This window comes from Adiantum capillus-veneris, chromosome 6 (genome assembly GCF_014529385.1).
Source record: "Adiantum capillus-veneris isolate H3 chromosome 6, ASM1452938v2, whole genome shotgun sequence".
NCBI classification, from domain to species: Eukaryota; Viridiplantae; Streptophyta; class Polypodiopsida; order Polypodiales; family Pteridaceae; genus Adiantum; species Adiantum capillus-veneris.
In genome coordinates, this window is record NC_140936.1 from 80,599,703 (window position 1) to 80,743,881 (window position 144,179).

General features: G+C 42.9%; 3 protein-coding genes across 4 annotated transcripts; 2 read left to right on the plus strand and 1 right to left on the minus strand.

Annotated features, from left to right (window-relative positions):
• The first annotated feature begins 12,141 nt into the window (after positions 1 to 12,141).
• LOC147455768 (uncharacterized) lies at positions 12,142 to 13,126 on the plus strand. The gene is made up of 3 exons (XM_086513755.1): positions 12,142 to 12,391; positions 12,473 to 12,573; positions 12,707 to 13,126. Exons 1-3 carry the CDS (start codon positions 12,142 to 12,144, stop codon positions 13,124 to 13,126), a joined length of 771 nt encoding a protein of 256 aa, XP_086369881.1.
• A 321-nt stretch (positions 13,127 to 13,447) lies between these two features.
• LOC147455769 (uncharacterized) lies at positions 13,448 to 13,855 on the plus strand. The gene has a single exon (XM_086513756.1). It carries the CDS (start codon positions 13,448 to 13,450, stop codon positions 13,853 to 13,855), a length of 408 nt encoding a protein of 135 aa, XP_086369882.1.
• A 24,753-nt stretch (positions 13,856 to 38,608) lies between these two features.
• Positions 38,609 to 112,024, minus strand: LOC147455770 (uncharacterized). Of its 2 annotated transcripts, XM_086514439.1 has the most exons (7): positions 111,772 to 112,024; positions 111,486 to 111,676; positions 80,781 to 80,854; positions 80,316 to 80,674; positions 79,565 to 79,642; positions 39,030 to 39,092; positions 38,609 to 38,899 (listed from the first exon to the last, which is right to left on the minus strand). In XM_086514439.1, exons 2-7 carry the CDS (start codon positions 111,596 to 111,598, stop codon positions 38,849 to 38,851), a joined length of 738 nt encoding a protein of 245 aa, XP_086370565.1. In that variant the 5' UTR covers positions 111,599 to 111,676; positions 111,772 to 112,024; the 3' UTR covers positions 38,609 to 38,848. The 2 variants fall into 2 exon arrangements, with proteins under 2 accessions (XP_086370565.1, XP_086370564.1); XM_086514438.1 differs by having other exon boundaries at positions 111,486 to 112,023.
• Positions 112,025 to 144,179: the final 32,155 nt, after the last annotated feature.

A 144,179-nucleotide genomic window follows, 5' to 3' on the forward strand; every position in this document is an offset into this window, starting at 1 on the left:
GGATGCATTACACTTGCTACATGATGCTTCAATTGACTCTCAAGTGAATGAAGCTTTTCTACAACGCCAATGTATTACGGCTTGGGAGAAATCCGGTGGGTCACGCTTCATACATTACACCACCTATATTGCCCCCAACTACAAAACCATGTTCTTCGCTGAGAGAGGAAACCGTACTCACACTTACATGCTTGAGCCTATTCCCTTGTCCGCGATACGCACTATCGCAGCAATTCGGCTTAGCTCCCATTTCCTTCGATGCGAGATAGGGCGTTGGGGCAATGGAGAAGAGTCAAATCGATTGTGCACATTATGCTCACTGCAAGTTCGAGAGTCTGAGTACCACACACTACTAGAGTGCTCAGCTTTTGATCACATCCGAACTTGCTTCTCTCACATTTTCAGCCATAACTTAGACCTACACACTTTCCTCTCCCAGCCAAAGTGTGGGCTCTCCATTGCGACTCTCATCACTACAATTTTGGAGCATCGAGAGTCACTCATCAGCCATACACATACTACATCACATGTAACTTTGGTCCCATAGGTCATATTTGACCTCCGAGGATGATAATAAAATCTATCTATCTATCTATCTATCTATCTCTCTCTCTCTCTCTCTCTCTCTCTCTCTCTCTCTCTCTCTCTCTCTCTCTCTCTCTCTCTCTCTTTGTGTGTGTGTGTGTGTGTGTAAGGTACCTTTCTTGTTTATAAACCATGCAAATGTATACATAAGAATCATGAGCACCTTGCAATTCATTCGTCAAGATTCCCTTGTAGTCTAAGCTCTCAGTAAAAGAATTCCGCTAATAAGGACACTCTTGATCTTACTTGATACTCCATTCATTTGCAGAGATGATGATGCAACCATATTCTATCATATCCTTGTCATTCCACATGTAAACATGATTCCCTCTCTATCATAAGCAACAAAGATGGGAAATTCTCTATCCCATTGTCTCATTACGAGAGAAACATAGTACTTTACGTCCCCCTCCAAATCAGTCTTCGACACAACATCAATGAGAGGATATGCAACGTAGGTGAGCATGTACCCCACTTTGATCTGCACATTGATGAGGAACAACCATTTAATTGGTCCACCTCACCCTCAAGAACCTTGGCACAGCATGCAGAGAAATCTGTGAAGCGGAAAGATGAAGGGAGATCCGCGCTCTTCTCCTCTATAGTGTCAAGATGAAGGACCAAACACCTGCTGGCACAGAGAGAGGCAAACGAAAAACATGCCATGGCTCTCTCTCTCTCTCTCTCTCTCTCTCTCTCTCTCTCTCTCTCTCTCTCTCTCTCTCTCTCTCTCTCTCTCTCTCTCTCTCTCTCTCTCTCTCTCTCTCTCGTTCATGAGCACGTTGCTCGTCTGCATGCGTGCATGGACGGCCAGTGAGCTCAATAGATGAAAACATTATGGGCTTATATTACTTTTTGAGCCGCTTGAAATGTAGCAAAAATATAATATAATTTATGAAAATTGGAGTGATTTTTATGATGAAGACTAGCCGCATTGGTTGATGAGCTTGCAATTTGTCGGTGCAGGTGGGGACGGATTACTAGCTAAAAATTGGCGTGTGCTAAAACAATAGCACGTGCTAAAACATTTTTTACCAATAGGCCGGCCGTCTCCCCCTCCATCTCCTCTTCCTCGCCCTCACAACCAATTTTCATGCGCACATAATCTGCATGTGCGGGCAGTTTGTGTGCTCATGAAAAGTGGTTCGCGTCTTCCCCTCCATCTCCTCTTGCCCTCACAACCACTTTGCATGAGCATGTAGTCCATCCGCATGCATGCAGATGGATTTTGTGCTCATGCAAAGTGGTTTTTGTCTGCCCCTCCATCTCCTCTTCCTCGCCTTCACAACCACTTTACATAAGCATGCAGTCCATCCGTGCGCGAACGGACGGACTGCGTGCTCATGCAAAGCGGTTGTGAGGGTGAAGAAGAGAAAATGAATGGACTATGTGCTCATGCAGATCGGTTGTGAGGGTGAGGAAGAGGACATGGAGGGGAAGATGGCCAATTTACCATAGAGAGAGAGAGAGAGAGAGAGAGAGAGAGAGAGAGAGAGTACTCCATGTACCATTGGAGTGTTCATCTTTGCAAGATAGCCATGCCAAGCTAGGAAAAGGTAACAAAAATATATGCTTCTGTTGCAAATTTTTGCATGAGGATTGCTTATGTGATATATATATATATATATATGAGCTTTCATTTTTGTCTCAGAGCATGCATGGATGCACTTAGTGTTGGCTAAAACTCATGGCGCATGCCGTAGGACAAGAAATTGAGAGATAGAGGAAGTTCCATTTTTCTTTCCAAGATGCACGTCGATGCATTTACAAACGTGGAAGTTGTCTTGCATGCACCATAGAGCACAGGAAAGGGAGAGACCCTCTATGAGAGAGAGAGAGAGAGAGAGAGAGAGAGAGAGAGAGAGAGAGAGAGAGAGAGAGAGAGAGAGAGAGAGAGAGAGAGAATAAGGTTGGCACAACAAGTGTCAACAACAGTCCATGTGCTATAGAAGTTTGTTTTGAGATAAACCATCCATCAATTCAAGAGGAAACAAATCCGTTAATGTAATTGGATCCTAGTGGTGATGATGTGCGTGATTTTACAAGAACATAACCTAGCTTCCACATGTCTATGATGGTAACATTGCCTTTGAGCTACCCTTTGTCTAAGAAGGTTGCAAAAGGATGGAAGGAATGGAGCAAAAATTTGATGGTCATCTTTGGACCAGGTCACACAAAACTAACATGTCTTTTGAAAGGCCAAAGCCCCTTCAAATCATTCTGTGGTGAGTTGGATTGATTTGGGGGCTTTTAAGATCCCACATTTTGAAGTAGTATGTGGATACAAATTTCTGGTTTGGTTTGATTGAGGAGAATATCGTGAGATGCTATCTGGTAGAGCGAGGGAAAATGGGGGAGGGGAAAAGTAAGGGATAATTAGCAGTTGAGGAGATGAGTAGGGCAGGTGGCAAACAAGCTCATGATCCAACAGACAAGGGACAAGGTAAGGAGCCAGCAGGTCACAAGGAGGTAGCAAAGAAGTCAAATGACTCCCTCCTCGCTCTCTCTCTCTCTCTCTCTCTCTCTCTCTCTCTCTCTCTCTTACAAGTATATGCTTTTATAGTTTTTTTTTGCACGCCACTAATAGCTTTATGATAATATGAAGAGAAGCCACAACTCTCTGAGTTGTACTACTTTCAAAAAATAGCATCCTAATAGCTTTATGATAATATAAATAGAAGCGGCAACCTGGCATTTGTATTATTTCCAAAACTAGCATCCTAATGTTGCTCGTTGCAGAGAGTTATGTTGTGAGCTCAAGCTCCCTGGCCCAGATGGGTGCAAAGCGAGGCCCAAAGGCGGGGGTTTCCTTTTGAAATGGTTGTATTCCAAGAGAATCTGGGAGGCTGATTAATTGTGTTTTGGCAAAATAGATGGAGTATGTATGTTCGGAGTATGTGTGTTCCAAGTAGTAGAATACACCAGAGAGGAAGATTATATCATGTAGGATTCCTCTTAATGACATGATAATGTATGAAATGGCTGCCCTACTAACCTCCTGGAAATATTAGCACATCTTCAAAAAAATTCATTTCTTTTTTAGATTCCCATTTTCTTTGACAACCATACCTTAGCAGCTCCTAGTGCATCCCTACTACAATAACTTTGTTACCATATACATGTGGTAGTGATGTGTGTGAACACACTAGGACCGTCGGGGCATTTTTTCCCTCTTTAGGAGGTTTTTTTACCCGAGCATTGTATATACGCCCATCACTCTAGGTCTATCTATATTTCCATTGCACACTAAGTAACACACTCTCTATTGTGTGCCTTGAGCTTCCTTCGTCTTCTCCAAGTTGTGTGCTTTTCTCTGCAACCCTAATTCCAACAATGGGTATCCGAGTAGGTCACGTCCTCCCAGGCTGACTCGCCAGGTGCTCCAGCACACACCTGGTCACTTTCTCCGATTTCAGTGAGCTTTGGCGAGCATTCGCAGGTCGACAAATGCTTCCGGGAAGGCTCGTAAAGCTTGGTCCGCTCAGATTTTCAATTTGTGCATGGTCAAAAGTCAAGCTTTGCCGCATTCTTTTGAGCTTGAGACCATCATGTGTGCCACTTATGTACTTAACAGGTGTCCTACGAAAGCTTTGTAGTCTATTACTCCATATGAAGCATGGCACGATAGAAAGCCTTCTATTGAGCACATGCGTGTTTTTGGCTATTTGGCATATGCTTTGATGCCACAAGTGCAGCGAAGAAAATTGGATGATAAGGCTATCAAATGTATCTTTGTTGGTTATAGTGTTGAAAGCAAAGGTTACATGTTGTATCATCCGCAAACAAAACGTATTCTGGTTCCTCGGGATGTTGTGTTTGTGGAAGATTCTGTTCAGCCCTTGCTGTCATGTACTAGAGACAGTAATGTAAGCTCACAGGACATTTATAACACTTTGTTGCCTCTTTTCAATGGTGGAAATACGAATGTAAGTTCCAATGAGGCAAATGTACAACGTATGGGGGTTTCTAAAAATGTTCTAGATCAGCCTATTACTGATGCACATCTACATGATGTACTTGATGAGGAAAGGGCTGAAAATGAGCAGGCTAGAGGTATGCCAAAATGGCTGGTGCACACTTTGCGTGACAGTAAATTAGATGCACCTTTGTCTAGTCATACTCATTCAGGCTCTCGCCATGAATCTTATGCATCAGATTTTTATGCTTTGGCTGTGTCTAGCTTACATGATGTTGAGGAGCCTCTCTCTTTTGATGAAGCACAGAATTCAGAAAATTGGATGGCTGCCATGCAATCAGAATATGATGCACTTATAGAAAATGACACGTGGACTTTATGTGATTTGCCTCCTGGCAAAAAGGCCATTGGTACAAAGTGGGTTTACAAGTTGAAACGCAAGCCGGATGGTGAGATCGATCGCCATAAGGCTCGACTTGTTTCAAAAGGTTATGCACAGCAAAAAGGCATAGATTATGAAGAGACTTTTGCTCCCACTTGTCGTATGACTACAGTGTGTTTTCTATGTGCATTGGCAGCTCATTTTGGTTGGGATGTACATCAATCAGACATTGTTACTGCTTTCCTGAATGGTGACATATTTGAGGAAGTTTATGTAACGCAGCCTCGCGTTTTGTCATAAAAGGACAAGAGGACAAAGTGTGCAAATGTAACAAGGCTTTGTATGGGTTGAAGCAATCTCCTCGTGCTTGGTATGAGAAAGATGACACTCATTTGGTCAAACAAGGCCTTCGTAACAGTCGAACAAAAAGCACATTGTATGTAAAGCGTAAGGGTGATGTACTTCTCATTGTGGTTCTTTATGTTGATGATTTGCTGATCACTGGACCAAATGAGAGACATATTGCTAAATTTAAGGCTAATTTGGATGCTACTTGTGCAAGATGAAAGATTTGGGGCTGTTGCATCATTACTTGGGTGCACATCTCCTTTTGATTAAGATGCACACCAAAAGTACTAATAATCTCTAAAATTATTAGTACTTTTGGTGTGCATCTTAATCAAAAGGAGATGTGCATTGTAGATACAGCAACAAAGTGAAATCCATTTCGGCTACAAAAAGGGCAGGTGCCAAAAGGTTCTTGAGGGCTTAGGGGGGGGGGGCACATTGCATAGTCAAGGGAGACACACATGGGGCCATCGCTATTTGTTGATACATTGTCCTATAACTTTTAATGTCTCTTTAGATTGTTTCGACACCCTTTAACATTTTGTTCTCTCATTCTCTCTCCTCCTGTGTCATTTGTTGGGCACTAAAAAATTGTCATCTCTCTCTCTCTCTCTCTCTCTCTCTCTCTCTCTCTCTCTCTAGTTTATTTTTTATTGGCACCCTTGCTTGCCAAAATTTGGAGAATTTATATTTAAAAATTTGCATGGCCCACATATTAACTCTTAAAAATCAAAAGAACAAAATATCCAAGAATTGGTAAAAGATCCATCAATTGGGCAATCCGTCTACCCATTTTGGGTGCTATTGTGAGGGTTGATCTTTGTTAGGCATTTAATCCATTTTCTATGGATGAAAAACTTTAGCTACCCTTTTACAAATACACTAATGTCACAAAATAATATCTTGAAAATTTGAAGGACCTGAAGGATATGCAAGCTCAACGGTAAAATAAATCTATCTCTCTCTCTCTCTCTCTCTCTCTCTCTCTCTCTCTCTCTCTCTCTCTCTCCCTCACCCTCAATAACATGGATAACGACCCTTTGCATTTGCATGTCATGCATGTCCTCAAAGCGAAACAACCCCAAGTAGATGTTAGGCCAGCTTTTTTTTTTTTCTCAAGCTCTTTAAAGAAATACACAAAATTTCTAAAAAAATATCAATATTGATCTTGAAAAAAACTCCTTAAGAAGATAAAGCCAAATATATCTTTAAAATTATATTTTTATTTAATAGCAAGTTTTTCACTAAAATTATTCCTTTTTGGTTATATCTTCACAAAGTAAATTCACATCAAGAAGCAAAATCTTCACTAAACTTATCCCTTTTTTGTTATTTAGAATCAAAATGGAGCATTTATTCTATGTAGAACAGAATATCTTTTGACTTTACAATTGAAAAGGTTGTCATCTCTTAGATTCTTACCGTTGACTTTTGGATTTTATTACCGTTGACTTTTGCATTTTAGATTAAGATGTTTTGTAAGGTTTTGTCATTTCTTACAATCTTACCCTTGACTTTTTCATTTTAGATTAGATGTTTTGTAAAGTTTTTTTTTTAAGTGAACCACAGAGTGACACGTGGAGGCCATCTCCTTCCTTGAAAATTTTAAGCTCCTTCGTATATAGGATAGATATTTGAGGTGACAAACCTATAAAGTTCAAAGAAATTAGCAAGGATGAATTACAGATCAAAAGTGAAGCATACAATCATCATTATATATACTCAAACTGAGAAATTCAAATATAATAACCTTCAAATATAGTAATTTTTTCTCTAAAATTATCATATTTGGTTTTTCAAATTTCAATTTTGTGTAAGATTCTTCAAGGGCCCTTGATGGCAACCTACAAATTACGTAAAAACCTTCAAATTTTAAAGGAAAATTTTAAGAAAATCGTGTAATGACCTTCAAGTATACTTTTCTCATATGTAGGTTTTCCAAGCTTTTGAAAAAGAGCACTACGTATTTAAGTGCTAGCAGAAAGGCTAGGTTTAGTATAATCTTAGCTACAAAATTTTTGAGTTCTAGATTGGAAGGTGAGAGAACCCATGAAGTTTATAGTTTCAAGTGCTTGCAAGAAGACTGGGTTTAGTGTAATTCCACCTCCAAATTTTCAATTCTAGATTTGATTTGAAGGTGAGAAGACCACGAAGTTTATAGAAATTTAGTGTCAAAACACTGGAATATATTAAATCTCAATATTAAAGTTTTCATGTGTAGGTTTTATAAGTTTTTGGGAAAACGCACTATGTATCCAAGTTCTCAAAAAGATCTAGTTTGATGTAATCCCACCTACAAATTTTGAGATTTACATATATATCTATACTTATATGAAGCCGCTTAAACATTTGGAGCCCAATGAGAACACCCACGTGTCGTGCTCCCTTGTCCTCTCATGTTTCTTCTCCAAGAAGAGCCCACACCATCAATGCTCTCCGACAACCTTGATGACCCTTGCGATGACCTTGACCTAGTGTACGTGTGCAGTGAGAGTCCGATCGACTCCAGAGTCCATACACTTCTTTCTCTCTCTCTCTCTCTCTCTCTCTCTCTCTCTCTCTCTCTCTCTCTCTCTCTCGGTATAATATTGCTAGCGTTCAGTCTGTACATAAGTACCTTGCGATGACCTCGACCTAGTGTACGTGCATAGTGAGAGTTTAGTCGACTCCAGAGTCCAGACGCTCCTCTCTCTCTCTCTCTCTCTGTCTCTCTCTCTCTCTCTCTCTCTCTCTATATATATATATATATATATATATACACACACAATACTGCAGCGGCCAATCTGCAAGTCACTTCATATAAGTATAGAAGATACTGGCCGTGCAAGTGTTGTGCATTGTGTCCTCATGCATGTGTGTGTGTGTGTGTGTGTGTGTGTGTGTGTGTGTGTGTGTGTGTGTGTGTGTGTGTGTGTGACACTACGGGCTCAGGACCTTCAGGCGGCAACGCAGCAGTGTATCCTCGTGCATAGGGGAAGGGGGGGCGGGGGTCACAATGACTACGGGTGTGGGGGTGTGCACACTACAGGCTCATGTCCTTCAATTGGCAGCGCAGCAGTGTGTCCCCATGCGCAGTAGTGTGTGTCACTACTGGTGTGGGGTTGGCTTCTGTTGCACTTTGCACGCACACACACACAGGATCATTTAAGTCTCCTATCCACAACATTGGGTGTGAGAGAGACTGGAGAGAGAGAGAGAATGATGACTAGGCTACATGTATGAGAGAATGGGAGAGAGAGAATGATGATTAGGCTTCTATTGCAGTTGCACGGAATCCTACAGAATGCCAACTGTGCGTGTGAACGAGACTTGAGAGAGAGAAACGCCAACTATGCGTCACTGTGTGTGAGAGAGTCTGGAGAGAGAGATTTGATTGGCCTCTAGAGTCCAGACTCCAACTGCGTGAGAGAGAGAGAGAGAGAGAGAGAGAGAGAGAGAGAGAGAGACTTGATTCGATTGAGAGAGAGAGAGAGAGAGACACACACACACACACACACAGAGAGAAAGCCCGGCTTCCATTTCCTATCGACCACCTTCAGTTTATGAGCCTGAGAGTTTGAGAGAAAGAGAGCTACTGAGTGGCTGCGTTTTTGCGAGAGTGAAAAATCAAAGCCTTGCAGTATTGAGCGAGTGCCTATGTGGGATAGTGGGAGCATGGAACTGAATCGTGAGAGAGTTTCCATAAGAGAGAGAGAGAGAGAGAGAGAGAGAGAGGGAGAGAGAGAGAGGGCTCCTTGCCATTCCACACGCCAATCGAGCCTCTTAACAACAGGCCAGCAAATCGGGGAGATAGGCGATCATTTCTTGGCAAGCCAATGAGTCAAAGAGATCCAATGTGGGAGCAAGCAACCCTTGGGCGAAGAAGGCAAGAGGTCTCAGTGAATTAAGCGAGCGGTCCGTGGGAAGTGAAGGCAAGTGACAAGGGTGGGGAGACGTGGGTGAGCGGATTGCAAGCGGCAAACGGCAACCTCCACTACATTGGCTACATTTGAAAGTTTTTATGTTGAAAAAACTTTCCTTCTTTTGCATTCCGCATGTGCAATCATTGTTAGGTGTTCTCACGGTCATTGTTAGAAAAAAACCGGGATACGGTGCATTTTGACCGATTAAAATCATAAAATCACGGTTAGATTTTGAGCTTGCCTGGAAGAAAACCCACAAATTTACACGAGTTTTAGTGTAAATACCGGCAAAAGCTTCAAATTTTGACCTAAAAATTGGTAGCATTTCAAGTTTGCCCTTATTTTCTTTGGTTAGGAAAAATGTATTAGGGTGCATTGAATTTTAACCAGCTAAAATCATAGAATCCCGGTTAGATATTGAGCTTGCCTTGAAGAACACCCGCAAATTTACACAAGTTTTAGTGTAAATACCGGTAAAAGCTTCAAATTTGACCTAAAACTGATAGCATTTCAGCAAATTGAGGAGATAGGCGCTCATTTCTCGGCAAGCCAACAAGCCGAGGAGATCCACCGTCGGAGCGAGCAACCCTTGGGTGGAGAAGGTAAGCAGTCGGTGAATTAAATGAGCGGTCGGTTGGAGGCAAAGGCAAGTGACGAGGACGGGGAGATGCAGGTGAGCGCATTACAAGCGGCAAACGACAACCTCGGCTACATCAGCTACATTTGAACGTTTTTATGCTAAAAAAAAATTCCTTCGTTTGCATTCCACATGTGCAATCACCATTAGGTGTTCTCATGGTCATTGTTAGAAAAAAACCGAGGTACAATGTATTTTAACCGGCTAAAATCATAAAATCCCAGTTAGATTTTGAGCTTGCCTTGAAGAAAACACACTAAAACCGGCAAAAGCTTCAAATTTTGACCTAAAAACCGGGAGCATTTCAAGTTTGCTCTTATTTTCTTTGGTTAGGAAAAATGTATTGGGGTACATTGGATTAACCGGCTAAAATCATAGAATCGCGGTTAGATTTTGAGCTTGCCTCGAAGAACACCCGCAAATTTACACAAGTTTTAGTGTAAATACCGGCAAAAGCTTCAAATTTTGACCTGAAAACCGGTAGCATTTCAAGTTTTCCCTTATTTTCTTTGATTAGGAAAAATGTATTTTTCTAGCCCTGTTGACGGTCATAATGACAATTTCAAAATTACTTTTTTTAGAAGTAAATATAAAAATTTGTCAGGTGCGCTTACATCAAACCGGATTTTTCGCACACCCTCATAGACAACGCTTCTTCCCAAAAGGCCTTTGATATGGTGGTGGTGGAAATGGTGTCACTTGCACTCTCAATGTTGTGGTTCAATCTATCACATTATTATCTTACAAAATGAAAGCCCTGTGAACCTTTTTCTTTATAACATCACCCTACTATGGCTATGAACCAAAGGTAAATCTAAAAATTTGTTAGGTGGGATTATGATATATTTCGGTTTTTTCGTTCTCACAGTCATCCTGATAATTTTTAAATTAGATTTTTTAGCAGTGATACCAAAATTTGTCGGGTGCGATTACGTCAAACCGGGTTTTTTATGCACCCTCATAGCCAACACTTGCGATTAACAAATTAAGCGAGCGATTCTTACCCCATGATAAGAAAAAGGGAGGAAGAAAAGGGAGAGGAGGGAGGAGAGACACCAAGATAAAATGGTCTCGCCGTAGTCATTGTCAATGTTCTGGTCGAGTCTATCATAGTATTATCTTACAAAATGAAAGCTCTATAAAGCTTTTTCTTTACATCAATCTTTAGCAATGAACCAAAGATAAATCTAAAACTTTGGTAGGTGGGATTACGTTGAACTGGGTTTTTTCGACCACTACAATACACAATGCGCTACAAGTTCGTGTTGATACAGAATCATGCTTGCTTTGTGGGGATCGTTTATTTTAGCAATTTATGGTCGATGCGTATTGTGCCATCGAAGAGTGTCGCCTTGCATGGGTTTGTGGAAAATCAGCAGACGTTAAGGGCAGAATTGTATGCAGCCTTGGCTGACATGGTGCATTTTTCTGAGAGTGTGTTGTCTTGGACAGTCTGCGGGTCGAAGAATTGTCTTACCCTCATCTTTTATAGGCAGTCCTCAGCACATGTACCAACTATATCAAGATGCAATGGCAATTGTCCATCCAAAAGGGAAAGCCATACCTATTTATCACATTCATATGTAACCCTAAATGGCCAAAAATAAATGAGGCATTTCTTCCAGGATAGGTTTCCATCGATCGACCAGACGTAAACACCAGGGTTTTCTTCCTAAAACACTCAAGCATGATGAAGTACATCCTGAAGAAAGATATATTTGGGAAAGTGGTGACTTACATGTCTGTCGTGGAGTTCCAAAAGAGAGGCTTGCCACATTCTCATACATTATTGATTCTAAATCCTCGATGTAAGCCTCAATCATATTTGACTATGACAAGATGGTTTGTGCAGAGTTGCCATATAAAAATCAATTTCCAATGTTGCATGATAACATAGTTAGTTGTAACATTCATGGTCCATGTGGTGGGTTCAACAGTTCGTCACCTTGCATGGTTGATGGGCATTGTATTAGAAAATATCCACATCCGTTTTGTGAGCAAACAAGCATGGATAATAATGGCTACCCATTTATGCACGTCAAAACAATGGCTTCACCACCAATGTCAAGGGTTCTACTATCGATAATCAATAGGTGTGCCATATAATCTTATTTTGTCAACACTATTTAATGCACATATCAATGTTGAGGTATGCTCTAGAATTTCAGATGTCAACTATGTCTACAAGTACATCTACAAGGGGCATCTCACAGGGCAATTGTAAGATTCCATACGTCAGTACAGGATGCAAAAGAATGTTGATGAGATAAACATGTATACAGATGGCTGCTATGTATCCGCATTTAAGGCTTGCTAGAGAATTTTTTAATTCCCTTTTCATAAAGATTCCCCAGTTGTCCAGAGATTGAGCATGCATGTTCCAGGTGGTCAAATGGTGACATTTCGAGCTAATGACAACCTTAATGATGTCTTGCAAAGAGAGGGTGCAGAGAAGACCACTTTGACAGAGTGGTTCACATGCAACTTGGAGAATCCTAATGCAAACAAAACTTTGTACATTGATTTTCCTCAAAAGTGGGTGTGGATTTGGTTCCAAAAAATAGACGAAGAGATGTCGTGGGACCCTATTGGGCGGATGTATTTTGTGGAACCCTCTGCAGGTGAATGATATTATGTATGTTTTGTTTTGACTATTTGAGGATTTGCGTACTGTAAATTTGGTATTGTTCCCAACATTCAAGGCAGCATGCATTGCAAGAGGTATCTTGGAGGATTATGGGGAATGGTTTGGCTGCATGGAGGAAGCTTGAAGTACACATACAGGCTTGCAGTTGAGACATTTGTTTGTGACCATTCTATTGTTTTGTGAGCCCTCCTCCCCTCATCTCTTATGGGAAATATTTTTACATTTTTTGTATGAGGACTATCAACACATATTGGAGTCGCGATATGAGTCCTTAGATGGATGTGCACAGGTTGCTGAAGGATATGCGTTGAGAGATTTGCATAACATTCTTGGTACATTTGGGCGAAGTTTAACAGAATATCCTGGAATTCCAATGTCTGATGAGTGCTTTGTGACACGTAATGAAAACAACTTGCTTTTCCAAGAACATTGCTTTGATACCACACAAGAGCTATCTATGTCACATGCAATGGAGCGGACTTTAAATGAAGATCAAAGGATTTCTTTTGAGACAGTTTTGCATGGATTTACTGTTGATGGTGGGGCTATTTTTTTCATAGATGGGCCTGCAGGGATTGGAAAAACTTATTTCTACAATTGTATGTTGTCATGCATACGTGGAAAAGGAGGAGTTGCATTAGCCACAGCGTCTTCTAGGATTTTAGCATTGCTACTACGGAATGGACGCACTGCACATTCCAGGTTCTAGATACCCTTGGAACTCGATAATTGTAGCACATGCAATATCCCTGTTCAAGGTCAGCTTGTTGAACTGCTTAGACTATGCAAGTTGATTCTGTGGGTTGAAGCACCTATGATGCATCGATATGCCTTTGAGGCTTTGGATAGGTCTTTGCAAGATATCATGTGCTCAAGAAGGCCACTCGGTGGAAAAGTGTTACTTCTTGGGGGAGATTTTAGGCAAACCTTACGAGTGGTGTTCAAGGGAGCACTTGCAGACATTGTTGATGCTACACTTTGTCGATCACACTTATGAAATCTTGTGAAGATCCTTAAATTGACACATAACATGTGTGTGCGAGATGGTGATGTTGCAAATTCTGCCTATAGAGAATGGCTTATGGATGTAGGAAATGGGACTTTGACAAGTGGTGATGAACAGAAGATGGTAATTCCCCATCGCATGGTGCTTTCTTCATCTTCATTAGATGTATTGATAGGTTGCATTTATTCAGAATTGGATCAAGATGTGGGCCATGCAGAATACTTCAAAGAGCGATCAATCCTTGCTCCCAAAAACTCAAATGTTGATATTCTCAATGCTAAGGCCCTGTATGCAATGAAAGGTGATGTTGTGCAATACTTTAGTGCTGACTCTATGATGAAAAATTCGATGCAAGATTCATTCTTATACTCTATGGAGTTTTTAAAAGGGCAAAATATGGCTGGTGGATTTCCAGCACATTGCTTGGAGTGAAAGATGAATGCCCCAATAATTCTACTACGAAACCTTGACCCAAGTCAAGGTCTATGTAATGGGACAGGCTTGGTGTGCAAGGCATTTCACGCTAGAGTTTTAGAGGCAGAAATTATTACAGGTACACGGGTTGGGACCAGGGTTTTCATCCCTCGAATATGTTTTGTGCATTATGCCACCGATTTGCCATTTATTCTTAGACAAAGAAAATTTCCAATGAGATTGGTTTTTGGTATGACAATAAATAATTCACAGGGCCAAAGCATTGCCGTGCTGAGCCTATACTTGGTGACACCGGTCTTCACTCATGGACAATTGTATTATGTGGAGACTTATTGTGTTCCTTTTGAGACCTTGCTTTTTTATTTTTTGTTTAAGCAGAGCCACGTTCTTGGTGTGCACCTTTGCCACACGAAAAAAAATTTAGGACCATTTGCAAGCACTACAAGACTAGGTGTTGTGTGCATGAAATCGGGAATTCTCTTGGCATAAAGTAAGATTCATGGAATTTTTTTGTTTCTTTTTGTGTTGCGAACCTTAGGAAGTTGCCACCTTCCATTTTTTTATATTGCATATTTTGGCATACTCCTCCGACATTGAGTACGGTGTCTACTCGGACAGGAAGGAGTGTGTGTCTTCCCAAGATGAAGATGATGCTCAATGGTTTGCTAGATATGAAGGATACTCCCTTCCCAATGATTGGGCGTACCTCCAAAGTTCTAGGTTCTTTGAGTTGATCTACCAAATCTACTTGCTAAACAACTTGCATGTTTGGCAGTTCCATACATAGCTGCAATAATTGGTACGTGTAAATTACTGGATTGTATTATTTCAAAAAAAGTCTCCCTTTTTCACTACTTTCATTTGTTAATCCAGGAGATAATCAACCTTGGGATGAAAAAACAGTGCTTAATTTAGAAATGGAGAAACTCCGAGCCAATTGCCAATTGCATGATGAAGCAAGCTATGTTGATAGTGCCCCTTAGATCATTTGTGGTACATTAGTGCCCTTGAATGAGTTTGTTTCTATGACAAACATATCAACAACTTTGCCATGTTTGTGATACATTTTAAGCAATGGTCTTTGAATATCTGGATACATTTTTTAATGTCTTGATGTTTATTATGACTTTTCTTACTCTATGCAATAGAGATTTTGACTTGCAATTTGAGTTCGAGGGATCCAAGATATTAGATTCATATCTTAGAGATTTTGGTTTGAGCACAACAATCCTCACATTTGTGAGAGGATAGGTTGCTATGTTGAGAGAGAGAGAGAGAGAGAGAGAGAGAGAGAGAGAGGTGCGATAAGGAAGAGAGAAAAATCATGCATGCTACTAGGAAGTGTGAGAAAAATTCTAAAGTCTCTCTGTGCCTTTTCCTAAACTTGCACCTCTTTTGCTTTGTGTAGATCATGTTTTTTTGGTAAGATAAGATGTTATGTTTGTAATATTGTGCAAGGCATTTCCACCTTCGTGGTAGTTAACACATAATTCAGCTTTATATGCATTGTGATGTACTTTTTAATGGTACATCTATAGAAACACTAATAACAATACCATTGTTGAGACCGAGTCTGATGGTATCGAGTCCACTCCTCCAAGGTTTCAAGTGGCAAAGAGAAATGCTCGATGTGTGGGATCCTCTTCTGTTGATCCTATGGTAAATGATGGGAACGACCAACTCATGGCTGCATTACGGGACTTCTTTGCCCGTAGTGAGTCCAAGCAGTTGGACTTTGAAAGACACTTGTAAGCACTTTTGGAGGTGGCTCAACAAGCCAATGGCCAACAAATTGTAGACCTTCGTAATGAGGTGCGTCTATGTGCACAACGCTGCAATGGTGAAATGACCCACATTAAGGAGAACCAATTCGACATGTTAGCGCGCATGAAACAACAATTTGAATCAATGCAAAACTCAAACATGCCCAATAGGGAAATCGGAATCCAAATTGATGCACTTAAGAACCAGGTCCTTGCTCTAGAAGGAGAGGTGACACAGATCACTGTCCACCTGAATCGATTGAATGCATTGATGACAAAGATGGATCGAGCTTCTAATGTGAGTGTCATATAGCAACGTTCAACCTTGGCTACTAGAAATAATTGAAGCATGTACTTTTGTGTGCTAATTGGATTCACTGTCTTGATGTACTAAAGCATACCTTGCTTTGAACTACGTTGGTAGGGTAAATTAATGAACATGTTATTTCATTTGGTTTTATGCTTGTGTTGCTTGATCTACACTGCATGAAGCCATAGATCATACTTAAATTAAGTTTTGAGACCTTGGTTGAGAGATATTTGTGTCAAAACGTTATGAAGTATTGTCTTTGTGGCTTGGGGACATAAGGTAGCATGTCGTTAGAAAAGAGTTCCTGTCACTACAACTATGTTTAGCTATGTGAGCTTCAAACGTTAAAATGAAATACTTGGAAGCTCGATAGATTCCAGGATACTTTTCCACTACCTAAATTTCATTGTGAAAGTTATCTTTAGGTTTACAAGTAGGAATTCTCTTGCTCCTTTAGATTTGATTCACTTTTTGCACTCTCAAATAATTCGGAAGCACTTTCTAGACCCCATTATTAGTTTGACGTAATGAGACCCATTGTAGACAACTTCACACTGGGGTCATGACATCAAACCACTTCAACTAGATGTTTTATTGTATTGATGCATATGCACATGCCTCAAGTTTGTTTTCGTTTTGCAAACAACAAACTTCCTCCTATAAAAGCCTTTGATTTGAAAATTAGGGACCATTTGGCCCTTATTATGTTGTATGATAATTGTAGGGAATTTGGACATTATTATAGTTATTATATAGTGCCATTTGAAACTCCACCAAGGCATCATTTGCCGCTAATTATTATGTTTGTTTCCTAAGAGTTTTGACGTTTTGTATGGAGTGGACAATGTAAATTATGAATAAAATCTTTCCGTGTTGAAGGTTTATTGGTATTGCATTTGAAGTTATTTATTTCCAAAAAAGACATCAAAATATTAAAACTAAGTGTTGCCTTCTATTTTAAGTTGTTACATATGTGCGATATTTTTCATGTTTTCTCATCATTGTGTGGGAATGTTGAACTTTTATGGCTTATGTATACATAAAAACGACTAGTTGTGCAGCTCTTACTGCATGTTTGAGTGATTGAGAGCTAAGATTTTGACACAGATTCAAAAGTTATAGTGGTATTAATACTGTGCTCTTTTGGTTCGCACGAGCATATGGTTCACATACTATAGTTAGCATGTTGATTCAATTCTCTATACGCTTCAATGGTCATGAAAATATGTTTCTTGGAAGGGGTTGAAATGTTCTATTTATAGATGCCACGTCAAAGAAGGCATTGGAGACTATCTACATTTATCTTGCTGCTTCATCATCCACCATTTCTTATCTATGGTAACATCTAAGTATATCCTTTGTAAAAAATTTAGGTTGGTGTTCAAACTGACAATTTTCTCATGAAGATCCACCTAGTTGGAGAGGCCCACTCACTACGCACGATGTAGTACATATGGTTGAGAGCTTTGAAGTTGTTAGGTAAGGAACATCAATGAAGCACAATGTTTTTTAATGTTTTGGTTGCTTATTGAGCTTATTGTACTTAACCTGTTGGCTTGCAGGAATCACTATTATCGTGACAACATTTTAATGGAAGTGCATGAGTTTTTTGGTGCACTACAAGCATACTTTCACATCAGTATGGCTTTGAATCATAATGCCGGTTCAGCTCGCATACGAGTTCGGGAGCTCGCAGATCGCTTGTGCCGGCCAATGCAGAATACTCTTATAGGGATAGGTTTGAAAATTGGAGGATCATATTGTACACATTGTGTCATAAAATCTAATATCTAACCAACCCAAATGATTTTCTCATATTAAATTGATCACTTAATGTGGGAGAATAAATGGGAACAAGTGTTAAGATATAGATATGTGCTTATAGATCTATCTCAACACGGGGCCAATAGTAAAGGGGCCCAAATGGGAGATGTTCTATCAAGAGCAAGGCTAACCAATGGAGCATAAGACCTTAGGGTTAGCTTCATTGAAGACCTCCAATAATGTGTGTAAAAGTCCTTTGACCTTAGGTGGGCTAGGGCTAAGCTTGAGGTGGGAACCCGGCCCAAGCTCAAGGTGCTTGTCGTGCTTGAGGTGCTTGTCCTGCTTGAGGTGCTTGTCATGCTTGAGGTGCTTGTTAAGATGCTTGAGGTGCTTAACTGGCTCCATGCTTGAGGTGCTTGACTTGGTGCATGATTAAGGTGCTTGAGGTGCCTTGAGAAGCTTGCCTGAGATGCTTGTGGGAACACCCCCTACTTCAAGTGCTTAGTCATGCTTGATGACTAAGGGGCTTGCTTATCCAAAGTCAAAAATATCCCTACAAGGAGGGGGGCGAGCCTACAAGGGGGGGGGAGATGAGAGAGAACACACACACACACACACACACACACAAGGGAAGCCCCAGCTTGAAGAGGCAGCAAGGACACTTGTCAAGTTCCTCCCCATGTTGCCCTCATGGTGTGCCTGAAGCCTATTGGTTGGCCACCCAAGGGGTCCAATGATAATTTAGGATATTTAATTAATTGATTTTGCATTTATCAAGTCCTCTCTCTCAAAGGGGAAAGGGGGACACTTGTCCCAAGGCTACCCATGTTGCTTGTAATGGCTCCTGCTTGTGATTGGCTAGGCCTGGAGGGGTCCAATGAGATTCAAGCATGAGCTACAAGGGGGGGTCGACCCAAGCAATCTAGGGGGGTGCTTAGGGGGTATACTCACCTACACACACTCACAAACACTCTCATTGTGTACTATGAAAAGTGCAAGAACTCCCTCTCCTTCTCCAAGCAAGTAGAGGTTGAGAGCCTACACCAACACTCTTGGCTATGGAGTGCAAATCCATCCAAGAGCTATGCTTCAATGCTTGAGCTTGCCATCTATTTCTTCTTCATTACTATGCTATTATGTATGCTAGAACAAGAGTTATGATAAGTGAGGAACTAGCTCTTTCTCGTATGAAATGTTTCTTCTTCCTCTTCCCTACCCTCATTCCCTGCTAGCTCTCTCCACCATCGAGGTGTTTGAGGTCTTGGGACTGAGGCTTGGTATAGTTAAAGCTTTCTTCAAGTTTAGGTTATGCTATGATGGTGATGCATGAAGCTTTCCATCTTCATTGCTTCACCTAGGTCACAAGGAACACAAAGAATGTATTGTAACAAGTCTCTCTTTATGGGAGAAATCATAATACAAATGCCTATTGGAGGGGGGACCGTCTCCACATAAATCCGGTCCTCAACTGTTGTCATGTTCTCTAAATTCTCTCTCTTGCAAAAGTATTGTCCATGCCAAGTTAACTAATTGCTATAATTATGTTGCTATCTTCAATTATGTCTACCCGCTATGCTCACAAAATCATTTCTTGAAAGTACTCTCATTAAATTCCGCTACTCTCAAATTGAATAGGCAAATTCCATTACACATTGCATGAGATCCGTCATCATTTTGGTAGGAGCATTTGTTGTGTGGATCCATGGGTTCTATGAGTACCAAATACAACATCTCGAAGGTTGTCGTTTTGAAGTTGCACCTGTTTTGTTAGTTAAATCTTAGCGGCTTTCAGAAAACTTTTTGTTTAGAGACGAATATTACGTTATGCTTGCAAAGACTACTTACAATAATGGAAGTGGATTGTTTTTTTTCTTTTAGTTTTTCTCTCCCTCGCTCCCTCCCTCTCTCTCTCTCTCTCTCTCCCTCCCCCAAATGTGCAGTCTTTTAAGTTTACGTTCTATAGTTGTTACATTGATTCAATTCTCTATGCACTTTCTGTTGTTACACAAAGTCAATGTGATTTAAGTTGATACCATAAACCTTATTGCACATAAGAAGGCATTTAAGATATGGTTGTCACTACCTTGAATTGGATGCAAAAAGAATACTAACACATGTTATCCCTTTGAAGAAAGGGGGAGGGGGGCCTACCCAAAATTGAATGATACTCCGTCTTGACCGCAGCAATGCACGAGTCACATACTAGTTCTAATTTAAAGGTGAGAATGGCTACAAAGTTCATAGAGAAAAACCTAGGCCTAATGTAATCCCACCAAGAAATTTTGAGATTTTACCTTTAAATTTTAATTTGAAGTTGAGAAAGCCTACAAAGTTCAAAGAAATTTAGACGAAAAACCTTAAACATAGTCCACAATTTACTCCACCTTTCGTCATCGTCAGCTTGAAATTGATCAGCACCCACCCTAGATTTTCTCCCTGTCATGGATTTGTCAGCTTGGGTTTAATCGCCTTTGTGTGCGATTTTCTGTGGGACCAACTGCTCTCTCTCTCTCTCTCTCTCTCTCTCTCTCTCTCTCTCTCTCTCACACACACACACACACACACACACACACATGTGCATAGGCAATATACAGCTGTGATATCAGGTTCTCTCTCTCTCACACACACATACACATATACACACAAAGTATACACATACAGAGAGAACATTGTAGCTAGTTGATCTCTCTCTCTCTCTCTCTCTCTCTCTCTCTCTCTCTCTCTCTATGCACGTACGGCTCGCTCAGCTAGATTGGACTCTTTCACACACACACCACCAATGCGCAGTCACACTATATGTTGAGATTCAAGTCTCATGCACACATATAGCCAACGGCCAATCACATTGCTTCTCTCTCTCTCTCTCTCTCTCTCTCTCTCTCACACACACACACACACACACACACACACACACACATGAACACACCACATACACATAGCATGAATGTGAACGCATGCATGAGCAGCTGTTGCAGGTTGAGATTGGACTGAGACCTTCAAGCATCAAGGTCATCGAGCTACAGTTATTTCATGAACTTTCAAACATGGATGTTTGTGTAAGCTGCAATGGATGACATATGGAGGGCCTCTCCTTGCTTGGAAAATTTAAACTCCATTATATATCGTATATGTATAGATTTACTTCAAGACTATTTTGATCAAGAAAAAAAATTTGGCACTCTCTTTGAAACCTCTCTCCCTCTCTCTCTCTCTCTCTCTCACACACACACACACACATATCCTTTCATTTTGGGGTTTGAAATCAATGTTCGATTAAAATTGGGATTTAGTGTATTAATTAAAAAATCCTAGCTCCAAGTTTGCCTTAAAGTAAAGGGGGTCAAATTTTGCTAGTATACCTATGGACAATTTCTTAAATTTTAAAATTGTATAGCCATTGGCTTTCCAAAAGTAAATTGAGTCACCCTTCAGTTGGCTTTTAAAAGGAAAAGTGAAGTCTTTGAAAAGTAGAGTCAAACCTTTTTTTGGCTTTCTAAAGGAAGTCTTAGAGGAGAGATGGACTAGGCATACTTTCAATGTTTTCAACTAGTGAGATGAGTGAAACTTACCTTAAATGTTACTTCACTTTTTAAATAATAAATAAATATGTTATTTCACCTTTCATTTCACATCTTAACATGTCTTGACCTTTCTTGTATTCTATTGTTTTAGAATATTAAAGTGAAACTCACCTTGCATAATTCTATTAAATTCTATGGATACGCACACATATTAATGAATTTTTTTTATTTCACATTTTATTATATAGCTTCACATGGCTTGACTTTTTTTGTATTCTGTATATTTATTCTAGTCAATATTCAAGAAAGTATTTTTTATTAAGTAATTATCAGCCGATTTTTTTCCTCACAAAGAAACGAACCGAAAATACTAGCATAAATTTAAAATTTACAAGATAAGAAACGAACCAAAAATATTAGCATAAATTTAAAATTTGCAAGATTTTTGAACTATTTTCTCACATATTTCATTGTTTTTCTACCTTTTATCGTGGTTTCCAATCGGCTAGTCTCAATTTTTAGCTAGCTCAAGGCTAAATTGAGGCAATCCTTTTCTGAACACTAATTTCAGTTAAACTCAACCTAATGAATTTAGCACTTTCTTATTTTTTTTAGAAAGCCACCGTGACCCTTTCATTTGTTTTATTTTGAAAGGTTAAAAACTGAAGGCTGAAAAGGTTCACATATTCCAAGATTCAAAACTTTCGATATATGAGACATTTTGTAAGGTTTTCTTTGAAGTTGCAGGAAGAACAGATGGAGTTTCCTTGCAGGGGCGTTTGAGGGTTTGCAGTGTGCAGCTCTGCACCTCACCAGTTTTCACTTTCAATTTGGTGATTTCATTGTCACAAACCATAGCCTCTTTCTCCTCCCCTATTCTTGTTCCTTTGCAACTCTTTACCTGTTTCTCACTTTCTTCCATTGTTGTCTCCTTGACAGGAACATGATTAACCTCCCCTAAACTGGAGGCGTAGGCTATGGGCTTAGAGTTCAATTTAGACCTCAAGGGGAAATCATTGGCAAAGTGCCCAAATTTGTTGACATTTTGTAAGGTTTTCTTTGAAGTGAAGCAGTGCGTGATAGGTGGAGGGTCTCTCCTTCCTTGAAAATTCTAAGCTGCATTATATATAGTATAAATAGTTAGATATAGATATAGATGTTCCAATCTCTAAAGTGCATCTACAACCTTCAATTATGGTAAAGGAAATGGTACGTGTTCCAGATCTGGACAACGTGGAGACTCATGAGGACGTCACACACATGATTTGCATGTATCTACCAATACAATATAATGGTGGAAGGAGTAACTAGCTACATCTCTCTCACATTCTCTTTTATATGAGATCTTGAGTTCAAGACTCATTGGATAGAGCTTTTAGGTCTCTTGGAATTGTTCCTACCACACCAAATTTTTTATTCTTCTACTTCTCCTCCTCCTCCTCTCTCTCTCTCTCTCTCTCTCTCTCTCTCACACACACACACACACACACACACACATGGACGTATTTGTACGTTGTATGAATGCCCATACCGTATAGTCAAACATTATATAATGCATAATTGCACAATGACACGAATGTAAGTACCATTTGTTTTTTGTATAAATTGTAAGTAGTGCCTTAAGTATTGGCTTGGTGCCCATTACATAACTCATTTTTGAAGAGATTGTACCCTTGGCAGTAGACAGAGTCCTGGTCATGAGTGTTTTGACTTAGCCCTTGATATAGTCCTACGTCATGAGTACAATTTGCAAGCACATTGTACAAATCCAAATTGTAGAATCATGCAATGACAACAGGAACATTGCCTTCATGAAAAATATGAGTGACCAACAATTGCCACGAGGGATATTTCATCATGATGGCATATTTTCATTTTTTTCTCGATGTTTTTTTTTTCTTTTTGCAACATTCATAAGGTGGAGTAGATTATATTGACAAACCACAAAAGATTACAAATTCTTGTTGCCATGCTCGTGCCGAGCCATGCCATCTCAAAGAGGTCACTGATGCATCGTCTAACAAGGGAGCCACCCTGTGGTAAACTCAGGGCCCTTATCTATGATAATCAGTAATTGAGGTGCCCATTAACCTGTTCCATTATGGTGATGTTTGTATTAAAAAAAGAACTAGTCTAACCTTTGCAAAATGTCACTAGACTTTTTTTGTTAAAGAATTCAATATTGCACAAGGTGTTGGCAATGTTCACGGCCCCCAATCACCCCCTTATGTTGCTAAGAACACACCCTTTTTCTCATAGCATTTTCAAGGAGCTTCCCAAGAATATGTGTCCAAAACCAAGGGATGGAAGCAAGAACAACATGATCACATGTTGTGTTTGTTTTGTTGTTGTTGTTGTGTGTGTGTGTGTGTGTGTGTGTGTGTGTGTGTGTGTGTGTGTGTGTGTGTGTGTGTGTGTGTGTGTGTGTGAGAGAGAGAGAGAGAGAGAGAGAGAGAGAGAGAGTGAGTTGGGGGGAAAGGGGGGGGGCTTGGGGGGGGGGGGTGGGGGGGAGGCTGTGTGTGTTTAATCTCATGCTAGCAAAAGAGTAGGTTAATCCCACCTCCAAAATATGAAGGTTAGCTCAAGAATTTGAGCTATAAGGTAAGAAAACCTTTTTTCTTTTAACTCACAATTTGTGAGTGAATTGTATTAATCCCAGCACCAAAATTACATCACAACCTCAAGCTCAGTCCGAGCCTTGAGATGATGACAAATACAAATTGGATGACTACATCCTCTCATCGAGGCTAATCATTTAAGGTAAGAAAACCTAGAGTGTGACAACCTCCAAATATAGTGATTTTACCTCTAATAACTTCTTTAACTAATTATTTCATGGTGTTTTGTGTGTGTGTGTGTGTGTGTGTGTGTGTGTGTGTGTGTGAGAGAGAGAGAGAGAGAGAGAGAGAGAGAGAGAGAGAGTTTAATGGATGCTTCATCATCTTTCTCTCTCTTTCTCTCTCTCTCTCTCTCTCTCTCTCTCTCTGTGAAAGGTCCATTAGAGAGAGAGAGATATGGGTCGACCTAGCTAGGATGCACTAGTTGCAAGCTCATTGGCCCAAGCCTACATCTAGCCAATGAGAGTTAGTGGTCATAACAAGCAAGGGGTGTAGCCTTTAGAAAAGTGTCCTTCTTTCCCCTTTGAGAGAAAGCTTGATTTATTAAATAATTTATGCTAAATTATTATTGGCTTTCTTGGTCAAATGACCAATAGGAATTAAGCTTGCACAAGGTCACAAGGTCTAGTCAATTCTCATTGGACCCCTTGGTAGACTGTCCAAGACGAATAAGGTAGGCCCTAATTCTTATTGTTCCTTTTTAGAGGCTTTTCGATAAAGTTTAGGCTTAATTTAATTAAGCTTAATTCTCATTGTACCCTTCCATAAGCCATCCAATAGCATTCAGGCTTAATTGGCGGAAACGAAGCTAGGGGTCTAACGTGTGTCCTTTATGCCTCCTGGGAGAGGGTGACTCTTTTTCTTTTTTGGGCGGGGGGGGGGGCTCTCTCTCATGTGCCTACTTGCAAGGCTCGCTCCCTCCTTTCTAGGAGTTCCATTGACTTTTGGGCTCAAGCACCTCAACCAGTTAAAGTTGGCCAAAATCTCACTTAAAACTTCTAGGTCTAAGGACTTTCAACACTAAAATTTGGAGTCTTTAATGAAGCTTAACCTAATGTCTTTTCAAGATCCATTAGATGCACATTTCTCCTTGTTAGAACTCTCTCCGTTTGGACCCTTACTGAGATGGGCTTGTCTCTCCTCCTTGTCCCCTTCTGAGAATGGGTCTAGCAGCACATATATGTATCCTAACTCTTGTTCCCATATATGTCCCCATATTAAATGATCAATTCAATACAACAAAATCATTTGGGACAGGTAGATATTAGATTTTATGGCATTACCTCTCTCTTGAAATCATACTCGTGCTCCACTATGAGGTAGAGAAGGTAAAGCCTAGTCATTATTCCATGATTTCCTAGCGGATAAAGGATCCCTTTCTACCCTATGACATCATTCCATAATAAATGACTTATCCATTTGGTGCTTGAGATACTTAGCTGTCGCAAGCATGTCTGCCCTTTAGTCCATATCACATTTCCAAACTGGAGTGACAAATTCTGCTTGGTGGTTGGGAGACATCATCACCACCCTAAGCATGCATACTTGTTAAATTTGTGCACAATAAAAGAAAAAGAGAGAGTCTTACAAGACAAAAACATCTTTCACTTGAAACGCATTTAAATTTTCTTACTTTATTGTAGCATTGTAAGCATTGGTTCATATTATCCTTAAGTTGTGTTCTTTGCATCCATCTAGCATCTCTAAAAGGATAATTCTTGAATTTAATAAGATACCATCAGATAATCTTACCATGTCTTAGCACGTTGTCTTCATGTCGAAGGATGGATTTGGGTTGAAGCACCTCCTGTTGATCCTCGATCTCTGGGGGGTCTTCATTTATTGGTTCTGTTGGTGGCTCTCCTTTGTAAGGCTTGAGTAGGCTCACATGAAAAGCATTGTGTATGAGCTAATGATTGGGCAACTTTAATTGATAATCCATCTTAGTGATTGGTTTAATAATTTGAAAAGGACCATAGTATCTTTTTGCTAACTTAGCATGATAGTTTTGGTGGCCCGTAGGATACTTGCCCATAGTCTGCCTTAAACGAGCCTTGGGGAATTTTAGCAAGACCCAATCATTTTCCTTAAAAGCTAAGGTTTTGTTGTGTTTGTTAGGAGCAGAATTTTTCCTTTGCTGTGAGATGGATATAGCCTCTTTAATCTTTTGAAAAGATTCTTGTAGATCTTGGCTATACTCATCAGTGACGAAGATCTTTCCATGTACCTTAAGTAGCAAGGGACTTTTAGATCTTCCCCCTATGACCTTGAAAGGTTCCTTTCCTGTAGAAGTATGTACAATGTTATTGTATGCATACTCTACAAGGGGTAAGTACTTCTCCCATTGTGAGTGTTGATCTACTTCCATGACATATACTTTTAGTAGATCTAGCATTTTAAGATTAGCTATCTCACTTTCGCCATCTGTTTGTGGGTGATAGGCCAAAGACAAGTTTAACCTTGTACCTCAATTCTCAAAGAGACCCTTCCAAAAATTACAAGTCATTCTAGGATATCTATCTGACACTATAGATGTTGGCACACATTTTATTTGCTAAACCTATCGACTATTGTATATATTCCTGTAACCCCATGGATAGACTTGGAAAATCCAAAGGTAAAATACATGGTTATGCTCTCCCATGGTGAATTAGGAATCGTCAATGGGTGGAGTAACCCAGGTTGCTTCCCTCTATCATACTTTGGTATACCATGAATTTTGAAATATACTCTTGTATGTCTACTTTCATAGTGGGCCAATAGAAGTAGGTCTCTACTCCTTAAAGAGTAGGTCGAATCCCTCTATGCCCTACATAAGGAGGAGTATGAGATTCTTACATTACTTTCTCACAAAGTGAGTTAGTAACACATAGCCTATTTCCATAGAGAAGATAACCCCATCGTGCAAGGTGAATGGTTCCTCTTTCTTCCCTAAAGCAAGGGATGAAATGACATCCTTAAATTTGGGATCAGTAGCATACTCATCTATCATGAAAGATAGATAGATCATTGTGAGTTGCTATAGATACCGCATTTGCTCTTGGTTGTCGTGATAGTGTATCGGCCACTTGATTGTGCTTGCCAACACTGTGAAAGAAAATTGACCACCTCATTTGTTAGTCGGAGAGCTTAGTTTATGTCATGAAATACTTGAGGCTTTGGTGACCCGTGTGTAGGATGTATGGAGTCCCCAAAAGATAGTGCTTCCATGAGTCTAGGGCATGTAGAACAGCTAGTAGTTCCTTTTCATATATACCCAATACTCTCTCACTGGAGTTGAGTCTTTGACTCTCGTATGCTAAGGCATGTCCTTCTTGAAGAAAAACTACTCCAAGGCAATTGCCACAAGCATCACAATGGACCTCAAATGGATTTGAGAGATCCGATAGTGTAAGCATAGGTTGAGAGATAAGCTTCTCTTTTGAGCTTGTCAAAAGCATCTTTCTCTTTTGTAGTCCATGTATCCAAACGTTATTTTTTGTTGAGTCATGTAATGGTCCCCCGACTTCTTAATACTACAGTTTGACCTTGAAGCCACGGAGAATTTATGTACAATATCTATCGCTTTCCTAAGAACCTGAGGGCGGGCTTTCAAGAAAAGGAGGGATTCATTTGTGAGCATCTTAGCAAGGATTTGATCGTTACCAGGCAGAGTTAAACCTTGAATTTCACCCCGCGTAGTAGTAGCTTCAAGCATTGTTATTAGGGGATGCTAGCCAATAGCAAAAAGAAGGGGCTAGGGGGCATCCTTGCTTGACCGATCTCCTAGCTTCAAAGGAGGCCACAATTCTTTCATTGAACAAAAGCTCATATTTCCCGCGCCTAGAGTTTGAACGAGACGACAAAGGCAAGGCCCAAAGCCCAGATCCTTCATGACATCTTCAATGAAGGACCACATAATCCTATCATATACCTTGTCCAGATCGAGTTGAAACAAGATGCACTCATGTTTCATGAAGGCCACATACTAGCAACCATTGCTGCAAGATATTGTCACATATCGACCTTGCTTTAATGAACCCGTGCTGATGGGAAGAGATTACCCTGTCCAAGAGGGGATAAATTTAACAACGACTGCTTTGGCAATGACTATATATGCCACAGGAATAGTAGATATAGGGCACCAGTGCTTAAGATGCGAACAACACACCTGCTTAGGGATAGGCTAAATGAGCCCTCTTTTCACAGAAGAATCGAACCACCCCTTGACAAAAGCTTGGTTAGCCATATATGTGATCGGGCCCTTGAGGTTATCCCAGAACTCCTTGAAAAATTCAATGGTCATACCATCCCAGCCAGGGGATTTATCCTTGCCAAGAGCATGTAACGTAAGCGTGCACTCATCTTCCGAGAAGGCCAACTCAAGACGATTGGCTTTTGGTTGGTGTATTTTCCTATTGATACTCTCAAGAAAAATCACTTTGGCCTCATTCACTCCTTGAGAGCGGGTCTCTAGCTAGACAATGATTTGGCTTAAATGCTCCAGCATCATCCCAGCCATTTCATCCTGATCTTGCGCAGTGTCCCCCTTCTCGTTTGTGAGCGAGTGGATAGAGCCCCAGCTTTTCTTGATTTTAAGGTCCTAAATAAATGTGCTTAATTAGTAGCCTCAGGTTGAAGGAAGGTCTCCCTGGATACCAATATGGCCCTCCTAACCTCCTCAAGTTGTTGCTCAGACAAGCTGGCTTTAGCTTCCAGCCATTTTTTGTGATCTTCATCGGAGGCAAAACTAGAAGCTTTTTTTGAAGTAAGATGATCAACCTCCTCTTCAAGCTGCTTCACATGCTCTTCACGAGCCTTTTTCACCCTAGGGCCCGAGCTTTTGATCGCTTTCTTGACACTCCGGCAAAGAGGTCCCAAGATTTAGGTTTTTCTAGGTAAATATCTTTAGTGAGTTTACACATAGCTTTCTTCATGAGACTTCTGAAGGAAGGGTCTTTGATTACATGTGTCCCCCGTGACTAGCAGCTTCTTACTCCCACTGGGAGTCTTCCCATCCCCGTTGGATTTCCTGAGTTCCAAGTGTAAGGGATGATGGTCTGAGAGGCTCTTGTTGTTAGTACCTTCATCTCAAGTAGCGATGGATCGAGTCATCTTGGTGAGAGCAGTAGATTTGTTGAGTAGATGATGGTCTGAGAGGCTCTTGTTGTTAGTACCTTCATCTCAAGTAGCGATGGATCGAGTCATCTTGGTGAGAGCAGTAGATTTGTTGAATTGAGACGTCGTGCCGGCATACTAGAGGCTTGTGCATGTGAAGGCCGGTGTATTGTTCCAGGGACCCATCTCCCACAGGTCCATCAAAGCCCATTTCTCATAGAGAACGAGTCATTTACTTTTTTCAGAACCTACCAACAAATTGGCAGATCCTGTTCTATCCTTGCTCTTCTCCACCATATTAAAGTATCCTACGGCAATCCACTCACCTTCTAAAGAGAAGTCCCTAAAATGCATCCACATTTTGGCCCTCTTCTTGGCATTACAGGGACGATAGATATTCACAATGGTGATAGGTTGATCAGCCCAGATAACTCTCACTCCTAAGACTCTCACAGAGGGGTGATTGAGGATCAATTTGGGGTCCAGATCCTTGTCAACAATAGAGAGGACACCACTGAATCCACCCACTCTCTCTCCATAAAATGCTAGCTTCAACCCCACATCCTGTTTTATTTTGTTACGGGCATCAAGATGGTGCTCTTGTATGGCCCATCAATTAACATCCTTTTCCTTCCTAACTTCTTCCCAAAAAAGGGTGTGCTTCTTGTGGGTGTGCAGTCCTTTCACATTCCATGATTGCAAAGCCAAACTTCCATTACTGGAAAAAAGGAACAAATTCCTCCACGTCTGACCTAAGCCCCGTTTTTGCGTCTTTGACTCTAGGAGTGTCAGGGGGCTCTCCTAAAACCCGGTGTTCCATCACTTGCAATGCTTCAAAGGGATTGTGAAACGGAAGGGCACCAGTCCCCCCCTTCATTTGAGCGGGGGGGATAGGCGACTTTTCCTTTAAAGGCTCCAGCAACCTTCCATGATGTGGATTCTGTTGCTAGTTACTTCACCCTTTTGAACCTTTTTAGTCATGGGACTTAGACAACCGAAGCAATTGAAATTGCCATAAGTTTAGGTGGAGAAGCATGAGAGACAATCGGATTATCCTTGCATGGGCCTTCAGGACTTTGCATTGTGAGGCTTCGCTTTTCCATGGGCTTCGCTTTTCCACGGGCTTCGCCTACAATTGGGAGGCACCATTAGCGCACATCATAGCCCTTTTTCCTCCACTTCACCTGCCACTAAGTTGCATTCCATTTCTTTCTCCTTCTCTTTTGTAACTGCTTTCTTAACAGGGACCTGGTTGTCGTGCCCTACATTTGAGTCATGCACTAAGGGCTTGTTCTTCTCATTGAATTTCATGGGGCAATCTTTAGCAAAGTGACCAAAATTGTTACACTCAAAACACGCACCAAAGTAAGTCCCAAGATTAAACGGGACCGTAATAAGACCAACTCCAATATTAATCACCATGCTCTTGGGAGGTGACTTAGAGATATCCCAACCTATACAAACTCGGTTCGAGGATCTGCCAACCTAGACAAGATGTATATCTAGAAGGGATTTTGTCGAGTCAAACACTGGTTCCCATGGGACAACACACACAATGGTCCTGTTAAATATCAGGGGGGCTTTATCCAAAATCTTGGCCACGTAAGAGCTCTCCTTAAATCGGACTGAGCAAAATCCCTTGGCAAGGTATGTAGTGCTTTCAATATCCCCCCCATGTCCAAGAATTTGTGGTCCTTGAATCCAGTGGATCAACTCGAATTTATTAAGGACTCTCCCACTGAAGGCAAACATGAGCGTAAGCTTGGCTTGCACGGCTAGTTGATTTTTAACAAGTGATAGTGGGATCGCGACAGTGAAGCCCTCTATTACCTCCACTTGTTGTGGCAGAGTCTTCTTTAGAGCACTAAATGCTCGATCCGCCATCCCTTCTTCAAACTACTCACTGCATTTAGCTTGAGCACAAGTTCTCTTGCAACTATTGGGGCCTCCTTCAAGCTATCTATTTGTTTCTCTTAGCTCCTGTTCGAGTTGATCTTAAGCATTCTTTAGATTCCCTTGGCCTGTCTCACATAATACTCTGTAGCTGTGGATCCAGTGCAGTCTTTGGAGTTAGGACTCTTCAGGATGCTTGCGAATGAGATACCTGGTCTGATAGCAGCAGAAGTGGTTGACCCCTTATTCACCTCCGTACAAATCGGCCCTTGGGTCACGCCCGCCTTGAGGGCCTTCACCTCGAAGTTGATCTTTTGTGTAGAATGGACAAGCTCTTTTCCTTTACCTTTAGCACCGAGGACCGAGTCGTCCAAGAGAGCATTATTGACCAGTGGTGTTGTGTCAGATCCTTTACTGAGCCACATTCTTCATAATGGCATCTTTTGATGGTGGAGGGGCCAAATCTTCCCCTTCGTCCATCGGAGCAACTTCATCCTTCAACAGCATTTGCCTAACTGCTAACATTTTTGAGAACTTGATGATGTTTTCGTCTATCCGCAAAAACCTCCAACTCCATAAAAAGGGTGCGGTGGAGTAAAGCCCTAGAACGCAAAAGAATGGCCGCGAGAGGGGCTCGCAAGTTTAGCACTCTTGAAATCTATCTTGTAGAATAGTTGTCACACAAAGCAATCCGTTATAGCTACCGTAATTGCTTTTAGAGGGTTCTTTATTTTTCCAACTATGATTGTTCCTCTTGAGCTAGGTCTACAAACAAGTAATGCCATTTTATCCTCCTCATTTATTTATATCCTTAAATTTTCTATGATATGCCCAAAGCTTGCTCCAAATGTTCGTAGGTCTCACTCACCACTCACCAATTCTTCAAGGTCTAGCGATTTCATCTAATTAATTATTTATGCCATTGAGAAGACTCATATGGTATTATCTCAACTAGTGCATTAAGCTCATTTTAGTAGTCATGATGTCTTTAGAATTTTCTTACTAGTCTAGTCTCATAACCAGCTTTTTGTTCTTTTTCCATGGATTCCATGTCATTCTTGGTAAGTGAGGAGTTCCAAAGAGCGGCTGGACATGTTTTCATAAGTAGGATAGAACCAACTATCCACCATTATAGGCATATATGATGCACCATGGTACCAAACACAAGAAGATTTGGAAATTTTCTCATAAAAGAAAACGGAGCCTTTTTTAGTGTTTTTCATACAATGGAGTGGAGGGGCCGGCGGTCCCCTGCCCCTAAGCGTACCTAGCTAGGTATGCGGTGCCTCCCTCACAAAAGCTCATGATGTTGAGGTAAGTCAGAATGTGGGAATTGTTGTGAGAATTTGTCCAAAAAGGCTTGTGGTATATTGAGGAAGGTTCAGAAACTTTCTTGAACCTCTTGTATATTTTGAATCGCACATGGTACACTTCAGGATGCTATAGGTCTTCCTTCTTTAAGTTTGGGCTCCTATGCAATCGTAGCAGGAGTTATCGCCTACTTATACGTGGGGTCAAGGGCGTGGTAGAGATGTGTATGTTCATGCTTTGACTAAGCATTGTATGCGTAGATATTCTAATTTATAACAAATGGAAAGGGAAAATCCAGGTACAAAATCTTGAGGTATTGATTATCATGTAGGTAGGTCATGAGATGGAGAAAAACGAGAATTCTTACGTCTTTATATTGTAGCAAGAGAATTATGAAACGTTTCAAATATTGAAGTCCATCAAAATTTGAAGCTTTTTTTAGATCATAAAAGGCCTATAGTTTCTTAGAAAAGAAATTATTCCTCATGCTCAGAAATCATTGGACGATGACATTATTTAAAAGATAAGTTATAATAAAATGTAAGCAAGAACATTTGATTTTGGAAAAGTTAAATGGGAGGTAAATTATGTTCTTTCAAAGCTTGGATGTTTCCTAGTCCAAATCTATGATTCAAAGTGATTTGATTAAACATTACATATTCTTCTAGTCAAAAACACAGACTTCTCACAACATGACAGATGATCCTAATAGCTAATGTCTCTCATGTGAAAATTGAAAATTTTCATCGCACAAAATTTTGCATTGTAAGAAAATCTCCAACCTATATTGTACATAAACATCATTCTCTATTATCTCAAGTGTTACTTTCATAGTATAACTAAAAATTACATAACTTTCATCTTTTGTTTTCCGCATGATCCAATCCATGAAACCCATAAATCGGACCCACAATTTAACTTGTGATCGAAAACTTGTGAAAATATGGAACATATTATGGATAAATGACATTGTTTTTTTTAAGGCCTCAAACTTGTTGATATCCATGTGTTTACTACTTCTTCCTATCATAAAAGTATTGGTTACTTATGTCCCTTTTCTTTTGCATAGTGTGTTGCATGATTCTTGAACTTTCTTTGGTCATGGTTGCTCTATTTTGCTTCTAGTATATTGTTCAATCAATATACCCTATCTTTTGATCGGATAGAAAATTCCATACAAAGAGATCAAGATTGGAGGGAGAAGCAAGAGGAAAGAGGTAAGTTAAAAGGATTTAACCTAATTTTTTGAACAAAAAAAACAGAAAAAGAAGGGGCAAAATTGAAATGCTTAGCATATTTGAACATCTTCGGGTGTAAAGAACGCTAAAGGAGACTTTAGTAAAAAGAGATTTGAAGCGATAGTTCTTGAGAAAACTATTGTTTTATCTCAAGAAAGTGACACTCACAAACTCCTCTCTCAAAAAGAAACACGATTTGGAAAAGCCAAACCAATTTTTAAACATAAAAATTCCATAAAGTGGAAGCTCTCCTCTCATTGGCTCATACCATTCCCATCTAAAGGCAAAAAGGGTAAAAGTTGACCTCAAAGCCAATGCCCCTTTTCTAAGCCTAACCTTTTGCAACAAGCCTCACATTCTAGCAATCAATGTTTCCACCTTGCTTATGTTTCAAATCATAAACCCACTTTATACCATTGGAATTTTTCCCAGGAGAAGGAAGCACAATGTTATTTCAAAAGTGATATTTCAAAAGACACCAAAATTTTTGATTGCACAATGTTATACCTAAAAGTTTTTGGTTTACTCTAGGGCAAGCATATCATTTTCTACATTTCTTGGTTTTACTCGTCTTAACGGAAATGCATGATCCACCTGTTATTTTTAAAATCCGACTATATGTTTTATCCCAACTATTTGAATATTTGATATCATTGCTTGCACACCTAAGCAGTACCAAGCAATGAGAGATACTCTATGAGATCATCGCTTGTACACTTGGGAAATACTAAGCAACGAGAGATGCTTCATGTAATAGACTCCCTTTTACTTTGCATTTTGAAGGATGCTTCTCATCTATGAGGGAGATTGTTTCAACTCTCCTTAGACTAGAGTTCAGAAAAATATTACCCTTGATCCAGGTATCCGAACCTCACCTTTCCCACTTATGGTGATTCTACCAGACTCGCTTACTCTTTCCTAGCTTATCACCCAAGCATATAGAATAATGTATCTCCACAAATCTTACCTAGCTCACCCTCAGTTTAGTTCTAGTACACCCCTTGTTCAAACCTAGAGATTTAGCCCATTAGAGTCGTTGACTCTAATTCCATTTCTAGTTCACTGAGTCTCCTATTTTACCCCAGTTTTACTCTTAAAAGCATTACAAAGGTTGTCCTACCTAGGCCTACAACATTCCTAGTTTACCCCAATTTCAGTCTTAAAAACACCCACAAAATGTGCCCTCCCTAGGCCTACCACATACTCCCAAGCCTAGTCTACCCTATCTAGCTCATCTCTCAATCATGTAAAACAATTTATGTATCTATTACACCCTTCATTTACTCTAGGTTTACCTTTGTGAATGTAGTTGTACTTAGCCTCTATAAAATTATGCGAAGTGATACCCTAGTTTACCCTTAAGTTGACTTCTATAGTGCACCAGATATTTCCTCAAAACACAGATGAGAGGCACCCTAGGTAGGCAGACCCCATGATTCTGATCCTAGTTTGCCCCTACTTAGCTCATCACCTCCGACGCATTCCAAAGATTTATTGTTTCACCTTAGGTTACTCCTAGTAAGGGTTTCTTCCTCTCTACAATAGTTGCTAGGCCTACCCCTCCTCTACTTTGCTCCTAGTTTACCATACACTAAAAAACAACAGGGTAGGTAGCAACAAGGCCCAAATTTATGTTCTTTCTACCTGATGTATAATGTCATGAAGATGCCTCATGGCTTTCTAGCATGCCTAGAAGAGACCTTATTGCATAAAAGGTCCCATTTGTTTCCAATGTGCACATTTCATAATAACTTCAATTCATATATACCCATCACAAATCAATTCATCCTTATTTGACTTTACCTCATTATAATACTGGTGAGGTTTTAATGGTTAAGACTCACTAAAATTATCAACTCTCATTCCTAAACTTTTATTGTTGATGTCCCCAAAATATTGATTCCAACAATACTTCATGATATGGTTTATACAAAAACGGACTGCGAAACGTATTCCTTTCCTCCTTAAGGATACCTAGGTATCCAAGTCCTCATCTAGTTCTATCAAACATCGTAAGATGAAAGGACCATCTTCCTTTGGATCTTCTTTTATAGACTCATCTTATCTCGCTTATTTTAAATTCAGTACAATTCTTTCTTCCACTTCATCAAAAGCATTGCATGTCACCAATTCTTCATCATGAGAAGCTTAGAAGTCGAAGAATTCATTTTTTTAAGGTATTGTTAGCATTAAAGAGGGCTTCAAAAAGACTTGTCAAGATTCACAAGGTCTATGACTCAAATACTAAAAAAGTTAGCACGTAAGTAAAAACTTCCAATTCTTAAACTAAAGATGCAAGCAAACAAGAATGGCAATGTTCAACTTAAGAAATGTAAGACTGCTTATAGAATTCCAACAAGTCCTTTTAGGACCAACATGGTTTAGACACAATCTTGAAAACCATCACTCAGAAGTGTGGAAGGTAAACGAGTGGGGAACTAGGTCCATGCAATGGACTATGTAGGAAACATTTCTAGAAGCTTTCCACAACAATAAATAGACCCAAAGAATTATTCATCCAAAGTAAAATATGTGCATACACCAACTTTCCTAAGAGTGGTACTGAAAAAGCAACATGAGATAATAATGACTTGTCAGATGCTTGTTGATGCTTATCTGTTCTCTTTTGAAATGGTTCCAAAATGGTAAGAAGATCTTGTCTCTTAGATGACCATAGCTCATGAAGTTGAGACGAGCCATACTTTTGAGATTGTGAGAGCGGGCGCATGCGTCTAACATGCTTATATATTCCAAGAAACTCCCTTTGACTACTCTATTCGATACACAAAAGTTGAGGCTCCAATTCCAAAAACATTACCTCCAATACAATGTTTTGACCCATTGAGACAGATGGAAAAGTCGCTTGGTCACACACAAGAAACAATTCATAACTAACTTTTCTATTCGATGGATTCTACACCATGGCACTAGTGACATGCAACATGCATGAAATCGAGCCTTTATTACTAAGTACATTATGCCTATCTCCATCTCCCTTTGGTATTTGAATCTCTATATTATGGAAGTAAATGTGCTTAGGGTTATAAACCTTGCCAATGTCATCAACAAGCTTAAATCTCATCAAAAGTAAATTGTCCCTAGAGCTCTAACACCTCTTCAAAAGGAGAAAAAATTCTAGCATGTTTCGAGCATAATCCATATAGTTCATTGATAAGAGTAAAGTTATTTACACACCCCTTTGGCCAATGCCTTTGTTTTCATAGTCTATCCTTCTTGCCCATGGTTAAATCACTCTACTAAGCTTCCAAAAAGCTCAAAAGGATTTGACATTATTTGAACCAACAAAATGGATTTTAAAAGGGCTTTCATACTTCTTCACGAGAGAATCAATACCTAATAGTCAAGAGAATGACATGAGATTTAAAATCCGATAGGCAAGCATCCGCATAGGGAACAAATGCAATAAGCTAGTGAATTGGAAGACCCACAACACAACCCAAACTCTAAATCTAGGAGGATTTGTGTCTATGCACTAGCAATTCGCACCCATGAAAATCAAGGAGAATTCTGAAGAATAGTGAGTATAGTGCTAGAGTGCTAGAGTGCTTAAACATATCACTTCAAAAGCTCCTCAATAGATAAAGCCATCTTAGCTATAAAGAGGCATCACTATAATACTACTAACAGGCCTTCATTACAATGGCACAACTATTTCTAATTTGGTAGGCAAACACAAGAAAAGATCAATGAAGAAGCCAATTTTCATCACAAAAATGATGAATCTAGCCCACACTCTAATGAAGGCCTCTCAGCTTACGTGTTTGTGAGCTGGTTAACGCCTAAGATTTGTCGTTAGAAAAGGTTAATCTGAATCCATTGCCTACAAATCAACAATAACTCGACATATTTTAGACATTTTCAAGCACCTACTCTTTAAAAGAAAGGATATTAATCTTCAACATAATGTTTACATTCATGTTTGAGCAATAAAAATAAATGACGACCAATTTCTATTAGTGAGATTCTAGGAAGTGGTCCACATAATTTCAACGTCAAACACGAAAGCATATATTCCAAAGTGGCACCAACTGTCCTTGTCTAAAGGATAAGCTTGAGTATTATTTTCAATATCAGGATACCCTTGCCACATCACAACTGGTCCAATGTTCGCACAAAAAAAATCAAATAGTAAAAGAAAATTTAACCATGCTACAATTGCAAAATCCCAGCTAGATTCCGGGTTAGCCTTGAAGAAAACCAGCAACATTTTACAAGGTTTAGTGTAAATACGGACAAATGCTTCATATTCTGACCTGAAAACCAAACCTCAATTGCACAGGACTTCTTCAATTTAATCTTAACAAGAAGGCAACCTTTTATCGTCTACTAGCCTAATAAGCACCGCCACAAAGTAACAAGAATAGATGCAATCATTTGCCACCAAATACTAACACAAACTGAACGGTAGACCCCAACAATAAGTTAATCACAGACCCATTTAAAATGCTGATGATAAAACCACCAATCACAAAAGAAAGAGCCACTTAGTAAAACACTAGATCATAAATGATTTGCCTTTGTAGGTGACTAAAAGCCACTTAGAAAGACACTAAGATGTGGAGTACACATGCGAACAAGACAGTCCCAAACAAATTTGCTAGAGACTGTGTGCTTTGGGCTGATACTTAACAAGATAAGTCTCAAGTAAATTTGCTGTAGGCACTTGACACTGTGAGTGCTCCAACCTTTGACAGCCCATAGTCCTGTGATCCAGCACAGACCATTGCAAAGCAATCTTGTTAAACGGACAAAACCTGCACTCTTCAATACTCCAGCAAAATCCATACCACTCGGCCATGAGTCGACTCCCCACCCCCATTTCGTTAATTTGAAAATTCCTTTGTACAAAAGCAACAGAAATAAACTCATCAAGGACTCATCCTTCCAAGTACCGACTACTAGAAGGTTGAGGCTCAAAATGAGTCCGCCGTGGTGGCCCCACACAGTCTCTCTCACATGAAACCTACAAGACTTCAGGTACTGTCGGTTGCTTTCATCCCTCCCATGAACTCCTGGTATCAAGAGCAAACAGGGTAGAGATTCGTAAAGTTCCACCATTTTCAATATGTGAAAGCCGACGATGATGCTACGTTTGAATATAGAATGTGCCTTTGTATCTCTACCATCCGTCCTTTTTAACTAGTGCTGCTTGGCAAGCACACTCTTCTTTTATCCAACTAGTTTGTCAAAGAAGCAAAGAAACGCTAATCCATAAGAGGAGAAAGGAAGGCCAGTCTAAAGTGAAAAAAGCACTTCAAGATCATACAAGATGATCGTCCTACCTTTTAACAGTGAATTAAAGAGCAGATGACAATACGTACAACAAAAAGAATATATTCTCTCCTAACAAAGCGTCACCCACAACTTCAGGTGTGTTACGCCAAATCCTGAACTTCCTAACCAAATGCAGCAGTGAGTCAACAGATCAGATCAACTTGCCAGGCACTCCAATCGCTAGTGCTTGGACTGAGCTGCCAAAGCCAATGAAATCTTTTTGCGAGGACCCTAGATCAAACAGTTCATAAACTTAAATTAGAAATCGCAATAGGTAATTTGCCTTGAAATTCTAGAACAAAGTGGCATTTTGCCACAGGATACAAAGTCATAGATATTTAGCTGCAACTGTAGCACTTACCATGGGAATGCCAAGCTCCTTCAACTCTTCTTCCTTCATGACTCGAAGGATAGACATATCAATCTGCCAGACAACAGTAATGAGCAAATTAGAATACAACAAGAGAGTGGAGTTTTGTCACCGGAATTTGATGGGTTACTGCAGATGCAACCGACTGAAACAGCGGTAACTAGGCGAGAAGGGTCTCATCCCCTGCTAATGCCTTACACTATAGCGGAGTTTTTTGAGGCACTAAGACAACAGAGGCTAGTATCACCAAAGATTTCATTATGAAGAATGAAATGTCCTTCGGTGCTCTTCACATATCAGGAAAAACTGGGCACAGCCACGAAAATAGCACCCACTCCCTACCCTCTGCCCCTGGGAAATACTAGGCCCCTAGCTGGGCCGTGTAGGAGGTGATAAACCTCTTAGCTCCTGGACAGGAAGCACCTGTGGAGCTGCTAGATAGATACTAAACAAGGGTCTCCAGTACTGAAAGGAACTCCAGGCATGGAGAGCCTTCAAACTGCTCTCCATTACCTTTGGGAAGTGACCAGTGTCTGTGAGTGGATCCAGAGTAACAGTTTCACCCATCTAAACCATAGTCCATCACTTGATTGCAAGTGTTTCGTGATCACTAGGCACTTTCACCCTCCACACAAATGTTCCCATTTTGCATACCAACGATCACTGGTCCTGAAAAGCATAGGTGCCTAACAGCATGCGTTCCAATTTGAAGGAATGAAATGAACTCTGTAGAGTCCATTCTCCAGAGTGCCTGAGGCATAAGTACTGTATGCATCAGTTTGATTACGGGCCAAGCCACATAAGGGCAGGGAGGTCAACTATAACAGGCAAGCCCCATCAATCTCAGGAGCCATCACCAAACAGTGGAGTCCACTTGCTCATAGTGGCTGCTTCTAGAAAAAAATTTACAGCAGGAGGCAACAGAGTCCAAAAGAACCAACTGGTGGAACTCAACCAGGAAGTGGCAACAAGTAGGGTAACCCGAGACCGAGGCATGATAGCTCCAGAAGCCACCTACAGAACCAACAAGGAAAAACAAAAAGGAAACAGAAAGAGAGAAAGAAAGCTTCATTATTGTCTTCTAGAAACCAAATTCGGCCTGTTGGACAAACAGCGTACATGTGTGTGTCCTCTGGACAGAAGTGCTGGCATAAACTTGCTACAAAACAAATTAGACTGACATGGTGTATATGTATATGAGGGGTGAGGGGGATCGAGCTCTGATGAATGTGGAACTATACATATAGGGGAGTGACCATGATATGCAAAAGAAATGGAAAATAGACAAGCAATGCACAGACAAAGAAACCTTACCACAGATCTACATTGCACCACGCATGTGTACACACACACTTGTTCACACACACATACCAGGACTGAAAGGAGAACAAGGACATCAGACGCAGATGCAAAAACACAACAAAAAAGTAATACCAAAAGGCAGCTAGTCCTGGTGCCGAGGTAGCAAGTACAAAGTTGTGGCAGAAAGCCCCAAATGGCTGATACAACAAGAGTACACAGACCCAAAGAAACTGACTCGACTGAAAAGGCCAACACAAGAAGCCAGGGGCAAACCTCTCGTACACAAAAGCTGTCGTAGAGTATGGAAGAGGAGTCCATGTTGCCATCTGATTGGCAGTGGGCATGGCACCAGGTAAAGGAACACACCACCAGCTACAGGATGGTATATCACAAGGATGCGCTTCCATGCAGGTACAACCCGGAAGACCAGAACCACTAGGAGTGGCCATCATGGGCCCACCGAACATCACAAACAAATACCCAATTGGAAGATGACAGAGCCACCATGAGCCTTCTGCTTCCACCAAAAAGGCACATGCTCCCATCCTCCCAAAGTGGTTAAAATTCAACCGCTTCTTCACTTCTTCCGGGCTAACAGAAGAATACGAAGAGGATGTCATCAAAGCCAGGAATCATCTGAGGATGACCAAAGAAGACACCTTGGACGACTATTGCCAAAGGTTTTGGGATACTTTCCTACCAGCCTCTTTTTTTAAGAAAATTATCTTCAAGCAACAAGTTGAGCAGTTTTGCCCAAAAAGATACGGCCATATTGCCTACAAAAGAAGTGTAGCTCCATTCAAAGACGTATGGGTCATGCCAAATAGGGTTCTGGTATGCATGCCAGAACACTAGTGTACCCTTCAGACAGGCCACTGTCCGCTTAACATGAAGAAGGGTAAACAGCAGAAGAAGAAACCAACAAGCCCAATGTAAGGATCGGGAGGGGAAGGGAGCTCAAGGAGGCTCAAAGGTGAAAGACTCCATTGTTACACAGTGAGCTACACACACTAAAAGGTACACGACCACTAAAGGGACAAATTGATGTACACACAAAAGTAGGATATCATATTGCATAACATATACTATATGTACAGCACAAGGCTTTATATAGGGCCTTGATATTACACGGTTGGCACAAATGCCTATACATGGCTTATTCTTGTGTTTACAGCAAATATACTAAGGTTTGAAACATCCTCCTCTTGAAGCATAGTAAGTTTGTAAAGATTTTTCTATAAGCTAATCTTACTTTGCTTTTGTTTAGCACCGAAGTTATGTTCCAGAATATCCCATGCTTGGATTGCAGTGGTACAGCTATCTGTAAAATGCACATAATTATCATGCAATGATGTGATAATTATGCCAAGTGCCTGTTCATCTTTAGCTTGTGCTTGTGCGATTTGGGCTCTAGTGAGAGTGCCTTCAGCAGAAGTGGATGGTTCGCTTATTCTCGGTTTTACAACAGACCATAGTTGCTTTTTCATAAGATATCCTCGCAGCTTGGTCTGCCAAGTGTGGAAACCGTCTCCATTGAATTTTTCAATCCCTTTCTCTCCCATGATGCAAAGTGGTTCCAAACGCAGAGGGTCTCGGTCTTACCAATAGAGATACTATCTCTATGGCAGTGTCTTGCCCTTTACATGAGGTAATATGAATGTCGGATTATGCTTAATTTGCGAAGTCACTATAGTCATATTACCTATATGTAGGATTTGCAAAGTTCCTCTTCACAAAAAAAAGGTTTAGCCTTGAAGTCGAGGGAGAGCTTTGAATATCTGCTTTGCACTTGCTGCTTGTAGAGAATTTACAAAAGCTTTTTAAAAAAAAACTTAGTACAAAAAAGCTTGTTGCTTGTTGCTATGTGTTGCGGAGAGTGTTGTCGATGTTGTCGAGCTACCACAAGATGAGGATCTTATGGTGCTATGTGTACGCTTGCAAATGATTTATAACTTTGCAATACGCAGTGCATGTGGGATATGCTGCTTAAAGGGGTTTAAAGGAGGCCAAGAGATGGGCGGTGGTATGAAAACAAAAGACTTTAAAAAAGCTTTATAAGAGGAAAACGATTTTGGTGAATTAGAAGAGCAGAAACTGTCGAGAACAAGCAGATACCGTCCATAAGGAGGTTGATGGCGTTTTTGAGCTTTTGAGGGATTTGAAGCTGCAGCTGAGGTCGCCCTACTGTTGTGCTTTCATCCACGAGGTTCGATATGGATACAGACTGCCAGCGGAGAGCCTTGAGCGGCCAAGTGTGTGTGTGTGTGTGTGTGTGTGTGTGTGTGTGTGTGTGTGTGTGTGTGTGTGTGTGTGTGTGTGTGTGTGTGTGTGTGTGTGTGTGTGTGTGTAAATAGCGCTGCAGTAGAGCTTCCGAATTGCATTAATTTGCTTCTAGCTAATTGCTTTGCATTGTATGAGTGTATAAGGCCAGCGCTGCAAATGAGCTTTCGAATTGCATTGATTTGCTTGAACAGGAGCTCCCGAATTGCATTGATTTGCAATTCGATTCTTTTATGTGTGTGAAGCCAGCGAGCAGAAGCACAAGGTCGATTCTTTTATGTGTGTGAAGCCAGCGAGCAGAAGCACAAGGCAATTCTTCTTCGGATTCTTACACAGCAGTTGTATGCTCTTCAAAAGGTCACCTTGAATTGCTTATCTTCAAAACTCAAGAGTTTCCAATTTGTACTTCTCTCTCTCGACCTGTTATTACCCGACACAAAGATCTAAAATCTAAGCTTACTACCAAGGAAGTGCTGAACAAAGGGGGTGGTGAAGGGATGCGCCAAGCTCTAATACCAGTTGTAAGGATCAGGAGGGGAAGGGAGCTCAAGGAGGCTCAAATGTGAAAGACTCCATTGTTACACAGTGAGGTACACACACTTAATAAAGAGTACACGACCACTAAAGGGACAAATTGATGTACACACAAAAGTAGGATATCATATTGCATAGCATATACTATATGTAGAGCACAAGGCTTTATATAGGGCCTTGATATTACACGGCTGGCACAAATGCCTATACATGGCTTATTTTTGTGTTTACAGCAAATATACTAAGGTGTCAATATCAACTCAAATGAGGTGTAGAGGGATGTCCCATGCCTATCTCAACACCCAAAACTAGCAGTCGAGCAACATGCTAAGTATTACAGAGAGGGCATGTAACAGACTTGGATACTCCAAGTCAAGAATCAATCGCGACAGCACCAAATAACCACTTCAAAACAATTCACAGATCACGATAGATTTGCACTGGCCCGGCGGAGTTCCATGCCTAGAGATATTGGCCCCAAAGACTCGTGCCCCTTTCGGTATTTCTTTATGTATTAAATCAATGTCAAAGTACAAAGAGCGGTTAGGGTTTCACTTTCAGGCTCTGCGTCCAGATGCTCTGAGAAGTGAGCCCTAAACCACTAATTTAAAGGTTACCCAAAAACAGAGCCCCAAAAGCTTCAAAACAAAAGCAATCTCTCTCTTTCTCTCTCAAGAGAGAGCCAAAAATAAAGCAAATCAACTCTCTCTCTCTCTCTCTCTCTCTCCAATTCCTTGCGTAGCAAAAAGCAAGCAGAAATTGCGTCGCTAGTTGCTTTTTCTCAGCTTCCGTGATTTTCGAAATCCGTACACTGCTGCCACGTGGCAATAGCGCCAGCTTTTATGGTTTTTCAGTCACTTAGGGTTTCAGCCAGCAATTAGGGTTAGGGTTTCCAAAAATTAGGGTTTCTGCAAAATTAGGGCTTCTGGCAAGAATTAGGATTTGCTGGATTTTTAGGGTTTCTGGCAAAAATTAGGGTTTCTGCTGTCGGTAGCCACGTCATCACTTTGTGACATACACCCCTCTTGAAAGCATTGTAATCGACCGCGATTACGCCTGCAAAACCGACAGAAACCATAAACCGTCTTAGCAGACACTGACTGTTAGTACCTACGTACTAGGAACACACATCTAGCACATGTACCAAATCGTCAGTCACATCACACGACATCACAGGACATCACCAGACATTCAACATTCATTCGGATCTTAGAGCATGATTAATTAGCAATGTAGCTAACAATCGCATCTAGGTCCAATCGGGACCTCATCGATGTCCGATTGACTAACCCCTATTGCAACCATGTCTATTCGAGATCAATCAGACCAAAATGCTGCAGTCATTTCGTCTAGCAGTTCCTGCACTTAAGAGAAGTCAAGAACAAATCAGTATCATAATCAGGAATTCCATTTCATTGAAGTCATACAACAGAATACTGTCAGCTTTCAGTATCCCTAAAGCTCAAAGAGACATCAGTGACTCTAGTATCTAAATCAAGGCATCTGTTGACAAAGGAGTGAAGTGACTCTCCTCTTGTGCATCCCACTGCACCAGATCTCCGGCCAAGCTGAATTCTGGGTTTCGTTTGGAGTAGACTAAGAAGGAGCCAAGGCCAAGTTCATCTCAACTGAATTCGCGGCTCAACTTGGAATCACGCCAGAAGAAATGGGACCACCAATTGAGGCAGTTCTAGCGGCACCAGGACGGGATGTGGCCATTACACCTGTCATAGACAAACTTCCGTTGCATTGCCAAAGGTATTTAGAGCATGAGGACTTTTACATCATGCCTATGGAGAGGTGTGACGTCCTTTTGGGGATTCCTCGATACCACAAGAACGGCGTCATGGTTGATTATCGAGTAAGAAAGGCCACTGAAGAATGAGAAAGGTAAAGAAATTACTCTTGATGTAAAATTAAAAGGAGAGTGGGTCCCACTTGTATCGACTTCGACCGTTTCAAAAGTAACGAAATCCAGTCTCTTTGTTTACTCGATCTACCTAAATAAACGCGATGAAAATAAGAAGTCAGACATGTCAACGACAAGAATTTTTGTAAGCTCAAGTCGACATGTTTCTTTGAGGGTTTCCCGAGAGAGCTACCTCCTGAGCAACCTGAAGATCATACGATTGATTTGATTCCTAGCAGCAAGGCATTGAACCGGCCACCTTACAGAGTAAGCATAGCCGAGAATGAGGAAAATTAAAAACCAAGTGAAAGAACTCAAAAATGGTCTAATTCAGCCCAGTACATCACCTTATTGTTCACCAATGCCTCTAGTGTTAAGAAAGATGGATCTTGGAGAATGTGCATTGACTACAGACCTTTCAATAAAACCACCATCAAGAACACGTTTCCAATACCCAACATCGAGGATATACTTGACAAGCTACAAGATTTTACCTGTTTTAGTACAATCAACCTAAAAAGTGGCTACCATAAGATCAAGATCGCTCCTGGAGATGTATATAAGACCATATTCAGGACATCCTTTGAATTGTACGAGTATTTGATGATACCTTTAGGTCTCACAAATGCTCATGATACGTTCAACACGATGGACAAGATTTTTAAAGAGTACAGATCATTCATGGGCACCTACGACATTGAGTTCTCTAAAGAGCCAAGCAGTACATAGACACCATCTCTTACAAGTTTTTCAGGTTGTAACAGACTTGGACACTCCAAGTCAAGAATCTACCGCGACAGCACAAATAAATACTTCAAAACACTTCACAGTTCACAATTGATTCAACACTGGCCCGGCGGAGTTCCATGCCTAGAGATATTGTCACCAGCGTGTGACTACTATCTATCCTTTTTGTTGATTTCTTTCTTATTATCTATTTACTTTCACTTTTTGGAAACACCCCTCGGGAAATCTAACTGCCCTGCATTGCATAGCTAGTGTGGAACTGTCCAGAGGGAGTCCAGGCCTGAGGGCAAGAGAGCACTAAGGTTGGACAAAGACTATGGTTAGCCAAGTGGGGTCATTGACTAGCCAAAGTGGAATCCTTTGCTACAGAGGCTACATTTCAGTTCTGGATGTGGCCGCAGTGTACAAAGAGGGTCGGATGACCTAGAAAGATACAATGGCAGCATCTCCTAAAATTTAGGGAACTGCTATTTTGGGACCTGAAAATGTCTTCGCGTCATTGCGTGCAGTTTGACATGGGGATCATTTTGTTACTCTGTGGCCAAGTCAACAGAGGCTGCAGGTGAGATATTTTTAGACCCGAGGGTCTAAAGCGGGAAAATGCACAAATGAGTGACACTTGGCACTCTGAGGCCAGTTTACTACTTATAGAGAAGGCAAAAACGTGATTTATAGCTGGGAGGCTCATTTTGCAAGTCTCTGTCACAGGTTAAGAGCTATGGAGTGCTTGCTTTCCCTCTTATGCACAGTGCGGTGCCAGGAGTGATGCCCTGCACGCTACGCACTGCCCTCTCTCTCCCCTTTGGCACTATGTTATGCCCCTCTAGTGGGCTCTTCATTTGACCAATGTACAGTTGTGTGGGTTCATGCGCGATTGCCGAGGCAAGAGCCTCTTGCACAGGTACTGGATTAGCTAGCGGCTAATCCCCCCGCAGGTACAGGTGAATTCGGAGAGGTTTCACGCCAGAAATCTCGTCCGATTCAAAGGGCAAGTAGCCCTACAGGTGCGGGAGCTCGAGGACTTGCTACGGATGCGACCGGCACGCGAAACGGAGCCCGAAACAGCAAATTACAGCCTGCTGTGTATTTTTGCAGGTTTAGGGTTTTGGCCCTAAACGGACCCTAATACCCCTAGGAGGTTCGGGGACGCAAGGGGACCGCTGTACAGGTGATCTGGCGCATTTTCAGGGCTGAAAACAGAGAATTCAGCGTGCTGCAGATTCTCGCCAGGTTTTGCAAAGTGCCCGTATGCGTCGGAAAAGTCAGTCAATGCGTGGGAATACTGACTGTGAAGGGTTCTAGTACAGTTATGCTGCCGAAATCGGGCTGGAACAAAGGAAATTCAGCCGAGTTTGGGCGAGGCAGCTTGTAGGGAACCACAACGTTTATTCCCTCTTTTGAACAATAAAGAAATACCGAAAGGGGCGCCTAAGTTAGGGGCCAATCTGGTGTCGGTCTTCTCATACAGGTGCAATCTAGCAGCCTGTATCCCTCTCCCCTTTGTTGTGTCTTGAAAGTACAGGTAAAATAGACGACTAATAATGGGTGAAAGCTAAATCAAGGTTTGAAGTAAAGTCTACCGCCCTTTTTGGATTGAACAGGCCGGTTTCAGATATTGGCCCCAAAGACCCGCGCCCCTTTCAGTATTTCTTTTTGTATTAATCTGTGTTCAAAGTACAAGAGTGCGGGCAGGCGTTCACATCCAGACTCTGCGTCCAGATGCTCTCAGTTGTGAGAAGCCTGCTCACATATTTAACGATTACAAGGGATGCCCAAAAGCTGAAAATCAAAAGCCCAAACATAAAGCACAGACTCTTTCTCTCTCTTGCTTGTAAAATAAAGCAAGTTCCAAAAGTTGTCCATAAAATAGCTTTTTAAAATAAAGCAGAAGAGCTCTCTCTCTCTCTTTTCAATTGCGTAGAAAAAGCAAAAGGGCGCTCTCTATCTCTCTCTTGCAATTGCGTAGCGTAAAAAGCAGCCAGCTTTTTGCGTAGAGAATCTGCCGGAAAACCCGCTGGCGTCCGTACAGTACTGCCACAGTCAGCAGCCAGCCAGGTCAGCATGCGGGTGTCATGGCCACGTCAGCATTTCAGCCCTGCCAGAGAGTGTGTGTGTGTGTGTGTGTGTGTGTGTGTTAGGGTTTGCCACGTCACCATTTTGTGACATACCCCCCTCTTGAAAGCATTGTAATCGCCCTCGATTACGCCTGCAAAACAAACAGAAGCCATAAATTGTCTTAGCACACGCTGACTGTTAGTACCTACGCACTAGGAACACACATCTAGCACATGTACCAATCGACAGTCACATCACACGACATCACAGGACATCGCTTGACATCACATGACAAACCACATTCAACATTCATTCGGATCTAAGACCGTGATTTATCGACAATGCAATTAGCAATCGCATCTAGATCCACTCAAGACCTCATAGATGCCCGATTGACTAATCCCTATTGCAACCATGTCTATCAAACCGAAAATGCTGCAGTCATTTCGTCTATCAATTCCTGCACTTAAACAAGTCAAGAACAGTCAGTTTCATATTTTCCAGAATTCCATTTCATAAAGTCATCCAATAGAATACTGTCAACTCTCAGTATCCCTGAAGCTCAAAGAGACATCAGTGACTCTAGTATTCAAAAATCGAGGCATCTATTGACAATGGAGCGGAGTAACTCCCCTCTTGTGTAAACCCACTGCATCATATCTCCGACCAAGCTGAATTATGGGTTCCATTTGGAATAGACTATGCTAAACCAAAAGCTTCAAGGTAAAGATTCACATTCCGAGGAATATCTGCTAGGGCTTTCTCCTCCATTCGCTTCGCATCCATTGCGAGGTAGGTCTTGAATTTAACCAAGAACCGTTAGTTCGCTTTACCTGCTTTCTTTCTTTCTGTGCCAATTTCTGTTTTGGAACGAGTATCTACTCGTTTTCGTCCAATTCGGGTTGCACCTCTGGCTTCCCATCATCGGGCACATCGCCTTCAAAAGGCTTTAAGAGACTCACATGAAAAACATTGTGAATCCTCCAAGTATTCAGGCAACTTCAGTCCTAAGGAGATATCATTTATCTTTTCGAAAAATCTAGAAAGGTCCACACTATCTCATACTAAGCTTTCAAAGAAGCCGCTCCTTTCCCCTTTTTTTTTCTTTCTCGGGCATACCTTCCAATAATGTAAGAGCACCCAATCCTTCTCCTTCAATTTCAAATCGCGACAATGGGGATCTGCTGCCTTTTTCTGTTTTTCTTGAAATTTCTGCAAAGCCTTCCGGACCAAGTCCCTCGTGAACTGGTCGGCTTCAAAGAAAAATCTTATCTTTCGCGCTAAGGAAGGGTGGAACCTTCGTAGCAAATTCAAGAATCTCAAATGACACCTTCCCCATCAGAGAGTTAATCGTGTTTCTATAGCCATATTCCACCAAAGGTAAAAACCTTTCCCAAGTAGTCTTCTGATCCAATAAAGAAGACTTCAAAAGATCCAGTACCACTGAATTAGCAATCTCTGATTGAGTCTGCGGGCGGAACGATGACAAGAACTGCAATCGCGTGCCTATGTTCTCCCAAATAGCCGTCCAAAACAAACTCATGAACCTGGGGTCCCTCTCGGAGACAATTGTCTCAGGCATGCCATGTAATCTGAAGACCTAGGCAATAAACAATCGTGCCCACGTTGTGTTCTCAGGAGAAGAAATCCATTGCAATACTTTCCCAGGGCGGGTGGGTATGGGTAAAAGGCTGTAACAATCCCTGTGCTTTATGCCTGTCAAACTTGACCTTCTAGCATACCAAACAACTGCGCACAAACTCGTCCACCTCCTTCTTGAGTCTCGGCAAAAAGAGGTATCTCTCTACCCCTTTCAAGGTGGTAGCAATGCCGCGGTGACCCGTAAAAGGCGGACAGTGGCATTCGGTTAGAACCTTTTCCCTCAACGGTTGTGTAACGCACAACATGGTTTTCTTCATCAAGTAGCCAACCCGAATGGAATAGTCCGCTACTATCTCCCCTTTCTGTATTCAACTGAATATATCTGCAAAATCTGTTCTGTGGCGTACTGACCGACCATATCCTCGAATTTCTTTGATTGTATCATGGAAATAGCCAGAACCAACGGCTTTCGAGACAAAGTATTTGCCACCAATTTCTTCTGTCCGTGCACATGGACAATCCGGAAGTAAACCGTGACAAGATGTTTGCCCACCGCATCTGCTTTTTCCGATAGCTGCTTCCGTGACAAGAAGCAGCGTAAACTCCCATCATCTATGAAAACCGTAAAATCGGCTCCGAGTAGGTAATGTCGCTACTGAATAAGAGCATGGATAGCCGCCAAAAGCTCTTTCTCACATATTTGTACTGTCAATTCCAGCCTTGAAAACAATCGGCTCTCATAGGCAATGACATTGGCCTTCTTACATTAACACCGCATCCAGACTACAACCACGAGTATCACAATATACTTCAAACAACTTTTGCAAACCTGGCAAAGTCAAAAGCTGGTCCTGCAGTCAAATTCTGTTTCAATTCTCACTTTTGTGGGTCCCCATGAGAAAGGGACTCCTTTCTGTGTCAAGATATGCATAGGGGAAGCAACCTCTGCAAACTTTCAAATGAACCGCCTATAGTACGAACACAATCCCAAGAAGCTTCTAACTTCATGGACATTCTTCAAATCGGGCCAATCACGGATAGTCTCTATCTTGGCCGGATCCACCTGCACTCTTGCTGCTGACACAATGTGTCCCAAAAAGTGTATCTCTAGTAGGAAAATTTCACTTTTCTTCGCATTAATCACTAACTTGTAATCTCGTAATGCCTGAAAGACTTGAAGCAGATAAGATGGTCTCTATGTTCTGCCTCATTCTTGGAGAAAGCGATGATATCGTCAAAGAAAGTGCCAACAAATAGTCTATACTCTCGAAAAAATCATGTCCATTATCCGGTTAAATGTCGCATGAGCATTGGTTAAGCCAAAAGGCATCACCAAAAACTCAAATAACCTAGACCCCGGCGCGATTCGGATCTAATGATATCCACTCTTCAAATCGATCCTGCTAAAGCACAAGGGTCCCTGAAGTCGGTCAAGTATATCATCGATTCTAGGAATCGGAAATATGTTCTTGATGGTGATTTTATTGAGAGCTCTATAATCGATGCACATTCTCCAAGATCTGTCATTCTTCAAAACCAACACTGGAGAGCAATACGGTGAAGTACTAGGCTAGACAAGACCCTTTTCCAAAAGGTCTTTCACTTGGTTCATAATCTCTTCGTTCTGGCTCCGCTCACGGGGTAAGGTGGCCGGTTTGGTCGTGTGCTTCCAGGTATCAGGTCAATTGTAACATACTTGGACACTCCAAGTCAAGATTCTACCGGGACAGCACCAAATAACCACTTCAAAACAGTTCACAGTTCACAATTGATTCACACTGGCCCGGCAGAGTTCCGTGCCTAGAGATATTGGCCCCAAAGACTGGCGCCCCTTTCGGTATTTCTTTTTGTATTAATCTGTCGCCAAAGTACAATAGAGTGGTTGGGTCTCACTCTCACACTCTGCATCCAGATGCTCTGAGAAGTGAGAGACCAACTTAACTTATAAGAGTTACAAGGGATGCCAAAAACAGAGCCCCAAAAGCTGTACATCACTTTTCTATAAAAGAAAATGCTCTCTCTCTCTAGCTTATTGCCTAGAAAAAGCAAGCCCTTGTCCTGCCGTAAACAGCGCCGCAAAAAGCGGGTTTCCGTACAGGTGGCAAGATTTCCGCGTTTCCGAGCGCTGTCGTACAGCCATGCCACGTCAGCATTTCAACCTACAACCGGGAGTCCTCGCCGGCGGGTGTATATACTGAGCAGCTGTAACAGACTTAGGGTTTCCTCAAGGGTTAGGGTTTTCCCAAGGGTTAGGGTTTTGGTTTTTCCAGTTAGTGCAGCCACGTCATCAATTTGTGGCATACCCCCCTCTTGAAAGCATTATAATCGCCCTCGATTACGCCTGCAAAACAGACAGAAGCCATAAACTACCTTAGCAGAGATTGATTGTTAGTACCTACGCACTAGGAACACACATCTAGCACATGTACCAATCGACAGTCACATCACACGACATCACAGGACATCACAAGACATTCAACATTCATTTGGATCTTAGACCATGATTTATCGGCAATGTAGCTAGCAATCACATCTAGATCCAATCGGGACCTCATCGATGCCCGATTGACCAACCCCTATTGCAACCATGTCTATTCGAGATCATTTAGACCAAAATGCTTCAGTTATTTCGTCTATCAGCTCTTGTACAAAAAACAAGTCAAGAACAAATCAGTTTCATATTCAGGAATTCCATTTCATAAAGTGATACAGCAGAATACTGTCAGCTGCCAGTATCCCTGAAGCTCAAAGAGACATCAGTGACTCTAGTATCAAAATCGAGGCATCTGTTGACAAAGGAGCGGAGTAACTCTCCTCTTGTGCATCCCACTGCATCAGATCTCTGGCCAAAAGCTGAATTTTGGGTTCCATTTGGAGTAGACTATGCTAAAACCAAAAGGTTCGAGGTAAAGTTTCACAATCTGAGGAGTATCTGCTAGGTCCTCCTCCTCCATCCACTTCCCATCCAATGCAGGATAGTTCTTGAACTTAACCAAGAACCGCCTTCGGACTTTACCTTTATTCTTTGTGTCCTTATGTGCCAAAATCTGTTCAGGAACAAGGATCTTCTCGTTTTCTTCCACTTCGGGTTGCTCATCAGGCTCCCCATCATCAGGCACATCACCTTTAAAAGGTTTCAAGAGACTCGCATGGAATGCATTGTGAATCCTCCAAGTGTCAGGCAGTTTCAGCCGGAAGGAGACATCATTGATCTTTTCAGAGATCTGGAAAGGTCCGTAGTATCGCATACTAAGCTTTGGAAAAAGCCTCTCCTTTCCCTTGCGTGCCTTCTCAAAACGTAAGAGCATCCAATCATCCTCCTTCAATTTCAAATCACGACGATGGCGATCCGCTGCCTTTTTCTGTCGTTCTTGAGATTTCTACAAAGCCTCGCGGACCTTGGCAAAATCCGTGTCTAAGCCGCGCGTATACTCATCCGCTTCAAAAATCTTATCTTTCGTGCTTAGGAAGGGTGGAACCTTCGCAGCACCTTCAACAATCTCAAATGGCGCCTTCCCCGTCGAAGAGTGTATCGTGTTATTGTAGGCAAATTCAAACAAAGGTAGATACTTTTCCCATTGAGTCTTCTGATCCGAGATATAAGACTTCAATAAATCTAAAACCACTGAATTGGCAATCTCAGATTGCCCGTCAGTCTGCGGGTGGAACGATGACGAGAACTGCAACCACATGCCAATGTTCTCCCAAATTGCCTTCCAAAACAAACTCATAAATCTAGGGTCCCTATCGGAGACAATCGTCTCAGGCATGCCGTGTAATCTGAAGATCTGGGCCACAAACAGTCTCGCTAAGTGATCTGACTTGACTGTTTTCTTCACTGGAATGAAATGAGCATGCTTGCTAAATCTGTCAATAACAGTCCAGATACCATCGTGACCACTCTCTATTCTCGAGAGATCAAAAATGAAATCCATTGCAATACTTTCCCAGGGGCATGTGGGATGTGGGTATAGGCAAAGGCTGTAACAATCCCTATGCTTTATGCTTGTCAATCTTGACCTTCTGGCATACCAAGCAACTGCGCACAAACTCTTCCACATCCTTCTTGAGTCTCGGCCAAAAGAAATACCTCTCTTCCCCTTTTATGGTGGTAGCAATGCCGCATGACGCGTAAAAGGTGGACAATGGCATTCAGTCATAACCTTTTCCCTCAACGACTGTGTAACACACAACATGGTTTATCTCATGAAGTAGCCATCTCGAATAAAATATCCCGCTACTGTCTCCTCATCCCGTGTCGGTGTGAAAACGTCTGCAAAATCTGTATATGTGGCATAGTGGTCGACCATATCCTCGAAGCTCTTATGATGTATCGCGGAAATAGCCAGAACCAACAGCTTCCGAGACAAAGCATCTTCCACCACATTCTTTTGTCCCTGAACATGGACAATCTGGAAGTGAAACTGTGACAAGATATTCGCCCACCGCATCTGCTTTTCCGATAGCTGCTTCTGTGACAAGAAGTAGCACAAACTCTGATGGTCTGTAAAAACAGTAAAATCCGCTCCGCGTAGGTAGTGCCACCACTGAGTAAGAGCATGGATAACCGCCAAAAGCTCTTTCTCATAAATCTGTGCTGTCATTTCTAGCCTTGAGAACAATCGGCTCTCGTAAGCAATGACATGGCTTTCTTGAATTAAGACCGCACCCAGACTACGACCAAAAGCATCACAATATACTTCAAAAGACTTCTACAAGTTCGGCAGAGTCAAAATTGGTCCCATAGTCAATTTCTCTTTCAATGTCTGAAAGGCAGTCACCTCTGTGGGTCCCCACGAGAAAGAGACTCCTTTCTTTGTCAAGATATGCAAAGGGAAAGCAACCTCTGCAGACTTTCAAATGAACCGCCTATAGTACGAACACAGTCCCAAGAAGCTTCTATCTTCATGGACATTCTTCAAATCGGGCCAATCACGGATAGTCTCTATCTTGGCCGGATCCATTTGCACTCCTGCTGCTGCTGACACAATGTATCCCAAAAAGTGTATCTCTGGTAGGAAAATTCACTTTTCTTTGTATTAATCACTAACTTGTGATCTCGTAATGCCTGAAAGACCTAAAGCAGATGATCTCTATGTTCTACCTCATTCTTGGAGAAAACAATAATATCGTCAAAGAAAGTGCCAACAAATAGTCTATACTCTGAAAAAATCATGTCCATCATCCGGTTAAGCCAAAAGGCATCACCAAAAACTCAAATAACCCAAAAGTCGTCTGAAATGCTGTCTTGTAGACGTCTTCCTGCGCAATTCTGATCTGATGATATCCACTCTTCAAATCAATCTTGCTAAAGCACGAGGATCCCTGTAATTTGTCGAGTATATTATCAATCCTAGGAATCGGAAATCTGTTCTTGATGGTGATTTTATTGAGAGCTCTATAATCGATGCAAGATCCGTCTTTCTTCAAAACCAACAACACTGGAGAGCAATACAGTGAAGTACTAGGCTGGACAAGACCCTTTTCCAAGAGGTCTTTTACTTGGTTCATAATCTCTTCATTCTGTGCTCGACTCACACGGTAAGGTGGCCGGTTCGGTGGTGTGATTCCAGGTATCAGATCAATGGTATGATCTTCAGGACGAGCAGGTGGTAACTCGCCTGGTAGGCCCTCTGAGAAGCAATCGGTATGAAAGTGGAGAAAATCTTGGCGTTCTTTATCAAGTTTAGACATATTTGTCGTATCCTCATCACTCAACTCTATCATAAAGATCGAGTAAACAAAGAGACTGGATTTCATTAATTTTGAAATGGCCAAAGCCGATACAATAGGGACAGACTCGCCCTTCAGTTTAATGTCAAGTACAATTGTTCTACCCTTCTCTGTAGTCAATGTCGCTTTCCTCGCCCGATAGTCGACAACGGCATTGTTCTTGTGGTACCAGGGATGTCCCAAGAGAACATCACAACCTTCCAAAGGCATTATGTAAAAGTCCTCATGCCCCAAATACCCCTGACAATGCAACCGAAGTTTGCCAATGACAGGTGTAATGGCTATGTCCCTGCCGAGTGCCACTAGAACAGCCTCCGCAAGTGGTCCCATCCGATCGAGATTGATCTCGAGCCGCGCCGCCAATTCCGGTGAAATGAAGTTGGCCTTGGCTCCTCCATCAAAGAAGATCAGGGCCTCTTGGTCTTTCACTTTGCCGCAAGCTCGGCAAAGTTCTGTACTCTCGTCCATTGTGTTGAGATCGATACCCACACAATCTGGAACCAGTCCTGTTTTCATCTTGCCTTTTCTTCCACGTTCCTCAGCAGCTCTCGAACTCTCAAGCCTTTCGTCGTCCTTGTTATTCTGTTCTTTTTGTGCCTTTTTAGGGTACTTCACGGAGAAATGTCCATGTTCCCCGCATCCAAAGCACTTCCCCTCCCCGATGAAGCGAGCTCTCTCCTAAGGAGCAAGCTTGGGTCGTGCATCCTTCTTTTCTAGGTTGCTCTTTCTCTTTCTACTTTCATTTGCTGAAGTCTGTTCGGCTCGTTGTGTCATGACCTCATCGGTGGGGTAGGTCAGACTGCCAGAGTGAATGGCAAAACCCCGTTTCGCATGACTCATCAACACCTGAATAGAAGCTGACTTCTGTTCCAAGCAGTGATCTCGGATCTCTGTAGGTAGACTCCAGGTAAACCGCTCGATCTATTCTCTAAATGAGATCTTCTTGAATGAAGAGGCGGGTAGAAAAGAGCTCCAGAATCACTCGCAATAAATGTCCACTGAATCTTTCTTGGTCATCCAAAGATGGTTAGAAGCAGCTCGTATATCGCGTTCATACTCTTGACTCAGCCAAGAAAAAAGCTTCTTAAATTTCAGCCATTTAACTGGCGAAGTCTTGTTTAAAAGAAGCGTGGACCACCAAGTTCGAGCATTCCCCTTGAAGTAAGAGGCAGCTCTCCGAATATTAGAGTGCTCTAAGTAGTGTCCTCCCGCGAAAGCGATGTCAAACTGCTGTACAAAAAACAAAGCCTTCGAAGCATCTCTATATCCCGAAAACGTGTCAAAGTTAATTGATTGTCCACCTTCCTTAAACTCTTGGACCTTCTTGCTTTTATCTTCCAAAAAGTCATCTTGGTTTGCTTTATACAAATTCTTCTTCTTTGCATAAAAGTTGTTGTCGTCAGAGCCTGAACTGTCTGTAGACGAGTCCTCTGTAGAACTGTCACTCACTGGGCGAGATTTAAACTTCTTTGCCTTTTTCTTTCCCTTTCTGAAGCGTTGTTTCTTGCTTCGCTTTTTACCTTTGCAGTCTTCTTCGCTCGAGTCAGATGAGCTAGAAGAACTGTCAGAAGAAGAAGAAGAAGAACTGGACTTTGACTTTTCAAATGTCGACTGACGACCCAAATAACCCGGGAAGTCAGTGCCTTTCTTTTGCTTTTTGCCGTGCTTTTTAGCTTTGTTTTGCGCGTCAAAAAGCTGAGCAATCCGTGCATCAACCACCTCTTCTAATTCTTTCTCTGAATATTTCTTGTGAAGTGAGCAGAAGGTTTCTTGAGAGCGGGTTTTGGGGGTGGTGTTGTGGTTTTCTGCCACTGCGCATGCACTTCTTGAAAAGAAGTCTCGCTCATATATTTTGCAAATTTTGGGTCCTTCGCAAAATTGAGCATCATCTTTGTTGCATCGCCGATCAATTGACGACGCTCCATCTCTTGACGCTCCGCCTGAGTAGGCCGAGGCGGGCCATACTCCTTGCCGGAATCTTCGTTGTGATCCCTTGCAGCATCTCCGGATGCAGAGGGAGTCGACTGATCCTTGCGTGAAGCCATAGGTGCCATGGGAAAAATTTTGGGATCGGATTTCCCGTAGAAGAGAAATCGGTTGTGCTCTGATACGACTGTAACAGACTTGGACACTCCAAGTCAAGAATCTACCGCGACAGCACCAAATAACCACTTCAAAACAGTTCACAGTTCACAATTGATTCACACTGGCCCGGCGAAGTTCCGTGCCTAGAGATATTGGCCCCAAAGACTGGCGCCCCTTTCAATATTTCTTTTGTATTAATCTGGTGCCAAAGTACAATAAAGTGGTTGGGTCTCACTCTCGAACTCTACGTCTAGATGCTCTGAGAAGTGAGACCAATTTCACTTGTAAAGAGTTACAAGGGATGCCAAAAACAGAGCCCCAAAAGCTGTACATCAAAAAGCTTTTCCAAAAATAATAATGTTATCTCTCTCTTGCTTATTGCGTAGAAAAAGCATGCTACTGTCCTGCCGTAAACAGCGCCGCAAAAAGCGGGTTTCCGTACAACTGGCACGATTTCCGCGTTTTTTGGGAACTGCAGTACAGCCATGCCATGTCAGCATTTCAACCTGCAGTCCTCGCCAACGGGTGTATGTACTGGGCAGCTGTAACAGACTTAGGGTTTCCTCAAGGTTTAGGGTTTCCTCAAGGTTTAGGGTTTTCCCAAGGGTTAGGGTTTTCCCAATTAGGGTAGACACGTCATCAATTTGTGACATCAATAGTATGATCTTCAAGACGTGCGGATGGTAACTCGCCTGGCAGGCCCTCTGAAAAGCAATGGGCATGAGTGTGGAGAAAATCTTGGCGTTCTTTTGTTCAGGTCAAAACATATTCGACCTTCATCCATCGTTCAGTTCTCTCCCAAAAAAAGTGAGTAAAGAAACTAATGTTCATCAAGTACAATCTCTGAGCCCTTCATTTGTCAAAGTCGCTTTCTCGACCCAATAGGTTAACCACAACGTTGTTGTTGTGGTACCAAGGGATTTTGAGTAGAACGTCACAACCTTCCAAGGAAAATACGTAAAACTCCTCCTGCCCTAAACACCCCTGTTATTGCAAACGAAGTTTGCCAATGCTCGGTGTAATGGCAACATCCCGTTGAGTAACAAGCCATTGACAGAGTGCCATAATCCACCTTCTGTTGGACATAGAGGCATCAAGGGTACCTTGAAAGGGGTGGCCTAAGCTCAAAAAGGATGTGGATGAGTTTGTATGCACTCGTTTGGTGTGTCAAAAGGTCAAGTTTCACAGACATAAGGCACCCCGACTACTATAGCCTTTACCTATTTCACATTGACCATGAAAAGTATAGCAATGGATTTTATCTTCGATCTTCCGAAGACTCAGAGTAGGCATGATGACATTTGGACATTCATCGAAACATTCACCAAGCAAGCTCGCTTCATTCCAGTAAAGAAGACACTAAAAGCCGATCACTTGGCCAAGCTATTTGTCTCACACATTTTTCGATTACATGGCATGCCTGAATCTTTAGTGTCAGATGGATATCCCCGATTTCAAAGTTTGTTTTGGAGAGTAATATGGGAGAATATAGGCACACGGCTTAAATTCTCGTCCTCGTTTCATCCAAAGATGATGAGCAATCGGAGATAGCCAACTCAGTAGTTTTAGACTTGCTAAAGTCATATATCTCTGATTAGAAGATTCGGTTGGAAAAGTTTTTGCCCTTGGTGGAGTTTGCCTACAACAACATAGTTCATACGTCTATGAGGAAAGTGCCATTTGAGATTCTTCATGGGCTTGTTGCAATTTCCCAAGCCCATTTCTTTACTCTTCCTTATTGGTGTCTGTCACGTTCGCACTGCACTTGCGCCGCGTGGACAAGCTTCTGCTACAGTCTAGAGTCAATCTTAGATTAGGGCCTAGCTTGGCACCCTTGTGAGCCTCTAGCAAGACGTGCATGTCCAAGCCGGTCATAGTTGCATACCCCCTCTTGCACGGTACAACGTTTCGGCATATATGCATTTTACTGCATGTGAACCACCTCTTATCACGCATTTAATTAATAAGTGACTGTTCACTTTCCAAATCATGGGGACTTATTGGCGACTGCCTGACCCAGCATTTGGCACCTATAAATGAAGCCCTTTGGGCGCCAGTAGAGAGGAGAGGAGCAGAAGTAAGTGCCTCTCAAGAAGCAGCAGCAGGACCAACGATTTTGCACCAGCAAAGGCCAGCATTTCTCCCATCAGTCACCAGCGTTTTCAGCCATCAAAACGCCAGCAACCCCTCAACGTTTTTGGTCTGTTTTCAGCCCTTTCATCATTGCCAGCAATTCCCCCATCGCAGCAAATTAGCCCATTAGTATCACCAACGATTTCAGTTTTCAATCCGTCGCCGTCCCTGGCGATAGCAGATCAGCCCACAGCCTCCTCCTCATCGACACAGTATCTCACCATTTCGGCATATATGCATTTTACTGCATGTGAACCACCTCTTATCACGCATTTAATTAATAAGTGACTGTTCACTTTCCAAATCATGGGGACTTATTGGCGACTGCCTGACCCAGCATTTGGCACCTATAAATGAAGCCCTTTGGGCGCCAGTAGAGAGGAGAGGAGCAGAAGTAAGTGCCTCTCAAGAAGCAGCAGCAGGACCAACGATTTTGCACCAGCAAAGGCCAGCATTTCTCCCATCAGTCACCAGCGTTTTCAGCCATCAAAACGCCATCAACCCCTGAACGTTTTTGGTCTGTTTTCAGCCCTTTCATCATTGCCAGCAATTCCCCCATCGCAGCAAATTAGCCCATTAGTATCACCAACGATTTCAGTTTTCAATCCGTCGCCGTCCCTAGCGATAGCAGATCAGCCCACAGGGAGCAGGGAGCTCATCGGTGGAGGTCAACAGGGAGCTCATCGGTGGAGGTCAACAGAAGAGAGAGACGAAAGAGAGAGAGCCCCCCTGAAGCAGAGCAGTCAACACAAAAGGATAGAAGGCCAAGGTGGTAAACTCGCAAACTCCAAGTCAAAAAGTGATCTCGATCATAAGAGGGAAGAAACTAGAGGGAGGATGAAACCAGAGGGTGAAGCCATCGACCTGTGAAAGGCTAGAGATGGCAGTGGCAGACGTCTGTTGAGAAGCCGTCCCATCCTCAGGATCTAAATCCTTCTTGCGGTCCCGCCGTCGTTTATAACATTTTGTTGCAGAATGACCTTTCTTTCCACAATAGGTACAAGTAATGTCAGGGCGAGGGGGTGTACAACCATGTCCAGACTATCCGGGAGCACTACCACCCCTATTGGATGTAGAGACCAATGCAGTAGAACCCACAGACGCGTCTGAGGTGGCTCTGTCCTGAATGCATGAAGCTATCTGCTGCACAGCGGGTAAGAGCTCCTCCCAAGTGATAGGAGTAGGGCGCGTGGAGGTAGTAAGTGACTGAAACAAGGAATCATAAGTGTCGGGAAGCTTGAGCAGCAACCGAGTTGCCATGCCCACGGAAGAGACCTGGTGTCCTGCTAGCTCATCACGGAGCAGAAGCATGGGGATATGAAGTCCTGGATGGTCGGAAATGACGAGACCTGTAAGTCCATCCAAGTCTTCTCCGGAGCGAGAATCCTTCCGGGTGTCTTCGCCTCGTACATGTTGCAAAGGAAACCCCATACCTCATGTGCAGTGATGTAAGAGCGTAGAGACGTCAACACGCTATACGCACAGTTGATGAGTAAGAAAGAGTAAACTCTGCGATGGTTGAGATTCCACTGATCCACCATAGCCTATGTAACCATAGTACCTGATCCGCCAGAAGTAGTACCATGAGAAGAAGTAGATGCGGAGCCAACACGCGTAACTACAGAAGAAGTGGTAGCTGATGATATCGATGTAGGAGCACCAGATGTAGGAGCAAGGCCGGGACACACGGCAGTGGCAGTATCGGTAAGCCAGTCCCAAAGGTCAAACTGCATAAGCATCACCATGATCTTCATCTTCCAGACGACAAAGTTGGAGCCGTCAAGCTTTTTGCCGGGAGGAAAGATGGGTATGGCTGGGAGTGTTGCCATAGATACAGACAAATAATCAGTAGAGAAGTCTCGTGTGTAAAATCAAAAGCAAAGGTGAGGATAGGATCGGAAAACCACGCCAGATAGAACGCCAGAAGATCGCGAAGTAGGGGGTATGTGCAAGGGAAACCCGAAAGGATGCCGATGAAGCAAAGTCGAGGTGTTGTCCAAACTTGAAATCGCAGCAAAAGGGAGCTCGCAACACCGCGAGAATGCAGGGGTTTGAGCAAAAAACGCCAGGTGATGAACATCGGATGCCGAGAAGGTAAGGTGGGGACTGTAAATGCACCAAAACAGGCTGAAAATCAGCAAGTAAGTGATCGGGAAATCGCCGGCAATACAATAACTCTAGATGGCAAAAACTGATGTGTACAAGATGAATCGGAGAGTGCATCCCCCCCTCCTATATATAGGAGAATAGGGAGTAGGTAGGGCAGACCAAAAGCCCCAACGACAATGCACAAAAATACCCATGAATGTGGAAAAAATGAAAAAGGACCAGAATAGGTCAGACCGGGCAAAGTGCTGAGCAAAACCCTCAATGTGCCTGAAGATCCCTGTCCAGCAGGTGTACGGGTGGCCAACTCACAACCAAGGGCCAATGCACGTGATGTGTGTGAAGCCTATAGGCAGGGTGCGAAGCATCTGGAGATGAAGAATCTAACAGGTACACCTTCATGCTCTTCCAAAACGATGGTTGAAGGCCTACTTCGAAAACTTCCGCATCTTTACTTCGTAAGAAATCTTCATGAAAGGCGTAACTTTCAGAAGAACCAACCAATACTTGTCAACATAAACCATGACTTTTCTCATGTTCTGTTTGGGCGAGCCACTCCCATTCCTTCTAGAAGTCAGGCGGAAGAAACTGTTCATAAAATTCAGTTTTGAATTGAGCCCACGTTCTATCTTGTGTACCTTCCAGAATCTTGGCTAACCACCAGTTGCTTGCTACCTCCTTGAGATGCATCCCAACATGACGCAACTTGAAATTTTTGGTGAAGTTCCCGTTGGCAAAAGCAACTTCAAACTATCTGATAAAAGACAATGCCTTGGAGATGTCTATCCATCCTGTATAGTTGTCAAACTTGACATCCTTGTCACCGGATTTGAAGACCCGCATCTTGTGGTGACACTTGCCGTCATCCTTCTTGAACTTGGGCTTCTCTTAAGTATCACGTAGGGAAGTAGTAGGAGTTTTCTTCTATGGAGAAGACTTAGATACTGTATGAGAAGTAGATAACTCCTATCGTGAATTCACAATAGTAAATGTCGCTCTGAGTGCGATAAAGCGAACTCCGTGTATCGGCTTCTCTCGAACCTTGCAGATTCCCGGTGGAGGTGCTCCTTGCTGCTAGCGTTGGTGAATTTGGGTAGCTAAGAGAGAGCATGCGTTGCTTTTATAGGGACCCGCACCCGGCACGAATAACCAGTGCGGTGTCAACGTGAATAGAGATAGGAGATAGCGCTAGAAATGGGAGATGGTTTGCGACACTTTTGGCGTGGGGGAGGGGCGGCGGCGTTAGATTCAGCCGGATGAGTCAGCGCTAGCCTTTTTTTATTAATCCTTGCTTTATTTTGAGTGAGCTGCCCACTTATTAAGTGGACAGTCGGTCACTTTTTTTTTAAAGTGTGAACTTGGACAAAACTCAATAAAACTGAGTGAGCTGAAAATTGATGCTACGCAATCACATTCCAGGCGTGTCCCTGGATACAGTTCTCAGGCACAAATGCAATACATATCTCGCTAGAAAGCATCTGCTCTTTCCGAAAAACACTTGAAAATATTTTGCTTTTTAGAAAAAGCTTCTCAGGACCCATCTTTATTCTTGTGCATGCATCTTTACGCGTATTCCTTTTTCCAATTCGGGTTTCCTGCCAGACCAATGGAATATTCCCTTTCCAATGCTCCCATCCCATCACATGTATCCGTTTCCCGGTCTCTCCTGCCGAACTAACGAAACAACCATTTCGCGATACTTGATGTCACCCATCATATAACACATTAGAGTTGACCATTCCTAATGGCTTTTGATAATTTAGTAGATCTATAGTTCCTAACCTTAGGGTTCAAGTGCACACATTTAAATATCCTAATTTCAATAAAAAGAATCTACTCAAAAAAAATAAGAAAATAGTCTATTTAGCAACAAAAAGCTTATAGAATTGAGCAACAATGGTGTCCATTGATCCGAAGCAATTTGTTTTACCTGCACATGAAACATTTGTGAATGGTCAAGGATGTCACAAACAAGAGCGCATAGCACTATAAAACATACTCAGATAAATAGAATTTATCACTTAATACTGAAGCCAATCGATATAGAGAGAAAGAGTGAGAAGATAGACACATAATTGGGGACAAAGAAGATGGGCTCATTCCCCCCCCCCCCCTTAAAGTATCTCTACCACGTTCATTCTAGAATCAAACTCGATGGTGCTTGGAAACCCTATTTCAAGCAACTTCCATTCCTTATTCTGAATCCTCAAGAACCAAGGTTCTCCCCTCCAAATCCCACCTTTGGACTCACGCCATGACATCCCTACCCCCGAATCTACTCCAAGAGTCGCAAATGATCTTCGCATCTATTCGTGCTTTCCTGGACACGAGATCCTTCCTTGGGAATCTCAACCTCCAGATCCCAGCTCAAGAGTCTACCACTCTCAGATCCATGAATCTACTCCCAAACTCAAGGTACGAAAACCTTCGGCTGATCTGGCCCTTGTTCCTCATAGCACTTTTCTAAATGACACAATAGAAATATTTGTACTCGGATCTAGCTTATAAATCCAATAATTCATTTAGAATTATTTTTTCCTTCAGATAAAGCCAATTTAGCAAACACCTTTCATTTATAAACACTTGTCCTCAACTATAGAGGTCCAACTGAACTACCCGAGGAGAAATCGGAAAAATTTCCAAATCTTGCTCAATGGTGAGTTCAGTTGGTCCTTTCTCAAGAGAACGAAAAAATTATTCAAACAAAAATTCATTACTTACCTTACCGATTTAAAAGTAGATGGGGTTCTCAACTCCATTAGGAGAAATTCATGTCTTTCCTCTAGTTCCTCGAGGATAATCATCAATCTTACGAGTCATGTAGGCAACTCATCGATTTGTCTTTCCAACAAATGGGAAGTTTCCTTATCCAAGAATCTGTTAACTCAATTCCACCTTCTCAACCCCGAGAAGACTAATCTTCCCAAAAATCAATCTAGGTATTTGTGTTGGTGCTTAATCGCGCGCTATTAGTCCTGAGGATATTGAACCTTCTGTACCCTCCCGCACAGGACATGTCCAAATCATAGAGCATTAATCATATGTGAGAATACCTTCCTTTGACAAACAGAGTCTGTTGTTTCACCAAAAAAAGTTCCTATTACGTGCCTTTGCTCAAGGTAGGCAGATCGTTCCAATCAGAGGACCCCTTGTACACGATGGCACCTCTTTCCATGTTTTCCTCCTACAAGTTGTTACCATCGGCAGTGTTTTCCTAACGCCCATCGGCAATTGTACCTAGCAGAAGTCATCAAGAATGTTTCACCTCGTAAGCATCAATGACGGCTTGCAAGATCCTAGGCAGATAAAATTCTATCCATAGCATTCTTTAAACGTATGTTTAAACTTGGTTCACATAAGAGTGGACCCGTTTTGGTCCTCAGGGACGTTCTCCCATATGTGGTTAAGGTAGTTCTATCCGTCTTGGAACAGTTGGCCGATCATACACTCACGAACATAAGAGTTCATGCTCCTACTAGAAGTATACCAATACTACTTAACTTGTTTATGCAGAAGCATATGCTACAATCGTAACTTGCTACTTTAATGGTCAAGCCACATAGCGTACTCGATGATCAAAGACCATCAAAAAACCCTTCTCAATAGAGAAAGTCGGAGCTACCGAACACATCTCAAAAAAAGATTCTCGTATTGGAATATCATGGCGCGCAAAAACACGCTCAAGAGAGGTATCTCAAATGCCATTCCACTGCTTGAAAAGAAAGTTGCTCATCTCATTCTGGTTAGCAAAAAAAAATCAACCGGTAGTCAATTCACCTTGACAACAAGGTCTACATCTTCAAACGTTATCCATGTACCCAAAGGCGGACATAATACTCATGTTCTGTTAGAGCTTTTGTGAACTTGGGAGATTTCCCATCCTTAAGATTCTTAGAGTGAACACGCTCAACCGGATAAATCGATCCTAGAGCAACCTCGCTCATCAAGTAGACTTGGATTTAAATCCCGGAATTCCTTGAGCATAGGCCATAGCCGTCGCTTGCTCCTCCTTTCACTAGTACGATAAGCACTACCATATCTTCCCTTATCGGGTGGGAGGTGTGCACCTAGAGGGTACTTAAGCTTAGTAGAAGCTTTCTTTGCTGGAAATCTTGAAGTGGTTCCTTTGTAATGTCCTACCTGCATTAGCAGGTAATCTGTTGGAGAACTACTGGATACCAAATCAATTAATGATCTTTCAGATGGTCGAGCAATCCAATTCATCACATAAAAACAAAATTCCAACTTAGACATATTCATACCTTGTGCGAAAGAGAAAATAAGCAAAACACACTTTACGATTTCCTCAAAGATATAACTTTGATCCAAGACTTATTCTCTAACTTAAAGTTGAGGGTCTTCTATTCAAAAACTTTCTTCAGATAACAACGTATCCTTCAAGCAGAGACAACAAAAATTTGTTGGTTCCTTCTTCAATGGTTTCCATCCCACTACAGGGATTACATTCTCTATACACTAAAGTGTACACTTTCAGCTTGCATTGCTGACTCCACCATCCGCTACAAAGTAGCTCGCGGATATATCTGTATGTTTCGGTCAAGTTCGAGTATGTCGTACCCATTTGAAAAATAAAAGATTAATGAGAATCATCTAAAGATGCTAGGCGACTCGAAAACAAAGACTAATGCTCTCTCTCTCTCTCTCTCTCTCTCTCTCTCTCTCTCTCTCTCTCTCTCTCTCTCTCTCTCTCTCTCTCTCTCTCCGCACACCCTACAATGGCAAAGGCCTCTCTGCGTGAGTGCATGCCTCTGTGTGTGTGTGTGTGTGTGTGTGTGTGTGTGCGCGCGCGCGCGCTTCACGCAGACTATTGTGCAAGGAAGCCATGGAGTTTAGACAGAGGCTGCTTGGGTGTTAGTAGGAGAGAAGGCAAGGTGCAGATAGAAGGAGGCATGTGCGTAAGGAGACGAGGCATGCGTGGAGTGGTGGGGATTGAGAATGCACGCATGGACACTCTGGGTAGGATGGAGGGAGGTATGGCAAAGGCGATGGTTAGACGAAGAGGGGGGAGAGAATAAGGGAATCTTTAGACTAATGGATTTTTTTAAAGTATACCAGTAGAAGTCCTTCGTTGAATTTTTTCATTTTTTCTTCCTTAGAGAGGTTTAAGAAAGAAGCCACCTTGGAAAAAGTGAACCAACACGTGTTCACGTAATCCGTGACTTGCTCGTACTCCTTTTGAACAAACCCAATCCCAATCTTCCTTGATGCCTTCCTCAAAGTATAGAGCAAAAGAAATTTCTCGAAAACTCAGCCTTGAATTGAATCCTTGAGTTCCTTGCAAAGCTTTGGTATATCACCAAGTACTCGCAGTCCCTTTGAGGTGCTTGGTCACAGGCCTCGTCTTCGACTCTTCTAAGAACAAACTGTTGAATAAAAGCGGTAGCTTTCGAGACATCTCCCCTTTCGTCAAAAGTTGACTGGAGTGCTCTCAAGTCTAGAGACCTTTTTCATATCCTTCTCAAAATGACGGGATTTCTTGGCTATGGTTCTCGACTAGATATTTGTGGACATTCGGAAAGAGAAGGGAGGTAAAACTGTGGATGATTCCTTGGCTATGGTTCTAGATTGGATATTCATGGACATTCTGAAAGAGGAGGGAGGTGAAATTGTGCATGTTAGGGAAAGTTCTTTCAGGTTTCTTTGAATTGCAACCGAAGGATTCGGCTCACTTCTTGGTTCTGAAGGATCTCGAGCATTCCACTCCTCGGATTCTCTAGGTTCTTGAGCATCATGCTCTTATCGCCTTCTCAAAGAATCCCAAGTCTTGTCAAATTCCTACGCACAACAAATTTTTCCCGACTCTGCAAGCTTTTCCTGCAAGACTTGAAGTTCCGCCTGCTTGCTTCTCTCTTGGCTTGTCATGGCTTCTTCCTGTATCTTCCCCAAAGTCATCCTCCTTTACTGAAAAAGAGAGGAGACCATGCTCTAGTACCACTGTCACAAACGGGAGCTTTGTGTGTGTGTCCTCTATTATTAGTTTAGGATCCTTAGCACACTTATAAAAGTTGGAAGGTTTCAGCTCCTTTTTTCTTTAATAAAATAGGCCCCTCGACGACCAGTGGTACCTTGCCTTTTCTCTAGGTTTTACGCCCCTCCGCCACAATCTACGAAACTCGATCAAGTTATTCTGAAACCCATGGTCACTCAGATGTCCTTAAGCCATGCAAAGGGTCACAGAGCAAACACCACATAGAGAGATCAATTCAGGACACGAACTATTCTAGCTTTGACCAAGAGATTGGCATGGACCACCTTTCTAGGGAGAGCGAATCTGTGACTAGCCAAATGAACCCATGGATCAGATCCGTCTATGACCTCGAAACCCTAACCCTAAAACCTGCCTCATACTGGCTTCTAAAATCAAAGCAATCGTCCTTGATTGCAAAATGCAATAAAATGCTCATACTTTAACATTCATGCAACTTAAAATGTCACAATTATTCATTCAATCGTGCATTCTTGTGTCATGATGTCCGTGTACACATAAAAGCTAGCTGCATACACCTCGGTCGCGTTTGAAAGTTTGTCTTAGTGTATCTTAGTTAACCCCTATAAATGTCATTGGATATTGCTTGGATGTCGATCACACACCCAAGATCTTAGCAACTGTAATCACGTTCTACAACCGTCTAGACGGAAACACATATATAACTGCAGACTTCACACATTACACTTCAAGCACTTAAATATCTAAAAGAGACGACATGACTCAGCAGAATTCCTAGCCAAGACACGTTGGCCCCAAAGACTAGCGCCCCTTTTGGTATTTCTATATTATTATACTTCACAAAGTACACTCTGGGGTCCAACTCTCTCCGAGGCTCTGCGTCTAGATGTCCTCGGAAGAGTGGCCCTAGGGCACTTATAAACTTACAAGGGATGCCAAAACAGAGCGCCACATTGGTATCAAAGCTCTAGTTGTGGTGCTTTTCAAAAAGTATACCGGTCCTTCCAAGGACAGATAGAGCACGATGATGTCTAGATTCTATAAAGTATCTACAATTTCTCCTCGACAAGCTTTACGACAAACTTTCGCGGCATCCTCAACAAAATCTCTTGATGTTACAAAGTTTTCAACAGTTCCTTAATCACATGTTGCCCCCTCTAATGCCACCTCCTCCGACACCAAAAAATATAAGAGCTTCTAACCAACAAACCACTTAGCCTTCTATTCCTATTGGGAGAGTTTTTAGAAACATGGTACAACAGTCAGACCTTGATCCACTGCAACCGCCTCTGCCACCACCACCATCACCTCCTCTTGGGTACAATGGTTGGAGCCCATATAGACATCTCTACTATCCACCTTCGGGGTTTGCACCAAACCAACCAAAAGATTTCAAGGATGGCGCAAACACAGTAAAATTGACTTAGAAGCTGAATGAAAGATAGGAAGAAAGCCTGGCAGTTCCTACAACAATTTGACAACATCTATGCATTGGGGAACTACACAAAAGAACCAAAGATCTCTCGAGCTGCGGGATTTCTCAAAGATAATGCTATGCAATGATGGAGTTCAATCACTACACAGCCGCATGCTACAAGGACTAGGCAAGCTTTCAAGAATATTTTAGTACAAAGCTACATGACCTCCCTGTTCGAAGTCTAGATTTTGTCTGAATGGGGAAAGTTGAAAATGTTTGCCGTGGAAACCATGGAAGACTACAACCAACAGTTCCTCAATGTTTATCTTTCGGTGTCTTTCTTCAAGCTGATTCCCTTGGAGGACCAATGCAAGCGATATACGATGGGACTACCATCACCATTAATGAATATTGTCTCTCTAAACAAGTATCAACAATACAAGAACTTATGGACCATGCTGCGGTCATATACAAGCTCATGAAAAGGAAGCTAGAGTTTACTACAGAAGATCCCTCAGCAAACAATCAGAATCCTCGGCCACAACCAAGATTCTCGCAAAAGTCAACCACAAACGCCTCGTTTGATGTTACACAACGAGAAACTTTATTACAAGAAGGTCGATACTTTGGATGTTTTCAGTCAAGGCGTAATTTTTAGAATTGTCCGCAACGAACAGATAGACCCACAGAGCCTACCGCTACTTCGACAGTCGACAGGACCACCTCCATCTAAGCGAGCTAGACAAGCAATTAGACTTGTTCCTAACATTTAAGGAATAAATCTTGAAAGTTTCAATGAATTACGTCGAGCCTATGCAAACATCAACGGCTTCAAAGCACATATTTTCTTTGATCAGCAAGCCATCAATCACTATCCAAGGATACCATGGAAAGGCAAAGTTTCATATCATGAAGTTAGGCAATTGCGATGCTCTCTTGGGCATGCCTTGGCACGACAAGAATGATACGACACTCTAGATCAAGAAATGCACAATCATTTTAATGTAGAAAGACAAGCTAGTTGTCCTTAAAGTTTGATTGTCTGAAGAAAACCTTGAATGAAAAATTGCTTTGTATTTAGATACTTTTTGAACTTTGTTGAGAATATTGTTTGGAATTTGTTTGAAATGGCGTTTGTCTATTTTGAACCTATCTTGATGCCGATTTGAGATTGCTTGATTTAGGTTTTATTATTGGATTCAATACTCTTGAACGATTGTTAGATACTCATGGCTTGGGCTTTCCCGAGAGAAGCACCGAAGAGATTCATTGACGTTTGATAGTGTCTGAATATACTCATGGCCCGGACCTTGTTGGTTATTTGGGGGAGGGGGGGGGGGGGCGTATTCAATGATTGACAAGTGGTGTTTTTACTCATGGACCGGACCTTCTCGGTTATTTGCAAAAGGAGTATTCAAAAGAATGTTAGATACACTCTAAGCGGTATTTACTCTTGGAACCTCCAAGACACACAAGCTGCGGTTTGGGGAGTGTTTGGTTGTAAAAGGCCTCTATATCTCATGGCCCGGACCTTTTTTAGTTATTTGCCACAGGAGTGATGAGGGAGTCGTTGAATAGCTCATGGCCTGGACCTAGATGGTTATTTACAGGGGGGAATGTTCATCGACGACTATATGTTTCTATGTCTTGTAACATGCATATGTAAGCATCTGTGTTGCATCGTGATGTGCCATAATCTTACTTAGGTGAGATTGCCTGGGTGCGTAACTTCAGTGCATCAAGACACTCGTTACAGATCAGTGCAATCTGGGTGTGACGGCTAATTTTTCTACGCTAAAATATCAATAGCTTCGATATGGAATGAGAAAATAGAATGACCCTTGGATATTATTTTTCAAACTTAAGTTGTTTTGCAGATATAATCACAAACGATTACTCTTCTTTCAAGAAGGATGATGTCACGAACTGCTAACGTGTCACAAAGGATTAGGACTCCTTAGCCCTAACCCTAGCCAACCTGCATATCTCAATCGAGGGGTCTAAACCCTAGCAGAATCTCACCTGCACATCTAACCCTATGTGCATGTGGACAAGCTACTTCATGACAAGGGTTCAATTAGCTTAGGAAGTGTTCTAGCACTCGCAGACCGTGCATGTCCAGACACTTAGAGTAGTTGCATTTCCTCTAGTTGCACACAGCACGATCATCAGATTACAGTCAGTACCCATGAGGAGCATTTTACAGTACATGGAACCCATTTTCCCTATTTTAGCCATTTTTCACTTTTTCTTAATAAGTGACTTTGTTGGGAAACTGGGTAGGGCAATTTTGCAAGTGACTGTATAAGAAAAGCTAGCGCTAGCACTTTCTAGCAGAAGAGACAGCAGAGACCTAGTGTCTGACAGTGCACCTTCTCAGCAAGACCGGCTAGGGAACATAGCGTTTTCAGCCACCAAAGACCAGCCAGCGTTTTTCAGCAAACACAGATCAGCTTGGCAATAGCAATTTCTCAGCAGTTCCTCTAGCGTTTCTAGATCTGCTACATCACCTAGCGTTTTGCAATTTCTTGGCGACAATTCAGCCCACAGCATCAGCGTTTTGCATTTTTAGCAATTAGACTCCGTACCGCAGCCCCCAAACCTCGTAGATCTCACCTTCCCGCAGCAAATTCTCGTCGCACGGTCAGATCAACCAGAGTTTGCAGATTCAGCCCGTTATTCGCAGATTTTAGCATTAGCGTTTTCAGCGCATCGTCGTTTCGTCGCCGTCGTCACCGATATAGAGTCAGAATTCAGCAGATACAAGATTTGCAGATTTCAGCCCGTCTTGTCGTCGTCATCATCATCGGCAAGACCATTGCATTTAGACCATTGTAGAGATTTGTGCAATCAATAGCAAAGACTTCTCTCGCCATTGAGAGAGGGGCCCTTGGAGGAGGGTTTGACAACTTTTCTGGTGTCGTATTCTTCTCTCTCGATCTCTCGATCTCAGTACCTTCATGCACAATGATTACCCACTTTGTTTGTGATCATTTACACTCTCTCACTAAAGGAACAGAAGGCTCTCCCTTCCGTAAGTAAAAGGAACCCTTGAGCACAGTTCGGAGCACTATCTTGAGCAAAGTTCAACACTCACTTCCGTTGCACCTTACATTGGTATTAGAGCTTTGAAAATGTTTCTGTATCACTCAAGGAAAGAACCACAAAAAAAAGTTTGCTTGTTGCAGTCGCACATAACCAAAGTCCACTTGGCGTGTCGATTCCTAATCGTGTTGTTGAAGACTGACAGGAAACCCAAGAAAGAAGGGCTTGTCCGGCCTCCCCTTATTCCTCTTTTCGCTCATTGAGAGCGGACCGTGCACTTAGCGGCCGGCCAATCGACATGAGGTGGGAAAAAGCAACCTTGGTGTGAGCGCAAGGCCGCCAAGGGGTGCGCCCCCAAGGAAGAGTAGAGCTCGGGTAAGAGAAGATCCTTATATACCTAGATGAATCCAGGATAAGCCCTCATTCACCCTTGAAGGAAAGTGCAAGGTATAGACCCATGGTAGTCACCCACAGGACAATATAACCATCAGCTCCATCATGCATAGTATTGACTAAATACAACGACATCCCTACTAACGTCATCAGTGCCCAATAGTGGGTGTAGAACTAGGTACTAACATATGCTCCCCAACACAACACACACCACACACACACACACATGAGCAAACATCAACAGAAAGTTCAACGTACTGAGTTTCTGTCATGACTCCGGAGATCAAGGGCAGACTCAACCATAATGAAGCCTAGCACTAAAAGAAGCATTAAATTGAAAAAAATAGCACAAAAATGAGGTAGTTGATAGGGCATACGCACCACAAAAGATAAAAAGAATTAGCACAATATCAACTGGTCGTAACTCGGACGAAAACTTCACAATGTGAAGTCTAAATGTCTGCTATACGACTAAAAAACACAAATTGCAAGCTAAAGAAGAACCTCAAGAACTCAAGAACCCAAGAACCACAAGAACCCAAGTTCCTTGTGAACTTAAGAACTCAAGACTTTAGTGTATGGTCATCACCCGAAGCGGAATGGATATTGAGCATGGAGGTGGCGAAGAAGAATTTTCTCCACCAGGAGGTTTTTCCGACCCTCCCCCTTCCCCATCTACGCCGAGGATTGCACCAAATCCTATGGAGGCTTCGGTCAAGACGATGATGGACATGATGTTACAACAAGAAGCGCAACACGCCACCCTGGAGCGTGAGCGCGAAGAAAGAACGACAGCCTTGGAGCGTGAGCGTGAGCAAGCGCGCTTGGCGGCCGAAGAAAGAACGGCAGCCTTAGAGCGTGAGCGCGAGTAAGTGCGCTTGGCGGCCAAGGAAAGAAAGGCAGAATTGGATCGCGAGCGCGAAGAAAGACGCTTAGCCTTGGAGCGTGAGCGCGCTTGGCGGCCGAAGACAAACGAGCGGCCTTGGAGTTAGAGCGTGAGGTGCAAAGAGACCAACAGATGCAAGAGTTGGTCCTACAGGTACTCACCTCGAAATCCGAGCCGGTCAAAGATGTTGGTAGTTCATCAAGTGGCAGAGACTCGAACTTCAACAACCACATCACATAGAAGATCACGTTCAGTAAGTATGACGGTAAGATGGATGCTAGTGCTATTCATTCTTGGTTGCATCAATTTAATACTTATTTTGCAACAACTAAGAAGACGGGGAATAGCAAGGTTTTAACGGCAGCCATGTACCTTGCCGGTGATGCCATTAATTCGTACCATGCATGGCAGGAGACACAGTTGACCGTGCACCTAGAGGAAGTTGACGAACGTGCGCCCCTTTCTTTCGATTGGACCGACTTCCAAGACAAGCTCAAGGCGCGGTTTATGCCACCCCAGTACCTCGCACGGTTGAAGGACGATTGGCACAACCTCAAGCAAAATGGTATGCCAGTCATGTCTTTCTCTAATCGTGTTTTGCAGCTCAGCACCCAATTACGCAAATCGGATGATGAGCGCAAGGAGGCATTTCTTTATGGATTGGACGAGTATATCAAGTATGATGTCAAGATACTCGATCCAATTAATCTGAACAAGGCGGTAGTGATTGCTCTCAAACAGGAGATGAAGCACAATAAGGGGAAGCCTAAGGAGAACAAGACTTCTCAAAGTACCTCTCAGACTTCTTAGAACCCTCAGAACGGTAAGAATGATAACTCTTCTAACCAATCTTCCTCTAGTCTCTCGGAAAAGAACTCAGACAATGAATCTAAGGGTAAAGCTAACACAATTGCTAAACCTAAGCTCACTCCAAATGAAAAAGCAGCACAAGGAATTTTAGGAGGATACATCACGTGAGAAGAACGAAGCATTTATTCTAGGAAGGTCGATCTAATCATTGTCACAACAAGGGTCACATAAAAAGAACATTTCCTAAGATTGAATCTAACGAATCTAAAGAACCCACACGACCCACATCCTCTGTCAATGCCATAAATAAGCACACTAGTGTGTCCCAAGTTTCTCATGATCCTCCCATTGATGAGTCTCTCATTCAGTGTTATGGTATGTAAAGAGTCAACGTTTTGTCATATTGTTTGATCCAGGCAGGATGCATGATGTGATTAGTGACTCTCTTGTCGAAAGAGTCCGCTTCGAAGTTAGCAAGACATCTCCTTTCGAGGTATCGGGCTTCGCTCCCGGTATGGACTCTCTCATTACACGAGAGTGCCTTGATGCACTATTCATGGTTCAACAAGTGTCCTTCCGCAGAGAATTTGTAGTATCTCCTCTTTCAGGATGTGATATGCTTTTAGGCATTCGATGGTTTTGTGACATAACCCTCTCATTGATTAGGCAGCCAATACTTTCACTTTCAATGCCAAAAGTGACTCTCCCATTGTCATTCATGGGGAGGACGTTGTTCATTCTTCATCTCTCATTTCTAATGTGCAAGCGAAGATTGAAAAGAATCAGGAGAAGGAGACTCTCTCAATCTTGTCTTCTCCAAAGCACAACACATATGTTTTGCATGATAAAGATGTGATTATTCACAAGGATGATGATTTGCAGGATAAAGATGTGATTGTTCACAAGGATGATGGTTTAGTTGATGCTTTTTCTAGTGAAGCTAACCTCATTGCAGATTCGATCAGTCACAAAGAACCGATCTTGGCTCTCGAGTCAAGATCTAAGGAACTCCCACAGGAAGTATTGTGGATGCGCATGATTAGTCAATACGCATTGTTCGAGTGTTTCATTCGTGACGGTTTCCTGGCGTCTTTATGTGTTCCCTTTTCATAGGCATGCCATATTGTACGATGAGCACGATTCATTCATGAATGAGCACATATGTATGCAGATTACTCATGAAAAGATGAAATGTTTGCATTCAAGAAATTCACATTCCATGCCTCTTCCTTGGCATGACACAGTATCCGCAAGAGCACAAGAAGGATTGCACATCAAGCATCGGCATTTCCATTGTGATTTGCCGCAATTGATAGATTTAGATCAGAAAGACAAGTTTCGATTTCAATTTTTGCGTGTGTTTGATGAATGGTTTGGCACTCCGTCTCTTTGTTCATCTACATTGCATGCACTGTCTTTAAAGAAGACTAGAATTTTTCCAGTCAGTTTACATGAAATGGGTATGTTCATGTTTCTGTGTTGGAAGTGGTTTCAGGAATTTTCCTCCTCGGAGATTCTTGAAGAAGGTAGATCCACGACTATAGCCGAAGTTGGAGCTTGGACGCAGCCACAGATGACTGTGTGTCGCTTTCAAGTTTCGACGCGACCCAAAGAAGCACGCGTTGCATACCTTTATGATGTTCAAGCATCGCACGACCCACACATCAGAGTGGGCCGGCGAAGAGTCCTTCCCATGATTCATCCAAACGCTGTTGGCGATCTCCCTCGACGCCATTCAGTTCGGTACCAGTACCTCACTTTAAAAAGGAGGGGATGTCACATGCACAGCTAACCCTATGTGCATGTGGACAAGCTACTTCATGACAAGGGTTCAGTTAGCTTAGGAAGTGTTCTCGCACCTTTGTGAGTCTGTTCGCAGAGCGTGCATATCCAAACACTTGAAGTAGTTGCATTTCCTCTGATTGCACACAGCACGATCATCAGATTACAGTCACAGTACGCATGAGGAGCATTTTTTAGTGTATAGAACCCATTTTCCCTATTTTAGTCATTTTTCACTTATTCTAACTGGGTAGGGCAATTTTGCAAGTGACTATATAAGAAAAGCTAGAGCTAGCACTTTCTGGCAAAAGAGGCAGCAGAGACCTAGTGTCTCACTGTGCACCTTCTTAGCAAGACCGGCAAGGGAACATAGCGTTTTCAGCCACCAAAGACCAGCCAACGTTTTTCAGCAAATGCAGATCAACCCCAGGGTTTTGCAGTTGCAGATCAGCTTGGCCATAACAGTTTCTCAGCGATTCCTCTAGCGTTTCCAGATTTGTTGCATCACCTAGCCTTTTGCAGTTTCTTGGCGACAGTTCAGCCCACAACATCAGCGTTTTGCATTTTCAGCGATTCGACTCCGTACCGCAGCCCCCAAACCTCGCAAATCTCACCTTGCGACAGTAGATCCTCGCCGCACGGTCAGATCAACCAAAGTTTGCAGATTCAGCCCGCTAATCGCAGATTTTAGCATTTGAGTTTTCAGCGCATCGTCGTTGCGTCGTCGTCATTGCCGTCGTCACCGATATAGAGTCCAAATTCAGCAGATACAAGATTTGCAGATTTCAACCCCTAGCGTTTTCAGATTTCAGCCCGTCTCATCGTCGTCGTCGTTGTCGTCAACATCGCCGGCAAGACGGGATGTCACGTGCACAACTAACCCTATGTGCATGTGGACAAGCTACTTCATGACAAGGGTTCAGTTAGCTTAGGAAGTGTTCTGGCACCTTTGTGAGTCTGTTCGCAGAGCATGCATATCCAGACACTTAGAGTAGTTGCATTTCCTCTGATTGCACACAGCACGATCATCAAATTACAATCAGTATCCATGAGGAGCATTTTACAGTGCATAGAACCCATTTTCCCTATTTTAGCCATTTTTCACTTATTCTTAACAAGTGACTTTGTTGGGAACTAGGTAGGGCAATTTTGCAAGTGACTATATAAGAAAAGCTAGCGCTAGCACTTTCTGGCAGAAGAGGCAGCAGAGACCTAGCGTCTCACTGTGCACCTTCTCAGCAAGACCAGCAAGGGAACATAGCGTTTTGAGCCACCAAAGACCAGCCAGCGTTTTTCAGCAAATGCAGATCAGCCCCAGGGTTTTGCAGTTGAAGATCAGCCTGGCCATAACAGTTTCTCAACGGTTTCTCTAGCATTTCCAGATTTGCTGCATCACCTTGCGTTTTGCAGTTTCTTGGCGACAATTCAGCCCACAACATCAGCGTTTTGCATTTTCAGCGATTAGACTCCATACCGCAGCCCCCAAACCTCGCAAATCTCACCTTCCGGCAGTAGATCCTCGCCGCACGGTCAGATCAGCCAGAGTTTGCAGATTCAGCCCGCTATTCGCAGATTTCAGCATCTGCGTTTTCAGCGCATCGTCGTTGCATCGTCGTCATCGCCGTCGTCACCGATATAGAGTCTAAATTCAACAGATACAAGATTTGCAGATTTCAACCCCTAGCGTTTTCAGATTTCAGCCCGTCTCATCGTCGTCATCGTCGTCGTCAAGACCATTGCATTTAGACCATTGTAGAGATTTGTACAATCAATAGCAAAGACTTCTCTCGCCATCGAGAGAGGGGCCCTTGGAGGAGGGTTTGACAATTGTTCTGGTGTCGTATTCTTCTCTCTCTATCTCTCAGACTCAGTACCTTCATGCATGGTGTTTACCCTTTTTGTTTGTGATCATTTGCACTCTCTCACTAAAGGAACGGAAGGCTCTCCCTTCCGTTAGTAAAAAGAACCCTTGAGCACAGTTCGGAGCACTCATCTTGAGCAAAGTTCACCTTACACAAAAGCAAAAGAAGAAGACATCCTCACCAACTTACAGATCCTCGTCGAGTGCCCAATTGGCAACAACTAATGGGACCCCAGCTGACAAGGCCTAAATTACTAAGCACACACACACAGAGTTAATTGCGTAGAGGTTGATGATGTAGCTGCTATATGGACGCCTGCAAATTATGCTGACAACTGTACAGACGCCCGCGATGTATGGAAGCTGATCACGTGGCGCTATTGTACGGATAGTCGCTGAGGGCACTAGTTTTTGGGCCCAAGTGCTTTTAGACTTATGCTTTTCATGTAATTGCATTTGGATGGCCAAGGGCCTTTAAATATAAATAAGGGCTCACTCTCTAGTATTCTACCGGTAGGAGAAGCAGAGCAGTGCCCCCAGTGTTGTACCTCACTGAAGCAATATAAAGAAACACCGAAAGGGGCGCCACAATTTGGGGCTAGTGCACTCTAGGGGTGGAACTCCGCCACTGCATGTCTCGTGTGAAGTCTCTCTCTCTCAATTCAATTATTTTGAAGCATTTAAAGTTTGTTCGGTCTGTTCTTTTCCGTTGGCACATTGTGTTGTCCCGTTATAGACTTCTCCCCAATAATTAAAGATATTCTTTAAGAGGGAGGACCAGCCCATCCTCTGTCCCAATACAGTGTTGATCTTCTTTCCCCCTCTCTCTCTACTTCAGCTTGGCTTCTATAAGTTATGAATCTATTTATGAGTATATTATAGATTGTTGTGCCGCTCTTGTTTGTGACAAGTGCGTTCCTTTTTGCAACTTAGAACAAGTTTCCAGACACTCATTATTGTATCAACTAATTTGTGGGGGGCAGCTCCTTAATCTCTGCCTCAAGCTTGGCTAGGTGATTACGCTTCTTCTGCACAAGGTGTCGAAAGAGGAAGCTTGCCTCTTAATCTGTCTTTATTCCAAGAGTGCATTCCTTTTCCAACTTAGTAGGAGTTTCTTGACACTCATCATTGTACCAACTATTTTGTGGGGAGCAGCTCCTTGAGGGCTCGGAGGTAGCTCTACTGCATGGGCATACGCTGCCACATTATGTAGCAAGCATGTCAAGTTGTTTGTAAGCTCTTCTGGCAGGCCGTCGAGGGTCTAGGGTAAATAAGTTGTTAGAGACTATCACACATTATATCTGTGAAGTGCTTGTATCTGACCCTTAACAAACACTAGTCTTGTAGAGAGAGCCCACCAAATCATGGCTAGAGCTTACACTGTATAAAATCAACCCATCTGTGGCTGAATACATAATTACAATTTGCATCCCCCTCGTAGTTCCTAACCTTGACAATGAGCAAACTAAACTCTCCTAACTGTTCAAACATGAAGTGCAAGACCATCGACTTTACCATGCCAGCTTGCCGGCGACATCCCCACTTGTCACCCATCAGTACCCATGTCTAAGTAGAAACGAATTTCTACATTTCAACTTACTCAATCAAAAGACCGAGCTCTATCACACTTGAGCTGAAGGGAAGATTCAGCCATGATAAACAATAGCGCTTGACCAAATGACAAAAGAAAGTATGAGAGAGTTTACAAAGTGGAGAGGCATTGCAACAAATGAGGCAGATTACATCCACTTTCAGTGCTTTATTGATGTTGGGACTTGTCACATTTTGATCAAAAAAGTCTTGTCTATTAGCTGTATGATTAAAGATTGTACAATTAAACCAAACATCACAGCAACAACGCAGCATCTTGTAAAGTACCTCTTCTGCCTGGAATGTTATAAGGTACTTGCTTAAATCCAGTGACTGCAAAAAGCTCGCTATTGTCAGTACTGCTGCCTGAAACGCACAAAGAACAGAAATCTATGAGAAAATTCTGTCAATCTGAGGTTGAAAGAGCAATTCTTTGTGATATTATGCTCCTTCAAGGCTCGCATTAAAGGTAGCTTAAAAATGAGAAATACTGCTGCACTAACATCACAAACCCTCTTAGCCATTCCTTGAAAAAGAGCATGGGTAAAACTGTTATACAGAATATAAAGATTCTTTGGATAAGCAGAAATCCAAACATGTGGATCTGGCAGAGTAGAAAGGAACAATGGCTTACAGTAAGGTATGTAATAATACATGGTACAAGAGGCGGCCAGTTTCCCACTCATTACAGGATTCCCCTTGATAAAAGATAAGAGCCCCCACAAGTCCACCTAGTGCTCATTACTTGTAACAACAATTATTTAAACTGGACACAGTTCACTAGATCCTTCTCAAAAGTGCATACGCAAAAGCAAATTTAACACCCGGTCTACAAAGTATGGTTAGGTTTAAAACAGATCAATATGCGGGTCATGCTCATCTCACCCAGCAGACATACAATACATTTAAAGGACAGGCATGCAGTACAAGAATGCAGATTGCCACATAAAGGTAGCAGCGCAAAAAATCACAATGCATGGGAATACGGCCTCATGTTGAGGTGATAGAAGCAATTCTGGAGAGCTAGTGTAATGTATACCCCAGCTGACACTCTTGATGCGCTTGAAGGCTTGACAGCAGGCACCGAAGGCTTCACAGCAGTTGCTGAAGGCTTCACAATAGTTGCCGAAGGCTTAGCTGCAGGTGCAGGAGGCTTTGCAGAAGCAGCTGAATGCTTCACCACAGGAGCATTTGTTACAGCTGAGCTTGTAACCCTCACAGCAGACGAAGAGCCATGTTGTGGCACGGTTACTGCTGGTGTTCGAGGAGGTGGCACTGGTCCGGAAAGCTTCTCTCTTAAATCTTTGATTCCACCAGATCCATTCATTCCTCCCTGAGCACCCCTTAACCCATTCTTCTGCAATTTAAATCGTAGGTCTTGTGTGTTTATCGGATCACCTGCCAAGACTAAAGCATTATTTGATGCTACTTCATACGAAAACAAAAATAAGGATCATCTAAGCCACATCTAGTATGATAAAACATGATAAAGATTTGGATATACTCTTTGCAGAAAGCCGCGTTTTGTTGGTATCATCGTACATGTCGTGATGCCACTTTCCATCAGAGCCTTGAAACCTGCATTTACACAGAAAATCTCTCTCTCTCTCTCTCTCTCTCTCTCTCTCTCTCTCTCTCTCTCTCTCTCTCTCTCTCTCTCTCTCTCTCTCTCTCTCTCTCTCTCTCTCTTTTTTTTTGGAAAAATCAAGGCTGTATATTACTGAGTACAATATAATCCAAAATAGCCTATCACGTGGGGTGTACAAGCTGAATGTAAGGGTGAGAGCCACTATAGTGACAACTCGACTAGAACAATCTCATGGTGGTCTGTGTGATGAGTGGAGGAGAAACCACCGAGGGGGGGCATAATGCCATGTAATCTGGCCACCTGTAAGTGTGAAGAAGAGTGGAGATCGGGCCCAACGCCGAAGGAAGGCAAATCGACGAGCCTCGGCTGCTCGAGATGTACCTGAGGAAGAATCCCACTGCCAAATCAGGGGGTGAATGATGTCCAGCCAAATGGCAGTGAGGGTATCCTGAAGGAGCTGTGGAGCCGCACTGAGAATGTGAAGACAACGAGCTCTCCAAACATTCCATAGTGTAATGCTAGTGATGACTGAAAAAACTTCATCACGTGTCTGAGGATCCCCCTGCCAAGCAATCTGTGGTAACATAGCCAAAGTCCCTCGCCGATAACCAGTCGAGGTAAGCATAAGAGCTGGATCTGTGTCTGAGCCCTCGTAGAAAAGATGCGGTCCGGGCATCGGCATCAACCATGAGACAGATCCCCAAGTGAGAAATCCATGCTGAACACCGGCTCTGCTAAGTAAAAGGCAAACTGCTAGCCACACTACATGAGAAGATGAGCATGACCAAAGACAGTGTGCACGTGACTCATGTAGTCGCAAAGGACAGCGAGTACATAACGGATCATGACCCATAGTAGCTAGCCAAGTCCCAACTGGAAGTCTTGCATGTGCAATCATCCACATGAAAAAAGAAATACGACGAGCCGCATGTAAATCCCAGATGGCTGACCAAAACTGCTGTAGATAGGCATGGGAGAGACCTGAATGTAACCAGAAACGCATACGAGTGGGCTGCTCTGGGTGTTGTCTCATCAATGCTAATCTTCCAATTTTGACAATGTACTCAAAGAATGATACAGGTGCAACGGTGGGGTTAGAGTGAGGCCAATGCCACTCTCCTAGGTCCCAATAAAGCTGAGATAGGGCATGACCCTCCCACACCCAAAGCCTCCAAAGTGCGGCATCAACGGAAGCGAAACGGGGGTCAACACAACGACGCTCCCGCGGGAGCCAACTACTCGTATGGCCTCCCATCGACCGCCAGGGTAGACAAGGTGCGGAGAGGTGGTATCATATGTCAATCTAGCATGAATCCCCTGAGAGTAGTCAGTATCAACTGTGAACAGCATGGTGTCTAAACGAACTAATAAGAGAGTGCTCTGAGCAAAGAGACCTTCCCAGTCACTATGTGGAGGCATCTGAACCATGCCGCGCATGACTGCGTCCCACTGTGAAGGAACGGCGGAGTCAATCTCAAGCAGTCTGTCTGTCACCCCGCGACCAATGTCATAATGTTCTGCCACAAAGTCTACATCCAGCATACGTGTCTCATGAAACAACCGCATAGAGGCAGCAGGGCCAGTGTCCCAAGCAACCCAATCAATGTGAGTCCTCTCTCCAAGCTGACGGGGTGGATTAACTGAAGAATCAAGAACTGCATCATTCCAAATGAGAGGCTGGCGCTCAATCTCCTCACGACATGAGGGAGGTGAGCGTATGATAGCCCGTCGCATGGAAACCCAAATCTGAAGGAGCGATCGGATGAAGGGTGAGAGAGTGCTGGTGAACAAGGGGGCATCCGTAAAGAGAAAACGATACCCTGTATGCCAAGTATGACCATCTCTAGTGCCGAGGCGTGGAGTCGCTGTGCAAAGAGCGGCCTGAAGAAGCATCTTCCAAGGTTCTTGGCCGGGAAAAAGACCCCGAACAATAAGCTTGGTAAGAAGGGCGCGGCTCTGTAATTCTGGATCAATAATGCCAAGGCCTCCCTCTGACCTAGGACGAATAATCGTGGACCAGCGAACTCGAACACGAGTATCAGTAGTCCCATCTGTGCCACTCCATAAAAAGTTCCGTACTAGTCGGCGGAGCTGAGCTATCACACCAGAATGTAGCATCCAACAAGAGGCCGTATACCATATTGTAGCCAGAATGACCTGGTTGGCGACCAATGCACGGCCAACCAACGACAGATGGCGTGAAGACCAATGACATAGCTTCCTGCGAATAGACTGTAGTACGGGTGCAAACTGCTGCTGTGAGGAAACGTCAAATCCAACCTGAAAGCCAAGATATCTGCATGTCTGACCCGGCTGCAGCCATGTGAAACCATCAGCTACCCCCCAAGTAGGTATGTCATCACTGCCAACCAGTAACCCATAGGATTTATGCCAATTAATGTGTGCACCACTAGCAATGCAAAAAACCTCCAGGGCCTCCTGCATGGCATCAAGAGCATCTAGCAAATAGCGCAACATCAGCATAGTGTCATCAGCAAACTCCTGATCGATAAGGTCCGAAGCTGAAGGTACTGGCATGGTCAAGCCACGAAATGCATGACTCTGAGCACGAAGAAAGTCGGACATAGTCTCTCCTACAAACAGATACAGATATGCTGCTAAAGGACATCCCTGACGGACAGATCGAGAAAGCTCAAAACTGCGACTGACACGACCACCAATAGTAATAGCACTGCTGGCAGTCCTGAAGAGAGCGGAAATGCCGGAGATCCATCTCGCAGGGAAACCCATCCTGGCTAATGATCCTTCGAGAAAGTCCCACTCAACACGATCGTATGCTTTCTCGAAGTCAAGGATGAAAAAAGCGAGAGGTTCAGAAGATGATCTGGCCCACTCTACTACCTCATAAAAAGTGAAGATATTATCCAGTATGCATCGATCCATGACAAAGCCTGTCTGAGAAGTATGAATAATATCTGGTAAAAATGGTCACAAGCGATGACTGATCAGTAACGCTAATATCTTATAGACCGAAGGGAGTAGGGTAATAGGTCTCCACTGGCGGAGCTGAGTGGTGTCACCCCCTTTCGGAATAAGAGATATGAGACCTGAACAAAGATCCGGATGCATATATCCTGATGCAAAGATGTCCTGACAACCGCGAAGCAGTGGTATATGCAATACATCCCAATAAGTCAAAAAGAAAGCTCTAGTGAGGCCATCCTCTCCTGGACAGGAGGATGGATCTAGACTCTCGATAGCAGCATGAAGCTCTGCAAGTGTGAAGGGTGCCAACAAGATCTCTGCCATAGTGTCTGTACAACGGTGTCGGGTGTGATGCCAGATCTGCTCACGGGCAAGTAAAACCTCAGTAGTGCATACATAAGCAGTGAACAATGCCTCAAAATAATCTGCAGACATATCAAGAATAACATCAGGATGCATATGTAGTGTCCCCTGAGCATCCCACAAAGTCCGAAGGGTGGTGCCAGGTGGGCGCTCTTTATGCGCAGCGAAGAAGGCTTTATTCATTCGATCAGCTTTAGCTATCCAATGAGATACTGAAGCATGATGAGTGAACTCAGACCTAGCCTCCTGTACGCGACGAATCTCCTCTGTGAGCTCTGTCTGTCTAGCAGCGAGATAAGCATCCTGAGGCCACTCCTCAAGCAAGCGCTGTGTGGAACCAAGAGGAATGTGAAGATCAGACTCGCGTACTCTCAACTGACGATGAATAATAGCAATCTGATCACGGCAGTAAATACTAGACTGAGTAGTGCAATGAGCAAGGAACTCTCCAGGGGGACCACAATAAGAAGCACCCGTGGACCATAAGTCACGAATCTGCTGCTGCAAAACTTCAGTGGTGAGAACACTGTCAAGGATGCGGCAGCCTCGTCTCTGTGCAGAGGATCTAGTGAAGGAGATAAACAATGAGATGGGTAAATGATCTGAGAGGCTGGTCCCTCTCCAAATAGTAGTAAATCCACCTACAGCTGTTGCCCAAGGGCCAATGTAAAAACGATCAAGTCGCTCTAATAATCTCCCCTGCTGCCTCTGAAACCCCCACGAGTAATGAAGTGTAGCAGGGTGGTGACCAAAAGAGGGTATGTGCCAAGCGTCAACACCTTGAGGCTTGAATAGCTAGAAGAAATCGATCCCAAGCTAGTTGCTCATCGAGAGAAATGGATGATAGAACTGGAGGTGTGATGGATCGCCAATCAGAGTCGCTCTCGACGTTGTTGAAGTCGCCTCCAACAACCCAAGAGTCTATAGCAGGTAGAACAGCAGCCAAGGAGGACCAAAAAATAGCCCTCTCCCGAGGAGTAGTGGGTGCAGAGACTGACATAAAACCAATGATAGAGTCCCGAATCCGAATAGAAACATAGACTGCTCTGTCAGCGACAAGGGTGCCATATTGCTTAACTGAGGCCAAGTAACGTGGCCCCACTAAGATGGATACACCGCAACTCTGTCCATGAAGGCCCAGAGCAGGCTCCCAAAAAGTGTGAGCGCCCGAGGGCATGAGATTACCAAAGGGAGTGGCAATCTTATGCTCCTGTACTAGTAATATATCCACAGTGCCTACTACACGAGCGTGTAAATCTCTGCGAAGTAAAAGCTTACGGGAACCTCTTACCCGAGAAGTCTGTAAACCATTACCATTCCAAGAAACTACAAGTAAATCCATAGTCTGCATGAAAGAATTGGTAGAGCATCTGACTAACTGCGCATCTTCTTGGAGGCAGCTGGGCCATCCAAGGGGTGAGCTTCGGGCGGTAGGAAAGCAACCCGCAATCCCTCTCTAAAATATGGTGTCTCATTGCACCAACTGCGGACCTCAGCTTGTTTACATTGCATTACCGATGCTGCAACTTTGACACCCCAAATGCGCATAGACATAGGAAGCACCACATCTGAGGATACATGAATGACCATAGGCAATGAATAGCAAGCATAAACATCACTCCATTCCATAGCACCAATACATGAAGGGAAGTGTGGAGACAATACATCCGGAGCGGAAGTAGACAACCATAAATGAAGCTGAGCCATAGTTTGTGCATGCACAAAATGTAGAACCTGATCCTCGGACCATTCCTGAGCTGCGTGGAATGGAAGGAAAAAAGAATGGGTAGGCTGAGAGCGGTTGCCTATTAAAGAGGGAACACAACCTGGCTTGTGATGCATAAGGTAGAGCTGCACCCGCAATGGCCCTTCTGAGTCACTGCACATTTCAGCCCGATGAGTGCCCCAGGAAAGAGGGCAAGAGCTGAGAAAACTGCGTGGGACGTAAGTATGAGCGGCTAAGGGAGGGGGAGGACCAGAAGGTGGAGGGGGGGGAGTAAGGGCAAGAGGGAGAGGAGGAAAAGAGAGAGGTAATAGCGGTGAATGATCCATCTGCATGGGAATAGGGACCTCGGGAAGAGGGGAAGGAGCGGGCGGGGGAACGACAAGTGAAGGAGGAGCTGGTGATCCTGTGCTGAAGAAGAAGAATGGCGAGGAGAAGCAGGGGGTAAGGGAGTGGTGGAAACTTGAGAGGGAGCAGGAGAGGTAACACTGGGGGCTGCATGCGTTGTAGGTTGCTGACGAGGACGGAAGGAATGGTTACGACCCACTGTCTGCCATGCAACCTCAGTAGGAGCTGAAGCGGAGGGAGGAACATGGAGGGTCGAAGCTCGAGGAGCACCTGCAGGCTGCTGAGGTGCTCGAGTAGTAGTAGGAGGAACCGGTTGTTGACGCTGACCACGTGGCTGAGCATGAGTGCCACGAGCCGGCTGTTGTTGCCGCCGATGGCGTGGCAGGGTGGGGCAATCTCGTGCCAAGTGTCCCATCTCGTGACAGCGTAAGCACTGTCCTGAGCGGCCAGTGACTACCATTCGGCAAGAGTAGTCTCGATCGCGCACAGCCACAGTAACTGTATCTAGTAATGAAGTATCCCCAAACACAAGGACCTGAATGCGAGGTGGACCTGATGAGAAGATGCAAGATCCTGGAACTACTGTGCCAAAATGAGCAGCAATCATCTGAAGGAGATGCTCATCAATAAAATGGAGAGGCATATCCGGGAAGGAGAGCGTCAGAGGAAATCTGGGAATAAGGTATCGACTGTCAAACTCCTCAGTAGTAAACTCGGGATACCACCTCGTCAAGTATATCATCCTACGATCAGAGAGTATCGGAGAGCGAGCCAGGAGAGTTGAGGCAGTGGCGAGATCTGAAAGACGTACCATGAATATGCCCCTGCCAAGGAATGTAAGCTCTGAGACCCGTCCCTGAGTAGTGCCCAATGCAGTCTGACACCAATCACGTATAGAAGAGCGAGGTGGAGACTGTCCAATCATCTAGCCAACCAAGGCATGCTGTGCCAAGTGTTGTATTTGGAGTCAATGCGTGTCAACAACAGGTCGCCAGTACAGTCCACGCGACAGGCAAGTGGTGATGGAGCGCCGTGTGTAGCACTCGAGACCGGCAAAGCCGCCATGAAGAATGGGCGCGACTAGCAAACGGGAAAAGCAAGACCTGAAATGAAGCTTGGACTCTTTCTCTCTCTCTCTTTCTCTTGCACGCGGTAGGAAGATGCGCACAGTTAGGGTTTGGGACAGTTAGGGTTTTCGGACAATTACGGTTTTCTGGCTACTAAGTATTGACTGATGTGCAGCAGAAACCCTAAAAACAAAGGGCGAAACCCTAAAAATGCAGAAAACAGAGATTCGAAACCCTAAAACAGCAGGCGAAACCCTAGAAACAGCAAGGCGAAACCCTAAAAATGCAAAAAACAAAGATTTGAAACCCTAAAAACAGCAGGCGAAACCCTAAAAATGCAAAAAACAGAGAATCGAAACCCTAGAAACAGCAGGCGAAACCCTAGAAACAGCAGGGCGAAACCCTAAAAATGCAGAAAACAGAGATTCGAAACCCTAAAACAGCAGGCGAAACCTTAACAGTTCTCTCTCTCTCTCTCTCTCTCTCTCTCTCTCTCTCATCTTGTTACTCTGACTTTGTATCAGAATCCAGATCCACCACATTGTAACTTTCTGGTCTCATAGGTCACTTTGGCCTTTTGAAAACATTAATATAACATTTCATTTCATTTCATCTCTCTCTCTCTCTCTCTCTCTCTCTCTCTCTCATATATCTATATGTATATATATGTATATATATATATATATATATATACACACACACACACACACATGTGTATACATATACATGTGTATATGTACATATTATATATATATGTATGTATTCATGTATACATACACACACACACACACACACACACATATATATATATATATAACCTCATAACTCATGACCCTAGAGAAAGGAACAAAACCCTCTCTGAATAAGCAGTGGAAACGGCCCCGAATCTCATAGTACACTGTGCAATGACATATGTAATGTAGCTCTGTCTGTGGCTCTAGCCGCCATATATATATATGGCGGCTAGAGCCACAATGACATATGTAATGTAGCTCTGTCTGTGGCTCTAGCCGCCATATATATATATATATGGCGGCTAGAGCCACAGACAGAGCTACATTACATATGTCATTGCACAGTGTACTATGAAATTCGGGGCCGTTTCCACTGCTTATTCAAAGAGGGTTTCGTTCCTCTCTCTAGGGTCATGAGTTATGAGGATCAGAGATGTCTTGGGCTATATCTACTTGAGTTACACAGATATAGAGACACTTTACTGGAGAGAGTTAGAGAGAGACAATCCCAGAGACAGATTACAGATTTCTTTTCACTAGATATGGGATAGCCAGAGGAGCAGCCATCACTGCAGAGCTTGGCCCACACTCATTCGACCACTACCAACACTCTCATCGACTGAGCACTGGAGCTACAGAGATCGAGACGGCCACGATTGAGAAGAGGGGCTACACAACATCGACGGAGACTACAGCAGAGGATTCGAGCCATACTCTCGACATCCAGAGTGCAGATGAGGATGGATTCTAGTAGTAGTACTATTTTTGTTCTAGTTCTTTTGTACCTAGACGTGGTATCAGATTCACTATTTTGTGACTGACTGGTCTCATAGGTCATTTTGGCCTTTTGAAGACGTTAATATAACATTTCATTTCATCCATCTCTCTCTCTCTCTCTCTCTCTCTCTCTCTCTCTCTCTCTCTCTCTCTCTCTCTCTCTCTCTCTCTCTCTCTCTCTCTCTCTCTCTCTCTCTCTCTCTCTCTCTCTCTGTGGCAACAAAAGGGGCTGTATTCTGTGTACATAAGATACCTCTGGAGATGCACAATGGCCTATCACCCAGAGGAAGTACAAAAATGAGCTAACAAGGTGTGAACTATATATACATCAGGGTGGCCTACATGATGAATGTGAAAGGAACCATTGTGGAGGTGCATAATGCCATGTCATCTGGCCACGATCTCGATGGAAAAGAATTGACGATCACCAATCTGTGAAGAAAGATGCATCGACGTTGCTCCGTTGCCTTGGAGGAGCCGGCTGAAGAATCCCATTGATTGCGAAGAATATGTAGCAGCTCTATCCAAATGGCTGTCAAAACGGTGAACGTAGGGGCAGACTAAAAGCCCAGAATGTGCAGCACATTGAGCTTTCCACATGGTCCAAAGCTTGATGCTGAATATCCTGGTGAAAGATGTCTCTCGGTAGCACTCATGACCTGCATCTGGTATCATCTGTAGAGTACCTTGTCTATATCCTAAGGGAGTAAGCAAGAAGACTGCATCTCTCCGCAGCCCCTAAATAAAGGTGTGACCCAAGAATTGCAAAAGCCATGCAATTGCCCCCCACGTCAAAAACCCATCATGGATGTAAGGTGCAGCAGAATGAATGTTGAACTTTGCTCAAGATGAGTGCTCTGAACTGTGCTCAAGGGTTCCTTTTACTTACGGAAGGGAGACCCTTTCATTCCTTTAGTGAGAGAGTGCAATGGACACAAACAAAGTGGTGAATACTGTGAATGAAGGTGCATGAGATTGAGAGATAGAGAGAGAAGAATACGACACCAGAATGTTGTCAAAACCCTCCTCCGAAGGCCCCACTTCTATGGCGAGAGCGATCTACTTATGATTGCACAAATCTCTACAATGCTTGGACTTGCCGATGATGTCAATGACGATGAGGACGACGACGAGACGGGCTGAAATCTGAAAATGCTAAGGGCTGAAATCTGCAAATCTTATCTGCTGAATTTTGACTCTGTATCGGTGATGATGTCGATGGTGACGATGCAACGACGACGCGCTGAAAACGCAGATGCTGAAATCTGCATTTTCTGGGCTGAAACTGCAAATTTCGATGGATCCCACCGTGCAGCGAGGAATTGTTGTGGGAAGGTGAGATCTACGAGGTTCGGGGGGGTCATACTGCGGATTCTAACTGCTGAAAACAGAAAACGCTGGTCCTAGGGCTGATTCCGTCGCGAAGATCTGGTAAAACGCTGAGGTTGTTCTGCAAACCAAAAACGCTAGGGCTTAAAATGGGTCCTACACAAACACGTTGTGGATCTGCTTGTGCAAACCACTAACGATAGTGCTGATCTGTCCTTTGTTGTCGCCAGGCCGATACAGATGCAAAAACGATGGCTGATCTGGGTTCTTGATCCAAAAACGCTAGCTAATCTGGTGTGATGCAAAAACGCTAGGGCATCTGGAGTTCTGCTGAGAAGTTGTCTGTTGAGCGAGTGCTCCTGCTGCCTCTTCTGCCAAAAAGTGCTAGCGCTAGGTTTCTACTTATACAAACTTAGTAAATTTGCCCTACCTATTTTCCAACAAAAGTCACTTAATAAATAAGTGAAAATAGGGAAAATAGGTTTAATGCACTGAAAAATTCCCCTGATGGATTCTGATGGGAATGCTGATGATCATGTTGTGTGCAACCAAAGGATATGCATCTACTCTGAGTGTCTGGGCATGCACGGTCTGCGAACAGACTCACAAAAGTGCCAAATCACTTCCTATTCTAGACTGACTTGACTGACTGAACCCTGGTCATGCTGTAGCTTGTCCACGGACACAAGGTTGGATGTGTCACGTGACATCCCCTTCTTTTCAAAGTGAGGTACTAGTACCGAACTGTATGGCGTCGAGGGAGATCGCCAATAGAGTCTGAAATCCTGGAAAGGACTCTTCGTCGGCCCACTCTGATGTGTGGGTCGTGCAATACTTGAACTTCATAAAGCTCTGCAACGCTTGCTTCTTTGGGCCGCGCCAAAAGCGACACAAAGTCATCTGCAATGCTTCCACTTCGTCTAGAGTCATGCGTCTACCTTCAAGAAGAATCTCCGAGGCTGAAAATTCCAGAAACCACTTCCAACACAAAACATGAACATAGCCATTCCATGTAAAGTGACTGGAAAAAATCTCGTCTTCTCTAAAGCCTGTGCATGCAATGTAGATGAACATAGAGAGGGAGTGCAAAACCGTTCACCACACGCACGCAAACAATGAGATCGAATCTTGTCTTTTTGATCTAAATCAATCAACTGTGGCAAAACACAATGGAAATGCCGATGCTTGATGCGCATACTTTCTTGTACTCTTTCTACAACTGTGTCGTGCCACAAAAGAGACATGGAATGTGACTTCCCTGAATGCATACTTTTCAGCTTTTCATGAGAAATCCGCATACATCCGTGTTCATTCATGAGTGAAACGTGCTCAATGTACAATATTGCATGCCTTTGGAAAGGGATCACATAAAGACACTAACCAAAATACAGGAAACGATCACGAATGAAACACTCGAACAATGCGGCTAACTAATCATGCGAACACATAGTACTTCCTGTGGGGGTTCTTTGGACCTAGGCTCGAGAGCAAGATCGGTTCTTCGTGATTGATCGAATCTTCCTGTGGGGATTCTTTGGACCTCGACTCAAGAGCCAAGATCGGTTCTTCGTGATTGATCGAATCTGCAATGAGGTTAGCTTCACTAGAGAAAGTATCAACTAACACATCATCCTTGTGAACAATCAGAATAGGTTGAGTAAAAATCCATTTTAAGCTCTTGTGGTCTGTAACTAGCTGAAACTTGCGTCCGAGAAGATAATGTCTCCATAACTTCAGCGCATGTATAACTGCTAAAAGTTCCAAATCATGAGTAGGATAATTCTTCTCATGATCCCTTAGCTTTCGTGAAGTATAAGCCATCGGTCTTCCTTCTTGAGTAAGAACTCCGCCTAAAGCAAATTTGCTAGCATCGATCGCTACTTCAAATTCCTTATTGACATCTGGAAGCTTTAAGATAGGAGCCAAGACCAAGAATTCTTTTAGCTTAGCAAAACTATACTCGTGCTCGGTCTTCCATTCAATCCTCTTCCTTGGCGCGACACAGTTGTAGAAAGAGCACATGAAAGTACTGAGCACCAAGCATGGGCATTTCTGTTGTGAATTGCCACAGTTGATTGAATTAGATCAAAAGAGAAAGATTCGATCTCATTGTTTGCGTGTGTGTGGTGAACGGGTTAGCACTCCGTCTCTTTGTTCATCTACATTGCATGCACAGTCTTTTAGGAAGACGAGATTTTTTCCAATCACTTCACATGGAATCGGTATGTTCATGGTTTTGTGTTGGAAATGGTTTCAGGTATTTTCAGCCATGGAGATTATTGAAGACGAAAAAAGCATGACTCTAGACGAAGTTGAAGCATCGAAGGAAACTCAAAAGACTTTGTGTCGCTTTCGACGCGGCCCAAAGAAGCAAGCGTTGCAGACCTTTACGAAGTTCAAGTACCGCACGACCCACACATCATAGTGGGCCGGCGAAGAGTCGCTTCCAGGATTCCGGATGCTATTGGCGATCTCCCTCAACGCCCTACTGAAACCAGCCCGTGGGGCGGTAGGCGTTGGCTTTCACCCGAAATTCTTTACTTTAGACACACAGAGAGAACGTGCAAAGGAAACCTGCTACGAGACTTAACACATGAATACACACACGGCTCGGAAGCTAGAATGCCCCGAGCAGACACCGACAACCTGTAGGCCCCAAAATTGGCGCCCCTTTCGGTATTTCTTTATTCTTTAGGAGGGTAAATTACAAAGTAAGGTCCTGGGAATCCTTCACGTGTATCCACCTAGATACCATCTGATTTGGGCAAATTTCGGCAACAAAACAACCCCAAAACTTGCGTGAAACCAATTCCCCTGGTAGAACTCACTTGCACTAGCGTATACCCTCTGATTCCTGCCCAAAAACAGTAAATTCCGCACGCTGTATTTACTGGTTTTTGCCTCGTTTTCAGTCCCAAATAGTCCCCTAGCTGTCCTCTGCCCCAGTGGGGCACGATTCCCAATTGTCCTAGCGTCCGTATGGCTGAAAAACAGTCAATTTACAGCGCATACACAGCGCTGATTTTGCACCTGTACGGTGAGGTTATGACCCTCACCGGTGCCTGCTTTGGAGAAGCAGTCAGCTACCCCTGTTCCTGCTCAAGGAGGCTCTTGCCTCAGCACAAAAGCATGAACCCACACAGCTGTACATCAGTCAAATGAGGAGCCCTCTTGTGGGGCATCACATAACTGCATGTAGGGGAGAGAGAGAGAGCAGTGTGTAGTGTGCAGGGCATCACTCCTAGCACCACACTGTACATGAGAGGGAAAGGAAGCACTCCATAGCTCTTAACCTGTGACAAAAGTTGAAATGAAGTCTCTCCCAGGATAAAATTCAGCACCACTTCTCTGCAAGAGGAAAGTCCATGAGAAAATGACACTTGGCGCATTTACAAGCATTTTCCCGTTACGGGTTCGCCGCTTAAAAATATCCCACTTAAAAATATCCCAATTGATCGCCCAGTTGACTTTGCGACAGAGTTGTAAAATGTTCCCCTAGTCATACCGGAGGTAATAACGCGAACACATTTCGTGACCCAAAATAGCAGTTCCCTAAATTTTAGGAAATGATTCCGTTGGGCTCCCTGTGGTCATCTGACCATCTATCCTCATTGGGACCGCATCCAAAAGTGCAATGTGGCCCAACTGTCGGATACTTTCTGTTGGTAGTCACACCTTGACATTAGGCCTTGATTGAGTTCACTTCCTAGTATCCACCAACTTGCTAAGTGCGATGGGGGGACCTATATGATCTTGCTCTGAGCCTAGACATCCTCTTACCATACGAATTCCAATGCCGACCACTACCCATCTGCGGGTGAAACTACCGTTCACGTTGGCCATACAATGTCCGACCGTTTGCTACTTGAAGAAGAGGGTCTCAAAAATAAAACAAAACCCCTTGGAAAGAAACCAACAACTAAAGTTAGCAGTTGCCACATCCTCGTACTAGCATTAATTGGCAGAAGAGGCAGCAGGAGCCCCACCGCTCAACGGGCAACTTCTCAAGCAAGAACCCCTTGGGGGCTTTTTCCCACAAGCAGACAACATCAGCACTAGCGTTTTTCAGCAGGCACGATCGCCATAGGACCTCAGTTAGCTAGCGTTTTTCCATCCAAGCAAGTATCGCCATAGTCCCTGCCTCTAGCGTTTTTCCTCTCAGATTGCTCTGCAGCTCTGGCGTTTCCACAAGGCCTAGCGTTTCCAGATTTGCACCATTTAGCCATGGCGATTTTCAGCAGATGAAGACCTGCAGTTTTCAGCCCCAAGCCATCAGATTTCAGCCCTAAAGACCTGCTGTTTTCAGCCCTCATAGCAGCAGATTTTCAGCGACAAAGATCAGCAGATACCAGCGTTTTTCCTAGCATTTTTCAGCCGCAGCAGAATTCAGCCATTAGCGTTTTTGGACAGCAGATAAAGACCAGCAGATTTTAGCCATAGCGTGAGTCGCGTCATCCCCGTCGTCGACATCGACATAGCCTAGACTTGCATCAGTCACATGCATTCAGTTTGTACCAATTTGTGCAATCAATAGTAGACCACTCTCGCCGACGAGAGTGGGGCCTTCGGAGGAGGGTTTTACAACCGTCTTGGTGTCGTATTTCTCCTCTCTCTCTATCTCTTAGTCTCATACACTTGCACGCACAGTGTCCATTCACTTTGTTGTGATCATAGCACTCTCTCATTAAGAACGGAAGGCTCTCCCTTCCATAAGAACAAAAAGGAACCTTGAGCACATTATAGAGCACTCATCTTGAGCAGAGTTCAAACATTCATTCCGCTGCACCTTACAGATACAAATCAAAGTAGGCCGTCCATTTCGCCAGCCATGAGTCGATGGCGGTCTCCTCACATTCCTTGTTTTCCCTTTTGAAGGGGTCGGGATGAAACTGAAGAGGCAAAGTGCTCATGGCCGCGGGCGAGAACGGGACTTGCATGACACATAACTCCTCTACTAACTGCTACTACAGTATAGCGACGAGAGATGCGTCGGAGGCAGTAGACGGGGGAAAGAAGCCCTTGGGACGAAGCCCATGCGTGTGTGTGGAATTGGGAGGAGAGAGGCGCCTCCTTCATGGGTGGATGAGTGCTACGGCGCCATTCTCGTGCGGAGTGTCACAAACTGCTGACGTGTCAAGTCACTAAAGAATAGAGCCAACCTTCAGATCACGACCGAGGGGCCTAAACCCTAAGAAGTAGAAGCAATAGAAGAAGAAAAAGCGAAAGAAGTTCCCACCAACTTATGGGACCCCGTCTGACGGGGCCCAAGGCATTAAAATAAAAATGGACCCAGCATACACACACACACGAGCTTATTTGCGTGGAGCCTGATGACGTGGCAGGCCAATACGGAATTCCGGACTTTGCGTTGACTTGCTGACGTGGCAGTCTGTATGGATTTCCGTGTTTCACGCTAGCTCTGCTGACGTGGCGACCTGTATGGATTTCCGTGATTTACACAAGCTGATTTTCAGCGCCAACTCTTGGGCCAGTTGCTTTTGAGTTTCAAGCTTTTCATGTAAACCGCTTTTCAAGGCCAAGGGCCTTTAAATAAGTGCAGAGGGCTCAGTCTCTGGCACTCTTCTTGGTGAAGGTGAAGAGCGTGAGTACCGGCATTGTACTGAGTTCAAGTAATATAAAGAAATACCAAAAGGGGCGCCAAGGTTTGGGGCCAATACTCTCTAGGGTGGAATTCCGCCACTCCGTGTCGCGTGTGCTCTCTCTCTCTCTTTCAGTTCAGTTGTTATTGAAGTGCTAAAAGTCTGTTCAATCTGTTCTTTTCTATTGGCATGTGGTGCTCGTCTAGTGACACAGAGAAGCGTCGTGTAACATCATGGCGTGTATGTGAGCAATAGAATACGGGAGTATGTAGTAGAGGTCCGCTTGGGAAAAAGCGCCCAAGCCGTAAAATAATAAATAGTAACAAGTAGCAGGGAAAAGCGAGAGGAGATTTCGCACACGAGAAACAATAAACGGCAACTAATAGGGTGTCGCTTCCTTACTCGTCGGCGCGATGGAACAGAGGGTTCGAGTGAAGCAAGCGGGGATAGGGGCGAAGAGCCTCGAGAGAGAAATTGGGCGGTTTAGGAGAATGCTCGGGATTTGGAGGAGTGGCAAAAAATGGGGTTTTATTGGTCTCATATAGGTGTGCGAACCCCTTTTTAAAAGGGAGCCAAGTTCAAATTGATTATTAAAAATAAGTGGCCCTTGGGCAGTCAGTTAAGGGCTCCCACTAGTAATGAGAAAAAAAAAACCCTCAGCGCAAGGAATTAAAGAAGGGGTGCCACCTGTAGGTTGAGGACCTTGGTAGCTGCCCTTTGCGTGGGTTTACCGCCCTGCAAGCCGCCGACCTCAGCGCCTCTGTTGGCCTCCCTTGGAGCAGCACCTCCTGCACAGCGCTGCCTTGGGTACCCCCGCCACTCTGCATCGCTTATGCTGCCACCCCTACTGCCTGCGCTGCCTTACTGCTCTATACTGCCCTGCTGCTCTACGCTCTGCGGTGTCCTGCTACTCAACACTGCCCTGCGCTTGTTACTATCTGCCTGCCATCAGGGGCTGCCTTCCCAGCCACGCTGCAGTTCAGTGGGCTGCGCTGCATTGCAGCCAGGTACACACTACCATGCAGCAATAGTGGTGCATGGTTCCAACCACTTGCCTAAAGCAACCAGTGAGCGCACACAGTGGCCTTTGAAGCATAAAAAAACAAACTCGTACTTTCCGCACTACTTCGAAGCATACTCCAAAACAAGCAAAACGCTCTCACTATGATGTACCGACGGAGGGTGCTGCCATGTCCTCGGAATGGCAGCTCCCGAGGACACCCTCAAGCACACATAGTTTTCGGAGAGATTAGACACACACACCAAGCATCCATGTGACTACCTCCAGCAATCAACATTCCACACACAAGAACTTTACGAGAAACATAAAGAGAACTCGCAAAATTCCCACCACCGGTTGGCATGTGCCCCCCTTGCCCTCCTCTCTCGCTAGTAGCATCCCATACCACCCTATACGAGAGTTGGGAGGACCTGTCAGGCTGGGCCATTACGGCCCCATGAGCTCTAGTGGTTTTGTGCACGTCGCCATGTCATGCATACGAGCAAGGAGGAGGCTCTGATACCAATGTTAGTCCCTCGCCGGATCCAATCCTGCACACATGACATGACACAAGCCAAACTCACACCTAGACACACGTAGTGAGCAGACATCACGCTCACCTCCCAGCCATAGAGCCAATACGGACTCAATGCAAAGCCTTGGAGCCTGCAGCCAAGTGGGCTAGCCTCTGCCACAAGGGCCGGCATCCCATACCACCGAGCCCACACCAATACGGGTGTTCAGGCAGAGCTGCCAAGGGCCAAGAGTCCCAAAGTGTAGTGATCACACAAATGTCTCTCACATGAGACTCAAGTCCTATTTATAAGACTTCATAACTAAGACAGAGCGATGAAGACGGGAGCGCGCCCAATGCGCGATGTACGAAGGGTGGGAGTGGCTAATAAGTTTGGGGTCGAGACACGAAGATTCTCACATATAGATAAAATCTCGACTATTCTGTCGTGTTCTCCTCGAGAATCTGTGCGCTGCAGAAAAGATCAGATCCTCCGTAGAAGAAGAATCTTTTTGAGCTCTTATAGCACTATAAGAGGCTTGGACACTCCAAGCGAGAGATCAATAGCAAAACACGAACAGAAACTTCAAAATCACTGAACTTTAATAGAGAGAGAGAGAGAGCACGGCGGAGTTCCGCACCTAGAAGCATTGGCCCCAAAGATTGGCGCCCCTTTCAAAATTTCTTTATCATTAATCATTGCAAAGTACAACTCTCGAGGGACCTCTGCTCTCAAACTCTGCATCCAGATGCTCTGTAGAGTGAGGCCCCCAAGGGCTCTTTTATTCTTACAAGGGTTGTCACAGTGATTACGTGGCATGACCACCTGGATGGGACATGATGACGCGGCAACAGTACGGAACCCCCTGTACGGACATGTTGACGTGGCTGTCACAGACTGGTGACGTGGCACCCTAATAAGTTGTCCCAACTTATGGCCAAAGGACGAGGGTCCCCCGGGGACATTAAAATTAAAGCGCAAAAACTGTTGACGTGGCTGCCGTACGGCTCTCCAAAAATCACGTTGACTGTATGGACGGCCAAAAAACGCACTGGCTACAGACGTGGCCTGACTATATGAAATCCAACGATTTTCGCTGGCTGTTTTAGCATTGGCAGCTTTTGGACTTTATTGCTTTTTATTTAAAAGCTTTTGGGGCTCTGCTTTTGGCATCCCATGTAATCTTTATAAGTGGCCTTAGGGGCTCACTTCTCAGAGCATATGGACACAGAGACTCAGAGTGAGCACCCGCAGGCTCGATTGTACTTTGCACAAAGATTAATATAAAAACAAATACCGAAAAGGGCGCCAATCTTTGGGGTCGATATCTCTTGGTACGGAACTACGCCGGGCCGTGTCGTCTCTTATCAACTATTTTGAAGTGAATCTCTGTTGTGTCGTAAAAGAATCTTGACTTGGGGTGTCCAAGTTTGTTACAGTGGTATCAAAGCAAGGCTGATTTCTCTTCTACCGGGAGATACGATCCCTTATTTCGCCACACTTATGGATCCCGAAAACAATCGGAGGGGATCACGCAAAAGATTTAAATGACTTAACACAAGAAGAGTACAGGCCACCTCAGCCTACTCAGTACGAACTTCAAGAGATGAAACGTCGACAGTAGGTTGACGAGTGCACAAAGCAGATGATTAAATTTACGAAAGATCCTCAGATTGCAAAATTTGTCTCAACAATCCATCGCTGAAGTGCACACTCAGTGGCAGAAAGCCACCGAAGCACCAATCAAACCAGCACTCAAGAAACCTCCTCTCCGAGGATGTTTATAGAACAAGAACTTCAAGAGGTGGTTCAGACTCGGATCCGTCAGCTTTTGGACACGAGGAATCAATCCAAAAAGCAATTAAAAAAGCGCAAGAAGGGGTTTGACTACCCTGGTTATTTGGGCCGTCAATCTTCTTTTGCATCAGCAAGAAAGCAGAAGAAGTGTGTACGCTCTGAAGGACTACCCAATTCTTCTTCCTCTTCTTCTAACAGTTCTTCTAGCTCTTCTGACTCGAACGAGGAGGACAAAAAAGGCAAAAAGCAAAGCTTCGTAAAGGTAAGAAAAAGGCTAAGAAACTTAGATTCCACCCAGTTTCTGATAGCTCTACGGAGGAGTCATCCTCTGACAATTCGGACTCCGATGACCATATGTTTTATGCAAAAAAGAAGCACTTCTACAGAGCCAACCAATATGACTTCCTCGAAGACGAGAAAAATTACACTTGATGTAAAACTGAAGGGCGAGTCCGTCCCTATAGTATCGGCTTCGGCCATTTCCAAATTAATGAAATCCAGTCTCTTTGTTTACTCGATCTACTTGAAAGAGTTAAATGATGAACACAGAACAAACATGTCTGAGCTTGACAAAGAACGCCAAGGTTTTCTCCACACACATTTGATTGTTTCTCTTGAGGGCCTACTAGGCGAGTTACCCCCATCTCGTCCTAAGGATCACACCATTGATCTGATTCCTAGAAGCACACTACTGAACCGGCCACCTTATCGTGTTAGCTGAGCCTAGAATGAAGAGATCATGAACCAAGTGAAAGACCACCTTGAAAAGGGCCCTATCGAGCAAAGTACTTCACCCTATTGCTCTCCGGTGTTGTTGGTATTAAAGAAGACGGATCTTCGAGAATGTGCATTGATTACAGAGCTCTCAATAAAATCTGTCACAATACGGACATGTGCCGATAGAAAAGAACATACTAAACAGACTTTTAGCACTTTAATAACAATTGAACTAAAAGAGAGAGACGACACGCGACACGGAGTGGCAAAATTCCACCCAATAGAGTATTGGCCCTAAACCTTGGCGCCCCTTTCGGTATTTCTTTATATTGCATCAACACAGTACAAGCCGGTATTCCAGACTCTACACCTTCTCCAAGAAGCATGCGAGAGAATTAGCCCTAACCTCATATTTAAAGGCCCTTGGCCTAAAAAGCAATTACAGTGAAAAACCTTCAAAACTCAAAAGCTTCTAGTCCAACCACGTGAAAAGCCGTCAAATCTGTACAGTCCTGCCATGTCAGCATTGCCAGCGTAAAAAGTGGAAATCCGTACAGGTCTGCCACGTCAGCAGAATTTTCGGAATGTTCGTACAAGTGTGCCACGTCAGCAAACCAGCGCGTATCTTTTCTGTGTGTGTGATGGTCCTGCTTCATCTTTTGATGCTCTGCCTCTTCACTTAGGGTTTAGGCCCCTCAGCCCACAACTGCAAGTTGGCTCCCTTCTTCAAGGCTTTGACGCGTCAACAGTTTGTGACATCTCCCCTTCTTGAAAGAGAGTAATCATCCGTGATTACAGCATATCTGCAAAACAACTCAAGTTAGCTCAAAAATTTCAGAGGGACATTTCGAGGGACAATCAGTTAGCTCTTTTTGTTAGGGAGTTAGCTTCTCCTTTCGGCTCTTTTGATCAAGGAGTTAGCTTCTCCTTTCGTCCAGATCGGAACTCTTGATATTCCGGCGTAGTAAAATTAGCCATCACACCCAGACCGTACTGATCTTCCACGGGTGTCTTGATGCACTAAAATTACATACCCAGGCAATCTCATCCAATTAGGAATATTCAGTGGTTGGCACATCACAATGCAACACAAATGCTCACATATGCATTTTACAAGACATAGAAACATAAAGCCGCTGATGAACACTCCCCCCGCAAATAACCATCCAGGTCCGGGCCATGAGCTATTCAACGACTCCCTCATCACTCCTCCCGCAAATAACCTAAAAAGGTCCGGGCCATGAGATATAGAGGCCTTTTACAACCAAACGCCCCCCAGACCGCACCTTGCGTCGTTTGAAGGCGCTGAGAGTAGCCACTGCTCAAACTTCTTCATACTCCCCCCGTAAATAACCACAAGGGTCCGGGCCATGAGTAAAAACAACACTTTTCAATCATTTAATACTCCCTCTGCAAATAACCACAAGTTGAGTATGAACAAGCATTCTCAAACATCATTTCTCACCCTCCACCCGGGAGTAAAATCACCAATCATTGAAACCAGTATTAAAACCAAAGTCAAACAATTCAAATCGGCACCAAGACAGTTCAAAACAGATACCATCCATTTCAAACAAATTCCAAACAGGATCACCAAACAAGTTCTCAAACAGATTTCAAACTTAAAAAGCAATCTCGACATCAATCAAGATCGAAAGGTCGATTGACTTTCCATCCTGAAACCTGCACCAAAAAATAGGGTTAGGTTCATTCCATAAGGTTGTAGCCGAGCACAGCATGGTCCATCAGCTCTTGGACAGACACTGTTACTTTGGCGGCAATGGTAGTCCCAAGATAGCAATCACACCGAACCTCCAAGGTTATCAACTCGAGAAGAGACATCTACTGAGAGATGTCGAGAAATTTCAAGATATAATCTGCTAGGGTTTCCATGGCAAGCATTTAAGGATACCCCACTCTGCCAGAAGTTGCACTCCGAAGGAAGATGTCAGAAACCATATAACTTCGGGCAAATATTTTCTTGAAAGCTTGCCAAGTACTTGGAGTAAGCTGCTTGGTAGCTATCAACATCTGCATGGCACTACCTCTGAGAAAAACAGTAGCTCGAAACAAATCTTGCATCCTTCTCTTGTAAGTGATCTTTATGGCTTATGCCCTGTAAGACATGAGCGGTGAAGACGAGAGCGCCCCCGATGCGCGATGAAATAAGGGTGGGAGTGGCTAGTAAGTTCGGGGTCGGAGCACGAAGCTAAAACTTCCAATGAAGTTTCGAAGTGCGATCTTGTTCAGTTTGCTCTTTGGTGGGACCGGTATGCTTTCAAAAAAGCACACGACTGAGGCTTTGATACCACAGTCACAATACGAGCACCATGTGCCAATAGAAAAGAACAGACTGAACAGACTTTTAGCACTTTAATAACAACTAAACTAAAAGAGAGAGACGACACACAACACGGAGTGGCGAAATTCCACCCCAGAGAGTATTGGTCCCAAACCTTGGCGCCCCTTTCGGTGTTTCTTTACATTGCATCAACACAGTACAAGCTGGTACTCCAGACTCTGCACCTTCTCCAGGAAGCATGCCAAAGAATGAGCCCTAACCTCATATTTAAAGGCCCTTGGCCTAAAAAGCAATTACAGTGAAAAGCCTTCAAAACTCAAAAGCTTCTAGTCTTGCCAAGTGAAAAGCCATCAAATCTGTACAATTTTGCCACGTCAGCACTGCCAACGTAAAAAGCGAAAATCCGTACAGTTCTCCCACGTCAGCAGTCAGTGGAACTTTCGAACTGTCCGTACAAGTGTGCCACGTCAGCAAACCAGCGCGTATCTTTTGTGTGTGTGTGTGTGTGTGTGTGTGTGTGTGATGATCCTGCTTCATCTTATACTGCTCTGCCTCTTCACTTAGGGTTTAGGCGCCTCGGTCCACATCTGCAAGTTGGCTCCCTTCTTCATGGCTTTGACACATCAACAGTTTGTGACAAAATCACCATCAAAAACAGATTTCCGATTCCAAGGATCGATGATATTCTTGACCGATTTCAGGGATCCTCTTGTTTCAGTAGGATTGATTTCAAAAGCGGATATCATCAGATCAGAATTGCTCCGAGAGATGTCTACAAGACAACCTTTCGGACAAGTTTTGATTTGTATGAATTTTTGGTGATGCCTTTTGGCCTTACCAATGCTCTAGCGACTTTCAACCAAATGATGGATAGGATTATCCAAGAGTATCGATCTTTTGTCGACACTTTTTTTGATAACATTATAGTCTTCTCCAAGGATGAAGCAGAACATCGACACCATCTGCTACAGATCTTTCAGACATTGCGGGATCACAAATTAGTAATGAATGCCAAAAAGAGTGAATTTTTATTGCCGGAGATACACTTTTTGGGACACATCGTCTCAGCAACAGGAGTACAGATGGACCCGGCCAAGATTGAGACTATACGTGACTGGCCAGATTTGAAGAATGTTCATGAAGTTAGAAGCTTCTTGGGCTTGTGTTCTTACTACAGTCCATTCATTCGAAAGTTTGCAGAGATAGCTTCCCCTTTGCACATTCTAACACAGAAAGGAGTCCCTTTCTCGTGGGAACCGACAAAGGTGACTGCCTTTCAGACACTTAAAGAAAGACTGACTATTGGACCAGTGTTGACTTTCCCAGACTTGCAAAAGTCATTTGAAGTATATTGTGATGCTTGTGGTCGTAATCTGGGAGCGGTCTAAATGCAAGAAGGCCATGTCATTGCCTATGAAAGCTGATTGTTTTCAAGGCCATAATTGATAGCACAGATTTATGAGAGAGCTTTTGGCAATGATCCATGCTCTTACTAAGTGGAGACATTAGCTACTCGGAGACAATTTCACGATCTTCACTAATCATCAGAGTTTACGCTACTTCTTGTCAAAGAAGCAGCTTTCAAAAAAGCAGATGCGGTGGACTAACATCTTGTCACGGTTTCACTTCCAGATTGTCCATGTTCACGTACAGAAAAACTTGGTGGCAGATGCTTTGTCTCGAAAGCCTTCAGTTTTGGCTATTTTTGCGATTCATCATAGAAGCTTCGAGGACATGGTTGATCAGTACGCCACAGATCCGGATTTTTCCGATGTATTCACTCGAATACAGAATGGGGAGGTAGTAGCGGGATATTCCATACGGGATGGCTACTTGATGAAGAAAACAATGTTGTGCGTCACACAATCGTTGAGGGAAAAGGTTCTGACTGAGTGCCATTGTCCATCTTTTACGGGTCACCGCGGCATCGACACCACCTTGAAAGGTGTGGAGCGTTACTTCTTTTGGCCGAGACTCAAGAAAGATGTGGACGACTTTGTACGCACTTGTTTAGTATGCCATAAGGTCAAGTTTGACGAGCATAAGGCACAGGGATTGTTATAGCCTTTACCCATTCCCACCCGTCCCTGAGAAAGTATTGCAATGGATTTCATTTTTTATCTCCCGAAGACACAGAGTGGGCATGATAGCATTTGGACTGTCATCGACAGATTTGGCAAGCAAGCTCACTTCATTCCAATGAAGAAAATAGTCCAGCCGGATCATTTAGCGAGACTGTTCATTGCACAGATTTTTCGACTACATGGCATGTCTGAGACAATAGTCTCCGACAAAGATCCCCGATTCACGAGTTTGTTTTGGAGGGCTATTTGGGAGAACATTGGCACACGGTTGCAGTTCTCATCATCATTCCACCCGCAGACAGATGGGCAATCTGAGATTGCAAATTCAGTTGTACTGGATTTATTGAAGTCTTTACATTTTTTATCAGAAGACTCAATGGGGAAAAAAATTGCCCTTGGTGGAATTTTGCCTACAAGAACACGATCCACTCTTCGACGGGGAAGGCGCCATTTGAGATCATTGAAGGTGCTCCGAAGGTTCCACCCTTCCTTAGCACTAAAGGTAAGATTTTGGAAGCCGACCGTACACAAGGGACTTGGACACTGCATTTGCCAAGGTCCTGGAGGCTTTAACGAAATCTCAAGAACGACATAACAAGGCAGCAGATCGACATCGACGAGATTTGAAATTAAAGGAAGACAATTGGGTGCTCTTACGTTTTGAGAAGGCACGCCTAAGAAAGAAAAAGAGAAAGGAGCGGCTTTTTCCAAAACTTAAAATGAGGTATTATGGCCCTTTCCAGATAAAAGAAAAGATAAATGATGTCTCTTTTAGACTCAAGCTTATTGAAGCCTTTTAAAGGTGATGTGCCCGATGATGGGGAGCCTGATGAGCAACCCAAAGTGGGGGAAAGCGGGGAGAGACTCCTTCACCAGAACAGATTTTGGCACACAAGGACATAAAGATAAAAGGTAAAGCGATTAGGCGGTTCTTGGTTAAATTCAAGAACTATCTTGCATTGGATGCGAAGTGGATGGAGGAGGAGGAGGACCTAGCAGATACTCCTCAAATTTTGGAACTTTACCTTGAAGCATTCGGTTTAGCATAGTCTACTCCGATAGAACCCCGAATTCAGCAATGGTAAATCTAGTGCAGCGGGTTTTGCACAAGAGGGGAGTCACTCCACTCCTTTGTCAACGGATTACCCCGATTTTGAAATAGAGTCACTAATGTTCCCTTTGGGTTTCAGGGATACTAATGGGCTAAGTAGTATTCTGTTATATGACTTTATAACAAGAATTCTCGAAAATGAAAATGATTGATTTGTACTTGACTTGTTTGAGTGCAAGAACTGAAAGACGAAATGACTGTAGCATTTCCGTCTCATAAATCTCCATAAACATGATTGCAATAAGGATTAGTTAATCGAGTATCCATGAGGTCCGGAATGGATCTAGGTGCGATTACTAAATACGTTGCCAATGGTCACGGTCTGAGACTCGGAATGAATTTTTCTGTGATTTGTCAAGTGATGTCAAGTGATGCCCTATGATGTCCGGTGATGTGACTGTCGTTTTGTACAAGTGCTAGATGTGTCGTGTCTAGTGCGTAGGTACTAACAATCAGTGTCTACTTAGACACTTTACGGCCTCTCTGTTTTGCAGGCGTAATCGAGGGCGATTACAATTCTTTCAAGAGGGGAGTTATGTCACAAACTGGTGACGTGGCACCCTAATAAGTTGTCCCAACTTATGGCCAAAGGACGAGGGACCCTAGGGACATTAAAATTAAAGCGCAAAAATTGTTGACGTGGCTGCCGTACGGCTCTCCACAAATCACGCTGTCGAGCCCGACAACGCTGATTGTACGAACAACCGAAAAACGCGTTGGCTGCTGACGTGGCTTGACTGTACGGAATTCCGCGATTTTCGTTGATTGTTTTAGAGCTGGCAGCTTTTGGACTTCATTGCTTTTTGTTTTACAAGCTTTTGGGGCTCTGCTTTTGGCATCCCATGTAATCTTTATAAGTGGCCTTAGGGACTGACTTCTCAAAGCATCTGGACGCAGAGACTGAGAGTGAGCACCCGCGGTCTCGATTGTACTTTGCACAAAGATTAATATAAAAACAAATACCAAAAGGGGCGCCAACCTTTGGAGCCAATATCTCTTGGCACGAAACTACGTCGGGCCGTATCGTCTCTTGTGAACTATTTTGAAGTGAATCTCTGCTGTCTCGCGGTAGAATCTTAACTTGGGGTGTCCAAGTTTGTTACAGTGGTAGCAATACGCACCCCCTGGATTTTGTGCTGACATGCTGACGTGGCAGACTGTACGGACAGCCCCGTAAATCGCACTGACAGCTATACGGATTTCTGCTTTTTGCGCTGATGCTTTTTCCTCGCATCTTTTTGAATTAGTTGCTTTAGGAACTGTCACAAACTGCTGACGTGTCAAAGCCTTGAAGATGGGAGCCAACTTGCAGATGTCGGTCGAGGGGCCTAATCCCTAAGAAGAACAAGTGACAGAAGAAGAAGTCCTACCAACTTATGGGGACCCCGTCCGATGGGGCCCCAAGTGACATAAAGGATTAAAATAAAGCAGGACCACACACACACACAAGAAAAGCTGCTCCGAGCAGTTGATGACGTGGCAGCTGTACGGACGCTCCGGATTTTTCGTTGACTAATGACGTGGCAAGCGATACGGATTTCCGCGTTCTGCGCTGACATGATGACCTAGCAGGCTCTACGGTTTTCCATAAATTACGCAAGCAACTTTTTGGCTTTGCTTTTGGACTAGATGCTTTTGAGTTTGAAGGCTTTTTACTGTAAACTGCTTTTGGGCACTAGGGCCTTTAAATATGAGGCTAGGGCTCATTCTCTGGTATGCTTCCTGTGGAGAAGGTGCAGAGTTTGGAGTACCGGCTTGTACTGAGTTGATGCAATATAAAGAAATACCGAAAGGGGCGCCAAGGTTTGGGGCCAATACTCTCTGGGGTGGAATTCCGCCACCCCGTGTCGCGTGTCGTCTCTCTTTCAGTTTAGTTGTTATTGAAGTGCTAAAAGTATGTTCAGTCCATTCTTTTCTATTGGCACGTGGTGCTCGTCTTTGCGACAGGCTGTACAGTTTTTCGTAAATTACGTTGACAGCTTTTTGGCTTTGCTTTTGGAGCAGATGCTTTTGAGTTTGAAGGCTTTTTACTGTAACCTGCTTTTGGGGCCTAGGGCCTTTAAATATGAGGCTAGGGCTCATTCTCTGGTATGCTTCCTGTGGAGAAGTTGTAAAGTTTGGAGTACCAGCTTGTACCGAGTTGATGCAATATAAAGAAATACCGAAAGGAGTGCCAAGGTTTGGGACCAATACTCTCTGGGGTGGAATTCCGTACTCCGTGTCGCGTATCGTCTCTCTTTCAATTCAGTTGTTATTGAAGTGCTAAAAGTTTGTTCAGTCTGTTCTTTTCTATCGGCACGTGGTGCCCGTCTTTGTGATAGGAACCAATTGCTTTTGAGTTTAAGCTTTCGGGGCGCTCTGCTTTTGGCAACCCTTGTAAGAATAAATAGACCCTTAGGGGCCTCACTTCTCATAGCATCTAGATGCATAGTTTGAGAGCAGAAAACCCCTATAGCAGTTGTACGTTATGGATGAATTAGTAATATTTTTGCTGTATAAATTTATGTAATAAGACTTTTCGGAAGAAGATTTTAATTTTTGGATGGAACCAATGTTGTATAGAAGAATCTGTTATTTGTGAGCACATAAATGATTATGAATGAGATGATGATGATGGCTTTGGAGCGATAATAGCTCCCGGATGAACATGAATTGAAAAAAAGAGCGAGAAGATACTCGTTCAAGAACAAACACTGACTTTCCAAGACAGGAAAGAGAAAGGTAAAGTGAACGGTGGTTCTTAGTTAAGAATCATCCGGCATTAAATGTGAATAGGCTGGAGGAGGAGGACCTAGCAGATAGTCCTCAGATTTGGAACTTTACCTCGACCCTTTTGGTCTAGCTGTGACTATTCCAAGAGTTCCCACAGATCGATGGGTTGAGGTGCAGGCAGGACTGCACGAGGGGAGTTACTCCACTCCTTTGTCACAGATTACCTGAATGGAATAAAGTCACTAATTTCCCTTTGGGTTTCAAGGATACTGATGTGCTGATAGTATTCTGTTGAATGACTTTATGAGAGAAGTACTTCGACATGGGTTCCCCGAAAATGATTACTCGCACACGACAGTGCTTGAGTGGAATGATTGACCAAATGATTGCAGCATTTTTGTCTCAGAATCAATGGACGTGATCGCGATATGGGATTAGTTAAATCGACATCAACGAGGTCCGATGCGGATCTAGATGAGATTGCTAAATACGTCAACAGGAATCACGGTCCTAAATCCTATGTGAATGTGAATGTGATTTGATGTGATGTGACTGTCGTCTTTGTACAAGTGCTAGATTGGTGTCGTCTAGTGCGTCGATACTTAGAGTCAATATCTATTGAACTAGTTTATGCCCCCATTTGATTTTGCAGGCGTAATCGAGGGCGACTACAATTCTTTCAAGAGGGGGGTATGTCACAAAGTGATGATATGGCATGGCCACCCGGGTGGGACATGATGACATGGCAGCTGTACAAAACCCCTCGGACATGATGACGTGACAACAATACGAACCCCCCGGATTTTGCGCTGGCATGCTGACATGGAAGAATGTACGAACAGTCCCGTAAATCGTGCTAATAGTTGTTCGGATTTTCACTTTTAGCGCTGATGCTTTTTTTTGGTAGCTTTTGGAATTAGTTACTTTAGGAATCAATTGCTTTTAAGTTTAAGCTTTTGGGACCCTGCTTTTGGCAACCCTTGTAAGAATAAATAGACCCTTAGGGGCCTCACTTCTCAGAGCATCTGGACAAAGAGTCTAAGAGCAAAGGACCCCTACGGGAGTTGTACTTTGCTCAAGATTTAATATAATAAAGAAATACCGAAAGGGACGCCAAGTTATTGGGGCCAATACCTCTAGGCACGGAACTACGCTGGGCCATGTCGTCTTGAATTGAACTGTGATTTAAAGTCGTGAAGTAATTTCAATGAATCTCTCTCATGTCACGATAGATTCTAGATTTGGGGTGCCCAAGCTTGTGACAAGGGTTGCTCAAAAGCATAGCCCCAAAAGCAATCATATGAAAAGCTACAAGTTCCAAAAGCATCTCGTCCAAAAACTTGCGCCAAAAGCTGGTAGCACAGATCGCGAAAATCTGTACAAATGCCACGTCAACAGTCAGCACAATTTCCGGGCTGTTCGTACAACCTTGCCACGTCAGCATCCCTCTGCAAATCATGGGTCATCCATACAGATGTGCCACATCAGCATTAATTTTTTTATCCTTTTTGGCCCCTTCGAACAGAGTATCTTAAGTCGGTTATACTTATAGGATCATGCCACATCATGATTTGGTGACAGTCTTTGCTCCATGGCAAAGAACATTAGCTTGTTGACTTGGCGCTCTACTATGTTTCCAACTCCTCTTAGAAAAAGTAGATTTCTTTTCCATTTTAGGATGTGCTTTCATTTTCATTGCCGACTTGAGAATAAGATTCTCCCCTTGTAAACTTCCATCAACGGTTGATCTCATATGTATTTTGCATAATTGGAATTCTTTGAATACTTGAGAAAGTCAACAGTCGCAAGATTAGATTACATCTATCACAGTTAATTTGCCAGATTCAGATCCATTGTCAGAATCTCGTCAAGGTGAGACTCCAACTCATCTTCATCGACCTTTCCTACTTTGAGTTGCAATAGACTTTGGGAATAGTATCCTTCTCAAATGTTGCCAAGTTACTTCTATGTTCTCTTTCGGATTCACTATTAGAATCCATGGCCTGTGTTGCCAAAGTTAGACAAGATCCTCTGTAGCAAAAGAATTGACAGATGCTCTAATACCACTGTAACCGGCAAGCCACTCGCAAGGCGGTAAATCCACAACAAGCATACAAACACAATTTTCACATCAATAACACTTGAACTTGAAAGTAAACTATCGAAGTCACAAAGTTCTTCTTCCATATGCACTCGCCCCAAAGTCTAGCATCTCTTTCAGTACTTCACTTGATATTAAGAAAGTCAGAGGGCAACTACCGGGGAGTCACTTTGCAACCATGCACTGGTTTGCAAAATTGACCCCAAGGCACACTTATATAGGCACTTGAGCCCGTATGTCTCATTGTCGTCACAGGTTTATTAATTTTGTGAGCATAACACATAGATGGCTTTGTATGTGTTGTTTTTTTTTCCCTCCTAAATCTGTTACTCAATGCCTGCAAACCATGACATTCACAAGATGTGCAAAAGCATTATTTGAATGTGCAATGATTTTTTCTTTATATAGAAAATTTGTTCTCTAGAAACTACTAATGAAGAAGGGGCTCTATTTACCTAGGTCCTAGAGGATCTTGTTAGCCCACAAAAACAGGCACAAGACCAACTTGCTTGCAGCCCAGCTTAGCCTTTGATATTCGAGGCCAAGAGGCTGCCCCAATTTACAAAGACACGTTATAAATAGCATTGTTATCGTCCACTATCACCCACATACAGGACGACACCCAAGAGGAGCTTCTCCAAGGTTACTCACAGTACAAGTCTCAAGATGCAACGTTCACAGTTCCCTTGCTTTTTGTTGCATATATTTTAAAATTCACAGCCAACTGCAGCTGCCTGATGACCCTATGTCCTCCTTTTTACATTTGCACAGTTCTTGCCCCAGCTGTGGTAAAGTTTTACAAACTCTACAACTGCAATAGAGGCCAGGCTGTAAATCTGCCCATTTGTACTAAGCTCCATCTACAAATAATGCAACAGGTGTACTGATACCAAGAAATAAGAGTACATACAATTTCAAGTTCAGTTTCAATAACTATTTACTTAAAGACTCCTTCCACATTCCCCAGAGTATAAGTGCCTTGTTGATACTTATGCATCCATCTTCACTACATTCCTAGCCCAAAAAAATCACATCCAGATAGTTAGGCCGCATGTTGTTTTTTCAGCTACATGCCATAATTGTTAAGGATGCTAAACTAATGCTGCAATTGCCATAACGACCATATCCTTATATTCGTGAGGTCCTGCATTCTGGGCCATCTCTGGGAATTTTGTAGAGTTCATAATCCTTGGCACTACTCTTACCCTGACTTTCATAGCAAATTGAATCATTAGAAAAAAGAAATGTGTAGCAGCTATTTTCATCAACGAAATTTGAGCCTTCCCAAACACTTTCAGAAACTAAACAGCTCAAAGAGACTTGAAGAATGTGATACACCTCTTATGTTGCAGCTGACAAATGATGCAGAATACAATGAAAGAGCACAGAGCCTACCGTTTACTGCTGCGACTTTGATCATCCCCATTTTGTACAGTGTCACCAAGTCTGTCTTTAACTGATCGTTTCCTGCCAACTCCCCCATTCAGCGCAAGCCGATCAGAATACATCGCACCTGCAGCACTGCTTCCGTCTTGAAGGAGAGCAAGGGCTCCTTCAAAGCACTTGCAAAAAAACGATTTTCTTGGCTGTGTCACCGACAGCACAAACCTGAGCAATTCTGAAGGCCAACGAGCAAACAGATTCTCCTTTAAGAAGAAGAAAACGTCTCAGACAGACATACATGAGGTTACTGTGCGGGCAGAGTTCCCGCAACGTTACAAGGATTTGGTTTTCATCCGACACAAGGGTTTTGTCGTGTAAAGTAAAACTGGAGGCGAGGCGACAACAAACCTTGCAATAATTTCGACTCAACCTTTCACCAGTACCTGCAGTTGCTGTCGATTTCCTGATATGGGCGGGAAAGAAGACATGGGTCTGCAAGGCTTGCGCGCAGAGAGAGAGAGAGAGAGACAGAGAGAGAGAATAACAGAAATTGAGATATTTTTTGTTGTACCGTCCGGATGGTCACGATTAAGCCTAAGTGGGCGGCCATTACTCGTGAAGGTGAAATTGGGCAAATTTTCTAAATAGATCAAGAATTATGTTTCTTCCAAAAGTTACAATTTATTGACACTTCTAGAGTAGCTTTAGTGCCCCAAAAATCTAGAGCCAAACTCTTCGTCTTCAAATTTTAGAGCAATCAGCTAGACCTTTCTACATCCTTTGTTGAAATTTGTATAGTTATGGAGGCACTCCAAATTAAGGAAACAGATAGGTGCATAGAACATATTGTGGATGTAGAGTTCAAGGGTGGAGTCCACACAGGATCTAAGGAGGCGGCCTAAATGGCCACAGGGATATGTAGCCCAGTATACCATAGACTCGGGCACACTCGAAAGTGTTTAATTAAAGGGGATTCTTACGATTGGGTGGAGAGCTTATGTCAATGCTCCTATACTAGGAAGCTCCTTAGAGAGCTCTTCCAAGTGATTTTGGGTAGAGGCGTACAATGTCTACGTTTCACTTTATGAGCTTAGAAAACATACATAAAAATCACCCATGGTTTCCATGACCTTTTCCTCCTCATTTAAGGTTGCCCGACCTAGAGGCTGGGGCGATTTAATAGTTAGACCTTCCTTTGTACTTGAGCTCTGTTGATGCAATGACAGAAGCTATATGGTGACCCTGCAGAACACCATAATAACAATGCTATGCAAAGAGAGAGAGAGAGAGAAACTACGCATAAAGGTGGAGAAATGCAAAGACCAAGAAAGAAGACAAGATGCATTGGGTGTAATATCCCCCTATGCAAGGGTGAGCATTTCCCATTTATTTATAGATAGGAGTCAATACTCAAAATGATTACAATCGTCCACTTGAGCTCTCGACCAATAAAATGTCCATAAACTAACTATCGATTTCATAAACCATAAATCAACTGTGTTTGCCACAAGGTCCTCCAAAGGTAGCGGCCTTATTCCATCTAGAAGCCATCACATCATCGTCATGCACATGTCACTCATTGATCTACTAGCACAACAACAATCAAGTGATCATATTCAACAATTCAATTCACATTGCAATGTCCAAAAAATATATCAAATAATCTATACACAATTCATCAAATATCATTTCCATTACATACCCCGGAGTTAGAAACAATTGTCGTCAATTGTTATTAAAACCAAACTAACGGTAGTGGTGGTCAGTCACTCGTAGAATGATCTACACCAATGGGTATGTTGTCTAAGTCGGCGAATCTACACTAATGCTGCCTAAACGAGTTGATCTGCATTTATAATCATGTTGCCTAAACTGACGCTTCTCCGGACCCACCCAAAATTCGGTGAACCCCCCCCCCCTTCCCCCCCCCCCAGAAAGAGTGAGAGTACCACTCACTTTTCAGCGAAAAACATGGTCAACAAGGATTGAGCCCCATCGCTCGTTTTGGGAGCCAATGACTTTATCGATGCCCTAGTTCCCATTTGGTTGTGTATAACGTGCATTTAAAGATTTTTGAGGTGACGATCAACACATCTGTTGGCTTCCTTACATCAGCAACAGCTAGAGATTCAACAACATTAAGTTCTTTTATCTTCACGGTGCTTTTAGGTGTGTCAGAGTTTTCTTTTTCTTTGCCTTTTTCATGCTATAATGCACGAAAATCCTTCTTCATGTGCCCCTTTTTATGGTAGCGATAACATTCAACATCCTTCATGTCTCTTCCATGACTCTTGCTACGATTGTTCCTGCGATCCTGAGAACGACCGCAACTATTGCCACGCTGCTTGGCTTGTCACGACTGCCACTAGCCATATACGCATCACCATGCCCGCTCACATCAAGAGACTGAGGTCTTATTTCCACAGTGAGCAACGTCTAGTAACACCATTGAACACTAGCTTCCTATAAGATCGCAGGGGATTGAACCATGTAACTCACCACCCAATCGTGTCCTATATAGGCCCTTGGCCCTGCTAATAATAGGACCCCCTTTACCGCACGTTCGTCCTCACCCTTGGCCTGCCCGATCCTACCCTAGGCCTGACATTACTCTCCCCTTGGAGAATCGTTTCGTCCTCAAAAACAAAAGTGGATATCTTCATAAAAACATTAATGTTTTTTGCAATGGCATCCTTCATGGATCTAGCTGTCTGTTTGACCGAAATACGTTTCAGTAGGAGGTTCAAGGAAATCAAGAAGAACATCTTGATTTTCTACATTGTTATCCTTTTGCAACCGTCGTGTGTAACCAGCCCATATCCAACATAGTGTATAGACTCCATTTAGAACTCATTTGAGTATGCTAAACGATGTACCCGAAAGAGTACCTCGTTCACTTTCCATGAAATTAACTCATCAGCAAAGTTTAAGTCCTTCACTTGTTATCAATCGTCATTAGTAAACAACCCCACCATAACCGGTGTTCAAGGTTGAAAACAAAAAGAGGCTAAACTTAGTTTCGCAACATGATTTGCCTCATGGTAAGTGAACTTCAACTAAAGAGATAACCAATCCAATTGGATTGCTTGGTACTAACGTACACACTTAGCATATCCTTTAGCATAAGATTAACACTTGTAAACTGCCTATCCTCTCTGGATAACTAACAGTACTAAGGTGTGTTTCCCGACCGTTTACAAACAGTCCTCCAAAGTGACTAGTAAACAGAGATCACAATTTCTTGTATTATTGCTGATTAATCAATAATTTTAGGAGCAACCATCTTGATTAACTACAATGAGCTTATCTACAGGCACCTAAACCGAGCCAGGACCTCTATTGGTGATTGATAGATCGACAATTAATCTCATATAGATAGTGCACATAGAGTGTGAAATGCTTTAGAAGCTAATAATGTCATGAATGTGCATATCGCTCCAAATCAGCCTTTTCTAAACATAACACCTAGTGTGCATCCATTCTGCAAAAAACAGATCCAAATCTGCATATCCCTAGCTGCACCTGTCAATGCTTATGGCTAACGTTATGCTCATGGCTCACGGGAAAAGAAATAAATACTTTGCACGTGAAAAACGTGGTAACATATTTGGACCATAATAGAATGTGAAAATCCATCACATCTAGGTACCAAATGAACTAGTTCATTAACGGAACATATCTTTGATGCATGTGTAGACAAACATCCGTTAAAGTTGTTTTATTGTACTTGTAACCTTAACAAGTTTTACTAGGTATCCGACGATTTTTGGCCACCAGAATTGTTTTGATACGATGTGCTCAAAATGGTCTGACAAAAAACGGATGTGACCAGCACCACCTAGGGACTTTGTTGCGACACATGATTGAAACAACGGGCGCAAGTGTTAGTCCCAATGTGAGACCCTTGGGACTTCCTTGCTCCTAGGATCCCATCTCCATTGGCAGACGGCCTTGGCCCGATCCTTGACCTCCAAGGTATCCCTTGGCTTGACATTACTGTTGGAATTAGGGTTGCAAGGAAACGCACATAGCTTGGAGAAGACGAAGGAAGCTCAAGGCACACAACAAAGAGTGTATTACTTAGTGTGCAATGGAAAGATAGATAGCCCTAGAGTGATGGGCGTGTATACAATGCACGGAGGGGGAAAACTCCTAAAGAGGGAAAAATGCCCCAGTGGTCCTAGTGTGTTCACACACATCACTACCACATGTATATGGTAACAAAATCCCCCTGGGAGTGATGGGGTGAACGAGGGCTGGCATGAAGAGTAAAGGGAAGTGCCTTGTCCTGAGGACAGGATGAGTCCACAAAGGGGAGCAAGCCCAAAGCTTTGCGGAAATCTTCAAACTTCTCACGAGACAATGCCTTTGTGAAAAGATCTGCAAGGTTGTCCTGTGTTGGCACATAAGCCAAGCTGATCTCTCCTGCTGAGAGCCTCTCCCTGACGTAGTGGTAATGCGTCTCAATGTGCTTTGTGCGAGCATGAAAAACTGGGTTCCTCGCAATTGCGAATGCGCTCTAACTGTCAGTGTAGATGATGTTGGCAATGTCTTGTCCAACACCCAAATCAACCATAAGGCGTCTGAGCCATACACACTCAACCGTAGCTGTGTGAAGACTGCCCTGTACTCAGCCTCACGATGGAAGTGGCCACAATAGGTTGCTTCTTGCTCAACCATGAAATACATGAACTTCCAAGCATGAAACAAAAACCACTTGTGGACACTCGTGTGGCATAACAACCAACCCAATCTGAGCCTCAAAAAGCATGTAAATCTGGTGGCAATGATCCCCCCTTGGGATAAAACAAGCCAAGATGCAAAGTGCCACTCAAGTAGCGAAAATTCCTCTTGACTGCCTGTCGATGCTTAGACCCCAGGCTATGCATAAATCTGCTGACCTGTGAGACTGCAAATTAAATAACCGGCCTCGTGTTGCATACATAAATGAGGCAACCAACAGCAGGTTTGGTAAAGAGTGACATCAACAGGATCACCAGCATCATGTAGACTCGACTTCAAACCTATTTCCATGGGAGTGGCAATAGGTTTGAAATCCTCAAGTCCAAACTTACATAGCAATGTCTCTATGTTATTTTTTCTAACACAAGGCAATACCACCATCACACTGCTTAAACTGTATGCCCAAGTAATGATGCAACAGCTCCAAATCTTTCATCTTGAAAGTAGCATTCAAATCAACCTTAAATTCAGCAATATGTGCCTCATTGGGACCAATGATCAGCAAATCATCCACATAAAGAACAACAACGAGAAATATATCGCCCTCACGCTTGACATACAATGTGCTTTTTGTTGGACTGTTACGAAAGACTCGTTTGACCAAATGAGTGTCATCTTTCTCATACCAAGCACGAGGAGATTGCTTCAACCCATACAAATCCTTCTTACATCTGCACACTTTGTTTTCTTGTCCTTTCTTGATAGAACCGCGAGGCTGCGTTACATAGACTTCCTAAAAAATGTCACCATGCAAGAAAGCAGTAACACTATTGGATTGATGTACATCCCAACCAAAATGAGTTGCCAATGCACATAGAAAACAAACGGTAGTCGTACGGCAAGTGGGAGCAAAAGTTTCTTAATAATCTATGCCTTTTTGATGTGCATAGCCTTTTGCATCAACCTCACCATCTGGCTTCCGTTTCAACTTGTAAACCCACTTTGTACCAATGGCCTTTTTGCCAAGAGGCAAATCACATTAAGTCCACGTGTCATTTTCTATAAGTGCATCATATTCTGATTGCATGACAGCCATCCAATTTTTTGAATTCTGTGCTTCATCAAAAGATAAAGGTTCCTCTAAATCACATAAGCTAGACACAGCCAAAGCATAACAATCTGATGCATAAGAGGCATGGCGAGAACCTGAACAAGTACGACTAGACAAAGGTGCATCCAATTTACTGTCACGCAAAGTGTGCACCAGCCATTTTGGCATACCTCTAGCTTGCTCATTTTCAGCCCTTTCCTCGTCAAGTACATCATGTACATTTGCATCAGTAATAGACTGATCTGTAACATTTTTTGAAACCCCCATAGGCTGTACATTTGTCTCATTTGAATTTACATTCGAACTTCCACCACTGAAAAAAGGTAATAAAGTGTCATAAATGTCATGTGAGCTTACATTACTATCTCTAGTACATGACAGCAAAGGCTAAAGAGAATCTTCCACAAACACAACATCACGTGAGACCGAAATACTCTTTGTTTGCAGCTGGTACAACATGTAACCTTGCTTTCCGCACTATAACCAACAAAAATACATTTGACAGCCTTATCATCCAATTTTTTGCACTACGCTTGTGGCACTAAACCATAAGCCAAACAACCAAAAACACGCATGTGCTCAATAGATGGCTTTCTATCATGCCATGCTTCATATGGAGTCATAGACTGCAACGCTTTCGTAGGACACCTGTTCAGTACATAAGTGGCACATAGGACAGCCTCAAGCCAAAACAAATGTGGTAAAGCTTGACTCTTGACCATACATCGTGCCATTTTCATAAGAGATCTGTTTTTCCTTGTAGTAACACCATTTTAATGAGGCGTATAAGACACTGTACATTGGTGTTTTATCCCACGATTAGCCAAAAATGCATTAAATTCATGAGACATATACTACTCCCCCCCCCCCCGATCAGAATGGAGGGTGCCCATAGTACAATTCGAGACATTTTCAGCCATAGCAAGAAATTGCTTGGAGCACATAAACTCTTCGGACTTAGCTTTCAACGGATATATCCATGCATGCCTGGAGTAGTCATCAATGAAAGTCATGAAGTACAAGTATTTTCCCAAGGACGGAGTTTGCATAGGCCCACAAAACATTACTATGCACAAGTTGCAATCTGCTCGTAGCAAGAACTGACCCATCCTTTGCATTTTAACCAAAATACAGCCTTCACAAACATGTTTGATAGGTGCTTCAAGAGGCGGCAAAGAAGCAACCATATCAGATTTCTACAAGTGCAGCAAATTGGCAAAATTCAAATGCCCAAAATGTGCATGCCACAGTTTTGCATGTGAACAACCCATTCTGCACCAACTGCATTTGCAAAATTTTGTCCACACTTGTCATACAAAGTGAGCTTATACATCCCACTACACAATAGGCAACAATTTCATCACTAAAACTGAGATCATGAAATGTACATCTGTCATCCACAAATTTGCCTACGAGACCAAGTCTAGCAAGTGCAAATACTTACAAAAGGTTCTTTTTGATCCCAGGTATATACAATGCATCAACAAGTGTGAAATAACTGCCATTTGCAGCAGTAAGCACAATCTTTCCAGTTCCTTGAACATGATAAGAGGCATTGTTGGCACAAGTCACCGTATTCCCATGAGGGACAAAATCAATAGAGGGAAACAAATCATGATGTGAGGTAATGTTCTTTGTAGCACCACTATCAAAATACCACACATGTGAATATGCAGCACAACTGACATACATGCATCATGGACAATAGGATCATAAGTGCACTCTGCACTAAATGCCCATTCTGCAGCAACGTCAGCATCATAATCTCCTTTGACAGAAGACTCTACAATCGATGTACTTGTATATGGAACCTGTAGTGGATCCTGCCTCTTTCTTCTTAGCCTCTTTTGCCTTCAATTTTGGACACTGCTTGATCAAGTGATCATTAGCTTTACAATAATGGAAACGCATCTTCTTTTGCCCTTATAACGAAGTGCTGCCAGCATAAGCATTAGGAACATAAGTTTTGCCACTCGAAGCAGAACCATAAGAAGTGGTCACATTGTTGTTCCCACCTTTTCTTTGAGTTGTAATAAAAGCCTATTCAGCTGCACGCTGCCTAGTCCTGTTTTTTCTGGGAAGTGACTCTTGCAACAACAATGTGCATAATGCATCAAACTTGACAACTTCAGGATTTCCTTGGTTTATAAGTCTCCAAGTACTAGCAAAAGTCTGGTAAGAATCTGGCAAAGCATCAAGAATAGTCTGCACAAGTGAACTATCATAAATGACTTCTCCTGCAAAAATTAGTTGCTCATTAAAATCCTTGATACCTGCAAGGAAAGTGTCCATTTCATCTTCCTCATGCATAATCTTCGATTCTAGCTCTTTATGCAATAAAGCAATTTTAGCCTCATTGTGGCTTGCATAAAGACCTGCTAGAGTATCCCAAGCCTGTTTTGCAGATTTTGATGAACGAATGTGAGGAGTGATAGTGCGCTTCACAGACAATGCAATCAATGCATGAGAGTGCGCATCTCTTACATCCCAACAAGCCTGCTCAGTCGTAGGCAAAACAGTTATGATAGCAGCAATCCTGGCAGCAAAACCTGGGGCATCATCAACATCGCATGCATCCACAATACCAGGGCGTACATCAATGCCTTGTACAATGTTCCAAACTCCTTTTGATACAAGTACATGTTGCATCATGTAAGCCCACATAGGGTAATTGTCCCCATCCAATCTGTCCTCGGTAGCAAACATCTTGAACACATTTGTGTTGTTGTCATCCATGGAAAATGCATGCACCTGATGTGAAAACTGCCCAAAACGAGGAGAAACTGAGTGAGACCAGCATGTGCTATATAGCACAACCCGCAGTAGACTATATGGAACCTGTTAAGCAGTAATTGGCACTGACAAAAATTTTGCACAAAATGACGAAATTGCCTGTGCAGACCTGGCTGTAGTGGAAACGGAGATCGAAATGAGCCCGAAATGAAATTCTGAGCAGACCTGCTGAAGCTCGCTAAAGCTTGTTGAAATCTGAGAAAACAAGTAGGGGTGTTATGGCGATGTTGACGACTAAGCCCGAGAGGAAGTGGCCTGCTCTAATACCAATTGTTGGAATTAGGGATGTAAGGAAACACACACATCTTGGAGAAGATGAAGGAAGCTTAAGGCACACAACAGAGAGTGTATTACTTAGTGTGTAATTGAAAGATAGATAGCCCTAGAGTGATGGGCATGTATACAATGCACGGGGGAAAAAAACCTCCTAAAGAGGGGAAAAATGCCCGGCGGTCCTAGTGTGTTCACACACATCACTACCACATGTATATGGTAACAATTACTCCCCCCTTGGAAAAGCATTTTCATCCTAGAAAACAAAAGTGGGAAACTTCTTCTTCAGAACACTAATTTTTTCCCAAGTGGCAACTTCTTCAGGTCGATCTTTCCACTTGACTAAAGCTTTTCAATGTACATGATGATGTGTACGTAAATCATGATAGTCCAAAATATGTTCAGGTTCATGTAGTTGGGTAGGAGGTTCAACGAAATCAACCAAAATCTATTGGTCAATAACATTGTCGTCCCCATGCAAGTATTTTCATAAACGACTTACAAGAAATACCGGATGAATACAAGAATGTGCCGGTAATGATAGTTTGTAAGCTCGATCACCCAATCGCTTGAGTATCTTTTAAGGCCCACAATATCTTGGAGATAGTTTAACTGTTGGCCCAGTCTTCAGACTTTCTGAATGCTCTGGCACATGCAAAAATACATCTTCCCCTTCCTTGAAGGTAATTTGTTGACGTTTCTCGTCAGCGTACTGTTGGGTATTCAAGCCCATAATGTCTTAGCCCATGGGAATATGGTTTTATAGCATGCAAGTCACCTTTTTAGTTGCAAGTCCAGTTTGCATGACACACTTTTTCGATATATACAATGTAAGGCTTTTTACAAGATGCAATAAACAATAGCGTGGTTTTCTTTTTGCAAAGATATACCGAGTGCTCTCTCTCTCTCTCTCTCTCTCTCTCTCTCTCTCTCTCTCTCTCTCTCTCTCTCTCTCTCTCTGTGCACCATATCACCTCGCCATGCCTCCATAGCTCAAGGCCCAACACGTACTTCATATACCGATCCAACGCTTGTCGAACATTCTGACGAGCGAGTTTCAACATATCCACATAGTCTTGGATGAAATCCTTAACCTGTTAGAGTTTTTTTTGTTGGTGATCTATGTTGAAAAACGTACATTAGCATGAAAGAACTAAATCCAATCCTGACATGCTTAGCATTGTTGTAAGCAAACTCAAGAAGAGGTAGATACTTTTCCTAGTTTGTTTGTTTCTTGCTAACGTATGCTCATAGCATATCCTCTATCACTTGGTTAACTCGTTCAGTTTGACCATCCGTTCTAGGATGATCTGTTGTACTAAGGTTGAACCCTCCAAAAATGACTATTAAATTTGGGGTCACGGTCACTCACAATGTTACTTGGCAATCCCTACAACTTGTACAGATTGTCCACAAATAACTTAGCTAATTTTGGAGTCTTTATTGTTGACTTGGTTGGAATAAACCGATTGACTAAACTTGCATAGTTTAGTCAATTGGTCTATGAACCACCCATACCAAGTCATGACCTCATACAGTGGTTGGTAAACCTACAATGAAATCCATAGAGATACTTTCCCACTTACATTAGGAATCTCAGTGGATGTAAGAGTCCTCCTGCCTTCAGGGGCTCTGCTTTGCTAACTTAACATTTCTAGCAATGGAAGACATAGTCTGGAACAAAGCCATGTAAACTTGGCCAATAAAATTGTCGTCTTACAAGAACATAAGTCTTTTTAATGCTTGGGTGCCCTGCACTTGGACCGTCGTGACATTGATAAAGAATTTGGAGCCAAATGTCTGCGTCTGTCGATACACAAACTCTCCCCTTGTGGAGTAGGTACCCATTACCAATGGAAAAATTCTATGGTTAACCCAAAGGGCATAACCAAAAATTCATAATGTCCAAACCTTGTTTGGAATGCAGTTTTAGGTATATTGGCAAGTCGAATGCGTACTTGGTGATATCTCGACCACAACTCTATCTTTGTGAAAATACGAGCATGAGTGAGCATGTCAAACAACTCATCCACTCGTGGTAATGGGTACTTGTTCTTAACAGTTATCACATTCAAACCACGATAGTCAACGCACATGCGCATGCTACTGTCCTTTTTCTTCACCAATAGGATAGGATAAGCCCATGGTGAAGAACTTGGTTGAATAAACCCTCTGCTAAGATAGCTAGCAAGCTGACACTCTACCTCAATAGCCTCAAAATGCCTCATTCTGTAGGGTGGTTTACTAACCGGTTTACTGCCTGCAACCACGTCTATGCCATGTTGCACAGATCGTGTCGACGACAATCCTAGTGGTAAATCATTAGGAAAAACATCTTGAAATCACATCAGCAAATCTTTTCATTTGACTATCAACTTTTACTTGTTGAGAAAAGAGAGTAGTAGCCATTGCTGGAAGAGAAGAGAGAGAAGCATGCAACGTTGAGGAATTTTCAATAGATTCAACATTTGAAAGAAAATGACACAATGAGTAGCACAATAAAAATTTGTGTATTTCATTATCAAAAGTGAGATTCATACTGTACATATCAGTGGTGAGGAAGGCACATCCTTCTCTCCTAACAACAACACATGTGTGCCATGGGATTCAAACGTTAGACTGTTGTGCTCGTAGCTATGCTTTAGTGATGGTCCTAGGCTATGCAACCTTTCTCGACCAAGTACCACATTTTCCCTCTTCATGTTCATAACTTGGAAATCCAAGGATGTGGAATACACTTGAATTTCCCATGGTACATCTCTCACTTGAGTATCCCATACCTCGGCATCAAAGCCGTTCATCATCGCTACCTTGTAATGGTGGGAACTCAAAGTTTGGGGCAATTTGAGTCTTTTCACTAACCCGTAGTTTATGAATTTGTGATACGCACCATCATCTACCAAGATACACACCTTGTGTCCTTGAATAGATCCGTGCATATGCACTAGCTTATGTGGACCAAAGGTCTGTTGTTGCCACATGGAAGCTGTGATACAACATTCATGCACCACCTCGATGTGTGTTACCTCCACCTTGGAGAAACGTGAGGAAGACTCAAGAGGAAATAGCTACAACATGTGTACTACTTTCTCCTTGCCTTGGGCAGCAGACCTCCCCTTGGGACAATCCTTTTTGCCATGGCTGCTTCCTAAGCATTGAAAACATAACTTCTATTTTTTGGCCTTCTCAAATTCCTCAGTAGAGAGAGGCCATCGAGACCCCTTGGGTTTCTTAGCCGCCTCTAAGTTGGCTACTACAAACTTCCTTTTATTATGCGTATGTTGTGTGCATGTATTACCATGTGTATTATCAGGCACGTGAGTACTGTGTGTTTTCTTATCATCTGGATCATCATGAAAGCTTGCACTATGGCCTCTCTCAAGTCTTTTGGGGTCCTCAACCTTGACGTGCTTCCTAAGCTCTCGCATTAGACCATGGATAAATCCACATACTTGTTGAAAAGCGTCTAACTCTTCCAACTTGAGGATAACATCTCGATAGTGCGAGATATATTCAAGCAATGATTTATTTTGGCACATGGAACACGTGTCCCAACCCATCCAATTTCTATCTGCCTGATTCGTGGGCAAAAAATCCAATTTCTATCTGCCTCATTCGTGTTCGTGGGCGAAAAATATTTTCTAAAAACAGCCTTGAAGGCTACCCAAGTCTATGGTATGATGTTCTTCTCCTTGAGAGACATCCACCATTTATAGGCCTTGCCTTCCAAAGTCACACTTGTTTGCAGTGCCCTGACTGCACCCGCAGTACGCCATAAGTCTTGAATCCCTTCCCACTTGCTGAGAATGATATTCATTACATGCTTATTGCACTCTCGTTCCTATCACTTAAAAGTTGGTGACTTTGTATTTTTCAACAACTCGTCCATCTCCTTTGGAGTGAGAGAGAGTGTAGAGAATCTGGAGAAGGACCTTTTCCCTGACCAGGATGTGTGTGTCAACAATGCCCTTGACTTGTTGTTGCAAAAAATATACCACTAAAGTGGATAATTTACTAACATTTTCATTTAGTGATGCAAAAGTCTTTTACATCATCGAAATACGTGCTTGAAGTGCTCAAAATTCATGAATATCAAGCAATTTGTAAGTGTCATCTCCTCTCGTAGCTTCACGTGTACCCTCCTTGAGAGTATCTGAACGGGAGCCATCATTGGGAAGATCAGGTAAATTGGTGCTCAAAATCAAAATTCATATTGATATTGGAATCCATGACTGTGTAGTGCTAGGAAGAAAAAGAATACCTTGTTTTCCAAAAAGCTCGTAACCGCAATATGCACTACCAACACTGATAATTAGCCATGCTAATTAGGCCCGCAACTGCAATTCGGAGATGTTGTTACCATATACATGTGGTAGTGATATGTGTGAACACACTTTGGACCACTGGGGCATTTTTTTTCCTCACTAGTAGGTTTTTCCCAGGTGCATTGTATATACGCCCATCACTCTAGGGCTAACTTATCTTTCCATTACACACTAAGAAGCACACTCTCTATTGCATGCCTTGAGCTTCCTTCATCTTCTCCAAGCTATGTGTGTTTTCCTGCAACCCTAATTCCAACAATTGGTATCAAAGCAGGTTGCATCCTCTCGGGCTTAGTCGCTAGGAGCTCCAGCACACGCTTGCTCACTTTCTCCGATTTCTGTGAGCTTTGGAGAGCGTTCGCATATCACAATTTTTTTGAGAAAGCTTAAAGAGGTTAATCTGCTCATATTTCTGCATTTTGGCCTCTGTTTCCACTACACGCAGTAGTACTGCACAGGCTATTTCGTCCTTTTGTGTAGAAATTCAGTTAGTGCCATTTTTTGCATAGCATGTCCTTACCATTTTCTACGGTTTGTGCTATATAGCACGTGTTGTTCTCGCTCTCCTTCTCCTCTTTTTGGACAGTTTTCACATCAGGTGCATCATTTACCATGACTGACAACAACACATATGTGTTCAAGATGTTTGCTACTAAGGACAGATTGGATGGGGATGTCAGGACACCGGCAAGGCCGGACTAATAAGGCAGGGCCGGGCTAGGCGGTGTGGAACGGGGAGTCCATCTAGGGCAAAGGGCCAAGGGCATGCCTATATAAGGGTGGTTGGGTGGAGGACTCTCAGGACAGTTTTACTGGCCAGGTATACATGGCTTTGTTCAAAATTATGTCTTGCACTGCCAAAAATGTCAAGTTAACAAAGCAGAGCGCCTGAAAGCAGGAGGACTCTTACATCCTTTGGAGATTCCCAATGGAAAATGGGAAAGCATATCTATGGATTTTATTGTAGGACTACCAACCACTATACAAGGTCATGACTCAATATGGGTGGTCGTAGATAGGTTGACTAAACTTTGTAAGTTTATTCCAACCAAATCAACGGTTAAGACACAAGAACTAGCCAAGTTAGTTGTGGACAATTTATACAAATTGTATGGTTTGCCAAGTAACATTGTTAGTGACCGTGACCCCAAGTTTAACAGCCACTTTTGGAGAGCTGTCTTTAAACGATTGGGTACACAACTAAACCTCAGTACAGTTGAGCATCCAGAAACGGATGGTCAAACGGAATGGGTTAACCAGGTGCTAGAGAATATGCTAAGAGCGTACGTCAGCAAAAAACAGTCAGACTGGGAAGAATACTTACCTATTCATGAGTTCGCCCACAACAATGCTAAGCATGTCACAACATGTTTTAGTCCTTTCATACTAATGTACGGGTTTCAACCTAGGTCACCAATTACGGTGGGGTTGGCAACATAAAAACTCCAACAGGTTAAGGATTTTCTCCAAGACCATATGGATATGCTGAAACTTGCTCGTCAAAATATTCGGCAAGCACAGGATCGGTATAAGAAATACTACATTGAACCTCCTACCTTACCGCATGAACCTAAACGTGTTCTTGATTATCACGAGTTGCGTACATGTCATCACGTACGACAACAAGCCTTAATCAAGTGGAAAGACTGACCTGAAGAAGGTGCCACTTGGGAAAACATTAGTGTTCTTAAGAAGAAGTTTTCCACTTTTGTTTTCAAGGACGAAAACTCTTCTTAAGGGGGAAGTAATGTCAGGACACCGGCAAGGTCGGACTAATAAGGCAGGGCCGGGCTAGGCGGTGTGGAATGGGGAGTCCATCTAGGGCAAAGGGCCAAGGGCATGCCTATATAAGGGTGGTTGGGTGGAGGACTCTCAGGCTCTAGTCACCCCTGTCTTACAGGGGACAATTAACCTATGTGGGCTTATATGATGCAACATGTTCTTGTGTCAAAGGGTGTTTGGAAAGTGTGCAGGGCATTGATGTACGTCATGGTTCTGAGGCTATAGGGGATGTTGAGGATGTTGCAGGTCTTGGTGCAAGGATTGCTGATGTTAGAGTTGTTTTGCCAACGGTAGAACAAGCTCATTGGGATGTAAAAGATGCACAGGCTCATGCATTGATTGTGTTGTCTGTGAAGTGCACTATTACTCCTCACATTCGTTCAGTGAAATTTGCAAAACAGACTTGGGATATTCTCGCTAGTCTTTATGCAAGCCGTAATGAGGCAAATTTTGCATTGTTGTGTAAAGAGCTGGAGTCAAAGATTATGCATGAGGAAGATGATATGGACACTTTCCTTGTGCTGGTGTCAAGGATATCAATGAGCAACTTATTTTTGCAGGTGAAGTCATTTCAGACAATTCCCTTGTGCAAATTGTTCTTGATGCCTTGTCAAATTCTTACCAGACTTCTGCTAGTACTTGGAGACTTATGACCCAAGGAAATCTTGAAGTTGTCAAGTTTGATGCATTATGCACATTGCTATTGCAAGAGTCACTTTTCAAAAAACAAGAATAGACAGCGTGCAGTTGAACAAGCCTTTATTGCTTCTCAAAGAAAAGGTGGTAATAGTAATGCAACCACTTTTCATGGTTCTTCTGCAAGTGGAAAATCACATGTTCCTAATGCTTCTGCTGACAACAATTCTTCTGAAAAATTTTAGTGATAAGGGCAAAAAGAAGATGCGTTGCCGTTATTGTAAAGCTAATGATCACTTGATCCAGTACTGTCCTAAGTTGAAGGCCAAAGAGGCTAAGAAGAAAGAGGCTGGTTCCACTACTGATGCTGGTTCCACTACAAATGCAGCTATTGTCGAGTCTTCTGTGAAAGGAGATTGTGATGATGATGTTGATGCAGAATGGACTTTTAGTGTAGAGTGCACTGATAATTCTGTTGTCCATGATGTAGGCATGTCAGCTATTGCAGATTCACATGTGTGGTATTTTGACAATGGTGCTACAAAGCACATTACCTCACATCGTGATTTTATTCACCTCTCTTGAGTCTGTCCCTCATGGGAATTTAGTTACTTGTGCCAACAATGCCTCTTATCTGGTTCAGGGAGTTGGAAAGATTGTGCTTACTGCTGCAAATGGCATTTCTTTCACACTTGTTGATGCACTTTATGTACGTGGAATCAAGAAGAATCTTTTGTCTGTATCTGCACTTGCTAGACTTGTAGTCAAATTTGTGGATGACAGATGTACAATACATGATCTCGGTTTTGGTGATGAAATTGTTGCATTTGGCATTTTATGTTGTGGGTTGTATAAGCTCACTTTGTAAGACAAGCGTGGGCTTCGTTTTGCAAATGCATTTGTGGATTCGAAGGCTATTTCAGATGCAAAAATTTGGCATGCACGTTTTGGTCCTCTGAATTTTGCCAGTTTACTTCTTTATCAAACATGTTTGTGAAGGCTGTACTTTGGGTAAGATGCAACGTTCTAAGTTTCCAAAGATGGTTCAGTTAGGGCCACATGCAGGTTAGCTAAGTGACATTTGGCAAACTCCATCCTTGGGTAATTACCTTTACTTCATGACTTTCATTGATGATTTCTCAGGGCATGCATGGGTATTTCCGCTTAAAGCGAAGTCCAAAGTATTTTTGTGCTTCAAACAATTTATGGCTATGGCTCAAAATGTCTCGAAATATACTATGGGCACCCTCCATTTCGATCGAGGGGGAGAGTATATGTCTCATGAATTTAATGCATTTCTTACTAGTTGTGGTATAAAACACCAATGTACAGTGCCTTATACACCTCAACAAAATGGCATTGCTAAGAGGAAAAATAGGCCACTTACGAAAATGGCACGATGTATGGTCAAAAGTTAAGCTTTGCCGCATTCGTTTTGGCTTGAGGCCATCATGTGTGCCACTTATGTACTTAAGTGGTGTTCTACAAAAGCTTTGCAGTCTATTACTCCATATGAAGCATGTCAACATAGAAAACCTTCTATTGGGCACATGCGTGTTTTTGGCTATTTGGCATATGCTTTGGTGCCACAAACACAGTGTAGAAAATTGGATGATAAGGCTGTCAAATTTATTTTTTGCAGTTATAGTGCTGAAAGAAAAGGTTACAGGTTGTATCATCCGCAAACAAAGCTTGGTCTCACGAGAGGATGTGTTTATGGAAGATTCTGTTCAGCCCTTGCTGTCATGTACTAGAAACAGTTATGTCAGCTCACAGGACATTTATGACATTTTGTTGCCTCTTTTCAGTGGTAGAAGTTCAGATGTAAATTCCGATGAGGCGAATATACAGACTATGGGGGTTTCTAAAGATGTTACATGTCAACTTATTACTTATGTAGATGTACATGATGTATTTGATGAGGAAAGCGCTGAAAATAAGCAGGCTAGAGGTATGCCTAAAAATGGCTAGTGCATACTTTGCATGATAGTAAATTGGATGCACCTTTGTCTAGTCGTACTTGTTCAGGTTATCACCATGCATCTTATGCATGAGATTGTTATGCTTTGGTTGTGTCTAGCTTACATGATGTTGAGGAACCTCTATCTTTTAATGAAGCACAAAACTCCAAAAATTGAATGGTTGCCATGCAGTCAGAATATGATGCACTTCTAGAAAATGACACATGGACTTTATGTGATTTGCCTCCTAGAAAAAAGGCCATTGGTATGAAGTGGGTTAACAAGTTGAAACGCAAGCCGGTTGGTGAGATTGATCGCTATAAGGCTCAACTTGTTGCAAAGGGTATGAACAACAAAAGGGCATAAATTATGAAGAGACTTTTGCTGCCACTTGTTGTATGACTACCGTGCGTTTTCTATGTGCATAGGCAGCTCATTTTGGTTGGGATGTACATCAATTCAAATTGTTACTGCTTTCTTGAGTGGTGACATATTTGAGGAAGTTTATGTAACACAACCTCGCGGTATTGTCAAGAAAGGACAAGAAGATAAAGTGTGTAGATGTAAGAAAGCTTTGTATGGGTTGAAGCAATCTCCTCGTGCTTGATATGAGAAGGATGACACTCATTTGGTCAAATGAGGCTTTTGTAACAGCCCAACAAAAAGCACCTTCTATGTAAAGCGTGAGGGTGATGTACTTCTCATTGTGGTTCTTTATGTAAATGATTTGCTGATCACTGGACCAAATGAGAGACACATTGCTGAATTTAAGGCTGATTTGAATGCTACTTTCAAGATGAAAGATTTGAGGTTGTTGCATCATTACCTGGGTATACAGTTTAAGCAGTGTGATGGTGGCATTTCCTTGTGTCAAAAAAGTTACATAGAGACATTGCTATGTAAGTTTGAGCTTGAGTATTGCAAACCTATTGCCACTCCCATGGAAGCAGGTTTGAAATGGATGTTGTTGATCCTGTAGATGTCACTCTTTATCAAACTGTTGTTGGATGCCTCGTTTATGTATGCAACACGAGGCTGGATATTCAGTTTGTACTCTCACAAGTCAGTAGATTTATGCATAGCCCAGGGTCTAATCATTGGCAGGTTGTCAAGAGGATTTTTTGGTACTTGAGTGACACTTTACATCTTGGCTTGGTTTATCCCAAGGGGGATCATTGCCGCCAGACTTACATGATTTTTCAAACTCAGATCGGGCTGGTTGTTTTGACACACAAGTGTTCACAAGTGGTTTTTGCTTCATGCTTTGCAGCTCATGCATATCATGGTTGAGCAAGAAGCAACCTATTATGGCCACTTCCAGTTGTGAGGCTGAGTATAGGGCAGACTTCACAGCTACTGTTGAGTATGTATGGCTCAGATGCCTTATGGCTGATTTGGGTGTTGGACATGATACTACCAACACTGACAGTCAAAGCGCATTGGCACTTGCGAGGAACCCAAATTTTCATTCTCGCACAAAGCACATTGAGGTGCATTACCACTATGTCAGGGAGAGGCTCTCAGCGAGGGAGATTAGCTTGGCTTATGTGCCAACAGAGGACAACCTTGCAGATCTTTTCACAAAGGCATTATCTCGTGAGAATTTTGAAGCTTTTCGCAAAGCTTTGGGCTTACTCCCCTTTGTGGAATGGTCATGTCCTCAAGGCATGGCACTTCCCTTTACTCTATGTGCCAGCTCTTGTTCACCGCATCACTCTAGGGGGGGATTTGTTACCATATACATGTGGTAGTGATGTGTGTGAACACACTTAGGACAGGCGAGGCATTTTTCCCTCACTAGGAGGTTTTCCCCCCCGTGCATTGTATATACTCTAGGGCTAACTTATCTTTCCATTGCACACTAAGAAACACACTCTCTATTGTGTGCCTTGAGCTTCCTTTGTCTTCTCCAAGCTGTGTGCGTTTTCTAGCAACCCTAATTCCAACAGATGTATGGTTGCCAAAAAACTAAGCCATGATGGTATTGTTGAATCTTTGAAATCTCCCAGTCGCTTTGGTCATCAATGGTGCAAACCTTTCCAATTGGGAGATGTTTGTCGAAAAAGATCGTAGCGTATTTGATCCAAACAAATTCCCAAAGATGCACTTCTTGATCGGTTGTTAACTTTTTTGATGCCGATTTTGATGTCAAACTTGTTGCAACCGATGCCTTTTGTAGATGTGAAGGACAGCTCAAATGAAGGTCTTGGAAATTTGATCTCAAATCAAGAAGTAAAACTCTGTAGGCTACAATTTTTTTTTGTCTTTGTGTCTGTTCAGCCGTGCTCGGACCACCTTCCAGCTTGTTGAAAGAGAGAAGTTGTGGATCACCTCAGGAGTAGTAATCTCATGCAGTACTGTCCATTGGCAAGGAGCAAGTGCGCACGAGAGAGAGAGAGAGAGAGAGAGAGAGAGAGAGAGAGAGAGAGAGAGAGAGAGAGAGAGAGAGAGAGAGAGAGAGAGAGAGAGAGAGAGCGTCAAATCACCGAACCATAACCCCCCTGGTCCCGCACTCAACCCCCACATCTTCTCGGGAGTGGCCAGTTTCAAAAGATAAAAATGTCTTCAAAAACAAAGAAAAAGAAAGATATTGCCCTTCCCCAATTCCAATTAAAAGGTATTCTCATTTTACACACATGAACCACCAAGCCTATGTTGTGTCAAGGACAGTCCTTTTGTACCACCAAATCGTGCTTTCAACCCAACGTAAATTTTCAAGCTCATTTGAACTTAGGTCCAGTTTTGAAAAGTATTTTTATAGTTCATGATGGAGGCCCACACACTTGAAGGACATCACTCTCCTTATTCTTACAAGATATGATTGCTGGCACATGCTAACTAGCACAAGAAGCATGACATATTAACGTGTTTCCACCCCATATGAAGATTTGTGCAATGTGCATGTGCACGAGCAACATGTCTATGCAAGGCCAGGAAGGTGACCCTATCATGCTTATGGAAGAGATGCAATGGGTAACACAATGCTGTGCAAGATGCGAATACTAAATGGATTGTTCAATGGTTTTGGTTAGCAAGGTTTCATCGAAACAAAGTTGTTGAAGACGACTAGCCCGTTTTTTGATGGTTGATTTAGTGAGTACTATTGGCAGGTTGGTGATATGGCTTGGCTTAACTTTGGGTACCCACTTGAAGATTGGTTTTGGAGACTGAAGAGGGTTGTCAATGTGAATGTTTGGGTCTCCATTTCCATGTTGGTTGTTGTGCAGTTGTTGGCTTCTCCGATGTGAATTTGGGAATTCATTTGTATTTGGGTGAACTTGACGAAGCATTTGGTTGTTGTTTGGATCCCATCTACCGTTTAATCTTGCTTTGAGATTTTTTGGTTTGTTGAAAGTATGGCTTGGCTGATTAGGAAGACTCATGTGAACATAATGCTTTGGGTATCCATATTTTCCTTGGCTTGGTTTCCAGGATGGATTTAATTACCCAAACATATTTGATCTATCACCCATGGATGTTTGGAGATTGTTTCGGGGCTTGATGGTGGGCTTCGGCTCCTATGGCTCTGGTTGTAAATTTCAAATATGATATGTGTCCCAAGGAAGTGATGCATGATGTGCCTTTGAGGTGGTACTTCAGAGTGTCATCGTGCCAATATGGAACTGCTTGGTAAGTGTGCATCTATGAAATTCCCAAGATGATTTCTTTATTAAGATTTGTGTCTGCCATGATGTGGAATTGATGAGGGTAGTGGTTACCATCAATGTTGATTGAGACATTGACTTGTCCTAAACTAACCATTATTCATATGTTAGCTACCCAAATCTCAATCTCTGTTGGTGCTATTATGGAGTTCAATAGTTTGAGGTATGTAGAATACCGCATGGCATTAACGCGCACTCTAGTATCCACAAGTGCTCTTTTTGTTGTTCCATTGGCAAGCTGGACATTGATGTGTTCATCCACACCTCTAAGACAACTCTGCTCAATCTCGATTACTTTGATAGGAGGAGATGGTGTTTCTTTTTGCCAAATTGGAGCGATATTGTATCGTTTATTGTTACTGACACCAACCTCAGGCTTCAATAACTCCTTGATCCGGACTTTGATTGACATTCCATCAACTCCTATGGCCTTCATATACCACATAGCTCTCATAAAAACCCTGGTGAGACTGTAAAACCCCCATATGGCACACTAATCGAGGTAGTCAAATTGGCACAGAACTGGCCCTAGTGATGAAACTTCAATTGCTCATATTTTGGTCATTTGAACTCCGATTGCCAATCCAAAAAGACTGACATGCACTGTAAGATGAAAACTTTAGGCCCATGCATTCAATTCAACAATGATCCATCATATGCAAGTGCCCAATCCGGTACGAATCTGCAAACCACTTTGAACTTCAATTTGCTATAAATTTCACTCTGTAGCTCTGCTTGAGGAACCGTCTAGACTAGCATTTAGACCACACTAAGGGCACTCCCATTTTTTTCACTTTGCACCCTTCAACCATCCACCTCTAATAGGAACCACATCGTAGTATTTTGGCCCTAAAAACCACATCAAGCATACACATCCGCTTCTCTTTGCTTGATCTTGATCTTCCCAACTGACCAATCACTTTGACATGGCCTCGAGAGCCCACAAAACCCTAAATTTCACTCTTTGTACTGCGTTATGGGTGAGCCACTTAGACTGTAAACGCACAACCTAGATGCAGGTAAACTCGCAGATGCAATCGGGTGTGTCACTCACCTCTATGTAACTATCAATGAAGGAAACTCGTGCTTCCGCAAAGAGGGGGCCTGCACTTTGCACACTTTGACCATGTACCTTTGACATACACCATAGTAGAGCATCTTGGCACTCAAAAACAAATCAAGCATGCATGTTCGTTGCTCCTTACCTGCTCTTGATCTTCCAACTGCTCAATCACTTTGGCATGCCCTTGAGCCCACATAACCCTGCACCAATGGGAGTTGAGGTGAGGGAGTGCTTTAGTTGTAGGAAACGATCTTCTTATTCTTTCTCCCGCGTAAACTTGGATGATTTCTTGAGTAGTTGAGTCAAGGGTGTAGCAATGAGTGCATAATCCTTGACGAATAATATGTACCACCCTGTAATACCCAAGAAGTCTCGAATCTCACTGACAGTTTTGGGTTGTGGCCATTCTATTATAGCCTTAACCTTTGCAGGGTCAACTAATATTCCCTTAAAAGATATGATAATCTGAGGTAGCTGACTTTGGGGGTAAAGAAAACACATTTGCTCATCTTGGCATATAATTGATGTTGGAGAAGGAGACACAATACTTTTTGTATATGATCTTCATGCTCCTTTGCATCCTTAGAAGAAACCAGTATGTCATCAAAGATACTAGTGCAAAATCATCCAGATATTCCCAAAATATATCCTGCATGATCCGGTTAAACGTTGTTGGAGCATTTGTAAGACCAAAGGGCATTACTATGAACTCATAGTGCCCATATTGAGTGTTGAATGCAATCTTATAAATGTTTCCTTCCTTGATTTTGATTTGATGGTATCATGACTTGAGATTGTAAGATCTCTGCCACCCTTCGAGAGGGGATTCCCATGTAAAGGAAAAATATCATGCCATTTTGGTCATAAATAGAAAATTTCTAATTTTGGTAGTTTTTCACCTCTGATGAGCTAATGATGAATATATTGATGTAAACTTTTCAAAAATGAAAATTTCACTTTTTTTTTCACTTTCTTAAAAAAAAGTAAGTTCTGAGGTGCTTGCACCCACCTAGACGCGACCGTCTCATCTAAATCTACCCCATCCTGAATTTCCATAAAAAGAGTTGTCTGCTCCAAAAATTGCTAAATATAGCAGGTGTGTGCATCCGACACCTTAGCCTATTATCTTGAAGCTCGTCTTTTATTAACAACTTTCAGAATTGAATTGTAATGGGTTGAGCTCACTTTAGCCAATTAATTCTTATCCTAATGTTAGTAAGGCCACCTGCTATGTAACCAAGTGGGTAGAAGCTAAGGCTCTTCCTGACAACACAACCAAACCCACTACAATATTTTTATTTGAAAATATTGTCTGTCGCTATGGATGTCCTGTGGAGATTGTGTTGGACCAAGGGACACACTTCATCAATGACACTATGGAGATCCTTCTGGATATGCTTTCAGTCAAGCATCGAAAATGGATAGGCTGAAAGCAGTAACAAGACCATTAAGACTATTCTCACTAAGATTGTGCAGAAAAAGCCACACTAGTGGGATTTGAAGCTTCAGACTGCTTTATGGACATACATGATAGCTTATAAGGTCACTACAAGATTGACACCATTTAGAATGGTATATGGCATTGAAGTTGTGGTCCCTATGGAGTTTGTTATTCCAAGTCTCAGAATGATTGTAGAATATGGGTTAGATTTTAATCAGAATCTTAAGAAGTGACTGGAGGAGCTTACCCAGTTAGATGAACTCAGGCAACGGGCTATGCTAGAACAGGAGATTGTTCGGCAAAGAAGGAAGCACTGGCATGACCGAAGGATTAAGGTCCAAGAATTTCAAAAAGAGGATCTGGTACTCCTATATCAATCCAGATTGGGTCCTAAGAAGCCGAATCTAAAGATAGCATGGGCAGGACCATTTGAAGTGGACTGGGTTTTCTCAAATGGTACGGTAAGACTGAAAGACCTATTTGGATTACTGCTGCCAGGGGTGTATAATGGAGCTAAAATCAAGCTCTACTATTCAGAAGCTAGAGAGCCTTGCCAGGAACAAGGTACTGAGGATCTGGGCGCTGAAGACCAAGAAATTTCAGAATCAGCTATCTTGGGGCGTTTTCATGTGCAGCCAGTTCCAGTTTCAGAACCAGTTTCAGACTAGTACCAGCAAGACCAAGCCAGGCTGATACCAGGACTAGAACAGTGGAGACACATTTATAATTTTTAAGCGGGCAATGGTCAGTTGGAATATCAGTGGTGATCATTTCAATGACTGGTGAAAGTCTTGTCCAATGCATGTCGGCCACGTCAGTTGCGGTGCACAGAAGTCTAGGGTAAGTGGTGGAGCTTTTATGGCACGAACGCGTATAATAGTAAGGCGAGTCGGCATTTTTCCTCGCAAATCTCCTATGCGACGATTACCTCCTGTTGTCCACTCGCCATCGCCAAGCTCTGAAGTATCTTCATTACAGCCGCAAACTTCATCTTCTGAGGAGACAGTGGATTGTCATCTAACCTTGCCAGCCACACCTGGGTACGGTTTCGAAGAATCAAGTAAGTCTTCTTCTTTTTCACCTGCTTCATCATCTTCACGGTGAATGGGTAGGAGGAAACTGTAAAAAAAGATGCAGGACACTATCGACGAAACCCAAGCTCTTATCACTGCTACAAAGGCAACGCTTCCACTCATTCCGTACAACAAAATTCAATGTTAATGTGTTTACTGAGCAAGCTATGGCTCTACTCCAACTGTGGGACTTGCGTGTGGTTCTGCAAACCACAAGGATTGAGTTTGACACAGCCATCATCAAGCAAGTCTTGGACTCTTTCAATACCGAGGATGGCAGTGCTATGGTTTATGGCTAGAAAGTGTCTGTCACAGCAGAAAGCATTGCTTTTGCATTCCATATGCCAAACAGGCCCAAGCCATCTGTGGTGACTGCAGAGCAGACTAGTGCCGCTTTGAAGGAGGATGATGCTGCTAGGAGGAAAAGGAAAGCTAGTGCACAAGGGATTCCAGTCGACTGGAAGCTCCCGTCGCATATTGATTTGTCGCTGAAGCTGTGAGTCTGAAGAATAACCTGACATATGTGTCAGAGAAGCTTTTTGCCATGCTGTTAGCAAAAAGACTGGATTCCAAAGTCTTTATCAACCTCTACCAGATATTGTCGCACAATGTGCTTCAGCAAACTGCCAAGCTGAAATCTCAGAGTGTATTCAAGGCTTGGTATGTTTGGCAATTTCTGTACTGGGCAACTGCTCCAGATTCTCATGATCAGGTGAGAATGGCTTGGAGTCAGAAGCCATTTCCAGTATCCAAAAATATCGACTTGTCATCGGATGAAGAAGAAACAGAAAGTCAGTCCACTGGACTGAAAAGGAAGGTTAAACAAGATGAACCTGGCAGTTCAAAGAAGCCAAGGACGACACTGACCAAGAGCAGTGCTCTCCTGAAGTAGCTGAAAAGTCAAGTCAAGACAGTGTCTACTGACAAGACTATAGTTAGCTAGACTGCACAACAAACTGACCAGACCACTGGTGGAATCAACCAGTCTGCAGGCCAGATTTTAGTAACCACCAGTACTGGCCAAGACCAGACAGAAAAGGTTAGTCCTAAGAAATGAGCAGACCAGGTTGATAAGGGTAAAGGCCCGTCATCTCCAAATCCACTGGGCCGAGTCTCCATTTCATATAATGAAGAAGCCCTACACCTGAGCCCTACACCTGACCAAGAAAGACAGGTTACAACAACTGCAAACTCATCCACTCAAGGGACGTCTTCTGTTGCAAAAATATGATTATGTTGCTTTACCTTATATGGCTCATGTCACAGTCTATGAGCCAACTAATTCTGACCGAGCAACAGTTAATGATGGATGCTCAATGCTCATCCAGTCATCATGGAATACTATTGTCTACTGTATGGGACAAATGCTGGATACTGCAGGGTCAGAAGATGAACTAATTAAGGTCAAAGCTGAATTGAGGGAGGCTGAGGAGCAGATTGAAAAACTGGAGCAAGCAAGAGTATCCCAGAACTTGCACCACAATCTCCTTGAAGCTCACTCAGAAAGGACCATTCAACACTTACAAAGTAAGCTAGCCAAAGTAGAGTCTAAGATGCAGACCATGCTGGAAGAAAAGGCTGAAGCACAACGAGCTGCTGATAGGTTTGAAACCCGGTTAAGAATGAAGCGAGTGGAGTTCAACTCTTTACTGATCCGCCACAATGCTCTGAAGACCTCCTTAACAGAAAGATACATCTATAATAATCTGGCTGAGATTTTGAATTCATCAGGCAATGCTATTTTTGATATGGATAACTTGCAGTCTCTTATGGAGACAATGCAGAGTGATTTGCAGGATAAAGTTACTGAATATAACAGTGATCTGACAAATCAAGCTATCCTTGATTACGTTGAGCAACAGACTGCCATTGAAGAGGATGAAGATAAGGAAGAAGAAGCAGAGAAGGAGGAGGATGAACCAGACGAAGGGCATGATGATGATGCCTCTCCACCATCTCCACCTCCAGAACCTGGTACTGGTGGTACATGGCTGACTGGAGGAAATCAATCACAGGCAGACCAGCTAGACTAGCCAGATCAGCATGAAGGGCAGAGGTCGAGCAATCAACAGCCAAAAGAGCAACAACCCAGCAACACTGGGAATCCACCGGCAAACCAGTCACAACACAACAGGGATGATAAAGGGAAAGGCAAAGCTGACTGAGGGACCAGCAAGTGATGAGCAACATTCGTTACAGCTCATCACGCTGAACAAGAGATTGAGACATCAGTAGGATCCTATAACCAGGCGGTATCTGGATGATGATGATCTTATATCTGATCTGGTACGCTTTCAGCGACTGTATGTTGGAGCTAGGAAAATGGTTGAGCGTTGGAAATCAGTTGCTTTCCATGATCAAGAAGCCTACCAATTAGCTGCACATCCCATCACAATCCAGCTGTTGGAAAGGGTGCCTGAATGGATCCTAACTGCTGAAGAGAGAGTAACCAATCCACATTGGCAACGACAATCTACTGCAGATTGTCGATCTCTTGCTAGGAAATTAGAGCTTCTGTTGGGAAACAAGCCAACATATAGATGCATGAAGGATGTTAGGAATCAATTGAAAGAGGTTTTAGTGCAAATGCAGTTTGCTAGGGGAGTTCTGGATCAAAAGGTGCGGACCATTCTTGAAGACCAGAAGACTGCCACCAGCAAGGGACCTCGAACTAGAATGTCAGTGGGAGAAGAGGCAACTGCTCTCCGGCAACTGTTTCAGCTGGTTAGAGTAACCAAAAAAATGATGCAGCAAGAGAACCAGGCTGTCCTTAACTTCTTAGAATTTGTGCCTGATTCCCTAGTTCTCTTGTATGCTTTACCTGCAAGAGAGGCAAAGTTGCCAAGATTTTTTCCAGCACTTTACCCTCAACATCTAGAACCAGTCGATCGGCTCACATATTTCAAGATTACTGATGACCTTCAGGATTGGTAAGAGCGATCGACTATGGAATGGAAAACTTGGCAAACACTGTTCAATGAAGCTCTCCAACTGAATGATATTCAGGAGCCGAAACAGGAGGTGCAAAGGATCAAAATGTGTATGGGCTAGTGGAAAATTCAGATTAGAGGCCTCACTAAGATCACCAACCAACTGCTGCAACTCACAGTGGAGTCCTCTAAACCGGTTGAAAAGGACATTATGACTAAACCAGGCTTGGGACCACAGTATAGAGAGATGGTTGAGATTCTCTTTGAAGCTCGGATAAAAACCAACCAGCCTCTCCCAGAAGGATGGACCACCCTCGCATTGTCACAAACTGGCCAGAACTAGGATCACCAAAGGCAGACGTACGCTCTATGATCCCGACACCAAAACCTATCATCCTCTCACACCTTATGAAATGGAGATGACCACAGAAAGGCGATATCAGCTTGAGCAGGAGGCCATTTACAGACTCATTCAGAAGGAGAATGCTGGTACTGGGACTTCTTAGACGCCATCCAGGCCAAAGGGTAAAAGGAAGCTGGTTCTTTGGAAGGATGCTGGGTATTTCCATTTCAGAATTCGGTCCAAGATTTTTCCTTCTTCTCAGCTAGAAGGTTGATATCAGTCTGTGTAGATGATGAGAGCTCTACATTGGCCTTTTTAGCTGCTTCTTGCAATCTTTGTATGGCCACTCTATCATTGGTCAAGTCCCGTTCTTGGAATCAGAATCAGACGGTGGATTTTTTTTCAAAGATTTTGGAATCTTGCCAAAATTCAAGAAAGGAGGGAAGGATGTAGATGGCTGAAACAGTCTCACTGTGTGGGAACCAGCTCCTGAGTGACGCACAGTGGAGCAGTCAGTAATCATCACGACAGTTACCACAATAATTTCCAAAGCATATAAATAGGACCCATTAAATTGTAATCGGGTTGGCATAAGTTACGGGCATGAATTGAGTCATTTGTCGGCTGTACCTCTGTTAAGCTTTTGATTCATAATCCTTAGCCCTAAGTTGCTACATCATCTCCATTGTAATCTTTCATCTGTAATCCCAAATACAGCAGAGCAGTATATTCCAGTCATACATACTTTGTACTCATTCTCTCTGAGTCTGAATCTGAATCTGAATCTGAATATCATTCTCAGTACTTTAGTATGGTTCTCACTCCAATCGATGTATTCCAGTTCACTTTCTGTTTCCTTGTCCAGTCTGCTGTTTGAACTAACACACAACCAATAGCTGTAAAACTTCTAACATTGGAATCAACTATCTAAAGAGATCAACTCCAATTCCACATGGCGAGGTGTGTGCAAAAGTGCAGAGAACGAGAGAGGAGAAAAGAACCGACAAGAATAGCACACACCTTTTTTGCTTAATAAAAGCTAGTACATATATATAGCCAATCTAGGTAATTGTAGGCACTCTTTTCCATGCACTATTGAGTGTATCCTCTGCATGGCATGAGGCTTGTTCCCATAGGTTTATATTTAATTGGACTAGGGCTTGGAAACCCAACAATCCCCCCCTCAAACCCGAACTACATCACTTTCATGATATCTTGAGTTTTTGGTGTACTCGTCAACCGTAAGTTTTAGGTTCTCTTGCAACAAAGGATTTTGGTGTATCCATAACCTTGTGCTATGATAGTGAACCCCCCCTTGAACAGATAGGGTGTAGGTTAAAAACTAGCTACCATTAAATGGAGTTTTTGGTTCATTGCCAAACCTTGGGTTTAAGGTGTACCTAATAACTTCATGAGAAGCAGAACAAAATAGGACTTGAACAAAAATTGATAGTTTGGGAGGTCTAACCACTCTTGTGTGGCAGTGTCTATAGCCCGTAGAATTTATTTTGACTAGGAAAAACATGAAAAGAGTTGATCTAAAAAACATCACTGTCAATAGAAAATATTTGAGATTCGGTGTCTCCCTCAATTACATGAATTTGATTTTTACCCTTTTGAAAGCATCTATTTGAAGGATGATTTGTTTTACCACAGTGAACACAAGGATTCTTCTTGAAACAATCCTTTGTCTGGTGATTGTTGCACTCACAAATGGCACAAGGTCTGGTATCAATGGATGGTCGAGATGAAGCGGAGGTAGAAGCACAATTAGTGATAGCATAGGCACCGGGAGTATCATAAGAACTGATGGGGGATACTGCAGGGGAGACTGTTTATGCACTAGGAATAATGGGAGGATTGGTACAAGATACCCTTCTTTCTTCTTCCTATAGCAATGAATTGATGATACCATCCAAGGAAGGAAGCCGATCTTTCTCTTTTAAAACAGTAACAATCTGATGGAATTTATCAAGCTTTTTTTTTAAAACAAAACAGCTACGAAATCTTCTTCTAGCACTGGGGCTTCGACATAAACAAGTTGAGTTTTATACTCTTCAGTCGGTTAATAACTAAAGATGTAATGTTTTCATCGGCAGTATAGCAAGAGATTGCAACTCCATCTTTAGACTCATCATTGAATATTAGCTTTAGCACCAAAAACCTTCGAAGCTTTAGCTTTAGTATCTAGGCAGCACTAGAAGATTGCACGTCATCTAAGTAGTGAATAAAGTCATCTTCGAGAGATGTCAAAATAATACCTAATGCTTGCTCGTCCTTGAGTTGTTGCTCAGTAGATAGTGCTCTTGTAATAGCAGAGGATGTGCCTGCTTCGTCTGTTGATAGAGGCTTGACGACGCTCTAAAGATTCTTTCGCATCAGATATCCCTTCATTTTGATTTGCTAGGTGTGGAAACCAGATCCATTGAATTTATCCACTTTTGATGCCATCTTGGAATCCTCAAGAAGCGCAATATCAAGAGCTTTGGACAATCTGGATAATCTTGGTGCTCCTTGAGCTTGCTATCTTAGTGTAAGACGGGTTTTGTACTTTGGCCAAGTGTCTCAATATGCTAAGACTATCATTGTCGCAGCGTTTTGGAATGCAAGATATGCACTACTTGATACTAGACCACCTTTGTCAATGTGTATGCTTACAATTTTCAATTGATGCTCCTAAACCAGCTTCATGATCTTGACAGATGAAAGGAGGTGTGAAGACCCTCTAGCTAAGGCTCAAAGAAGATGGCCGCCTTTTACAAATAGTGTGAAAAGGAAAAATAGCAAATTTTGTATCTAAGGCAACAACGTTGATGGGCGATGGCGAGAGTTGCTCACAATGAGCTGTGGAGGGAGATTTAGCAGGAGAAAAAATCATCAGCATGCCAAGGCAAATCGATTTAGGGTAGAGATGATAGATTCTTAGCAGGTTGATGACCATGTTTGCCCCTCTGCAAAGCGGCAGTTCCCGCAAAGCTTTATGAGCTTAGGCCCTTAGGGAGGCTCTATTAATTGCATTGCATGCATCCTAAACAATGGCTTAGACGAACTATGCATGCTATCACCATGGTTGTATTAGATGGGCGAGTTCACAAGTGACCGTCAAAGCATCGTTCCATCTCTGACATTCATTTTGTTTTATCCTGAGTTGCAGGCAACTCAAAGCACAAATTCCCATCATAATATTGTAGAAGTTCAACAACTTGCAAAGGAGCTCCACGTAATGTTAATAGATCCTTTAACTTTTTTTCCCTTGGATTTTGTTGAATTCAAATGACGATTGACTGAGTTTTGAGCTGTCCTATATTATCACCGCTACTTTCAAGATGCACAATGCTTAAAACCTCTTCATATATCTCTTTATCGTTTTCTTTTTCACTGTCAGATACCTGTATAAATGTGTCTGAATGAAGCAACTCAAACAAGATTGACAAAGATCCATCTATTAACAAATGCTGATGAACTCCTTCAACATCCCACTGTGGTTGCAATAGGACTTTTGTTAGGCCACAATCACTTTCAATAAGAGCAGATAGTGGTTGAAAATGGCAACATGGAGGCAACAAGCTCTACAAATAATAAGCACTAAGCAACAATGAGTTTCCCCTCAACTGAATGTCGTGGTTGCTATCTAACCACCAACCTTCCAAGTTATTGTCACTTTCATGTCGGACATGTTATCTCAAGCAAAAGATTACAGGGTGGAGACGCGAGAAAATTGTGGTGGGTTACGTCAAGGTGGTGAAGGTTAATAAAAGTGAAAGATGGAGTGAAGGTTAATGAAAGTGGTGAAGGTTAATGAAAGTGAAAGATTGGTAGGTAGACGAAAAGACCCACCCGTGGATTTTGTGTATAAGACAGTTGCATTAGATATTGTGCATTAACACAGACGGCTCAAAGAATAATGAAAACCATAATTGAAGAAGTGCATTCAAACTGGCTAGTACATCATTTAATATATGACGGTTGTGAATGTATGTGCATTCAAACTGGTAAATTATAAATTTTAAATATGTACAATCTATAATTTTGTGCTTGCTAGTGGAGTTTTTCATCAAATTTGGTGGGCCATTTAATTTTTAAATGGTGATTCAAGGACTGCATTTAATGCAGTCTAATAGTGCCTCCATCTTGTGTGTGTGTGTGTATCTATCTATCTATCTATCTATCTATCTATATATATATATATATATATATATATATATATATATATATATATATATATATATATATGTATGACTGTGTGTGTGTAAACAACGTAGCATTTTTTAAAATTAAGTTATATATATGCTTCCATCTTTTGTGTGTGTGTGTGTGTGTGTGTGTGTGTGTATGATTGTGTGTGTGTGTGTGTGTGTGTATGATTGTGTGTGTGTAAACAAAGTAGCATTTTTTAAAGTTAAGTTATATTTATGCATCCATCTTGTGTGTGTGTGTGTGTGTGTGTGTATGTATATATATATGACTGAATGTGTGTAAAAAACGTAGCATTTTTTTAGTTAAGTTATATATATGCCTCCATCTTGTGTGTGTGTGTGTGTGTGTGTATGACCGTGTGTGTGTGTGTGTGTGTGTGTGTAAACAACATAGCATTTTTTTAAAGTTAAGTTATATATATGCATCCATC

What these genes read in the sequence shown, in the direction of transcription:
- LOC147455768 (XM_086513755.1), top strand. Translation starts at nt 12,142, where the DNA reads ATGCATGTTCCAGGTGGTCAAATGGTGACATTTCGAGCTAATGACAAC. An exon ending in TTTTGTGGAACCCTCTGCAG is followed by an intron (nt 12,392 to 12,472) that starts GTGAATGATATT and finishes CCAACATTCAAG; the next exon opens with GCAGCATGCATTGCAAGAGG. An exon ending in GGCTTGCAGTTGAGACATTT is followed by an intron (nt 12,574 to 12,706) that starts GTTTGTGACCAT and finishes GGATGTGCACAG; the next exon opens with GTTGCTGAAGGATATGCGTT.
- LOC147455770 (XM_086514439.1), bottom strand. Translation starts at nt 111,598, where the DNA reads ATGTATTCTGATCGGCTTGCGCTGAATGGGGGAGTTGGCAGGAAACGA. An exon ending in AACGCGGCTTTCTGCAAAGA is followed by an intron (nt 80,675 to 80,780) that starts GTATATCCAAAT and finishes TAGTCTTGGCAG; the next exon opens with GTGATCCGATAAACACACAA. An exon ending in AGGAGCTTGGCATTCCCATG is followed by an intron (nt 38,900 to 39,029) that starts GTAAGTGCTACA and finishes TGTTTGATCTAG; the next exon opens with GGTCCTCGCAAAAAGATTTC.
- LOC147455769 (XM_086513756.1), top strand. Translation starts at nt 13,448, where the DNA reads ATGTGTGTGCGAGATGGTGATGTTGCAAATTCTGCCTATAGAGAATGG.